Raw genomic sequence first — 144,179 nt, forward strand, 5'->3', positions numbered from 1 at the left:
GTTGGCTAGGAATCTTCTTCATGTAGGAGCTTTTGCATCCTTGGTTGATGCTTTTATGTCCTCTCGTTCGTTGAGGTTTCATGAGTCTTTGCAGCATGCTTCTACCCCACTGATGTACTTGCATATGATTGTCTTTATGAGTAGGTTTCCTTTGTTGGGATAGCCATCGACTCCTTGAGCTCCGTGGATGTTATGGATAGACCTATTCATGATGACTTAGATTTCTTGTCATCTTCTACAGGTTCTTCAGTTTACAGATGTTGTATGCTTCCATTGTGGAAAGCTTAGGCATGTTAAAAGAAAATGTTTTAGATGGATTATAGAGTAGTAGAGATAGAGACAGACTCGACATGAGCAGAGAGTCAGCGATGTAGTAAGTGTTACCACTCTTTCTAGTGGTGAGGTGCATGTGATTACCCATGATGATGCAGTAGAGAATGTACTCTTGTCATCTTATTTCCCTACAACTTACTTGCTCAATGATCAGGCCTATGCCTTTGATTGGATTTTGGATTTTATGGCATCTTGTCATGTTACCCCTCAAAGAGCATGGTTCTCTTCTTACAGGGAGGTTGACGAATGCATTGATTTGGGCATTGAGCAGACTTATGCTATTGTTGGTACAGGGGACATACACCTAGCTTTGCCTAATAGGACTTCTCTTATGCTTAGGGATATTCTACATGTTCCCATGCTCAGTAAGAGATTGATTTCTGTTTGCATGATGTAGGTTACTCTGTTTCTCTTTACGATGAGTCATGGAAGATGTGTCTTGTTTGCTTGGTTTTGGCTAGAGGTTCTAGAGTTGTTTCTCATTACCCAGTGCATGTCTCTCATGTGGGAGATTCTATGGTTGCAGTTATCCAGATACCACATGCATTGTTATGGCATTATCATCTAGGCCATATGGACCACAGAGAGATGGAGATCTTGTCTTGTTCAGATTCCATGCTACCTCCTTTGTCACATATAGATCTTAATGCTTTCCTTGATAGTACTTATGGTCCTTGCAGAGCCCCTTTGGCTCATGGCAATTGTGAGAGGCATGATCCTCTAGATATTGTCCATTGTGTAGTATATGATCCTATGCCTTCCTAGTCACTTGGTGGAGCATCGTACTTTATTACCTTCGCGGATCATGCTACCCACCATGTCTGGAATTTTTCCATAGTAAAGATTGAGGATGCTGTAGTTATGCTTGATAGATTTATGGATTCTGCTAGCTGCAGGCCTAGGTGCTTGCAGATGGATTATGAGAGTCATGGTATCTCTCCCAGATTTTAGTCCTATTGTCAATAGTCATGCATTGATTTTCTATGCCCACGGTATTATGGGATTGCTTATGGCATGTGCTTGACTCTACAAGCAAAGGTTGCTTCTATGCTTACCATATATGGGTTATCTTATGGCTTTTGGGCTGAGGCCCTTATGACGATAGTCTACATGCTTAATAGGACACCGTGTCTGACTTTGGATGGTATTACACCACATGAGGCATGGAGTGGCATGAGACCCTCCTATGTTTACTTGAGGATGTTTGGCTGCCAAGCATTTGTATGTATGCCAGATATGCCTATGTCACGCAGATGTATCCTCCTTGGTTATGGAGATGGTGACTTTCAGGCTCATAGGTTATGGGATTTGGATGCCCAGCAAGTTATACGCAGCTGTCATGCTATCTTTTATGAGATGCAGACATCTCTCAAGCCTCTTGATGTGCATTTAGTGCACTTCATGGTTGATGCTATAGTTGTATGTCGGTCTTCCACTTCACTAAGGCCACATACTATCTTGAGACCCCATCTGACATGTGTTCAAGAGGTTGGCCCTTCTTTTATGATTGACTTTGGAGAGTCTATGTGCTCTCATGCATTATAGCCTTGTACTCATGAGTAGTGCTTGCTTCATGAGAAGCATACTTGGATTGCTCCATTGTATGGAGTTGTGGGATTGCTTGTCTCTTGGATGTCATGGACGTGGGGATGCTTCACTCTTCTACAGAGGTTCTCGATGCTTATTGCATAGCTTGCTTTTCGATTGGGCCTTGGGTGAGATGTCACGATTCCTCACCTTGTCTCTTTTTATTTTTCTTTATTTTTTCACTCCCTGGTCCATTGGCCTTTTAGTGGGAGGTTATTGGGATAAAAGGCCACTAGGCCTACCCATATACATAGACCACCCATTGTTTATTCATATATAATATGAAAGTGCAATAAGGCTATCATATCATTCTTGACAGCACCTACATTGTGTGTGCTCTTCTCTCCCGCATCTTCCTCTTCTCCTTCTCCACTGCCATTGCATCCCCTTCAATGTATGTGGTGTGATAGCTTGCAACATGAAAGGAAGGATTGTGCTACTTATCAGGAGGCCTTGGCATGACAACTCATCTTTTGGAAAGATGGAAATATCCATGCAAAAGAAACAGGATTGCCTTTTGCTTTAAATTTTGGAAAGGGAGGTATGCAAAAGTAGTTGGAAGACTTAGCTATTCGAAATGCTTATGCAGCTATACCTGCTGCTACTTTTGGTCTGCAATAATTGGATAGAATGGCTAGCCAAGTGATGGTTGCTCCGAAGGTTGTAATATGGACACATGCTTTGCATGCAGTTAAAAAGAGGAAAGTTATTGATAGTGAAATGTCTCATGTAGGGCAAGACATGAGTGACATAATTGGTTGGGAATCACTGGTAGATACATATTTAGTGTATGCATATTTAACAAAGGTGCACAATAGAGATGTAGTTGTGGAAGAGAAATTAAAGAGAGATAAAGATAATAACACCATATTGGGAAATATGGGAATTTCCCATAAGTTTGGGACACATGGTCAAATCTTTGGATTTGTCACAACTTGAACACTATAACTCCAAATCGAGTGCTCTATAGTTCAATAGATTCCATTTTTCAAGCACTTTCCAATGATAGGTCACATCATATGATTTTGATAAACTTATGGGCATGATATCCGGGTGCCACCTTTTTAGTATTCAAAAAAGGGAAATTGGGAGATTCCCAAACTCACTAATATTGTGTTTAATGCAGGGACATCCAAGAGAGTGAAAAAAAGAAGTGTGGATTAGCCTAAAGCCACAAATCAGCCCCCTCCCAAGCATGTTATGGAAGAGGTTGATCAGGAGCAAAAACAGGATAGTAAACAAGAGGGAAAAAAGAAGGGCGAGTAGCCAAGATATAAGTTGCAGTCTGATATTGAGACAACTACAGATCTTAAATAGTTGAGTGGAATTCATCTTGGGAGAGGTACTTGGCATCACCAAGCGGGAATTGTTAACCCTAATACAAGACAGGAATAAGAAAATGCAAAAATAGGGAGTAATGCAAAAAAAGGTAGCCAGGCAAGGAATAAAAGAGTAAATGCCAAAAGCACAAGGGCAACTGCAAAAGTAAAGTTGAAGGCAAAGGCATATTTTAATGCAAAGGCACCACTAAAATTTTGTAAAAGTGTGTCAGGATCCCTCTTATGCAAATTGTAAAACATAGACGGGCATAGGTGAAGGGATAAGGTAACTAGAAGGGAATAGACAAAGAGGACCTTGGCAAGTTGCCCGATCATGTAAAAAGGAGATGGGCACCCAAGGGATTGAGGGCTTCTATGTAAACTCAAAAAGTGAATGAGAAGCTCATTCTTTGGTGTGTGGCTAAAGTGGTCTCTTCTTCTTCTTCTTCTCTTCTTCTCTCCTTCTTGCTTGCTTGTGTGTTCTTGAGAGAGGGAGTGTGAGTGTGTGAGGGTGAGGGACCATGATGGAGAAGCTCTCCACCATCTCCTCTCTTCCTATTCTCTTGCACGCGTCTATGGAGGATAGAGCTTGAAGGAGGAGGTGTGAGGTTGCTTAAGCTCGCATCTCGAATTGTAGAGCTACCAACTTGCTTGAGGAAGGAGGCTACTCATTCGGGCATCAAGATAAGCTTACTACACCCCCATAGGATCGAAGGCATGTTGGCTAGGTGAGAGATAGCCATTTGTGCTCGCTTGAAACACTTGAAGTAGCAAGAAATCCGTGGATCTTGACAAATAAAAGTGAGCTCCCACTTCATTTTGGTTCTATTTCTGGGACAACAGATTCAAGCTTGAGCACTTGCGTGCTTCAAATTGAGCATTGAAGTAAGGTTTCATCCTTGAACCAAGACTTGATATAGGTAGGAGAATTGGGGTTTTGATCTTCAAAACAAGTAATAACTTTGGGTTTTTGATGAGTAGACAAGTAGGATAAATCATTTTAGTATTTGGGTTTTGATTTTTGTTGCATCTAGAGTAGGATGGGATCGAGTAATCAAAGTTACTCGCTTTAGGGGTTGATACTATAAAATAGGCCCAAATAGGGCACAAACATGGAAAAAATGGGGAAAAAGAGTGCTTGAATGTGTTGATATCACAAGGTAAGAGATTATAGAGGTCAAGGCTGAGCGGGTAAAGGCTGAGCTCATTTTCACCTACAGTAGTAAGAGAGGGTGCTTGAGAGAGAGAGAGAGAGACCTAGAGTCCCAGTGGATCAATCATCTTCCACATGCATTTTTTGCACATATCAGGTATATACAAACCTTGCTCTTGATCTATACTTACATTCTAGAGATTCTTGTGGGCTTGCATATCATAAATCATTGCGTAGGATTGATTTGGTGCCATATCACTACTTTCGCACCATTGGAATTGGACACATGCAACATAGTTCAATTTTGGGAATTGGACCCTCGGACCTATTTAGCCTATTTGATTGGACACTACGATTCAATTCTAGAAATTCATATCAGCTCGATTTGGACACTCATACGCATCTTGCCTATTCAATTGAACACTCGATCTATATGATTCTAGAAATCAAACAGCCTATGATCGAACCAGTTCAATCAAACACAGAAATCAGACAATAGAATCGGATTCGGATGATCGGCCATTAGCCACTCTAACCATCTACAATTGGACGTGAAAATTGGATGAGGTAGAATCAGGATGATCCTCACTTGAATGTCAACTTTTGTGAGGATCAAACACTGTAGCGTCGGACCAAAAATCTAACAGTAAAAAAATTGACAAATCTAGCACATCTCGGGTGAAGCAAAATACCTCCCGCAACAAGGGAATCCTCTGAAAGCCTTATAGGTGGATTTGACCTTAGAAATCACAACTGGATGGCTAGTAACAACCACTGATAGTCACATTAGCTTTTAGCCCCTCTTAGAGCCACAAACTAACCTGTTGGTACCTTGATTGAGCTAAAAGACACATCATAGACCCTAGAGACTAGTGAGAGTGGCTAGCAATCAAGCCTAAATCTATATTCAACCAAGAACATAGACGGGCAAAAGCTGCATTTAGCATTGTGCATTGCACCCCATATTGTTTGACACTTAAAGTGCACTTAAAAAACTAAAAGCCTAATTTTTCACCGTGCACGGAAAGAGCACCACACACACACTGAGCAAACACAAATTGATGGCTATCTATAAATAATAAGGAACCTACTCAGACTTAATAAGTAGATGACCCTCAGACCTAGATGGGTGATCAAGAACCCCAATCTATAAGACTAGGAGAGAGACTCGACATGGAAACCATGATGCATAGAAGGATCGACACCATTGGAGGTGCAACATTGCTTGCCTTAATCAACTTCATCAATAACTTGGTGGATTAGGAGACCGTAGATATGGCAAAAACCAGTACGACCCACATAAATGAAGAGCTCAACTTGGGAGATTTTTGAGTCGAAATCAATAGATGGTGAATAAATACAATGATTACACACTAGGATAAACCACCACGATATGCCATTAGAGGACATCATAGCGGACCTCGAAGAGGAGAGGAAACTAGTGCAGAAAGCCTTGCAAAGCATAGTGGCATACAACCAAGAGCAACAAGCTAGGAAATTTTTCTAGGACATAGAGATGCAGGAAGTCCTAGCAAATAGGAACAGAATGCAGAGAAAGAGATCATGCTAGAGATAGACCTAACATTGAGCGAGCTTCTCATGAAGTGGTTCATAAACAATACATCAACATAACAAAGTGCAGTAGCACTAGTGACCTCATTGCTTGCAGAATTAGGAAACACCCAAGGATCCAAGAGCCAATAAAAAATCCTTGTAGTTGCAAAGCAGTTGGATAAATACCAATTGGGAAATGACAACCCTTATAGCTTCGTGGAGCAATTCAAGTAGGTATGTGAGGCCAATGGCCTCACTAATCTTGCTAGGTGCTCGCAAGCTTTTTGCCTATGCCTAGGCAATAAGGGTAGGATGTGGTATACAAGCCGAGATGCTATGGAGCACAAAAACTTCAACAACCTCAAGAGTCTCTTCATTAAGAGATTCTTTGAGGCTGGGTACTCCGATAATCTCATAGTGCAGCTGATGAATGTTAAGTAGAAGGACAAAGAAGACATCAAGGAATATGTTACCCACATGCGAAGTCTCTTTAAAAGAATCCTGACTAACGAATGACCCACTGAGAGAGCGGTATCCATAGTCTTCATTAATGGAATTTGTAGTGAGGAACTCTACAAGGCCTTGGTAGACAACTCTAGCCTATAGAGAGATGAGCTAATTAGGGTCTTTGAAGAGGCCATACGAGTGGACAACCAGCTTAAGGAGAGGAGCTCTAGGAGCTCAAATTGAGATGAGGTCAACTCTAGAACCTTATAAAGGGAAACTAGATCTAGCAAATGATCAGTTCCAAGAACTTAGGAGACAAGGGAAAAAGCATTGACCAAGGTCAAGAGCTAGCAAAGATGAAATTGGAGCTAGCCAGACTACAAGAGATGATGAGAAGACCTATGCGCCCACATGTCCAATGCATGTATTATGGCAGAAATCACCTTTCGACTGAGTGTTAGGACCCTAGGTCTCGACCTTGTGCCGATTGCGGTAGGTTTTTGGTCATGATGCCATGCATTGCAAGCTACCAAGGAGACTTCCATACTCGTAGCCTTATAACGAGCCATACCTAGGAAATAGGCCTCCAAATTTCTTGGGGAGAGGACGCTCTTCTAGCACCGAATGATGTGAAACTATCCATTCCTTGGATGGATATCAATCCCATAGGCATACCTAGGCAGCTTGGACCTTTTGTAACCCATCCACTGAGTGACGCTCCAGTCCACTACGTGGAGAAGTTGAATGATGAGGAGCCTTATGTGAACCCTTATGTCTCGTATGACAAAGAGGGCAATCCAATTCTCATGGACTATCGACTAATGCCAATGATTGCATTAGGAAGAGGAAGAGGCAGAGGCAGACCGAAGAGCCAATTTTGTGTTGGACTTGTAGTCACTTAGGACACATATCTTTGCATTGCCTCAAGAGGGAGCAAGACAACTGAGATAAGGCTAACATCAGATGTGCAGAGTATGGAATCACTAACCTCTTTGATGATTGCCATTGACGGACACCACCCTCTAGTTTGGCAATTGTACCTTCAGTACCATTGAGGCTGTTTGGATTCAAAACACTCGATGGAGAGGCCATGTCCATCCCGTTGCATGTTATGACCTGAGCACAAATGAAGCAAGCCGACATATCATTGCCAGGGCCCAATAACCTAGACATAGCCTTGATAGGGAAGAAGAGCCGTAGTAGGTGAAGGAATAAGAAAATTGTCATGAAGGTCACACTTAAAACCTAGAGCGCAATGACACTACCTGCTGGAAAGAAAGTCAAGGATGTAGAGTTAGAGACATCCGCTCCAAAGATTGCTAAGAAAGGGAGTGCTAAGGTAGGGGAGTACCCCAATGCGAGGTGCCAATTTGAAGCCATAGAAAAGTTCAAGGAGTGGATGAGAGAAGCCCAAGAACACCTAAAGGATGTTGAATCCATCTTGGAGGACAAGATCAATGACCTCTTCAACATAAGCATGCCAATTTCTCCCATCCAATCGAGAGACACATCTGTACCTCAAGTAGTGCCATCTAGAAAGAGCTTGAATGCCACATGCTAGCAAACTAGTCAAATTCATTGACCAAGGAGCGTAGAATTAAGAGAGAAGCAAGTAGCCAACAATCTTCATACAATGCTAGTGGCCACCCTTGTAACTCTGAGCTTAGGAGACCTGCTTAGGTAGCATTCGAAGCTATGGCAAGAGTTAAAGTAGTGGGTAGAAGGATCGCTAGAGCAAACAATAATTGACTTGCAAGACCATGACACAGTAACACAAATACCGAGCCTCTGACGCTGCACTTAGTGCCCAAGTCCTTACACGTTAATGCTTTCTAGGAAGGCATAGAGATGCACACAGTCTTCTTGGTCCTAGCTCCAAGTGATATCACGAGGAAAGGGATTGGAGACATAGGGGCAAGAGTCAGTGTTCTTATCCATGCAATGCTCCAGGCTTGGGGTAACCCACCTATCGAGAATGCTAGGTTAAATGTCACACTGGCTTACGAAACAAAAGTAAAGCCATTTAGAGTGCTAAAAATTTGGCCATTGAAGATTGTAGGAGTGCAGTTCTTTGTAGATTTCATAGTCATGAAAGGAGTGGACTGTGATATCATGTTAGGCTAACTTTGGATGTGCAATGCATGAGTCATAGAAGATTGGGGCAATGGTCTGATCTTCCTAGGCAATTGAACATAAGTGGTAAGAGTGGAGATGGACACATCAAAGATTACACCAATCAACCTAGACACAATCTTAGGCATCTTGAAGGGTGATGCTCATATTAGAAAATCTTATGGGTCACTAACAAAGTATATCCCTTGCCTCGAGGATGAACGAGATTGGATGCATGTGTTAGCCACAATCGATCTACCATTCTCGGACAATGAGGAGTATGAATAAGCTATCAAGGCAATTGGTGAGTCCAAGAACAAACCCTCAGTACCAATTTGTAAGATGGCTATCAAAGGAATATCTATCCTATTAGAACCAATATCTCTGATAAGACTCATTATACTCTATTTTTCTACTTGTGGAGAGTGTATTCTTGCAGTACCTACACTTACTAAATCAGCTGTAACTTTTGACTAAAAGCTCCAATTGATAAACTTCTTGATTCAAATTGAAGCTAAATCAGCCGTAACTTTTGACTAAAAGCTCCAATTGACAAACTTCTTGATTCAAATTGAAGCTAACACTTCCCTCTTCAAAGAAAGTACTTAATAGTAAATTTCAAATTAGGGAAGAAAATGATATGATAGCCCAAAATTGATTGACTAAAACTATTCAAAACTTGCCCTATTTGGATGAGCCTCTAAGAGGTCTATGTCCAACTTTGACCTTGTTAAGTCCTATAGACTCACTAAAAGAGGTGAGAGCACTCTGTAGGATACCAAGACACCAATTTATGATCTATGAAAAGCAATCAAAGTCCCATACCTTCCATTTTCATGATTGCAATGAAGGAGTAATGTCATGAAATCACTGTATGGATTGAATCACTCCCAAGATGAATCAACCATTGCCAACATGAATATTTGTGTTGCCTAATTTATCATTTTCATTCCAACATGAGCATCACCTTACCACCACTACTCATATAATTAACACATTACTATAGACATATCATCATAAGCATTTAAGTGTCGAACTGAAGGATCCCATGCTATCATAAGCATGCCATCAATATAACCAATATGTACCAAGAAATACTCTATTATCCAAGAGCTAAAAAAAGAATAACGGTTTGTAGCTTATTGCATCAAAAGCTTCAAAATGTTGCTTCTTAATTGAATCTCATAGCCCCATAATCTTCAAATCTTACTTCAAATCTTACTAAGGTTAAAGCGCCTTACTTAAGAAAGATGATGGAGTGGTTGAATTGATAGCTATGGTTGGAGCTTATCATTGAGCATTGATTGTTATAGAATACCATTTGTTACTACAATTGTTGAGGAAGTTGAAGAACAAAATATTGGATAATATGCTATTTAATGTAGCAAAAGAAGCTCTATATTGCTTCAATGGAACAAAACTAACCTTTAATCTTCAATGCATAAGCTTCAAAGTTGGGCATGAAGAAGCAAACCATATAAAATCCTTGTAATGGAAAGACTTTAGCTCTCTTTATGCTTTAGAAACAAAGAATATCAATCTAGAAGAAGAATCCCTAAATTTTTTCTCCATGAGAGCTTGAAGAGTTGAAGAGGGCTCAAACGCTCAAATGTTGATGAATCTTGAAGGATACTTGCTATAGATATGCTCTAGAGATGAAATGAAGCAAAAGCCCTTTAAGATTGAAATGCTTTGTTCAAGCTTTTATAATGGCTATCCATGGATTACATAGTAAGGGTTTCAAGAACAAGAAGATGAAGAATGGATTATAAATCTTAAAAATTTCCTAGAGCTTTTACTTGCTAATGATCAACTGAAGCACATGAAATGGAGGATGAACATTAGGGAGATGAAACATGCTAAAATGAGGCCAAAAAATGCACTGCATTTTTTAGGCCTATCTTGGACACCATGTTTGAGCTCCTTTGTGGCTTATGGGTAATCATTGTGAAGAAGATGAAGCAAGAAAACTATGCAATTGTTCAAGAACCAAAGGATAAACTATGCAATTCTATTTGTTTGATGTTATCAACCACCATTACTTATGTGCGATTACAATGTAAGTTCAATAGCATTATTTTACAAGTGAGAAGAAAAAGAAAACTTTCATTGTGGGACACGACTATGATAATATTATGGATTTTAAAAGGAAGTGCATGTTACCCTTCTTTCATGGAAGTGCGCCCAAATAAAGATTTTTTGTCTTTAAATTGTCCACCAAGGTTCTGTCATTGTGAAGGGAGGAATATTTGCAAAGCTTGGGTGCACTACAAGATGGGCCATAACATCATGCTCTATGTTTGAGCGTCGTGACCCAAGTTATTCCATTTTGGAGTTCATGAGTTATATTCCAATACCCTATTTTCTTATGATGATTTAGATTTTCATTTTAGCTTGAAGAGCCTAACGGTGATTGCCATTTGTGAGGTGTCCACTAGTCCCAATCCACGGCACACCTTTTAGTAGTCCATCACTAGGTTTTCCATAAATGATGCCGCCCGATGATCCCTTGGAACATCACGGGATTGTCACTTAGGCCCTACCGAGTCTACTTCGCAACGGGAGAGTTTTGGCCGAACCCACTAGGATCGACCTGAAGACTTGGGTTGCTAAAATTGGATGGGTCTCCTAGCAGCCAGCTAGCGTCAGTAATTTCGAGTTCCACTTTTTAGAGGATTACTCAATCTGAAGCAGACTTGCCATTGCACTTGGTTCAAAGAGAATGGGAGACGGAGGGGAGTGTGGTACGTCAACCCTCCTGCCCATAAGGCAAAATCTCATTCCGGTCCCCTAAAACAATGCAAGTCGGTTCTACCTAATGACTACTTGGTCAATTTATCGTCTTCCTATTTCTATATCCGATGTAGAAAAGCTCCCAGCTAACCGGGACTACCCTACCATTGGACGGAGCCGTCGAGGGTTATGCCCACCCGCTTTCCTCTGATGATGGGTCATCTTTAGTTTTTTAATTACCTACAACACATTTCTTGGAACATATACAACCATCTTCCTTAATTAGTCCGTTTAGTCACATGTTCCTTCACATAATTTATCTCACTAACACGCATACAATTCGAACAGTAAAGCAAACTTCTTTATTATATTGGAAGTCTTATTACAATTTCCATCATTCCGTCCAGCGGAAGATACACAAAATTCCATAAGGACATTCTGTCCACCAAGATTCCACCCTTATAACTAGTATTTAGGGTTCCAGGATCCCATCCTAGGTCACGAAGGGGCTCATCAGATTCTTGGAACAATGCAGGATTTACAGCCAGAGCCCCCTCTGGCACCTACAATTCCTACTGCCCGAGACTATCCCTACTGACAGACCTTTTGCCTACGGAGCCGGTCCAAGCCTCTCGTAGCGATAATCATGACCCCCTTGGAGTAGGGTCTCGCCGCTAGCTTGGGGGTAGCCTAGCGCGATCCTTTCTTTTATTCTGTTGGCAATAATTTCAATCAAAATCTAGATTCTAGCAAACACAAATAGTTCTTTCAAATATGTATCAAATAGTGCAATGACAATCATCCCAACATGTAAATCACAGTTTCATATAGCCAAGGTAGACCTTATCCTAAGGTAACCTTTCATTCTAATGAGGATTCTTCTCCCCATAAAGAAGTGTTGAGTACACCTCTTAAAACATGTTAAGCAGGGCATGAGTTTTCCATTTGGATTCACTTATCTAACATAAGCAAAATCCCTTAAGGAAATATATTGTGTCAATAAACTCAACGAGATGATCTTTAGGATTTCTAAATAGATAACCAGTTTCTATAACCTTCACTAATCAATTCTTAACCTTGTCGCATTTGATCATAACTATATTGAATGCGCATAAAGACATATGTACAATAACCTTTGGCGATCAATTCTATCATGATTCTATGCCTTAGTATCCCAACTATTCTAGCTACAAATCATAGTGATTAATCGTTTTATGCTTGAACTAATATGTCATTCTAAATGAGTTATTGGTTTAATGTGTAAGTGAAGAATATGAAAGCTAATATCCTATGTAATTGATCTTATATTGTAAAATTGATAATCTAGTAATGAATAACCTGGTTTGGCGGCATGACGACATTAGGAACTTCATCTTTACTCGCGCTCGCATTAGCCACACCCGACGTTCCAATTGTGGTGGCAATTCCGCAACCTCGGGCACTCCCGTATCATTGGCAATACCCGTTGCTTGACCGGTTGCGTTGATTTCCATGGTTTTTCCACTTCGTCGCTTTGGAGTCATCGTCCACGAGGAGTTTGAGAGATAGGGAAGGTGGGATAGATTTTAGATGAGAGAGGGTAGAGAATATGGCTTACTTAAAGATCGAGACAAGGGATTTGAGCTAACTCTCTTCCTCTCTCTCTCTCTCTCTCTCTCTCTCTCTCTCTCTCTCTCTCTCTAGCTTCTCGCAGCCTCTTGAAGGAGTATTTTTCATTCTCTCTTCTTCTCTCTCGTAGCCTCTCGGGGTCTCCTTATCTTCCTTATGCCTCTCTCATGCCTCATATTTATAGTGAATTGGAGAAGAGGGCTTGTGGTTGAGAAGTGGAGCTCTTTGTGGAGGGGGATCTTGGAAAGATCAGTGATCTGATGCTCAGATCATAAATCTGATGGTTCCATTGGCTCCGAAAGGGGGGTTAAAACCCCAAGACACTTGATTTGAAAGCTCTCAGTTCACTCCTTCTTCTTTTCTCTGTTCGAAGTGCTGTCTACTGCCTGTAAACTACGATCGCGGCGCGCGCGATTTCGCTAGTCACTTTTCTTTATTTTTCTTTTTATAAAATCTTCAAACTAACTAACACATCACTTGTTTTTTCTTTTAAATGACATCTAGTTCTAGAAATCTCCATATCTCTTTAAAAATAAAATAAAATAAAGATAATCTTTAAAATATCTAAAATATTCTAGTCTTGTCCAAAAGTCTAATATTTTTAGACCATCCAAACTATACACATTATCCTAGTGATTAATATAGCTCATAAGTTTCGTTCACGTTGTAATTTACGTGAAGGATGGCCACGGTCCTTGCCAATTCGAAAAAAATATCGAATTTACGACTCTTGATTTTTCTAAATAAAATATTTTAAATTAAATAAAAATGATTAATAATTAATGTTAGTTAGTTTTTACCTTAGTTAGTCTTTAGTTAGTAATCTTACTAACTTATTAATTAACTAACTAACTTTTGAACTAACCAACTAACTTTTATTGTGTGGAAATATTACATCCTTCTCCCCTTAGAGAAATCGAGATGTCCTCATCTCGAGAGAAACTGTGGGTATTGTTGATGAAGAGCATCCTCATCTATCCATGAAGCATCTTCTTCAGGGTAATCCTTCCATTGGACAAGGTATTCTCTAAGGGTTCTACTTCTCAATTTTCTCTCCCTTACATCAATTACTCTGTCAGGTTGTAGCTCAAGGACTCCTTGGCTAGGTATTACAACTTGTTCATCATCAAGGATATGGTTAGGGTTAGCTACGTATGCTTTCAATAAGCTAAAATGAAATACATTGTGGATTTTTATATTCTCAGGGAGTTGTATCTTGTAAGCGCTTGGTCCTAGGCACTTGAGAATCTTATAGGGTCCACAATATCTTGGACTTAGCTTCTTAAACTCACCTAAAGACAAAGAACTCTTCTTTGGATGGACACGGATGAAGACCATGTCTCCGTCTTTGAAGATCCGTTCTTGCCTTTTTAGATCAGCATACGCCTTTTGTCGATCCTTGGTAGCTTGAATATCCTGTCTGATAATCTTGATTTGATCATCCATTTCTTCTAACATTTTTTCTCGAGGCTTCTACCCTTAGAGTAGGATTGGAAAAATTAAGTGGCATACGACAATCTTGACCATATAGTGCCTGAAATGGAGTCATCTGAATACTTCGATGATAGGAGGCATTATAGGCAAATTCCACTAAGGATAGATACTGAATCCACCTTTTAGGTTCATTGCTGCAATATGCAAACAGAAAATCCTCAATTACTTGATTAACTCGTTCTGTCTGCCCATCAGTTTGTGGATGATAAGCAGTACTGAAACAAAGTTGGGTTCCAATGGCTTCAAATAAACTCTTCCAGAAGTGTGATGTGAAAAGAGAATCACGATCACTGATGATCCTTTTAGGTAACCCATGTAACCTAAAAATCTCTTTTACAAAAATTCTAGCAATATCTGAAGCCTTGTAATTGGTTTTTGTTGGGAGAATATGAGCGACCTTTGTTAGCATGTCTACTATTACCATTATTGAGTTATATCCTCCTTGTATAGAAGGTAACCCAACTACAAAGTCCATGCTAATAAATTCCCATTTCATCTAGGGAATGTCAAGTGGCTGGAGTTTTCCTGGTAACTTGACACATTCAGATTTTACCCTTTGGCAATTTAGACATTCAGTGACATACTTAAGTACATCACCCTTGAGTTTTTGCCAGTAATAACTTTTCCTGACATCATTAAGAGTTTTTGCATATCCTGGGTGTCCTGAAAAAGGAGAATCATGTGCTTCCCAAAATATCCTTTCCTTGAGAGTCTGACTTGAAGGAATGCATAGTCTCATTCTGAAATAAACAAGTCCTTCATCTTCATCTATAGAGAATTCCTGATACTTAGTCTTGAGTTTGGGATCTTGTTCCTTATTCTGAACTTCCCAAAACAATTGTTGATAGTCTGGGTCCTTATTTGCTTCATCCTTGGTCAACTCGATGATAGGATTAGTCTGCATTGATATCATTGTAGCTAGATTCTGACCTAGATGGCTCTTCAGTGATAAGAGCATTAAGGAAGGCTTTACAGCTAAGGGCATCTGCTACTACATTTTTTTTACCGGGTCTGAACTTAATTTCAAAGTCATATTCCTGTAGAACCTCGATCCAACATCGTTGCCTCATATTAAGATCAGGTTGAGTAAAAATCCACTTAAGACTTTTATGATCTGTGACTAAGGAAAACTTATTTCCAAGCAAGTAATGTCTCCATAATTTGAGAGCATGAATCACAACTAATAACTCCAGGTCATGAGTAGCATATTTCTGCTCATGGATTTTCAATTTTCTTGAAGAGTAAGCTATAGGATGTCCTTCCTGCATTAGTACACATCCCAATGCAAGAGAGCTGGCATCTGTGACAACTTCAAATTCCTTGCTTAAGTCAGGTAGCCTTAAGATAGGAGCAGTTACCAGACTATGCTTTAGTTGCTCAAAGCTAGATTGTTCGATTGGCGTCCAATTAATGGCAACTTGCTTCTTAAGTAAACTTGTAAGAGGTGCTGCAATTTGAGCATAGTTTCTGATGAATACCCTATACCATCCTGTTAGGCCAAGGAAACTTCTCACTTCCTTGATAGTGGTTGGGGGTGGCCAATCTTGAACATCCTTGACCTTGGCAGGATCTACTGATATACCCTCAATAGACACTATGAATCCCAAGTATTCAATCTTTCTTTTGAAGAATGCACACTTCTTCTTCTTGGCATACAACTTGTGTGTTCTCATTGTCTCTAGGACAATGCGAAGATGTGGTTCATGATCCTCTTCCTCCTTAGAATAAGTTAGGACGTCATCGAAGAATACAAGGACAAAGTCATCAAGGTGGGATCTAAAAATGTCATGCATTAACCTGTTGAAGGTAGCTGGAGCATTTGTCAATCCAAATGACATCACAATGAATTCGAAATGGCCATATCTTGTGTTGAAGGCGGTCTTTGGAATATCTTCATTCTTGACTCTAATCCGGTAATATCCTGACCAAAGATCAATCTTAGAAAAGATCTTTGCTCCTTGTAGACGATCAAGAAGCTCATCAATCCTTGGGATGGGGTACTTATTCTTTACTGTCACCTGGTTTAGCCCTCGGTAGTCGATACAAAGACGAAGAGTTCCATCTTTCTTCTTTTGGAATAATACTGGGGCTCCCCATGGTGAATTACTTGACCGGATATACCCTTGTTCTAGCAGTTGCTTGAGTTGCTCTTTTAGTTCGATGGCTTTAGGAATAGACATTTTGTAAGGTCTTTTTGCCACTGGAGCGGCTCCTGGAACAAGTTTGATCTCATGATCAACTTCTCTTTTCGGAGGTAACTCAGTTAGCTCTTCAGGAAATATGTCAGCATACTCTTTTAACCAGGATGGTTCTTCTTTTGCATGATCATCTTGATTTACCTTGTTAAGCTTGATCAAGTAAACATGTAATCCTTTCTTCAAGCCTTTCACAATTCGAGAAGCTTTTGCCAATTGAACTTTAGGTTTCCCTGTTTCACCTTGTGTAGTTGCTATTTCACCATTCAAATCCTAAAATGTGACTTGACCTTTTCCACAATGGATATGAGCATCATTGGGAATCAGCCAATCCATTCCTAGTAAACATTCATAGGCTCCTAGGTTCATTACCCTGAACCTCATACTTGAAAGGTTTTCCCCTAGGTTAAACTCTACCTTGGCAGTTTGCTATGTAGAAAGTGCTTCCGTTCCATTTGCTAATTCCAAAAGCAGCTTTGATGCATTTACAGTATCTATACCTATCTTCTTAGCACACTTGGGTGAAATAAATGAGTGTGTACTTCCACAGTCAATCAAAACTTTAAATGGTTTACCTTGGTGACTAGCCGGTGTCTGTATTACCGAATATTGACGATTTGGTCCTTTCCTATGGAATGCAGTATGAACAGTTTCTCTTTCAATATCTTCTTCCATAGTAGGGTCTTCCTCCTTATTAGTCTCTTTTAGGGTAATATTTGACGTTCTTCCTCTTGCCATAGCTACATGACCACGACCTTGGGCAGCTCTGCCTTGACCTCAAAATTGGCCTTGGTGATGGTTTCTACCAAGCTTTGGACAATCTCTCCTGAAATGTCTTGTCTCATTACAGTGGAAGCACCTAAGACCATCCCTGTTTCCTTGGGTAGGAATAAAATTTCCAACTGCATTGGATTTTGCCTTCTTCTTTTGTCCTTGGAAAAATTGTCCTTGGGTTCTTTTTGCTTGACCTTTGAATCCTCCTTTGTTCTGGTTATTGTAGCTCCAGAACTTATTGTTATTAGGCTTTGATTGTACTTCCCGCACAATAGGAGCAGCTTGAATCAAAGCATTGTGGAGGTCTATGGGACGCATTGATTCTAAATGAGTATTCAGAGGATAATTTAGCCCATTGCAAAACTTGGACACTTGTTGAACAGTATCCATGGGGGGTGCATATTTAAGAAGAGAAACAAACTTGGAGTAGTATGCTTCCAAGGTCAGTCCCATTTGCTTCAAATTCAAGAACTCGTTCATCTTTTGGGTGCGATAAGCTGGAGGTAAATACCTTCCTCTTACAGCTTCTTTCAGCAAGTCCCAAGTAATGGTATTTTTAGGGACACCTTGATCTCGGCACCACTGCTTCCACCAAAGTCGAGCTTTGCCAATTAATTTTAGCTTAGCTATCATGGCTTGGTTGGCTGGGATAGTTCCAGCAGCAATAAAATAATCTTCCATCGATTCGATCCAAATTTTTGCATCAGCTTCCACATTTTCGCCTTTCCCATTAAACTCTGGAGGTTTGACTTGCTTCAAAAGATTCCTTTTCTCTTGAGCTTCGTTGGGAATTGTTGTGGGTGCAAGATTCTGGGAAATTTTTAGCAATTCGTAAGTTAAATTTTACAACTCTATGTAGCGTCAATAATAGAGTTCAATATTCAAAATATCTCTCGCTTAGTTTACTGAAACAACTCTCAAATCAACTTTCTTCCCATAAAATTAAATTGCAATTTCAGAGGTTTCAAGACAAAAATAATAAAATAGGATTGCATTATTTCTTTGATTGATAAAGTATCAATCAATCTTTTATTACAATGGATGTACAAGGTAATCAGATGGAAGGAAATACATTATTCAGATGGCTCGCAGGCTCATCTTATTTTCTCTTAGGAAAGGATTCCCTACCACAATCTAAGTATGACACTCTGATACATCCTTTATGAAGTAACTTGGATTCGGAGAGTAAATATCTAGGAATCTATATTTTTGAGGGAGTTTAGGAAATCCGTCTTTTTTGTAGTTGCGGCGGCTAGAGCGACCTATGACTTTTATTCTGTCAGTCGGAAGGATCTTTGTAACTTCCCCATAGATATATTGGTTTAGTTTGATCTTCTTGCCTCTAGTATACAGGGTTGAGTTTACAGTGGCCTCATGAAATAGATAGATCTTAACAACTTTAAGATCTTCCATCCATTTTACCATTTTCAGATTATTTTGAAGATAAGCTAGACGGCTTGCATCAATATAGCAATACCCTCCACTAATCATCCACCGTCTTTAACGATATAGAGGCGACGGGTTGTACAACTGATCTAGTACTCGCATCATCTGAATTCTCTAGGAAAAACTGGATGAATGCATAGCTGACATAAACAATACTTGAAAGATCAAGAATCGCTTCCAAGATTCATTACTCTGGCATGATTCAAAAAACATACATTAATAAAGAGAAGAAAACATGTCCTAGGCTATGCTTAGAAAAAATAATATATTTCTTAAGCTTACGTCATAATCTATACTAACGTGCACTCTGATACCAACTGTGAGGTGTCCGCTAGTCCCAATCCACGACACACCTTTTAGTAGTCCATCAGTAGGTTTTCCATAAATGATGCCGCCCGATGCTCCCTTGGAACATCACCGGATTGTCACTTAGGCCCTACCGAGTCTACTTTGCAACGGGAGAGTTCTGGCTGAACCCACTAGGATCGACCTGAAGACTTGGGTTCCTAAAATCGGATGGGTCTCCTAGCAGCCAGCTAGCGTTAGTAATTTTGAGTTCCACTTTTTAGAGGATTACTCAATCTGAAGCGGACTTGCCATTGCACTTGGTTCAAAGAGAATGGGAGACAAAGCGGAGTGTGGTACGTCAACCCTCCTGCCCATAAGGCAAAATCCCATTCTGGTCCCCTAAAACAATGCAAGTCGGTTCTACCTAATGACTACTTGGTCAATTTATCGTCTTCCTATTTCTATATCCGATGTAGAAAAGCTCCCAGCTAATCGGGACCATCCTACCATTGGATGGACCCGTCAGGGGTTACGCCCACCCGCTTTCCTCTGATGATGGGTCATCTTTAGTTTTTTAATTACCTACAACACGTTTATTGGAACATATACAACCAGCTTCCTTAATTAGTCCGTTTAGTCACACGTTCCTTCACATAATTTATCTCACTAACACGCATACAATTTGAACAGTAAAGCAAACTTCTTTATTATATTGGAAGTCTTATTACAATTTCTATCATTCCGTCCCAGCGGAAGATACACAAAATTCCATAAGGACATTCTGTCCACCAAGATTCCACCCTTATAACTAGTATTTAGGGTTCCAGAATCCCATCCTGGGTCACGAAGGGGCTCGTCAGATTCTTGGAACAATGCAGGATTTACAGCCAGAGCCCCCTCTGGCACCTACAATTCCTACTGCCGGAGACTATCCCTACTGACAGACCTTTCGCCTACGGAGCCGGTCCAAGCCTCTCGTAGCGATAATCATGATCCCCTTGGAGTAGGGTCTCGCCGCTAGCTTGGGGGTAGCCTAGCGCGATCCTTCCTTTTATTCTGTTGGCAATAATTTCAATCAAAATCTAGATTCTAGCAAACACAAACAATTCTTTCAAATATGTATCAAATAGTGCAATGACAATCATCCCAACATGTAAATCACAGTTTCACATAGCCAAGGTAGACCTTATCCTAAGGTAACCTTTCATTCTAATGAGGATTCTTCTCCCCATAAAGAAGTGTTGAGTACACCTCTTAAAACATGTTAAGCAGGGCATGAGTTTTCCATTTGGATTCACTTATCTAACATAAGCAAAATCCCTTAAGGAAATATATTGTGTCAATAAACTCAACGAGATGATCTTTAGGATTCCTAAATAGATAACCAGTTTCTATAACCTTCACTAATCAATTCTTAACCTTGTCGCATTTGATCATAACTATATTGAATGCGCATAAAGACATATGTACAATAACCTTTGGCGATCAATTCTATCATGATTCTATGCCTTAGTATCCCAACTATTCTAGCTACAAATCATAGTGATTAATCGTTTTATGCTTGAACTAATATATCATTCTAAATGAGTTATCAATTTAATGTGTAAGTGAAGAATATGAAAGCTAATATCCTATGTAATTGATCTTATATTGTAAAATTGATAATCTAGTAATGAATAACCTGGTTTGGCGGCATGATAACATTAGAAACTTCATCTTTACTCGCGCTCGCATTAGCCACACCCGACGTTCCAATTGTGATGGCAATTCCCGCAACCTCGGGCACTCTCGTATCATTGGCAATACCCGTTGCTTGACCGGTTGCGTTGATTTCCATGGTTTTTCCACTTCGTCGCTTTGGAGCCATCGTCCACGAGGAGTTTGAGAGATAGGGAAGGTGGGATAGATTTTAGATGAGAGAGGGTAGAGAATATGGCTTAGTTAAAGATCGAGACAAGGGATTTGAGCTAACTCTCTTCCTCTTCCTCTTTCTCTCTCTCTCTCTCTCTCTCTCTCTCTCTCTCTCTCTCTCTAGCTTCTCGCAGCCTCTTGAAGGAGTATTTTTTCTTCTCTCTTCTTCTCTCTCGCAGCCTCTCGGGGTCTCCTTATCTTCCTTATGCCTCTCTCATGCCTCATATTTATAGTGAATTGGAGAAGAGGGCTTGTGGTTGAGAAGTGGAGCTCTTTGTGGAGGGGGATCTTGGAAAGATCAGTGATCTGATGCTCAGATCATAAATCTGATGGTTCCATTGGCTCTGAAAGGGGGGTAAAACCCAAAGACACTCCAAGACACTTGGTTAGAAAGCTCTCAGTTCACTCCTTCCTCTTTTCTCTGTTCGAAGTGCTGTCTACTGCCTGTAAACTGCGATCGCGGCGCACGCGATTTCGCCAGTCACTTTTCTTTATTTTTCTTTTTATAAAATCTTCAAACTACTTTTTCTTTTAAATGACATCTAGTTCTAGAAATCTCCATATCTTTTTTTAAAAAAAATTAAGATAATCTTTAAAATATCTAAAAGATTCTAGTCTTGTCCAAAAGTCTAATATTTTTAGACCATCCAAACTATACACATTATCCTAGTGATTAATATAACTCATAAGTTTCGTTCACGTTGTAATTTACGTAAAGGATGGCCACGATCCTTGCCAATTCGAAAAAAATATCAAATTTACGACTCTTAATTTTTCCAAATAAAATATTTTAAATTAAATAAAAATGATTAATAATTAATGTTAGTTAGTTTTTACCTTAGTTAGTCTTTAGTTAGTAATCTTACTAACTTATTAATTAACTAACTAACTTTTGAACTAACCAACTAACTTTTATTGTGTGGAAATATTACACCATTTGTGATACAAAGGAGGAAGGCATCAATACCCAAATTCTTTTTTGGGAGTGCTTGAATAATGTTATAAGAGAGAATAGTCACTCCTTGGTAGTCTTTGATAGCTTAATGGAAAATGAAGCAGGAGTCTATTGGATTGCAATTAGGACAATGTTTAACGATGGGCCTAATAATGTAATGGAGGAAAGAGAGTGATTGTGCTTGTTTTATTGGGAGCAAAGTTTGCTAAAGCATTCCAAGAAGCTAATTACCACCATCCTAAAAAATGAGCATATTAAATTATGAAAAAAAAAACAACTTTCACAAACATCTAAGAAAGCAAAGAACAATGCATTGCATATAAGGCAATGGTGGCAATCACATAAACTACTAATTGAGAACATCAAAGGTTTAAAGCAATGTTTGAAGTGGTGGAACTGTAGAGTTGATTGCTAGGCAAACACACTCACGTGTTCTTTTTTTTTTACTTTTTCAAAATCTATATAATTATTTTTTTCTTAGCTTCTAAAATTTCAATGGCAATTACATGCACATCTAACCCCTTGGAAGCATGCTCAAATCCCAAAAACTAATTTGTTCGAGAGTGTTCATGCAAATGAGCATGCAAGTTAGTTGATTGGGGAGGATGGAAAACAAAAAACATTCTATGATGCATACGTGACAGACCTAATCAACTCATACATTCAATGTTCTTGTCAATCGGCATTCATGGTGGGGAGGTACAATGGAATGGACTAGACATGGACATCCGATTGAACAAGGTGCTTTCTTGAAACATTCCATCCCTAGCCTGTGTTGCACAGATGGTCCAAAGTGCAGTTTTAGATAGTCCTTTTCATAGTGAGCTAGTTCTAAATAGAAACAAGGAAACAATGTGAAGGAAAAGAAAGAGCACAACTAGTTGCAACATCCATAAACTAGGATACATTATGGAGTCTTAAGGAGAGAATGTCTAAAGGTTGAGATTGTAGAATATCCTTCAAGTCCACTCCACATGAGAGTACAACCATTGACTTAGTGGAAGATGATTTGGATGGTAGGAGTGATAACAACCAACCTACACTAGTCCTTGAAGAAGATGTGCATGGACGCTTATGGGCTTTGCATTGTCAAAAGGAAGTGTGTGATGCTGGAAAGACATGGGGTCTCATGAAGAAGGTATGGCAAGGCAAGAGTTAGTACCTGTGTAATTCAAGAAGGAAAACTAGAGATCCATTGGATTCCAACTTCTATCAAAACTTGTGAACTATCAACTCAATAATCATATGAAATAGTCTAGGCAATTAGCCCTCAACTCAATTTCTATTCTCGCAACTAGACTCAAGGACATGTTACTCAAACTCTTAACAACTCAACATATATATGAACTAACATTGGAGATAACTTTGCTTAGCTACATAATTTCCTCCCCAAGCAACCTACAGGTGTTGGAAAGAGTTATTAAATATCAAACATCATACATATACCAATCTATAGGTTTTCTTGAGTCCTAAAGGTACCCCATAACCCTCTCCTAGTTGCTACAATGGTTTACAAAGGTTTCTTCTACCGAGGGTATTCATACAGGGTCAAACAGGGTACTTACAGGGTCAAACAGGGTATTCATACAGGGTCAAACAGGGTACTTACAGGGTATTCATACAGGGTCACATAGGGTACTTACAAGTGGTGGACAGGGTGCAAGAATTTCCTGTTCAGACCTGAAGATTCAATCACATTGAATTTTGTCCTGATCCAAATTAGGAACTTGATAGCTCCATTCAAAGAGGGGATCCAATCTCTAATTTGAATTAAAAAAATTGGTGATCCAACATTGGGAGCTCAATTTATTGCTCATTTTTTGACACTAGGTATGTTGAGACAACACCTAGATAGCATACATGGGACACTATTTGACATTGTTCCATCCAAAGTATCCAACCCGAGTCCATATATTTTGAAATATCTATAATCAATTGATAGAGTTGGATCTTCAAAATTAGTCTGTTTAACCTAGCTTTTTTTGTAGGTCATTCAACCAATCCACCCTCTAGGATGTGGACTCTAATATGACATGAGGTTTTCTCTAAACAAGTCTCATTTTCTTGACATTATAAAAACATGTGCATCTAGTAGGCCATCAATGATGCCCTATCCAACCACTTCACCTATATGGATATGTGGGACATATGCTCACTAAGTTGACACAACACTTTGGTCAGCGCAAATGGCATAACTATGCAGGCAAACACCTCCCATTCGATGGCGAATGCCATCTTGTGTTTGTCATTGAGATGGACTTGCAATTGGTTATAGCCTGAGAAGCCATCCACAAAATTGTAGGCTTCCTTTCCTACCACTCTCTCTAGCATGTGCTTAATGTATAATAATGGATAGTTGTCTCTCTTTGTAGCTACATTGTCATTTTTATAGTTTACCCATACTCAAATCTGTCCATTCTTTTTTATGACTATTACTATGGGTGATACCAAGTTCGTGTGCTCTACCTTGTGTATGAATCCTGAATTTAATAGCTTATCAATGTCTTCCTTCATCCCACTACATGTGTATGCTTATGATTCTTTGCATATGGTCATTGCTTAACTAGTACTACATCGGGGGTCATGGTAATATTATGAGCCATAATACTGAGATATATTCCCTTTATCTCATCTAAGGACTATGGAAACATGTTGGAGAATTCCCTTAAGAAATCTATGAGATTAGTCTCTTCCTTCTTAGTTAGGTCATCTGCTATGTACACGGGTCAAGGCTTGTCCTCTTCCCTTGCCAAGTTGACTTCCTTAACTTTAGCTAGTCATTCGATGGGTTCAGTTGCCTACTCTTTCCGTTTGGCTCCTACTAACACCATTATTTGATTATCCTTCTTAAACTTCGTGAAGTGCTTGGAAAAATCTTGGGGGTTTCTTATGTTGGTTAGCCTCTGAAGGCTTTGACTGATTCCCTCTATCTTCCTTTAGCCTCTTCCACCTTAGGTGGACTAGGAGGTCCCCCTTGGTGCGTTTGATCCTAGTGGTTGAGGCATTTTAGGGTTACTATCAGAGCTTACCTCTGCCTTAAAGTTGTACTCACAATCTTACCTCTGCCTCAAATTTGTACTCACAATCCTCAATGGAAGATGATGTCTCCCCATGTGGTCCTAGTTTTGAGGCTACCTCCACTCCAATAATGATGTGGTGTTGCGAGGTTGGACTAATCCAACTTTCTCATAATCTACTACCTCTAGATATTCTAGCCAAACTCACTTGCAATCTACTTTGGCAACTCCTCTGTTAACTCTTAAGGCATTGATCTCTTGAGGTTTAGAGTTTGATTTGGTTTACTCAATTACTCTCCCATCTGTGTCATGTTCTATGGTCTCCACTTCCTCTTCACTTTCCTCACTACTGAAACAATAGTCTCTGTACTCATCATCAAAATCGTCACACTCAAATTGTGCCTTGTTTTCATGGTTCCTGTCCTCAAGTATTTTCTCACTTGTAATGAGAGTCTAGTTATATAACACATTTAAGTCATGCACCTTAGTTGTCAAGAATTGCGTGGTGGGGAACTTTGCTTGAGCTGGTGCACCAAACACACACTATATACACAAGAGCAAGCTCACTCAAGAACACAAGAAGAGAGATGAGGCCAAAATGTTTTCTTGCTGATTTTTTCTTCTTCTTCCACACACTATACAATGTACACAAAGTATAGATAAGATACAACATAAACAAAAGTGGCCTTCTAAGTCAAACAGTGCATAACCAACTACACCAATCGATCATTGCTATATCTTTGCCATCTGTAGGTAGGGGTAACAAACTAAATATAATAAGTGATAAGTTAGTGGCCATGTGAGTATCATAATGACCACCAACATGCTAAGTGTAGACATGCCAACTCATCTAGCCAAGAGGTCCATCATCAATGTCTGCACGTGTTGAGCTTGCCATCTCAACACTCCCCCTTAAGCTCAACTCTATCTCTGCAACTCCAAGTAAGCTTTGGAACTTTTGAAGCTTCTCTACACCTAATGCCTTTGTGAAAATGTCAGCTATATGATCCTGTGTGCTGACATATACCAAGTCAATCTCTCCTGCAAGTACCTTCTCTCTCACAAAGTGGTAGTGCATCTTAATGTGTTTTGTCTTAGCATGAAACAATGGATTCCTAGCTAGCTATATGCTGCTCATTTTGTCACAATGAATGACAACTGGACCATCTCCTTGCACGTCTAAATCACCTAGCAACTTTTGCAGCCATACCACCTCACATGCTGCCATAGTAGCACCTCTATACTCAGCCTCTGTACTCAATAAAGCAATTGTAGGTTGCTTTTTGCTGCTCCATGTAAATGTTGCACTACCAAGGGAAAACATGAATCCACTAGTAGATATTCTGTTTGATATGCTACTAGCCCAATTTTCATCTGCGTATCCAAAGACCTGTATATCCTTACTTGCCTCATAAAAAAGTCCATAATGTAAAGTGGACTTCACATGTCTCAATATACGTCTAACTGCATCCAAATGAGGCTTTCTAGGCATCTCCATAAACTGACTGACAAGGCCAACAATATAGCTCAAGTCTGGCCTTGTGATAGTCATGTAAATCAAACTCCCAACTATCCTCTTGAACATAGTAGGGTCTTCTATCTCATCCCCAAAGTCGGCACTCAACTTCACATTTAGCTCCAATGGTATTGAAAGAGGCTTACATGCTGTCATACCATACTTGGATAACATATCCAAGCCATACTGCCTTTGGGATAGCCATATACCAGCATCACATCTAATCACCTCAATACCAGGAAAGTATCACATCTCACCCAAATCTTTCATCTCAAACTTCTTCTTCAAGAAGTCCTTAACTTCAACAATCCCATTGTCATTATCACCTATAATAATCAAGTCATCCACATAGATGACTATGATGACCAAACATCTATCTCCCTTTCTCACATAAAATGAGTGATTAGCATAAAAAATACAAAATCCAATAATGACAAGATACTCTCCAATGTTGACAGACCATGCTTTAGGTGCTTGCTTCAACCCATAGAGCACCTTCTTTAACCTGCATACATATGTAGGATGCTCTAAATCCTCATAACCTGCTAGTTGCTCCATATACACTTATTCTTGCAATTCACCATGCAAGAAAGCATTATTAACATCCATTTGCTACAAAATCCAACCTTTGGCTACTGCCAAGGCAATCACACACCTAACAGTTGCCATCCTAGCAATTGGATTGAATGTCTCTTCATAATCTATGCCATATGTTTGAGCATAGCCTTTTGCAACCAACTTAGCCTTATATGTGCTAATTGAACCATCTGCATTATACTTGACTTTGTAAACCCACTTACAGCTAATAGCTTTCTTACCCTTAAGTAAGAGTACCAAATCCCAAGTCTTATTGGCTTCTAATGCAGCCATCTCCTCATCCATTGCTGCATCCCAATGAGCATGATTAATAGCATCCTCAAAACAAGTGGGCTCAACATCCTCAACTAGTTTCACCATATAAGCATAATGGTGAGCTACATAACCTTTAAAGCCAAATCTTTTAATAGGGTATTTGACCCTACTAGATCTGCGTACCACCAGATCACTCAATGGAGCCTTTACATCACTATGAGCTCTCTGTACACCTAGTGTCCTGACTGAAGGAATACCAAGCTCATCATCCAAACTCTTTGAACCACTAGAATCTCCATCAAATCCCAAATGACTACTAGTAGATGCATCATTACCATCTAGCACTTTCTTCTTTTCTTTGTCCTTCCCCGCAACACTTATAAATCCACCTAAAGATGTGGGGCTACTCCTTAGTCTCCCAGACCAAGAGCTCACTGTAGATATAGTACTAGATGATGTTTTTGGTCCACTAAGTCTCCATGATTCTTGTTTTTCTTTCTACACATAGCTGTCCTGATCATTATCATCATCTAATACATCACCAGCAAATGCATACCAGATGCTCATCTCATCAAAGATAACATCCCTACTCACTCTGAACTCACCTATGACAGGGTTATAACAATGATACCCCTTCTTCTCTAAAGAGTATCCAATAAAAATACATTTTTCAGCCTTTGGATCAAGCATCTTCCATAGCTCATCTAGCACATAAACATATGCAACACATCCAAATATTTACCTTCAAGTGCGATGCATCGGGCTTCTTGCCAGTAAAACATTCTTTAGGAGTCATCCCATGAATTGTAGTTGTGGGGTTCTGTTCATAATTTAGACAATAGTATGGATAGCCTCAGACAAAAAATGTTTAGGTATATTGTTTTCAGCCATTAATGCCCTTGCAACTTCTGCAATATGCCTATTTTTTCTTTCTGCAACCCCATTTTGCTGTGGGGTATACCTGCAAGTAAATTACCTATTTATCCCATGGATCCTCAAGAAGCCACTAAACTCATTAGAGAGGTATTATCTATTTATCCCATGGGTCCTCAAAAAGCCACTAAACTCATTAGAGAGGTATTATCCCCCTCCATTTGATCTCAAGCACTTCACTTTTAAGCCTATTTCTATTTCAATAGTTGCCTTAAAAGATTTGAAGTGCTCAAACACATATTTTCATTCATGAAGTATACCCATAACTTCCTTGAACAATCATCAATAAATGTGACAAAGTATTTGTTGCCACCAAGAGATACATTCTTTGTAGGTCCCCCAAACATATGTATGTACTACATCAAGTATTTTTCTACTCACTTCTCTATCATGCGAGAAGGGTGTTCTTGCCTGCTTACCAAACTGACATGCTTCATAAACTTTATGCAATTCTGTAACTATAAATGAAGGCAACCCTGTAACCAATCCTCTGGGGATTGCATTAATTTCAGCCTTTGCACATTTGCATGTCCAATACGATTATGCCATATTTCAATATCTGTAACTAATCCTTTTCCTTTAGTATACATAGCAGTATCCATTGCAGGAATTCCAGCATCTAAAATGAACATGCGGACAACTCTACTTCCTTTTGTGACCAACTTGCACTTATCATTAAAGTCTTCTACAAAACAACCTTTTGCATTGAATCGAACCTGCAACCCCTGCTCTACTATTTGGCCAACAAACACTAGATTCTTTATGATTGATGGCACATGTAATACATCTATCAGACTCTTTGTTTGGCCATCATACAAGGACAAGGGAACCTTTGTAATGTGTGAAATTGGGTGGCATGAATTATCAACCATCTGCACATAACCTGGATTTTGTAAGTCCTGTATCTCTCCAAATCATTCAACATGACTGCTCATGTGATTAGATGCACATGAATCGATATACCATACATCATCATGTGTCCCCTTTCTTGTAACTGCATTCATCATATGTTGCATAACAAACAGATACTCATTTTTGTCTTCATTCTATCGTGAAGACGATGTATATTTTCCATGCTGCAATTTACCACTGCGAATATCATCCTTCGTAGTATAACAATTGGCTGTAGTATGATCTCTTTTGCCACAATAATAGCAAACAATAGCAAAATTTTCAAAACCTCTATTCTGCCATTCACCTCTTCCTCTAGAGCTCCCCCTGCCTTTAAAGTTTCCTCGGCCTCCTGAAACCTACATTTCACCAAATTGCTAATTGAACATGTTTTGATGGTTATCGCCAGCACATCCCATATCACGGCCTCTCAAAGAGGATCTACCACGTCCCCTTCCTGCACTTGAGTAAATTGCTTAAACCTGTTCACCATTTTTTTCAGATGAGTCACCTTGCATATTGATCTTTTTGGTAATCATGAGAGAGATCAACTCATCAAAATCTGGAAATGGCTTCTGAACATATACTGAAGTAACAAATGATTTCCATGCCTTCTCATTGTTACGGCCACTCCAAGTGGATGAAACGAAATCATCATCATCATGCATTGCATCAATCGCTCCTCACCTTCAACATGTACCCATTGACAGACATTTTTCCTTTCTTCAAGGCATTCAACTCTTGCTTGAGTTGAATCTTTCGTGCCTTTGTATTTACTGAAAATATGTTCTCAAAAATTTTTCAAGCTACATGTGAAGTTTATGCATTCTTGATATGTCCCAATATCGTATTATCAATGACTACAGATAACCAGTACATCACCTTTTTGTCTTTTGCATTTCATTCTTTCCATGCTTTTAATTCATCTACAGTCAGAGGGATACTCAGCTCTGGCTCCTTTTCTTCACTTGAAACAAACTCATAAAGGCCCTTTCCAATGAGGAAGTTCATCACACAGAACTTCCATGAAGGGTAGTTGTTCTTTTCAAGCTTCTCAAAATGGGATTTCCACTGGTCTCTGCCATTATCAAAAACAAGGATACAACATAGCAAGCTAGTCTTCTGTAATATTTCACAACACGTGCACAACACTCCACCAAGCAACCTTTTTCACTGTGACTGCTCAATAGTACATGTAATATGCAACTTGTCTGTAGATAAACCTTATGTCTACTTCCTGCAAACTCCTCAAAAATTACAGATTCACAATTTGTAACCTGTGCACCCACTTTCGGTCAATACAACAGAAATCACAGTGTACCCCCGAAACTGCTGTCCGCAACCTTGCGGCTCTAAAACGGGGCCTTAAAGGGCTTATCTATAGAATATGCAGTGCTTTGCTCACACATCAAATCTCATAGAAATCTAAGATTTTCGCTCTATCGTGCTTCCTGTGCCTCGACAAGCATTATCCAAGAGAGAGAGTGGAAGAGTAGGAAAGCTTCTTACCTGTTGCTTTCTTGCTCAAACCTTGCTTCTTCTCCTTCACTTCAGCCTTCAAAATCAGCCTCTCTCAATGGCACGGCTCTGATACCATGTCAAGAATCGCGTGGTGGGAGACTTTTCTTGAGCTAATGCGCCAAACACACACTGTATACACAAGAGGAAGCTCACTCAAGAACATAAGAAGAGAGACGGAGGCCAAAACGTTTTCTTGCTGATTTTTTCTTCTTCTTCCACACACTATACAATGTACACAAAGTATAGATAAGATACAACATAAAGGAAAGTGGCATTCTAAGTCAAACAATGCATAATTGACTACACTAATCGATTGGCGTTATATCTTTGCCAGTTGTAGGTAGGTGTAACTAACTAAATATAATAAGTGATAAATCAGTGGCCATGTGAGTGTCATAATGACCACCAATGTGCTAAGTGTAGACGTGCAGACTCATCTAGCCAGGCGGTCCATCATCAATGTCCTCATGTCCTCATTGATGATGGACCCATGTACCTTGCACGTCGGTGGTCATTATGACTCTCACATGGCCACTGACTCATTACTTATTATATTCAGGTTGTTACACCTATTTACAGCTGGCATAGTTATAGCGCCAGTCGACTAGTGTAGTTGGTTATGCATTGTTTGACTTAGTAGGCCACTTTCCTTTATGTTGTATCTTATCTATACTTTGTGTACATTGTAAAGTGTGTGGAAGAAGAAGAAGAAGAAGAAACCAGCAAGAAAACGTTTTGGCCTCCATCTCTCTTCTTGTCTCTTGAGTGAGCTTCTCCTTGTGCATTCTATGTGTGTTTGGCGCAGCATCTTGAGCAAGTCCCCCCACCACGTGATTCTTGACACCCCGAGCTTGTAGAATTGCATGGCTAAGTACACTAACTCCTACTCCTATGTCTACTATCCCCTTTCGTGTTGTATCTCCTAGGGTAATGATAGGTAAGACTGTGTGCATCTCAGTGCCTTCCCAAAAGGCATTCACTTGTGGAGACTTAGACATTGGATACATAGTTAGGCTTGGTATGTGAATCACAATGTCATGGTAGCATTGTAGTTCATATCTAACGGTTTGTTCTACCCATTGTTTCAACACTTGCCATAGTGTAGGGTTTTGCCTAAGCAATTCTCCCAATGGCAATGTCACAAAAGTTGATATACGTATGGTGAGAAAATTGGCAATCTTCTTTTCCTCCTCTGCTTCATAAACTTCTTGCTAATGCTCTTGGGTAGATCATCTATTCATGGCATCCATGTTTTGCTTATGTGGCTATGCATGTGGTGATGTTGCCTCTCCTGCTCTCAAGTACATGAGAGACATTGGTGGGCTCATGGTTGAGAGTTTGTTAATCTCTTCCTTAACTATAGGTTTAACATCTTGCAAGTGAGCTTGTACTTCTTTTATCCATTCTTTGACCTTATTCGTAGTCTTTAGTTGTTGGTTAGGGTTAGGGTACTCTCTAACATTAGCACTTCCCTTCTCCCTCATCTTAAGAGGTAGATGTTTCTACTTTAGTTGTTGGTTAGGGTTAGGGTACTCTCTAAGATTAGCACTTCCCTTCTCCCTCATCTTAAGAGGTAGATGTTTCTACTTTTGCATCAATAACCTACTTTCCCTTTGTTAAAGTGATTATGCTCTCTGTTTTGAGTGTTATTTTTGCATCAATTCTCTTTTACCTCCTTTGTCGGCTCTTCTTCCCTCTAGAGGCTACATCAAGGTTACTAGGTCTAGATAACAAAATACTAGCCTGCTTCGTTTGGGTTCGTGTCATGACATTTATGGGGATGGGTATGGCATTATTGTCCAGTGGCTTGACATAAAAGAGTCTGAGTGCCACAAATGGCACGATTGTCAAACTAGTGGGGTTTTCACCTAGGACAATCATGGAATAGGTGTGTGACTTTGCATTTGGGACATCTCAAGTCAGCCTTCTCTCTATTTGCTTGATCCTTTTCAGTGCAGCGGGATGAGACATGCTTTGGATAGCAATACATGTAGCATGCTATGGGCTCATGGTTCTGACCTCCCCATAGATAGCCCTAGTGCTTCTCTCTGAGCTAGTTATCCACTCAAATAGCCTCATCAAAGACTCTTGCTAGCTCATCCCTTTACGGGCTTAAGTTACTCGCTAAGGCCTTGTAGAGTTCTTCATTGTGGATCATGTTAATGAATACATTGGAGACCACTCTCTCATTGGGTCGCTCAGCTATAGGTATCCTCTTGTAGAGACTCCTTAAGAGTGATGTAGTCTCATATGTCCTCTTTATCTTTTTGATTGACGTTCATCAACTTAACAATGAGGTTGTTGGATTATCCTACCTTTGAGGATCTCTTGATGAAGAGATCCTTAATATCATTGAAATTATTACGTTCAACATTACCTAGACAAGTAAGCCAAGTTTGTCCCTTGTCTCCTAAGCAAAGACTGAATGCTTGAGCCAGATGAGCAAGGTCCATGAGGTTGTTAGCCTTGCGACACCTTCTCAGACCACTCAATGAAGCTATAGGGGTCATTGCTTGCTTGATATTTGTTGAGTTTCTTGGCAACTATGGGTTTCTTTGTTTGGCTCCTAACATTGATGTTTCTCAAGACAACCTAAAACAAGTACGACACTGGCTCCATGGTATTAGTCGAGCCTCTACTACATACCCAAAACCACCCCACATGGCCTCGCAGCTAGGAGAATCCTAAGGGGTATACTACCCTAACCTCTAATACAAAACTTAGCATTTGTATGGATTGTAATCCAACGGATAACCCTTTTCACACTCCTCAAAGGGATTTCCTACACATATTGGTGTAATACACCACACAAGCACAAACAAAGGGAGCATCCCTTGGCTGATTGCCATGGCCCCACTATGGCTCTCCTACACCTCATGGATTGGTCCCAAGATGTAGGGTGAACACATAAAGCACATACGTACATAGTCCTCTCTTTTAATCGATTGATCTAGGAGATAATAGATAGTCCTACTGAGAATACTCCCCAAAGTAAATGAACCACTAACCCTAAAGCTTAGGGTACCTCACTTCCTAAATGTAGGTCATTGTTCATGAAAACAATTGTTGTGCATCCAAGATGATATCATATGTTGCGTGCAATGCAATTGTGTATGATTTATAATGCTCAAACAAATTTCTTATTGGCAATAAACATTGTAAAGGTACAAAAACATGTCTTTTCATACCTTTACTCTAAACGAGATTGCTACGTTCCATAGGGCTAGCACCAAGCATGCTTGTGGCTACTTGATCCTCTTAATTTTCAAAACTTCATATCCTATGTGCATATTATCAGCCCTTAACACCCCATTCTCCCTGCTGCTTAAGATTGTGCATTCGGTGGTAGGCTTAGAGAGCATTTTTAAATGTATTTTTTCTTCATGAAAGCAATAAAAATCCACTTTAACATAGAGATAGGGCTGAACTGAAGCTAAACCTCATGCCTTAGCCTTACCATACATTCACAAACATAAATGTTATTTTTTCCTATTTTTGGATACAAAAAACCTGTTTTTTCTTTTTTCTTAATTTTTGCTATTTACTTATGGATAAGTAGAAATATTTTCCAATTTACTAATTTAGACTGATTGATCTTACTAAAAATTATTTTCCTATCATATTCCATCCCATATGAACACTATATGCACAACAAAATCCCAAAAACACATGATTTCTCTTAAAACCGCAATGTTACATGTTTGGTGTGTTTATAAAGAAATTAGTAAATGATTGATTTTTCTTGATTTCTTTAAGATTTCTAATCTTGCTGAGAATTGTAATGTTGGTCCAAATAACTATCCTCTAATATGTAGATTGAAGTCTTCTTGTGACAAGCTATCCTCTTATCCCTTCGGAGTTTGTTGCATGGATACTTGTAATGGGTTTCTCATTTCTTTGAGAAGGTTCTTCAACTCATGGCTACTATTAGGAATGCCTTTTCTTCAAATTATACCATGTTGTGAGCTCAAATGTAAAGGTCAAAATGATTGTCTAGCTTTAGACTTTCCATTCAAAGATGGTGTATTCTTCTATGTTCTTTGTTCTATTGAAGGATTCTATGAAGATATTAAAGATTATGGTTGATTCTATCAAATCTGTGGGAGATATCTACTATGATACTGCGTGAAGATTTGTTGTTTTCTTTGTTTTGGTAATCAAAATAATGAAATAAAAGTTTATTGATGCTACAAGATAGATTTTCTTGTAGTAGAATCCCCTTTTCCTTGGTGTTCCTCTTGGGGCTCCATGTTTTTGGTGCGCAGCTGGGGAAACTTGCCATCAACAAGCATCAGAAGAGGCTGAAAATGAAGGAAATGGCATTGCCAAGAAGAGGAGAATCCAATGGATGTTTGCAAAGTTCCTTCTTCCACTGAAGAGTTGGAGATTCTCATTATCAAAGCCACTTTCCACAAGAAGCTCATCCCACAATGGCGGAAACATATCACCATCATGATGCATGCTCTATGTGGTGGACTATTTCCTCTTCCTGTTGAAGCAATAGAAACTTACATCTTGGTGGCAAGCTGTTTGGTGGGAACAAACTGAAGAGCAGAAACAGAGAGATGAACATCCATGGAAGATTTGGCATTCATTGAGAAGTTTCCAGATATCATCAAGTGGGTGATCGTGAAGAAGCTTCAGGAGTCGTGATCTGTTGAGGTTCACGAAAAAAAGAAGAAAAAGAGTTGGAATTTGTTTGTGGATGCTCAACAACAAGATACGTGGAATACTTGGTGCACTGACAATCTTCTGTTTGTCCAAACAGCAACCCATTGGAAGTTGGTAGACAGAGTATTTTTCACAACATACACTGTTGAAACCCTCAAAAGCTGGCATTATTATAATGGCACAACAACGATCCTAAGAAGAATGAGTTTTGATACTTTCATAATGGAATATCTACCCCTTTGTAGTGGTTGAATTTAGAGATGTTGAAAAGAGGGAAGTAGAAGAGATGTTGGCCAGAGAATCCCCCAGAGACTGAAGCCCTCTCTGATACTATCCTGTTGAGAACAGACCAACTGGTTGGAGCCAACCCCCTGATGAATGACACAATCAAGAGGCAAGCATTAGAATGAGTCCAGAGGTACGTAAGAAGAGAGAAGGCAAAAATCAAAGGTGAGAACGAGCTCGTAGTAGAAGCCTCCTTTAACGCCCTAAAAGCACTTTTTATAGAAGTACCCATGGCAACTCAAGGTCCCCTTCCTAGTCAGATTCATCCTGGAAATATCGATGACAGGCCAGCAAATGTAGTCCCATTGCCAGTTTTTAAGGGAGAGTACAATGAAGACCTTGATCTTCATGTAGCAGAGTTCATGGTAGCATGTGTGGCTAACAATGCTAGAACCCCTGAGCATTGGCTAGCAATATTCCCCGCCACTTTCAAGGGCACGATGTTTCAATGGTATGAGAGACAAGCAGCAAGAACTTTTGGCACATGGGACGACCTGAAGTTGGCCTTCCTCACTAAATTCAAGCGTGAAGGTTTTGAAGAGCAGATGTGAGAGGAGTTCATGAATCTAAGTCAATCCTCTGGAGAAAGAGTAGAAGCTTATGTCTCACTAATGGAATCCATCTTGAAAAGATGGACTAACCATCATTTGGATGAAGGTATCCAGAAAGGAGTGTTTCTCAGAGGCCTACAACCAGAAGTTCACAAGTTCGTGGAATTGAGAAGACCAGTCAATCTGCAAGCTGCAGTGGAAGGTGCAAGATTGTATGATGAAGTTGAAGCAAGGCTATCAATGACTCCAGGAAGAGGAGTCTTACCTCCTCCCATGCCAGGAATGGTATACCCACCAAATGCAATCCCAGGGACAGTTCCCTACCCCTATCCCCAGATGCAAACAGTGCCCCAGTATAATGCACCTAATCCACTGTGGTCACCACAAATGATAGTGCCTCAAATGATGGTTCAGCCACAACAATAGTGGCCTCAAACAGTTCCTCCAATGGTGACTCAACAATAGCAGAATAATACCAATTGGAATCAACAACCCCAAGTCTTAGCACAAGCTCTGAATCAAAACCAAAACAGAGGACCCTCTGGATTGACCCAACCAATGTATGCAGTAATTACAGAAGCCTCACAAAACCCTACTACAAGTACTTCAGGAGGTGAAAATTTGAAGGACTAGTTATCCAACTCAGTTTCAAGTATCAAGAAAGAGCTTTTGGATGTGATTACAGATCAGCTATAGAAGCTGAAGGTGAATACTGCCAATATATCCACTCCTACAGGAGTTGGGAGAGATGTGATGTGCTCTAATACATGGTGTAAAAAGTGTCATCAAGTGGGACATTTAGGCACTGAATGTACCCAAAAATCAACCATTTCTAGAGCTTTTTGTTCCTACTGTTTGCAGAAGAATCATATAGAGGATATTTCTCTCTGAAAGAGATGCATGAACGAAGACAGAAGGATGAAAATGCAAGATTCAACTTGTTGAAATCCAAAATGACAACACAGGATATTGGGCCAAAGCTTAGGGAGTTTGGTCCTAATTTCAGGCCAAGGAGGTTTCCCTCTCAAAGTTACAGAGGCCGACAGTCTAGCAGTGGTCAAAGATTAGAAGTGTAATGTTATAAGTTTCCCTCTCAAAGTTACAAAGGCCGACAGTCTAGCGGTGGTTAGAGGTAAGAAGTGGAATGTTATAGGTGTGGAGAAAAGGGACATATCTCCCCGAATTGTCCAAACCCTAGATGATCTGTGGATTACAAGCCCTTATGCAGCCCATGCAAAGGTGAAGGCCACCCTAATCCAACCCCTGTAAAGGTCAATGGCACTGATAGCCAACAAAAGGCACAAGAACCTGCCTCCAATTTGGTAGAGTTGGAAGTTGTCGTTGTCACGCGCACCAAGAAGAAGGAACCTGTTGTTCAGAATGAAAATATCTCTCTGGGTAAGACTTTGAAGTTCAACCTATCAACAGAGGGACAGAGCAGTACAGGACAGAACAGTGCAGTACAAAGCACTGTAGTGCCACAGAGAGTCACAAAGACAGTCCCAGAGACAGGACCAAAGGCCCAGGAGATAGATGATACAGAAGCACCTCCAGAAACAGAGGAAGTGCCGATGCTGCAATTACTAGAAGAAAAAGGAAAGATGAAAATGGGTGTAGCCCCATTCCCCAGCTGGCTAGAGAAGCCTGTGGATCCTATCAAAGATTATGACTTGGTCAAAGACCTAGACACTTTTAAACCAAACCTAACATTCTGACAGCTACTAATGTTGTCTCCCAGCTACCGAAAGAAATTCAAAAGCGACTTGACAAGAAGACGTGGACTAAGGATCGCTCCTTCAACATCGACCAAGACCAATAAGGCCCCGGAGCCTGTCAAGGAAGTCGATGTGGCTAACGCCTTCCTAGATCCTGGAACCCCAGAGATTAGTGTATGGATTGAAGGATGCTTTATTTTAGATGCATTGATTGATGGAGGCTCATCAGTAAACATAATGACGGATGTGACAATGAAGGACTTAGGGTTGCAAGGAATTCAAGCTACACAGTGCCTTATTAGATTGGTAGACCAAAGCAGAATTAAACCGTTGGGCATCCTCCCATACATCAAAACAACCCTTGCAGGAAGAGACTATTGGCTGGCATACCTGGTGGTCAAACCAAATTCTTATGGGACCTCATACCCTCTGTTGTTGGGAAGACCTTGGCTTTTTGAAGCAAGAGCCAGGATGGACTGGTTCAAAGGAACCCTGACCCTAGGCAGAGGATCCAAAAAGTGGTGTTAAAGTTGTATGGATCGTAAAAAGGTAATGGATCCACATCCATCAAAGTCATAACTGACTTCTCCAATGAGGTAACACGTGGTACATCAGGAGATGAAGAGGCTGTTAAGCAGATCTTTCCTAAGAAAATAGAGGCACAGTCCCTAATAGTGGGCACTATAAGCCAACTACCAAGGGAAGCAAAGTCCTTGTCCATGGGAGAATACCACCTGCCTCAACTAGAATTAACTTCAGAAATCACCTTTGACAGTGAAATAGAAGCATGGATGTACTTTTCTCCCTGTTACATGACAGTCGCAGAGATAGAACAGAGACAGAATAGATACAAAGCAGTAATAGTCACAGAGACAGAACAGATATAGAGCAGTAACAGTTACAGAGACAGAGTAAATATAGAGGTAGTAACAGACACAGAGCCAGAGCTAGAGGTAGAGGCAGAGTCAGAGGCAGTGGATAGAAGTAGAGGTAGAAGATCTGTTCTTCTCCTACATAGCCTCTACAGAAGCAAAGACAAATCCTCTAGAGGAAGAGGATGATAATGATGAGGAAGAAAATGAAGCAGGCTATGAAAGTGCATATGAAGAATTTTCTCTGATAGTAGATGATCTTGTTGATGTCCGTACAGAGACCTCAGAGGCCAAAGATCTCCGGGTGCTGGATGGAATGACCATGGTTCCATTTGGATTGACCAATGGACCACAAAGTATGCAGAATCAGTATAAGCAATGGATTAAAGGCATAAAAATTAAGTTCACCACTGGCTCTTGTCGCCCTAACCATTCAGTCCAGAGAAAATATGATCTTGAAAGAGTCAGATCTCTATCCAGAAGCAATCCATGGGACATTTATCCGCGAAGTGGAAGGTGAAAGATAAGTAACATTCTTGGATACTGAGGTACTGAACATAACCTGAAAGTGGGATTCAATCTTCTAGAAGAAGAACTAGTGGTCTTGCGTGACTTATTAATGGAGAACTTAGACGTGTTTGCTTGGTCGTATAAAGATTTAAAGGGGATTGATCCCACAGTATGCCAGCATCACATTGACCTAGAGCCTGATGCTAAACCTGTAAGCCAAAGACAAAGGCGTATGAATCCTAATTATTCTACTCTGGTGAAGGTTGAATTATTGAAACTTCTTGAAGCTGAGTTCATTTATACCATGGCTAATAGTGAATGGGTTTCGCCCATTGTGGTAGTACCCACGAAGAATGGGAAACTCGAATATGTGTTGACTTTCGAAAGCTCAATTCGAAGATGAAGAAGGATCATTTCCCTATCCCTTTTATCGACCAACTATTGGACACAGTGGCAGGCCATGAGCTATATTCCCTCTTGGATGGATTCAGCGGATATAATCAAGTCCAAATTACAGAAGAGGACCAATCCAAAATATGCCTTAGTACAAATATGTGCAACATCTTTTCAATATTCGTCGGGTCTGTTGCAATCCCTTGTGCCGAGACAATATGGCCCAAAAGGACTCCTAATGAGACACCAAAGACACATTTGTCGAGGCTGAGAGAAATCCTATACTCTCGGCATTTGTCAAAACATTGCTCTAGGTGTCCCCAATGCTCACGGATTAAGCTATAGACACAAAAGTCATCAAGATACACCTCAATGAAATCATGCAAATGATTCTGGAAGGCAGCCATCATTACTCATTGGAAGGTGGCAGGAGCATTACAGAGCCCAAATGGCCGCCTTAACGGCACCAACAAACCTCAAGCAATTGAGAGGATTTCTTGGCCATGTGGGCTACTACAGAAGATTTATTGCACAATTTGCAACCAAGGCAGCCCCTCTGCACAAGCTCCTAAGGAAAGATGTGGATTTCCTTTGGACTAATGATTGTGAAGAAGCCTTTAAAGCCCTAAAACAATGCCTTATCCAAGCACCTATTTTACAACCTCTTGATTGGACGAAGGAGTTCCATGTGCACACAGATGCATCAATAGAAGGACTAGGTGCTATCCTATGTCAAAAGGGCCCCTCTAAATTAGATCAACCCATATATCATGCAAGCTGAAAGGTCACTGATAGGGAACAGAGCTACACACTGATAGAGCTTGAGTGCTTGGCAGTGGTGTTTACACTAGAGAAGTTTCAACACTATTTATTATCAACGCATTTCAAGTTCTATGTGGATCATGAAGCCCTGTCCTTCCTAATGAACAAAGCAGATGTTAAAGGACGATTGATGAGATGGTTGCTCCTATTCCAAGAGTTGGATTTTGAAGTGGTCACTAAGCCTGGCCGTTCCCATGTCCTAGTTGATCATCTATCACGGATCCCTCAAACAAAGGAAGAGGAACAGGATGATCAAGTCCTTCCTGATGCTTCTTTGTTTCTAGTCGAAACAATTACTCCCTGGTATGTAGACATAGCCAACCTCCTAGCAACTCAACAACATCCTCCTGGCATCTCAAGTCGTGAGAAGAAGCTTTTGTTAGAATGAGCCCCCTACACTTTGCTAGGCAGTGCACTGCACAAGAGAGGCAAAGATGAAGTATTGCAAAGATGTGTTGCAGGGGATGAAATCTGCATAGTATTGAAAGCATGCCATGATGAACCATGTGGTGGACACTTCGCAGGGGAAGCGACAGCCAGGAAGGCTCTGTTAGCAGGATACTGGTGGCTGACCCTCCACAAGGATGCATATGACTATTGTAAGAGATGTGATCCCTAAAGCCATTTGAGAAGTGGGGGATTGATTTTGTGGGTCCCATTGATCCACCTACTAGATGTAAGCAGAATAGATACATCCTAGTATGTACGGATTATGTCACAAAGTGGTGTAAAGCTAAAGCTCTCAAACAAGATGATGGTAACAGCATAGCCCTGTTCATGTATGAGAATATTATCATCCATTTTGGCAATCCCCTTGAGTTGGTAAGTGGTTGAGGTACTCATTTCCTTAACAAAATTATGGAGGAGCTGACGGAGCTATATAAGATCCGCCATCGTAAGTCCACTCCCTATTACCATAGAGCCAACGGCGCCAGGTTGAAGTCACCAATCACATCCTCTGATCAATTCTAACAAGAACGATTGCCGCACATCGTCGCGACTAGGACGATCGACTTACAAAAAGGCCCTCTGGGCATACAGAACCTCCCATAAGGCAGCTACAGGACAGACCCCTTTCCAGCTAGTGTATGGTACAGAAGCCGTCTTTCTTGTTGAATTGGAATTGCCCCCTTTGCGAGTGGCAGTTAAAGAGTGCTTGGGAGATTATGAGTCACTTCAATGCCACCTCCTACACTTGGAATGATTGGATTAGATACGGTGGATGGCCCTACAATGCATGGAAACCACTCAGGCGCGACGCAAGGCCTATCATGAGAGTTTCATCAAGCACAAGGAGTTCAAAGAAGGTGATCTTGTCCTAGCCTATGATTCGAGATTTGGCAAGATTCCTGGCAAGCTTCAACAACAGTGGATGGGCCCGTACAAGGTACTTGCTGCTAATCCTAACGGCTCTATTCAGGTGTAGACCGTTGATGCCTCTGATGATCCCTTCCTTATCAATGGCTATCGCTTGAAGATGTACTTCCCTCCCTGGGGATCTTGACAATCACAGTCGACCTACCCTTTCCCTTTTGGGCATCGCATTGTCCTTCTCATCATGTTTCTTAAAGCCCTTATGATTCTTCTCATGAGGCGGTCTCATTTTGCTAGCCCCTCACAGATACTTCTCAACCCGACCTTGCTCTCTTCTCGTCTGATCCAACAACGGTGGCGAGGTTGGTCTTGACACACGGTATTTCTACAATTTTCTTTCTTAAATGAAAAAAAAGGAAAATAGAAAAAAAAAAGAAAAAGAAAAGGAAAAGAAAAAAACAAAACAAAACAAAACAAACAAAATTATTATGGAAATTCCCTGTCATAACAAGCCTCGTTCCAAGAAAAGGTGGAAACATCCTTGGGCGAGAAGCTGATTGTGGAAAAGGTGGTAACACCCCGTAGTTCCGGATAGCTGTTTCATCATCAAAACCTTTCCAGCAAAGTAATCTGAAGCCACCTCCCTTGGTGCGATGTCTCTGCAATATCAGTCCGTTTGTCCTTCTAACAGATGAACTTTTTTACAAATCATTGAAGTACTAGACTTGTTGGCTGCCTCCCTGGGTACGCCTCGTCTTCAAGATCTTGATGACAACCACAGCAGACATGATCTTCATCACTAACCCCTTGAGTGATGTGAGCTTTCATCCTAACAGAATGGGGATGTGAGAATGGGCTGCCCTCTGTATCTATTAGTGAGTGAGATAGAGGGTGGGATGAGTGACCAGTTTTTCCCTTCAAATCAAATGAGAGGTGAGATGTGTGAACGGAGTGTTGCACGCACGAGATGGGCCTCTCAATGCACAATGCATGATCTGTTGCTATGCACTGCACCATAAGGCTCCCTGGCCTTCCTTCTTGTACTGTATGTTGGCACAGGGTGGAATGCACAGTTGCACCATCAAACACGCACAAGGCATACAACCTCTACACATGTGACGGTGAGGATTACATCAATGGGTCTCAGGAATGGGCTGCCCTTTGTATCTTTCAATAGAGCGTGAGACAGAGGGTGGGCTGACTGTGTCTGGTGTTTCTACAATCAATTATCGAGAGGTGAGGATTAAGGGATGTTACGACAATTGGAGTCAGGTACGTTTTTGTTTCCCTATGCACCCACGGGCTGGGTCTCTGCCATCAGCATAGGACACGTCATTCTGTTCTGTATACTACACTACAAGGCTCCCTAGCCTTTCTCCTTGCACTTATGCCAGACGGGGTTGGACGCATTGATGCACCATTAATTGTGCACCTTGGCATACTCTTTCTGTAACATTCCTTTGTCGATTCCTAAACCAGGTGTGAGCTATGGGTTTCATCATTATTTCCTCGAGTGCTATTAGTAATGGGGCGTGTGACTGCTCTTTGATTCCATTTGAGTGATCGTGAGTTGAGTGCAATATCCCTCGTCATCGACGACTTTCCTACGATTCCTTCAACCAGCTACCTCCCTGGGTGTTGCCGTGTAGTCCCTGCCATGAAGGATGAAGGAGTGAGCTATGAAGACATCTTGTTACTTCCTATAGTCGACAATGACACAAGACGCAACCTCGATAGTCAACATTCCTCCTCGGCAATATGGGCCAAGTTCTTCTAACCCTACACCTTCTGTTTCTCAACGATGGTCATGTCTTAAGTGTGGGGATGTTCATGGTGGGCCGGATGTGTTGTACTAGGTCCTTGATGTTCAGTTTACCCTTCCTGCTAAGGTTTTAAGTGTGGGGATGCATCCCTACGTGTCTATGATGCATACCCCCATGCATATATCCTGCTATGATCATGCATTTACGCCCTGACTTTATTTTACCATGATTGGGTCCCTTCCCCACTCCTCCGTTCTATTTCACCCTTTCCTCGGAGTTGTTCCTTGACTGTTTACCTTTATCCTTTGTTTTGTGATTTTTCCATGTGAACGCACCCTACATTCACTGAGAATCACATCCAACCTTAAAGCCTTGTTTTTTCCTTTGAACTGCCCATTTTTCCTTTTTACCAACCCCTGTTCCGCTAAACGGTTCTGCAGTTATTAATTTTTAAAGTAATTCCCGTAAATTGGATGATTTTCCATATGAATGCATATTTATTGCTTCAAAACCTTGATCTGATATGCCAACCCTATCCTATCCCTTCCCCCTGACATTTTTCCTTCTTACTTCGTGTCATTCCGATACACGGTTCATTTGTTATTAATTTTTGCAGGTTTTCGGGCCCTTTTCGTGCCTATTTTTCACATTTTTCCATGTGAACCTACCCTATTTGCACCAGAATTCCAGTTTAACTTGACAGCCATGTCCTTCCAACCTTTTTCCCACTTTTTCCTTTTTTCTGCTGGATTTTTAGTTATTAATTTCTCCAAGTGTTTTCGGGTGTATTTTTTGTGTTTTTCCCATGTGAACCCTTTTCAATTTCCCCCAAACTGAGTTTTGATGTGCCAGCACTGTGAATCCCTTTCCCTCAGACATTTTTCCTTTTTACTATCCTCTATTCCGGTGCACGGTTTTTCCTATATTAATTTACGAGTCCATTTTCAAGTTTGTTTTTGGGGTTTTTTCCATGTGAACGCATCCTATCTTGCTCGGAACCGTGTTTTTCCATGATAGGGTTGTTGGACACATTATTCTGCACATTTTCCCTTCTTTTTGCACTTCGTTCCGACGAGCGTATTTTTCGGTATTAATACATGTAAGTGTTTTCGGGTCTATTTCTTGCGTTTTTTCATGTGAACACCTTGATTTTGCCTCGGAACTAGTGTCACATGTTTCTATTATCTTCCCCTTGTCTTTCGGCACATTTTTCCTTTTACAAATTTTCGATCCTATGTGCGGTTTGAATTTTATTAATTTTTATTCATTTTTGCCGTGTGAGCGCATTTCACGTGTCGCGATTGAACGTGCCTGTTTCTGGTTTTATGCGCCTCGGGATGCCTCGTGGCGTTTGTGGCTCGTGTGTCATTGTCCCCGCCCTGTTTGATCCCGTCATTGCAAATTTAAAAAAAAAAACCCGTCACACCCATACCCAATTTATTTTTATTTTATTAAAAAAAACAAAACAAAAAGAACAAAACCAAACAACCCACATTAACTTTTATTTTAAAAAAACCAAAAAATAAATAATAATTAAAAAAACAACAAACACCAACAAAAACTAATTAAAATTCTCATACAATCAAGTTTTTTTAAAAATACAATTTTAAAAAATAAACAACAAAAAATTCATTATTTTTTAATTTAAAAAAAACCCCAAACACCCATCTCACACAACCCTACATTTTTAAAACAAAATAAACAAAAATAAAGAAAAGCGAAAAAAGAACAAGACAATGAAAAGAAAAGAAAAAAAAAGGAGGAACACAAAAAAATGAAAAAAAAGAGTAAAGAAAAAACAATATTGTTACCTTCTCCCGCCTGTCGCGCAACTTCTGCAGCCCCCGTCCATCGCGGCCACCGCTCCTCCTCTCCACCCTCTCCACCTCTCCAAAACCCCTCCCACCCACTTTGTGCCGGCAAAGCCGACACAAGTTCCTTTTTTAAGTGCTAAAGCGTTTTAGCCTTTTGAACCAAAGCCAATAGGATGTAAATCGATCGACCTTTAGGAGCCACCTCTACACCTTTTCTCTTTTTGTGTTCTTGTTTCGCTTTTTGCTTCATATCTCTACCATCTCGAACTGAGGTCAACATTCACCAATTTCTTGCCCTTGTTGCCAAGGTGGTGGATGAAGAGGTGGCAACAATGTTGCCCACCACTTTTCTATTGTGAGCTACAAATTGTTGTTAGGAAAATGAAGAGGGGCAATGCACTGGGACTGGACGATATACTTGTTGAGGTCTACCAAGCTTTGTGGCCTACATGTGGTCAAGACATTACCAACTTTTCTAATTCTCGTGTGAGGAGAGAAACAATCCCACTGGCAGTTAATCAAGGTAGAATCAAACTACTACCTAAAATAGTTGTGAGAATTAAGCCTTCTTAGTGGAGGCCTTTGACAAATTTGAATGAAACATATAAAATAATGGCTGAGGCTTTAGCTTTAAGGAGGGGAGAGGATTACACAAAGCCCAATATGGATTTGTGCATGGGTGCAAAATACAAGATGCCATTTTGAATTTGATGATTGCCATGGAGCATGCATGCTGTGGAGACTAGGGGAACTTTGTAGTAGTAACCATGGATCTAGACAAGGCCTATAATAGGCTTAGGTGGGATTTTTTGTTGGAAATAATTGGAAATGGCAGTTGCACTTTTTTCAAGTGCCTCTACTAGGGTGGGAGTTAATGGATTCATGTCACATCCATTGTAGTTACACAAGTGTTTGGCAAGGATGTCCATTGGCCCCACTACTATTCACTATAGACCAAACTCGCTTCCCGAAGCTCTTCTTCAACACATGGAGGAGTTTGGTACACTAAAGGCCCTATCACTCCTGGATGGATGGCAGATGTACATTTAGCTCTATTGATGATAGCTCAAACATGGCGGTGGTCGAGGAAGAAAATGTAAAAAGGCTTCTCCAAGTATACAAGGAATATCGCAAGGTCTCTAGGGATGTAATTAGTAAATGAAAATCAAGGTTGGTCTACCTGGGACTGGATGACTCCCTAAACTAGTTGCATAGGACGAAGATGAATATGGTTAAAGCTGGGGAGATACTTAGATATTTGGGGGTACCCATAGGACTTGCCACCACACGGGTGAAGAAAATAAGTCGGTTGGTGTCAAAGCTAGAACAAAAGGTGGCAATGTATATCAAGTTCCCACTTTCATTTATTGGAAAGATGGTAGTGGTAGACAAAATTTTGATAATAGTGGCCACATTTGTTGCTACAATCACCCCCTTTGGCAATAAACAATGTGGGAGGGTGGACAAACTAATGAGTTCATTTCTATGAAACTCCAGTATAGAGAAAAGGTGGCATTTAGTGGCTTGGAGTATTGTTACTAATGCTTGGTACAATGGAGGAATGGGACTCGGGAAGCTTTGTGACAAAGCGAGGAGATTCTCATTTAAACTAATATTGAGATATGAGGAGTAGGAGCCATGGATAATCATCACTAAGGTAGTGCTATGTGGATCAACTTTGGCTTGGGGGAAGTGGAAGATGCTAACTTGGGAGGACAAACTGCTAGCATTAAGCACCAAGGAGGCCTTTTAAGGGCTATGAAACCATTAAGATGGTAATCAAAGGATGGAAGGAGCCTCTTAGAGGCTTTGAGTGGAGAAAGGAGAATGTGAGAAAGGGGGATTTGGCACTTATGCAATGTATTTAGACTTTCCCACAAGCTTATAGTGACAAAGTTCCCCCGATTAAGAGAAACTATGGATTCTCTCTTAGAATGGCAAACAAGGGTATTGTGCACTTAATTGATGGTTTTAGTTTGAGGAGAAGGTTGAGCTGTATACAGCCCAAAAGATTACTAGTAGGTTCAATTTGGATAGTAAAGAGGGGTCATGGTTGGAGGAAAGTGCTTAGGTCAAAGCCCAAGAGTGGCCAACATGCACAAGGATTGGGCCTACAAAGGTGCGGTCCTCTTTAAGGAGTGGAGGGAAGTTCTTAGATCAAAGCCCAAGAGTGGCCACCATGCACAACGATTGGGCCTACAAAGGTGCAATCCTCTTTAAGGAGGATAAAGATCGAATGCCACTTTTGAAATTGTATATTGATTGCTTTTCTCAGTCACTTTTAGGGCAGCTACTGCTTGAAAGGCTTGAGGATCATGGCATAGACTTAATCCTGATAGTAGTCCTCTTAACAAGTCACCTTATAGAGTTAGTACAACCTAGCAAGAGGAGATTATGAGTTTGGTCAATGAGCTGTTAGAGAAAGGGCTTATTCAATCCAGCTCATCTCCATTTTGTTCATGAGTGCTTATAGTGCAAAAAAAGGATGGGTCATGGTGCATATGCATTGATTATTGTGCATTGAATAAAATCATGATAAAGAATAGATTTTTGATTCCTAGGATTGATGACATCCTGGATAGATTTTAGGGGGCAGCCATTTTTAGCCATATAGATTTGAAAAGTGGATACCATTAGATTCGAATTAGGCCTGAAGATGTATCTAAGCTAGCTTTCCGAACATCTTTTGATTTATATGAGTCTTCCCCTTCTTCCATCCCTCTCCGCCTTCTCCACCTACGATTCTCCATTAGCCACTCGCCTCCATCTCCTCCACCTCCTCTCCTCCTCTCTTCTCCACCGCCGCCTGCCCCCATCTCCTCCACCTCCTCTCTTCTCCACCGCCTCTCCTCCTCTCTTCTCCACCGCAGCCTGCCTCCATCTCCTCCACCTCCTCTCCTCCTCTCTTCTCCACCGCCGCCCGCCTCTGGTTAGTAACCGCTAACTCACTAACTTCCACCACTAACCTAATCACTCACTTAACACACTAACTTAACCTACTTGACTTAGGGCACTAACTTCACCGTTATTCCACTAACCTAATTACCTTAGGTTACTCCCCTAACCACATTACCCTTCTTCTAACCATCGTTTTCCCGTGTAGCCCCTATTTTTGCCCCTTTGCCCCTGTTCCTCCCTGGTTGCGCGCACACGTGATTGTGAGCTGCTAGCAGATGTTCACGCGCGAGGACACGCTTCCGATTCGTCTATGCGGTGGAGTGTTGCAGCCAGCCGTTCATATGCAGCCATCCTCTCTTGTTCACATGCAGCTCGGGTACCACCTTTTAATTTCCAAACTCGAAAAATACATGAAAACACATAAAAATAAACATAAAACACCTTAAAAACTTCAAAAATTCATTAAAATTCATTTAAATCCAAAAAAATTACAAAAAAAGTCCTAAAATTTTTCCAACATTGCTGAAATAATTTGGAATATATTTTTTAAAGTGGAAATTTAAGAAAGTGAATTGCAAAAATTCAAACCTTCAAAATTCTTTCAAAAATACATGTAAAATTAGTAAATTTTCAAAAATATTTCCAAAAAAATTCCATAAACCTCCTTGCCCCTTTTGTCAATCATTTCTCAATGGAAAATGCTTCCATAAATGGCCAAATTATTATTTGAAGCCAAAACCCTAAATTTAATACTTCACCTCATGAAAATTCATTTTAAATTCCAAAAATTAGCTGCAAAATCATGGATAAATTACAACACATTATTGACACTTGCTGGATTGTTGAAATTCCACCCTTACACTTCACAACATATTCATGTGCCCTATATCTCAGTTTAATTATTTAAAAAATAATTTAAAAAAAGAATAACAAAATAAACAAAACAAAACCAAAAAACACTAAGGTGCTTTCTTTTTTCTAGTCAGTGGTGTTTTTTTTAAAACTGGATTCCTTGCATTTGGGGACTACTCAGTGCGCCTTCAGTCTATTGCATACACACCCCTACCATGTATTTATTTTTTAGCTTTATTTATTTTTATCATCCCTTAACCACAATTAATTGCTAAAATGAATTATATTCACCCACTTTTTCACGCGCTCTCGTGCTAAACACATAAGTTTCTAATAATTTAAAATCAACCAGCCGTTCACTTTGCACGCGCTACGTGTGCTTCAGAGGCACCTTAATTTTTAATAAAAATGAAGCAGTCATCACAAAAAAGCACGCATTGGCAAAAAAAGTGCTCCACATCACCATTAATTTTTAATTAATAAATTTGCATTTAGAGACCCCAGTTTGGAAATCGTAGTCTGGGTTTCGTTAAAGTATCGCTTCACCCTAATAAATTGTAATTAAAATTTTAAGAAAGAACCGTCGTTTTCTTATTAAGGTTTATCACCTAATAAAATTTCACCCATTGTTAATAATTTCTTAAAATGAACCCTTCATTAAAACCATTTTTCCTCAGTGCACTTTTTCTCCCCTTTTTAATAAACACGCTTCGTGGGATGGGCACGTAAAGTCCTCTTAGCTGAAAATGTTGGTCAAAGTTATGGTCAGGTCTTGATTAGATTTTTATGGTATTATGGTTTGCTTATGTGAAATGATTACAGGTGCGGTTTGAAGTTTTTCTTTCTTTCTTGCCTGATACGGGGTTTTGGATGCTTGCTTGTTGCATCGCATGAAGTTTTCGGTCGCATATGTGGAGAGGTCATACCGAATTTTTTCTAGGATGTGGGTTGTTTTGTTGAGATGACAAGCTCAACACATGTGGACATTGATGATGGACCGCCAGGTTAGATGGGTCTAGCACATCGGTGGTCATTATGACTCTCACATGGCCACTCACTCATTACTTATTATATTCAGGTTGTTACACCTATTTACAGAGCTGGCATAGTTATAGCGCTAGTCGACTAGTGTAGTCAGTTATGCATTGTTTGACTTAGTAGGCCACTTTCCTTTATGTTGTATCTTATCTATACTTTGTATACATTGTAAAGAGAGTAAAAAAGAAGAAGAAGAAATCAGCAAGGAAATGTTTTGGCCTCCATCTCTCTTCTTGTCTCTTGAGTGAGCTTCTCCTTGTGCATTCTGTGTGTGTTCGGCGCAGCATCTTGAGCAAGTCCCCCCATCACGCGATTCTTGACATGGTATCAGAGCGGCACCACTGAGAGAGGCTGATTTTGAAGGTTGAAGTGAAGGAGAAGAAGCAAGGTTCGAGCAAGCAAGCCACGGGTAAGAAGCTCTCCCATCCTTCCACTCTTTCTCTTGGATAGTGCTTGTGGAGGCACCGGAAGCAGGGCAGAGCGAAAATCTCAGATTGCAGGGAGATTTGGTGTGCGCGAAGAGCGCTGTGTATTCTGCAGACCAGCCCTTTAGGACTAATTCGCAGTTATTTTGGGCAATCTGAGGCCGTTTCAGGCCCCGTTCTAGAGCCGCAAGGTTGCGGACAACAGTTTCAGGATACACTATGACTTCGGTTGTATTGACCGAAAGTGGGTGCGCATGTTACAGATTTCAGATCTGTAATTTCAAAGGTGTTTACCAGCGAGTAAACACAAGGTTTATCTACAAACTAGTTGCAGTTTGCATGTATTATTGAGCAGACTGTGAAAAAGGCTGTCTGGTGTATTGCTGTACACTATAGGTCGAGGGTTGCAGAAGATTTGCTTGCTGTTTGGTATTATTTTTGTGATAATGGCAGAGAATAGTGGAAGCCCCATCATTGAGAAGCTTGACAAGAACAACTACCCTTCATAGAAGTTCCGTGTCACAAACTTCCTTATTGGAAAAGGCCTCTATGAGTTTGTTTCAAGTGAGGAAAAGGAGCCGAAGGTGAGTGATCCTCCAACTGCAGAAGAGACAAAGACACGGAAGAAATGGAATGCAAAATATAAAAAGGTCATGTATTGATTGTCTACAGTAATCGACAATAATATGCTGGGACACATTAGAAATGCAAAGAATTCATATGCAGCTTGGACCATACTTGAAAGTATGTTTTCTGTAAATACAGAGGCACGAAAGATTCAACTCAAGCAAGAGTTGAATACATTGAAGAAAGGGAAGATATCTATCAATGAGTATGTACTGAATGTAAGGAGCATTGCAGATGCCTTGGCAGCAATTGATGCAATGCTCGATGATGATGATTTGGTATCGTCTACCTTGGGTGGACTTAACAATAAAAAGGCTTGGAAGTCTTTTGTAACTTTTGTATATGTCAGAAAGCCATTTCCAGATTTTGATGAGTTGGTCTCCCTTATGATCACTGAAGAGATCAACATGCAGAGTGAGACATCTGAAAGAAGTGGTGAACAGGTCTAGGCTTTCTATTCTAGTTCAAGAAGGGGATGTGGCAGGTTCTCCTCAAGAGGTGGTGGTACAGGATGTGGTAGTGACAACCAGCAAAACAGATTGAATCAGCAATTTGGTGATATGCAGGTGTCAGGAGGTCGTGGTAACTTTAGAGGCAGGGGGAGCTTTAGAGAAAGAGGTGGATGGCAGAACAGAGGTTCTAACAACTCTGGTATTGTGTGCCACTACTGTGGCAAAATAGGTCATATCGCAGCCTAATGTTTTGCTAATAAAGATGATATCCGCAGTGGTAAGTTGCAGCAAGGAAACTATGCATCCTCTTCACGTCAGAATGAGGACAAAAATGAACGTTTGTTTGTTATGCAGCATATGCTGAATGCTGTTATAGGAAAGGGAACACATGATGATGTTTGGTATGTTGATTCAGGTGCATCCAATCATATGACTAGCCATGCAGAATGGTTTGGAGAGATGCAGGATTTGCAAAATGCAGGTTATGTGCAGACGGGTGATGATTCATGCCACCCAATTTCATATGTTGGAAAAGTTCCCTTGTCCTTGCATGATGGTAAGACAAAGAGTCTTTCAAATGTATTACATGTGCCATCTATTACAAAGAACTTGGTGTCAATCGGTCAAATGGTAGAGCAAGGGCTGCAAGTCAGATTTAATGCAAAGGGTTGCTTTGTAGAAGACTTCAATGACAAGTGCAGGTTAGTTACAAAGGGAAGTAGAGTTGGATGTATGTTTACTCTGGATGTTGGAATTTCTACTATGAATGCTGCTATGTATGCTAAAGGAAAAGGTGTTGTTATAGACATTGAAATTTGGCACAAACGCATTGGACATGCAAATGTACAAAGGCTGAAATTAATGCAGTCCAAAGGGTTGGTTACAGATTTGCCTACATTTAGAGTTGCAGAATTTCATAAGGTATGCGAAGCATGTCAGTTTGGTAAGAAGGCAAGACAACCCTTTTCACATGACAGAGATGTAAGCAGAAATATCCTTGATGTTGTGCATACAGACATTTGGGGGCATACACAAAATGTATCTCTTGGAGGCAGTTCATACTTTGTCACATTCATTGATTATTGTTCTAGAAAGCTGTGGGTATATTTTATGAAGGAAAAGAGTGAAGCATTTGAGCACTTTAGAACTTTCAAGGCTGCAGTTGAAAGAGAAACAGGCTTGAAAGTAAAGTGCTTGAGGTCAAATGGAGGGGGAGAGTACCTCTCAAATGAGTTCAGTGATTTTCTGAGGTCTCATGGGATAAAGAGATAGTTCACATGCAGGTATACCCCACAACAAAATGGGGTTGCAGAAATGAAAAACAGGCATATTGCAGAAGCTGCACGTGCCTTGATGGTGGCTAAAAAGAATATGCCTAAGCATTTTTTGTCTGAGGCTGTTCATACTGCTGTTTATATTATGAACAGAACCCCCACAGCTGCAGTTCATGGTATGACTCTTGAAGAATGCTTTAGTGGCAAGAAGCCTGATGTATCACACTTGAAAGTGTTTGGCTGCATTGCGTATGTTCATGTGCCAGATGAGTTGCGGAAGAAACTCGATCCAAAGGCTGAAAAGTGTGTCTTTATTGGATACTCTTTAGAGCAGAAATGATATCGTTGTTATAACCTTGTCACATGTAAGTTCATAGTGAGCAGGGATGTCATCTTTGATGAAATGAGCAGTTGGTATGCATCTAGTGGTGATGCATTGGATGATGATGATGATCATGACACTCATGTGCAGGCTGAAAAGCAAGAATCACGGACTCGTAGTGGACCAGAGACATCATCTGGTAGTCCTTGGTCTGGGAGACTAAGGAGTACCTCTACATCTTTAGGTGCATCTAGTAGCACTACAGGTAAAGACAAAGGAAAGAATAAAGTGTCATAAGGCATTGATGCAATTCTTGATGGAGACTCCAGTGGCTCAGAGAGCTTGGATGATGAGCTTGGCATTCCTTTAGTGAGGACTCCAGGTGTGCAGAGAGCATGCGTTAATGCAAAGACTCCATTGAGTGATTCAGTGGTACGCAGGTCTAGCAGGGTGAGATACCCTGTTAAAAGATTTGGTTTTGAAGGTTATGCAACTCACCGTTATGCTTATATGGTGAAACTACTTGAGAATGTTGAGCCCACATGTTTCGAGGAGGTTGTTAGTCATGCTCATTGGGATGCAGCAATGGATGAGGAGATGGCTGCATTAGAGGCCAATAAGACTTGGGATCTAGTATCATTGCCAAAGGGCAAGAAAGCTATAGGATGTAAGTGGGTTTATAAGATTAAGCACAATGCAGATGGTTCTATTAGTAGGTACAAAGATAGGCTGGTTGCAAAAGGCTATGCCCAGACATATGGCATAGATTATGATGAAACCTTCAGCCCAGTTGCTAGGATGGCAACTGTCAGATGTGTGATTGCTTTGGCAGCAGCCAAAGGTTGGAGGTTGCAGTAAATGGATGTGAAGAATGCCTTCTTGCATGGTGATTTGCAAGAAGAAGTGTATATGGATCAGCCAGCAGGTTATGAAGATTTAGAGCATCCCACATATGTGTGCAGGTTGAAGAAGGTGCTCTATGGGCTCAAGCAAGCACCTAGAGCATGGTCTGACAATATCAAAGAGTATCTTGTCAATATTGGCTTTTATGTTTCTGATGTTGATCACTCACTTTATGTGAGAAAGGGAGATGTAGGTTTGGTCATCATAGTCATCTATGTGGATGACTTGATTATTACAGGTGATAGTGATAGTGGGATTGCTGAAGTCAAGGACTTTTTGAAGAAGAAGTTTGAGATGAAGGATTTAGGTGAGGTAAGATACTTCCTTGGCATTGAGGTGATCAGATGTGATGATGGTATATGGCTCTCCCAAAGACAGTATGGCTTAGATATATTGTCCAAGTATGGTATGAAAGCATGCACACCACTTTCAGTCCCGTTGGTGCAGAATGTAAAGTTGAGTGCTGATGTTGGGGATGAGATAAAAGACCCTACTATGTTTAGGAGGATAGTGGGAAGTTTGATCTACATGACCATTACAAGGCCAGACTTGAGCTATGTTGTTGGTCTTGTGAGTCAATTTATACAAGTACCTAGAAAGCCACATTTGGATGCAGTCAGATGCATATTGAGATATGTGAAGTCCACATTACATTATGGACTTGTCTATGAGGCAGGTACAGATGTACAGGTGTTTGGATACATAGATGCAGATTGGGCTGGTAGTATGTCTGATAGAAGATCTACCAGCGGATACATGTTCTCTCTTGGTAGTGTAGTAGTTGCTTGGAGCAGCAAAAAGCAATCTACAGTTGCTTTGTCCAGTATAGAGGCTGAGTATAGAGGTGCTGCTGTTGCAGCATGTGAGGTAGTATGGCTACAAAAGTTAATGGCTGATTTGGATACGCAGGTGGAAGGTCCAGTTGTCATTTATTGTGACAACATGAGCAGTATACAGTTGGCTAGGAACCCTGTGTTCCATGCTAAGACAAAACATATTGAGGTACACTACCACTTTGTGAGAGAGAAGGTACTAGCAGGTGAGATTGACTTGGTGTATGTCAGCACACAGGATCAGATAGCTGACATATTCACGAAGGCATTGGATACAGAGAAGCTTCAAAAGTTTCGAAGCTTACTTGGAGTTGCAGAGATGCAGTTGAGCTTGAGGGGGAGTGTTGAGATGACAAGCTCAACACATGTGGACATTGATGATGGACCGCCAGGTTAGATGGGTCCACACGTCTACACTTAGCATGTCGGTGGTCATTATGAATCTCACATAGGCACTCACTCATTACTTATTATATTCAGGTTGTTACACCTATTTACAGCTGGCATAGTTATAGCATTAGTCGACTAGTGTAGTCGGTTATGCATTGTTTGACTTAGTAGGCCACTTTTCTTTATGTTGTATCTTATCTATACTTTGTGTAAATTGTAAAGAGAGTAAAAAAGAAGAAGAAGAAATCAGCAAGAAAACGTTTTGGCATCCATCTCTCTTCTTGTCTCTTGAGTGAGCTTCTCCTTGTGCATTCTGTGTGTGTTCGACGCAGCATCTTGAGCAAGTCCCCCCACCATGCAATTCTTGACATGTTTGGGATGGTAAATTGGTTAGTTACGTATGTCTGTCTGTGTTCTTCTTTTGATCGACTTCTTTTTTATAGCTATTTTGGTTGTTTTGCAGGCATTCTTTGTGATTGTTTGTGTTTGTGGTGTGTGTGTTTTCCATGAGAATGGTGCCTCATGCTTCTCCTATCTAGTATGTCCCGTTGATCAATAGGGATTATTCTTCCCTACTGGCTTTTGAGCCCATAGTGAAAGCAGGACTTGCAACTTTCGTGGTTGCTTCATTCCCATTGATTCTAGATGATCCATCCATGTGTGATGAGTTTCTTACATCATACAGCAAGAAGTCAGGCCTAGTTTATGGTGCTTCCATGGTGTTGACACCTAGAGGGTTAGGGAAGGCTTTGTCTCTTCCCTACAAAGAAGAGCCCTTTGTTACAGCCAGACAATTATTCTCCAATGATGAGATTTTCAAGTTGTTGCAGAAGCAGACCAAAGAGATTATGGATGTCAAGAAAGTGATAAACACTTAAGGAGTATCTTTTTCCATGATCACTGATCCTCTTTGGAAGTTAGTCTGCCAATTCCTCCAAGATAGGTTTATGCCTGCTAAAACACCATCCCATTATTTGTCCAAAGAACTCTTCACAGCTTCCAGGATGGTGTTAAAAGGAGTGGCCATTGATTGGAGTACTTATGTGCTTACAAAGATGGACCAACATTTTGTCAAAGTAACCAGAGGAAATGTCACAAATGTCACTTATGGTTCCTACTTATATGCTTTCTTGACATACTCAGGCCTTAATAAGGGTCTGCTACCACCTCCTCCATCTGATCCAGTTCCTCCCTCACCACTTTCAGAAGAGTCAGAACCTATTGACATAGAGAATCTTGATTCCCCTCCTCCATTGGTCATTCAGCGGAAGCGATTGAAGCATGTGGCAGATAAAACTTCCTCAGTCATTCCTTTAGTCACAATTCTTGCTGCATCTGGCAGTGACCTCCATGCCTACCTCACATGTAACAATTTATTTAGGGCACATAGAGAGGGTTCTTTGGAAATATCAATCCCTTCACTAAATAGTTTAGTGTTAGGAGATGCTATTCCATTCCTTTGTAATGGCATCCAGAGTTCGATTGAACTTTTAGTGAACAGCCTGTGTCCAACAGCTATATGCTTCTTTCTATGAAGAACTGATGCAGTCCAAAGACCAGTTGCACAAGGCAACTACAGAGTTAGCCTCTGCTAAAGACACACTTGCAGATCAGTTTAAGCAGATGGAGCAGCAGACCCAAATGATTGAGACCTAGAGAGAAGAAATATCTTCTTTGAAGATTCAATTAGCAGAAGCTCAGTCAGAGGTCACTAGAGTCTCAGAGGAGAAAGAGAGGATGTCCAAAGAAGCTCAAGAGTTTCAGACTCTTTTAGATGCAAAACTATCAGCCTTACTGACTACTCATAATACAGTGGAAAGTATCCATTGTTCCAAGATAAAGTGGAAAGATCGCAGTCTAGGATGGATTTGTTATGGTCTACATTTGAGCACTTTTAGGAGTATGTTCCTTCGGACCATTCTTTCTTTGTCCACTATCAATTGCAGAAGTTGGCCTTCTATATGAAGCTTTCAACGATGGATCTTCCTCTTCCAGAGGATAGTTGGAGTGGGGCTTGGTCTTCTGATTTGCTGATAGAAGTGGTCCGTATGGTTTTTGAAGATTGTGTGATGACGGATGCCATGTTGCTGTCTTACATGTATCTACGAGGTGATCTGTTGATTTCAGATGAAGTAGATCTAGCCTGGTATGTGGGGGATGTGGTTTTGCAAGCTATTTTGTATGTCAACTATTTGGAGTTGCGGATAGATGACATGTTCCACTGTTATTCCTCAAAAGTGGCTACTTGCCCTGACAATTCATGGCACTCAATGATTGATTCTGTGGTCCTGAATCAATATCATAATAAAGCTTCTACTTATGTGCATAGCACTAACCAACTGAGGGTGGATCTCCTAACTTATCTTTCCAAAAACCATCCATTTGATTCATCCTTTTTTTATGCCTACTAGAGAATATCTGTCTTAGGTCCCTCTGTTCCTAACCTATTACACTATCAACAAATGGCTCATCACTATGATACTTATCTTTCCCTTTATCAATCCAAATCAGCAGCTATCTTACCTCTCCTTTTCCAACCTCAAGGTTTTCCTCAAATTCCTATATTTACCTATTGTTCTTTCATTGAAGATTGAGTCTTTTCCCCTTCTCCACCATGCCCTTCTCCATCTATCCATATACCTTCTACTTTTCCTGCTTATCAATTGACATCTTTCCTAACTGATTCACTTAAATTTTCAGTCACTCCTTCTTTAACTTATTCCTCCTTTTATGATTTTTCCTACCCATCTCTTCATCCTCTTTTACTTATCCCACTTCCAACTCTTGCCACTTCTATTTCTCAACCCCCTCAATTGGTTAGTGAGTATCTCTCTTTTTGGAGGTGTCATTCATATGATTGTGTTTATGTGTGTGTTGTAATAATCTTATGTGATGAGTTCGTGTTGGTTGAATAATTTGTTTGAGAGCTCTTTTCAAACTATTGATGGTGGATGGAAAGCCTATGGTGGAAAGCTGAAGAAAAACCTTTTATATCTTTTACAAATTTGTTATGACTTTTTAATTGATTATCAGATGAGTTAATAAATAACAAAGTTTTTCTTTAGTAGTTTTTTCTAGAAATACAGGTAATAAGTTGGGGTCGTGGTTTGGCGAGATTATTGAAGATACTGAAGAAGATAAAATTGAGCTCTTTAGTGAACTTATATTCTTCTTTTCCTTAGGTTGCGAGGATGCTTCCTTTCTAAGCATGGGGATATGTTGAGAGTGGAGAAAGACTGAAATTTTTATTGATTTTTGTTGTTTTTGAGGATTGAATGATTGATTTTTGATGGATTTAGAGTGATGCATGGTTGATAATGGAAGTGTTTGAGAGTGTTTTGGATGATATTGATTATGTTTTAGAAGTTCATGATGATTCTCAGTAGAAATATGAAGCTCTGTGATGTTCTGATTGGTTCTGTATACCTTCTATATAGCTTCTGTTTTGTTCTGATTTTCTTCTATATGAAGCATGGATTGATGATTGATGAAGATTGAGATCTTTTGTAAGTTTATTGAATAGTTTTTGATAGTTTGGAATGGTTTTATTATGAGTTATAAGGTTCTGAAGACCTTCTATAACCCTTTGTAAACCTTTTGTAGAGCCTCTGTCTCTACTTTGTAACTGTTCTGTATCTGCTTTGGTACTGTACTATACTGTTCTCTAGATCTTCTGTAAGTGTTCTGTAGAATGTATGTGTGACTTTGGGAAAGTTTTCTAACTTTTGGAAAGGATGAATCTAAGTTCAAAAGAGATAAAACAAATGGAAGAAGCAACTGCTGAAGACTGAAGAGAAGACTAGAGTGACAGTGACAATAGTGAGCTATGAAGAGACACTGATAGTGGCTCTGGTACCTCTTCACATTAGACATACCTCTTGGGAGGTGCATCCACAACCTAAGAAGGATTATTGAGAGTCATTATGAGAGTATTGTAGTGAGAAAATGATGTACTATTGAGAGATTAAGAGAGAGAGAGTCAGAGATAGCCAAATCTATCAAAACAGTGTAACTGTATATGAGAGATTGAGAGAGAAAACTATGAAGACATTGAAGATGAATATTATGTGATTAATTTCCATTCAAAGATTTGTGTTCTTTTATGTTCTTTGTTCTATTGAAGGATTCTATGAAGATATTGAAGATTATGGTTGATTCTATCAAATCTGTGGGAGATATCTACTATGATGCTGCGTGAAGATTTGTTGTTTTCTTTGTTTTGGTAATCAAAAGAATGAAATAAAAGTTTGTTGATGTTACAAGATAGATTTTCTTGTAGTAGAATCCCCTTTTCCTTGGTGTTCCTCTTGGGGCTCCACAGATAAATCTAAGCAATGCTGCCCAGCACTCCCATGGGATGTTATAGGGTTTATCACCTAGGGTTTCTCGAGTCTGCCTCACAATGGAACATTCGCGGACAAACCCACTGGGATTGACGTAAAATTTTGGGTCCCTAGTGGTCAAGGTCTCCTGACAACATTCTAGCATCAAGTCTTAGATGTCCTACTTCACGCAAAGATACCTAAGCCAAAGCAAATCCATACTACACTTGGTTCAAAGAGAATGGGAAACGAGAGGGATGCATCACTCAACCTCTCTACCTGTAGGGCATAATTCCATTTCGATCCCCTAAAACTGCATGAATCAAGGTTCTAATCTAACAATTTCTAAGGGTCAGACATTGGTAAAACCTTGTGAGAAGCCTCCTAGCTCTCTAGGACCACCCTGTCGTAAGGTAAACTCATCGGGGATTGCGCCCACTCACTTCCCTCAATAGGCATTATTTATTTATTTAATTAGGTTCTACCACAATTACGTGTGACATTTAAAGTCAGCTTCCTTAATTATGCCTTTTAGGGAACATGGTTCATTCGTGTAATTTATAGCATAGACACAAATATAGAGCAAGCAGTCCCTTTAATCTTTGTCTCCTGCCCATACAGGAGAAGTTATATATCCCTTCTACCCTATAGAAGTAACTAGTCCAAATCACATGGCACCATAATTTCCATCCTTTATCTAGAATAGGATCTTTCAATGCCACAGACGTTGGGGCTACAGAGGTCTTCAACTCCATTCTAGACTTGGCAAGGGGTGTCCAAAGCTTCCCTGACCCGCAAGCTATCTAGGAATGAAACATTATCCTCGTGGTTGGCTTTTTCACCACTCGACCTTCGGCTTGTGAATTGACCAGTGCCCTTTTCGGGTTGATCCACGATGCGATCATGGAGGTGATCCACCCATGCAAAATATCCTTCCTTAATTAATCCAGTTAAGAATCAAGCACAATCAAGGCATTCAACCCTAATATCATTTTTTCAGAAAAGGCATCCTTTTATCCCCATGGCAAATTTGTCATCACAGACCCCGCCACGAAATTATATACCTAGTCAAGCAATTGAATGATTGTCCAAAACCACAACCAATAATTAATTTGGAAGAACAACTAATATGGTAGATGTTTAATCAACCATCAAGACCATTATATTTCTTCAAAGGATAAGTACAATATCTCTTTTCCCTCATGTTCACTCTCCCCCTCCTTGGGATGTGAGATCAATACTTAACACTCCCTTCCTTTGGCTAAGGCGTATGTTAAGGTCTCATAAAACTATACAAGATGTAAGTTCTATTGATCACTTATATTGATCAACAACCCACACTCTTCCCAAACAAGTATAAAAGTATCGGTATTTCCTTTGACTTAGGGTTTCTTAATCCTCAAGGCCTCCACTTGCTGTTGAGGCTCGAAGTTGTTGTTTGTATCCAGCCTAACTCTGAATTGGATTGATGAAAATAGTAGTTATTAGACGGATCTCAAAGCATCTTAGTTTGAATCCTTATGATCATTGCTTGTACTAACTACGCACATCATCAAGATCCCAATCTATCAAACATGAGCTATATGTTCATGATATTAGCAAGAACTTGGGCAAGGATCTAGAGTTTCTAAAATGAATTTCTTTTAGATTAGGTTGCTTACCATGCAAGCTACAAGATATACCTTCAATGTGGTGAAAACATATCTACTATTTGCAAGAAAAGGGGAGTCAACAATACTTTGGAACCTTATATGCTATTTGTGCTATGTATGAATTTATCGCATAGCATCTAGATGCAATTAACTTCTCTTGATACATACATTTTGAAAACTCAGTCTTGCGAATATTTGAAAAATCAATCATGCAAATATTTGAGATGAAGGTTATCCCTTTCAATGATTTTATTTGGTACAAGGATTTGTGCGAATTTCAATGCATAAATCTATGCAAGGTCATTTATGATTATGGTGGACCTAAATGCAGAAAAAATTATCCTGTGATATCCTATGAGCTCATAAAGCATTGAAAATTAATTTCAAGCTACTCATTTAAATGAATTCATGTGGATGTGAAATCAATATAATCTATGACTCAATGAGTAGAGGAGGTGGCAATTAGTACATGGGTATTTGGAGACATTTTATCATACCCAATGTTGTATTTGTATTAACTGCAATGCCCTAACTAGTGGCTCTATTGTTGGATGTGGGATTACCATTGGTGCATGTCACTCTTCGTTTTGGAGACATATGTTTAGCTTAGGAATCTCTTGGCTAAAGATGAAGATTCTCCACTAAGGACTCAATCGATAAATCGAGGAGTCTTGAAAAACAGCCTAGTTGTGTGCATCCTTGGTAGAGGACCTTACTGGACTACCTATCCTTGTAGAGAAATTCCACGAAGTGGGAGATTGGATTCTGCAATTGAGGCCTTTCAAACAAGAGTAAGTGATGGAGGGTATGTGCAATATGCAATAACAGGCTTGTGCGTATGAACCCTCTTATGGGAGGGAGCTTCAAGAAACTTTTAGAATTCTCTCTCTCTCTCTCTCTCTCTCTCTCTCTCTCTCTCTCTCTCTCTCTCTCTCTCTCTCTCTCTCTCTGTGTGTGTGCAGCGTGCTGAGGCATCCTCCTCTGTTACACTGGGGGGAGGGAGGAGTTTTATAATGTGGGAGGTGGGGGAGATGGTATGGGGTGGTTTTGGTGGTGGTGTCTATCCCCACCCACCACCTGTCAGCATATGCATGGCGGTGAGGGTGTCCTCAAGCCCCCGAGGTGGCCTATGATCTAGACGAGATGGCCAGGGGATGGTAGGTCATGTGGCCTTCCCCCTCATTATCATCATCATCTTCATTATCTTCTCTTCTCCCTTCGGCATCGACAAAGGGGGAGGAGATTTTTTTTGTTGCATTCTTTTAAAAAAATTAAACTTATTAACATAAAAAAAATTATCCCCACCTTAATATAAAATGTTAAATGGTATATAGAGTGGCTTCATGCATAGGAAGAAAAAAGGGTACATTCCTCTTGATTTTGTGGTGTGTACGTGGGGGGGGGGGGGGGGAGATGAAGACACAATTGATCTTAAGTGTAGAGATAATATACCTTCATGTTTGTTTGAGTCCAATTGCAAACTAGTAAAGATGTGTGGAACCGTAGCGGGGGTGACAATTAATGCTTAATATCAAAGACATTACAACTGGGTTTGTTAAACTCAATCTTTAGCACATAACAAACAATTAGATTCAAATACTTTATTTCATAGTAATATCCAAAACCAATGGTAGAAAAGCTGTCTTTCCATAGAAAGACACTATCCAACCTAGGATACGACCTTCCAATCCCTCAAGATTGGGTTGTATGTGATCGCACTCTGTCTGTGGGTGGTCAATAGGGAATTTACCGGCTTAAAGCCCCTCTAAGCTTCCCTGAGCCTCAAGAGCCATCCTACATAATGTCAAGATTGTGGGAGAGAAGGAAGGAGTCTCACTTGTAGCTTTCTCACTTGCACAATGGGGGAATACACACACAGGTGGAGGCTGAAAACAGTTTTCCTCTTCTTAGTTGTGTAAGCCAAAAGAACTTTAGTACAAAGAAATAGAAGAACCCTATATATGGGTCTCAAACAAAACTCAACTAACTAAGGTGGCATACTAACTGAACCACGAACTAGAGTAGATAAGGACAGCTGTCATATAGCTATTATTCATGGGCGGTGTACCAACCGCGTCTGCAACTGACAAGTCGGTGAAATAAATACACAACGGTCACCCTGGCGTATCACGAGTGGAGCTCGATATCTCAACACTCCCCCTCGAGCTCAATCCCAATTCCTGCACACCAAGCAGGTCTCTGAACTTGCGCAGCTTCTCTGCACCCAATGCCTTCGTGAATATGTCAGCTACTTGATCCTCTGTGCTGACATAAACTAGATCAATAAGACCTAGTAAAACCCTCTCCCGCACATAGTGATAATGCACCTCAATGTGCTTTGTTCTAGCATGATAGACTGGGTTATTTGCCAAGTGTATACTACTCATGTTGTCACAATAAATGAAAACTGGCCCATCTGTAGGCTGATGCATATCATAAAGTAGCTTATGCAACCAAGCTACCTCACATGCAGCCATTGCTGCACCCCTGTACTCAGCCTTTGTGCTTGACAAAGCAACTGTAGGCTGTTTCTTGCTACTCCAAGTGATTGCAGCACTCCCAAAAGAGAACACATATCCATTAGTAGATCGTCTATTAGAAATACTACCAGCCCAATCAGCATCAGTGTATCCATGCAACTGTATCTGAACCCCAGTCTCATAAAATAGTCCATACTGCAATGTGGACTTTATATACCTGAGTATGCATCTAGCCGCATCCAAATGCGGTTTCCTTGGAGCCTGCATAAACTGACTTACCAATCCAACAGCATAGCTCAAATCTGGCCTGGTAATAGTCATATAAATCAAACTTCCTACTATGCATCTGTACATAGTAGGGTCTTCGAGAAGCTCACCTGCATCTGCACTCAGCTTCACATTTTGCTCCAAAGGAACTGAAATAGGCTTACAGCCTGTCATCCCATATTTGGACAGCATGTCCAATCCATACTGCCTCTGCAAGAGCCGTATCCCACTTGGTGATCTAATCACCTCAATGCCCAAGAAATAACGCAACTCTCCTAAATCCTTCATCTCAAACTTCTGCTTCAATAGCATCTTCACATGAAGGATATCTTCATCACTATCACCTGTGATAATCAAATCATCAACATAAATGACAAGCAGCATAATACCTTTCTCTTTTTTTCTCACATAAAGTGAGAAATCTGCCTTGGAAATTTGAAAGCCAATAGTGACAAGATACTGTCCTATCTTGTCAGACCATGCTCTAGGTGCTTGCTTCAAGCCATACAAGGCTTTCTTCAACCTGCAAACAAACTCAGGATGAATAGCATGCACATAACCTGGTGGCTGCTCCATATATACCTCTTCTTGCAAATCACCATGCAAGAAGGCATTCTTTACATCCATCTGATGTAAAGACCATTCCTTTGATGTAGCCATAGCAATGACTGCTCTTACGGTTGCCATCCTTGCAACCGGATTGAATGTTTCTTCATAATCAATGCCATATGTTTGTGCATACCCCTTGACTACTAATCTTGCCTTGTATTTGTTCATAGAACCATCTACATTGTGCTTCACCTTATAAACCCACTTACAACCAATTGCATTCTTATCTTTAGGCAAAGGTACCAATTCCCATGTAGCATTTGCTTCCAAGGCATCCATTTCTTCATCCATGGCTTTCTCCCATTTTTCTTTTCCCATGGCTTGCTCAAAAGAAGTGGGTTCCGGTTTCCGTATCACTTTGACCATATATGCATAGTGAATGGTTGTAAATCCATCATATTTCAGCCTATCCATAGGATACCTAGCTCTGGTAGACCTGCGCAAAGTAGGTTCATTCCCAGGTGCTCTCAAAACATCCCTGGTCTTCCTTACTCCAGGTGTAACAATAGAAAGAATACCCAACTCATCATCAATGCTCTGTTCTGAGCCACTGGATTCACCATCCACATAAGAGTGACCTGCATTCACATCAAACATGGGGGCTGATCTACCTTCTCTTTTCCTTTTCATGATACCTGCATACCACTATTTGCATTGCTTTGAGAAGATTCTCCTGATCTCAATCTTCCTGTCCATGGCGAAGAATGTGAACCACTGCTAGAGGACGCTCCTGGTCCACTAATATCTTGTGAGACTGCTGCTGTGAATTCTGTGCAGCATTATCATTTTGTGCATCTACATTATCAATCACATTTACTGGTTTATGCCAGCTACTCGTCTCATAAAAAACAACATCTCTGCTCACTGTAAACTTACGAGTAGAAGGGTTATAGCATCTATACCCTTTTTGCTGTAGAGAGTAACCAATAAAGATGCACTTCTCAGCTTTTGGATCCAACTTGGATCTCAACTCATCTGGCACATGAACATAGGCAATGCAACCAAAAATTTTCAAATGAGAAATATCTGGTTTCCTACCAGAATACCTCTCCTCTGGAGTCATCCTATGTATTGCTGCAGTGGGAGTCCTGTTCATTATGTAGACTACTGTAGCAACTACCTCAGCCCAGTAAAATTCTGGCAGGTCTTTTTCATTGGGCATGGCACGAGATACCTCTCCAATATGCATGTTTTTTCTTTCTGCAATTCCATTTTGCTGTGGGGTATGACTACATGAATATTGCTGCTTTATGCCATGCTCCTGGAAGAACCTTGCAAACTCATTTGAGAGATACTCTCCCCCTCCATCTGACCTTAGGCATTTTATTTGCAGGCCTGTTTCTTTTTCAATAATAGCTTTAAGAGTTTTGAAATGCCTAAAAACTTCACTTTTCTTTTTCATAAAATACACCCAAAATTTTCTGCTATAGTCATCAATAAAAGTGACAAAATAATGACAGCCTCCAATAGATGTAGCTTTAGTAGTCCACACATCAGAGTGGATTAATTCCAGTGGCTTCTTACTCTCTTGAACATGTCTAGGAAATGGTTTCCTTGCCTGTTTTCCAAAATGACTGGCTTCACATATCTTATGCATTTTTGCAACCTTGAATTTAGGCAATCCTGCAACAATATTTTGGGCTTGCATTGATTTAAGTCGTTGTATATTAACATGACCAATGTGTTTATGCCAGATATCAATATCTACAACTACACTGGTCCCATGTGCAAACGTTGCTGCACTCAATTCAGGCATGTCTTCTTCCAACATAAACATTCTGCCTTTCTTCTTTCCTTTTGCTATCAAGCGACCTTTATTTTTCATATCCTCAACAAAGCATCCATGAGAATTCAATCTAACCTGCAAGACCTGCTCAACCATTTGACCAATAGAAACCAAGTTCTTGGTGATATTTGGGACATGAAATACATCCGACAAGTATTTCTTTTTCCCATCCTGCATAGAAAAAGGAAATTTTCCAATATGCACAATAGGATGTGCAGTATCATCACCAGTCTCCACAAATCCTAGTTTTTCCATTTTCCTTGTATCCTGCATCCATTCTGCATGACCTGTCATGTGGTTTGATGCACCTGAGTCAACATACCACACATTGTTGCTTTCTTCTGCACTTGTCAAAGAATTGGTCATGTGCTGCACCATAAACAAATGCTCATTTCTGTCATCACCCTGTCTACTAGAAGATCCATAATTCCCTTGTTGCAATTTTCCATTCATGATGTCATTCTGCTTTTTATAGTAGTCTTTAGCCATATGACCCATTTTACCACAGTAGTAGCATTCAACATTGTTGTTTGCATTTTGGCCTCTTTGCCATCCACCACGACCTCTTTGGCTCCCCTTGCCTCTAGAGTTACCACGTCCTCCTCCATAGGACTGGTTTTCTTGAGTTTGCTACATATTCTGATTTCTACCACGTCCTCCAGATTAGCCTCATCTACCTCTGTCTCTACCTCTTCTAGCATTTGAGTAGAAGACAGTTTCTTTTGAAGTTCCTCCTGAAGAAGATGCACTACCATTTCTTTGCTCCTCAGAAATTAGAAGAGCAATCAACTCCTCAAAATCAGAAAATCTTTCACGGACGGAAATCGATGTTCGGAATTATGCATAATCCTTTCCTAGACCATTCAAGGTCATAGAAACTAAATCATCATCTTCCACTAGCGACCCAATGGAAGCAAGTGCATCTGCAATCTTCTTCACCTTCATGTGGTAGTCATTGATGCTCATACTTTCTCTTTGCACATTGTGCAACTCTTGCTTGAGCTACATTTTCCTAGCTTGCGTATTTGTGCTATTCATTTTTGACAAAATATCCCATGCCTCCTTTGGTGTACTTGCATCCTGAATATGTACAATCATAGAGTCTGAAATGCTGATAGACATCCAGTACATAACTTTCCTGGCTCTCTCATGCCATCCTTTCAATGCCTGCATTTGCTATTGATTGGGAACATCAGGAAGAACTGGTTCTTCTTCATTTCCTGCAACAAATTCCCAATATCCTTTTCCCATAAGGAAATTCGTCATTCTAAACTTCCATGCTTGGAAGTTGTTCTTGTCAAGCTTTTCAGTGACAATCTGTGAAAGAGAATCAGACACCATTATAGAACACTACAAAAAATTCTGTCACTGTAAAAAACACAACTTCAGTCTCACAAGGGCAAATCTGCAAAACTGACAAAAGTGGTATTTGACCACACAGTCACTTCCTAGTGACGATTTTGCATCAACAGGCAACAAGGATGATTCTGTAACTCCCAATGTCTCTGTGCACAGGCATACGATGCAATTTCTACGGTAACTTTTCACCGAACTCTAGAACAGTGGTCACACAGCATAAAACAGGGCCTTTTCTTGAGTGCGTGCAGAAAACTTCCGCCTCCAAAACAGGCCCCGAAATGGCCTCAAATAAAAAAACAGAGCAACCTAGGGCTAAAGGCCTTTCCCGCAACATGTACTGCCCTCTTGCTACACTGCAAAGGGCGTCTCAATCTGAGACAATGCACTCTTGCACTTTTTGGCTGTGCTACTTGTTGCAGAGACTTGCTCCCAAAACAGAAAAATGAAAGCAACACTGGTCCTCTTACCAGAACACCACGAACTTGCTTTGCTTTCTTGAGCTCCTTACCACGAACAAGGCTCTGATACCATGTCAAGATTGTGGGAGAGAAGGAAGGAGTCTCACTTGTAGCTTTCTCACTTGCACAATGGGGGAATACACACACAGGTGGAGGCTGAAAACAGTTTTCCTCTTCTTAGTTGTGTAAGCCAAAAGAACTCACATACAAAGAAATAGAAGGACCCTATATATGGGTCTCAAACAAAACTCAACTAACTAAGGTGGCATACTAACTGAACCACGAACTAGAGTAGATAAGGATAGCTATCATATAGCTATTATTCATGGGCGGTGTACTAACCGCATCTGCAACTAACAAGTCGGTAACATAAATACACAAAGGTCACCCTGGCATATCACGAGTGGAGCTCAATATCTCAGCACATAATAGGGGTACTTATCACTTGGCCCTTTGCCCTCTCCCTCAAGTGCTCAAGTGATCAAAAAACAAAAACACATACCTCCCTCGGGAGCATAGGGCCCCCACCTCGCAAGTGAGTTTTTCCACACTAAACACCTACCTCCCTCAGGAGCATAGGACCCCCACTCACATGTGAGTTTTTATACACTCCACAGAGTGTTTGGGAGCATTAGTTTGGGAGCCCCAACTTCCCAAACCACCACAATTCATAACTCCTTAGGCTAATACAAGCTCGGAATCATAAGAGATATAATTCATCATTCACAAATCCAAAAGCAGACATAACCATAAAATATTTTTAACACACTTGTCAATGTATGTGATGGATAGAATTTATCCCCCTTATCAATTCCCGTGTTCTTTCCTAAAAAGTAATTGATAATACTAACATGATTTTGCAAGTTCTAATTAATCATAATCCTTTTCTTATGGACTAACCTAATTATCTCCATTCACCATCCATCATGATTATGGGTTAGGACCACAACCTCGGTTTGTTGTGGAATAACCAGTCCTTCGGGTTGAATGGATTTGGGGGTAACTTCCGTTTGTGCTTCAGCAGTGTGTTGAGTTCCCTCAGTAGTGACTACTTCCTTGCCTTGGGGAGCTCTCTGAGCATGACCTCGCTCAACATCTCGACATCTCTTGGGAGCCATGGAAGAAGCTTGATGGATTTGAGCAGTGCTTCCACATAGGTGTGGAGAGTGAGAGAGAGAGAGAGAGAGGCTTGGCTGATTGCAGTAGAGCTTCATTGCATCAACAGTAGAGAGACTTTTGCATGAGTTGTTATTGCTCTTGACATGACACTCTATCCCCGTTTATATATAGTAATGGGGGGGTAACGAGAGGATGCTTGCTTTTTATCGTTTTCAATAATACCATCGATGATAAAGAGAGAACAATTTCTTTTAATGTCTTCGATGACATCATCGATGATGTCAGAGAGAGGGCTTAATTTTTGTAGCACGAAGATAAAAATTTATCATGACCAAGGCATAGACCTTGGCATCTTGGCCTTGGCATACTTGACAACAGGCTACAAAGGTTTCATTGGTGTTGTTGGCTGCATGTGAGAAGCTCCCACTAGTTGTAGGAAAAGCTTCCTGAGAGGTCACCCATCCTAGTAATGTTGTCACCCAAGTGCACTTAATTGCCAAGTGACTATCCACTAGGCTAGTTCTTTTTGTTGTTCTATACTACAAACATATTTTTAATAAGCTTATCTTGGGAGGGTTTCCCAAGCCTTCCTTCCATGAATTGGCATATAATACCTCATTCATAATAACAATTATCTTTATAGTTAGAGCTAGTTTTAAAAATGTACAATTTTATTTTCAACATAAATCAAAATTTTGGAATGTATACTACTTTGAATAAAGAAAATATATCTGTAAATGAGTATGTTTTGAAGGTAAGGAGCATTGTAGATGAAACATCCAAGAAAATAAATAATACATCAAAATTAGGATAGATCTCCAAATCTCTAATATAATGTTATCTACAACCACTTAGTAGCAAACAAACACCAATCACATAGTCTACCTCCAATTTCAATAAAACAATGCAGGCAGCACAAGACGTATGAAACATGAAGAGGCCTTTTGGACAAGAGAAACAAACACCCTCTTGCATTTCACACGTCACTTCTTTTTTGGATACATATTTCATCAAAGACAATTTTAATGTCATGAAGTTTTACAAGTCTCACAATAGAACATGGTCATTCTACAAATCTCACATCTTATTCTTAATGAGTTCAACCCTTGAAAGAAGATCTATCTAAATGTTCACATCAATAATATTTAAATCTTATCTACCTAATTATTTTATAAATATTAGTGAAAAAATAATTAGCCTTATATGTGATCAAGCTCTATTGATCCATGATTCCACTTGAAGAAACTTGCATTCCTCGCAACATATGAAACACAAAATAACTCTTCTCCATGGAAAGGGCCATGATTAATCATGTTTCATACGTCAGGCTTCTTTTGGGATTATTTGGAAAGATTTTTTCATGTGATTCAGAGCTAGCTCAGATTTGTTTAAAAACTTACATTTTCGAGGGCTCGGTACGTATGCTAGGCGATGAAACCTACTTTAGTCGCCTTGCACTACAGAATAATTTTGCATTGTGACCAAGTTAGCGTTATGTTAGTGATAGACTTACTGAATAGTAGTAGAAGCTTGATATTCTAACACTCCCCCTCAAGCTCAAACCATCTGATAAAATCCTAGTAGTTGTCTAAAGTATATGAACTTTTCTTTACTAAGAGACTTGGTAAATATATTTGCTACCTGGTCTTCAGTCTTCACATGAATTAAGTTAATTTGCCTTGTAAGAACCATTTTGTTGATGAAATGGTAGTGAACCTCAATATGTTTGGACTTAGCATGGTAGACATGATTGCTAGCCAACATAACACTACTGAGGTTATCACAATGCAATCTCACTTTGCTTTCTAGCTGTATTTGTCTTTCAGTAGTTTCATCAACCAAAATTTCTTTGCAAGCTAGTAAGGCAGCTCCTCTGTACTCAGCTTCTGTACTCGAAAATGCATTAATAGGCTGTTTCGTACTCTGCCAACAAATCATGCTACTGCCCAGTCCAAATGCATAACCACTAGTTGACCTCCTGTCATAGGCACAACCAGGCCAATCAGCATCAATAAACCCTATTAAGTCAAGGGATTCTCCATATGCATAAAATAGCCCATAATCTGTAGTACCCTTTACATATATCATGATCCTCTTGACTGCATCTAAATGTGGTTTGTGAGGCTTCTGATAAACTGACTAATCAACCCCACTCCATAACATAAGTCAGGATATAATAGTTAAGTATATCAAGCTACCCACCATCTGTTGATACATGGTCACATTCTCTATGTCATTCCCAACATCAATTTGCAGTTTGACATTTTGATCAAGAGGTGTTTCCATAGGCTTGCATTCAACCATACCATGCTTCTATAACATGTCATGAGCATACTACTTCTGTAGCACCCATATACCTTGAGACATAGAGACTACCTCAATCCCAAGAAATTACTTTAGTTCACTAAGGTCTTTGACTCTAAATTCAACCTGTAAATATGTTTTAATTTCAACAATGCCCTCTTCATCATCTCTAGTGATGATAAGATCATCTACATAAACCACTAGAAACACATATCCATGATCTATCTTCTTCGTGAATAGACTATGATCTGCATCACCCAATCTAAGTCCATGTTGCTGTAAATAACTACTAATCCAAGCATTCCATACTCTAGGTGCCTATTTTAGCCCATGTAAAGCCTTTTTCAGCTTACATACATGTGTAGGAAATTCCGGGTGAACATAGCCTTCAAGCTGCTCCATATATACTTCCTCAACCAAATCACCATTCAAGAAAGCATTCTTGACGTCCATTTGCCATAATTTCTGACCTTTGCATGCTGCCAAAGCAATGATAGTTTTGACTATTGCCATTTTAGCCACCGGATTGAAAGTCTCCTCATAGTCAAGGCCATACTGATGCGCATACCATTTTGCAACCAGCCTAGCCTTATAGCATTCTAACGAGTCATCTGACTTGCACTTAATCTTGTACACCCATTTGCAACCAATGGGGACTTTTCCTTCAGGCAACTCAACCAATTCCCATGTCTCATTTTCAACCAAGGCTGCATACTCCTCATCCATGGCAGCACATGAGTTATCATCTGTAACTACATCATCAAAATTTGTAGGTTCTTTGTAACATGTCACACTAGCTATATATGCATAATGGTGAGCTGAATAACTAGTGTATGTAAACCTGTCAAATGGTTTTCTGACTCTCTTAGATCTCTGTAACTGTAGCTCACTTTGAGCTTGCCTCTCTGAGGCCGTATATAACGACTCTGCCTTGCTCCAGCGTCATAAAGACGAAATGTCCAACTCACTATTCAAATTGTCACTATTGGATGACTCATAACCTGCTATAAGTGGACCTGTCACATCCTCAAGCATCTTTTCTTTTCCCTTATCCAACCTCCCCCTCACTGACATATTCGTGTCAATGAATGTAGAAGTATGACTTCCCAAGCTTCTTGACCAAGGACTTATTGTAGGTGATCCATCACCTGTAGGACAACTCATAGATGTACTCACTGTAGGTGTATTTTCAGCATTACTAGTGCTGGTTGATCCATCAATAACCATTGCAATTGGATTACCATACCACGATGCCACCTTATCAAAAACATCTCTACTAATCAATGTCTCATGTGTAGATGGTACATAACACTTGTAAGCTTTACGGTCTTGTGCATAACTAAGGAACACACTCTTGATAGCTTTAGGATCTAATTTCTTCCTCTTTTCATAAAAAACATGTACATATGCAATGCTTCCAAATACCTTCAAGTGTGAAATGTCAGGCTTATGACCATACAACCTCTCATATGGAGTTACATCATGAATCCCTACTGTAGGGGTTCTATTCAGCACATAGACAATAGTCACTATTGCTTCAGCCCAATAACCATTTGGAAAAATCTTCTCATTCAGCATAGCTCTCGCCAATTCCATCAGTATCCTATTCTTCCTTTCTCTGCTACACCATTTTGCTACAGTGTATAGCTGCAAGTTAACTGTCTTCTGATCCCATATTTAGCAAGGTACATGTCAAAGTAATTAGAGACATAGTCTCCACCTCCATCTGATTTGAGACATGAAATTTTACAGAGTTCAGCATGCTTCTTGAAGTCCTTGAATGCACCAAACACATCATCCTTATGTTTCAGTATGTAAAGCCAAGTGTACCTCTGCTAAAATCATCAATGAAGGATACATAGTAACGAGCACCACCAAATGAAGCATTATGAGACGGACCCCATACATCTAAATGTACCAGCTGCAAGGGTTGTGAGCTATTCCATACATGTCTCATAAATGGAAATCTTACCTACTTTCCAAACTAACATGCATCACATACATGTCCAAAGTCATGATACTTGAACTTAGGTAGTCCAAGCACAATCTCCTTCTGCTACATAGATTTCAGCTTTTGTACATTCACATGGCTAATCTGCTTATGCCATATCTCAACATCCCGTATAGCACCACCATCATGTGCAAACATGGCTGTTTTCAATTCTGGAATTGACACAAGAGTAAACATTCTACCATCTCTTCGGCCTCTCGCAATCAATTTGTAGCCATTACCATATTCTTCAACAAAGCATCCATATCTATTAAATCTCACTTGCAAATTATGTTCTGCCATCTGTCCAACTGAAAAAAGATTCTTGGTTATTGTAGGTACATGTAGTACATCATGCAAGCTCTTTTTCTTGCCATCAGGCATCAACAAAGGTACAACTCCTTTATGCTGAATAGTATGCTGGGTGTCATCCCTAGTAGAAATATGTCCATGCAAACCTGCAACCATCTCATCAAAACATTCTCCATGGGGTGTCATATGATTTGAAGCCCCTGAATCAATGTACCATCTCTCATCTCTGCTCTACCTAGATGCATTCTTAGACACATGTTACATGGCAAACAATCTATCAACCTGCTCATCATAAGCACTGCTAGAAGTTGCATAGTGCCCATACTACTTGCCCTTTGCCTTCATATCTCCCTACTTCTTGTAACAATCCTTTGCAATGTGTCTATATCTGCCATAGTATTGATAGTCCTTATCTCTGTTTGACTGATCATTTGACTGCCATGAACGAGATCCACCACCTCTACCACGTGATGATCTCCCCCTGCCTCTAAAGCCGCCAAATCCACAATGGCCCTATGTATTTGTGCCATGCTGATGCTATCCATAAGTATTTCGAGTGTCTTCTTGACCTCAAAAAGAGCCATGGCCTCTATCGCCTTTGCCACGCTAGCTAGAGTAAAGAATAGTGTCTCTGCTTTGAGACGTACTAGAACCTGTATTTAGCCCAAGCTTAACTTCCTCATGCAATAGCAAAGCAATCAGCTCATCCCAATCAGGGGATTCAACTCTCACAGAAATAGATGTATCAAATGCTTTATACTCTTTGCCAAGTCCATTCAATGTCACTGCAATCATTTCATCCTTAGACATTGAAGATTCAATGGTGGCAAGCTGATCTGCTATGTTCTTGATCTCTGTAGTGTAGGCCTAAATGCTTCTTCCATTCTTAGACATGTTATTGAAAAGTTGCTTCAGTTGAATCTTTCTTGCATGTGTTACATTTCCATAATTCTTCATGAGTATGTCCCATGCATCCTTTGGGGAACTGCATCTAGTAATTTATATAACCATAGCATCTGATATACATAAGGAAAACCAATGTAACACCTTACATGCTCTCTCAGTCCATAGCTTATGAGCCCTTTTCTGATAATTTGTCGGATTCCTTTCACACATTTCAGGTTCAGCCTCATCACCTGTACATAAGTCCCAATAACCTCTGCCAACCAAAAAAATCTTCATATAGAACTTCCATAATAAAGAAAAACTTTTGTTGTCTAGCTTTTCATCCAAAATTTGAGTGAGATTGTCAATGCCTTGAGCATTTTCCATAGTTGCAGCTTAGGTATTCAGTGATGTATACAATCTGTAAGTATCTGACTTCTTTTCCTACAGTTCAAGACCAGTTTCTTGCAATTTAGGATAGTTTCTTGTAGATCAGGATAGTTTCCTGCAATTCATGACAGTTTCCTCCAATAATTTTTTGCACCAAAGAAATAGGGTATTTCAGCCTTTTACAACCTTAGAAACATCCACAAGCATGCGGGATAACCCGTAGGTATTTTAGTCAATACATAGACTCTGCAAGTATTGTATCTCTGTCTCATGTATTCTTACTGCAATGAAGAGAATGTGCAGTCTAAAACCTTCAATCTAACATTCAAGTACCTTCTTGACATTCAAGAAATCAACTCCTTTGAGATCCTGAGTGATAAATGATGTTATTTTCTTCAGGAGTGTAGAGAGGTAGTGTCATACACTGCATTTACTGTAAATGACCAGCCAAGTGGATGTCAAGGCATTTGTTTCATTTCTAGATTTCAATCCTTAGTTGCATCCAATGCTCTCTTTAGTCTTCCAAGCATTAAACATACATATGTCAGGTCATATAAATGACAGGAGCTCAAAAATGACATGTAATGCTTTAGTAAGATACAATGCTTGTTGCCTACATTCAGTGACAATTTCCAGCCATTAAAAAATTCCAGATGTGAATATTTTTCAGCATAAATTTGTTGAGAATTAGCAATCACACTCACTCAAATAGCCTCTTTGTATGGAGCTTCAAGGTCAAGGATATGCAGGCTAACCTATCCCATATGCACAATGGTGCCTACTGCAGTTTCCTACTTTCCTATAAAGCATTGTACTTGCTTCCTTTTCTAAAAGCAATGATAGTACTCTTTTCTTTTCAATGAAGTGTCAATGTCATTGTCCACATACACAAGATTGTGTTTATGAGTCCAAGTATCAATCTTGGAACCTAATTCACTTGTGTAACAAACAGTGTCTTTTCCATCATGAGTCCACACTTCTCCTTCCATCCTCCACCTTCCATCCTCCATAGCTTCTGCCTTTGCCATGCTCTAGATCCCGCATTTCTCACATGGTATCAGAGCACATTTGGGTATGGCATTGCTTCTCCAGCCTCTCTTGATTCCTCTCAACCTCAATCTAGCTCAATGTCAACTCATGACTTCATATCCCAACTCTACTCCCACTGAAGCTTCCATGGCAACCATAGCCAACAGCACCCTATTAGATTGAGCTGCTTATATCTCACTCCACAAGTCAAATCTCTTGGAGCTTCCTTCTGGAAAAGTATTCCCCAACTCAGAAAGCTTCCTTATATCACATCAATCCAGGACAATTGACCATCTGAAGCTCAGCATTGTGAAAATTCTCAATCTCTTCTCTGTGTCTGCCATAGCCAGATAGGACCTACCTCACTTGGAGCTTCAATAACTTCTCAATCAGGCCACTTCAGCTCTTGATTTTCTTCTAGGGAGTTGTTCCTCTACTCAAGACGCTTCATCCTGGCATGAAAATTGATCACATTGCTGCGCCCTGACCCTGGCATTACAAAAATCGTGGAAACCTGTCCTGAACTACGCCGAATCTGTTGGAGCTGCCTGCGCGCGCCATACTGCCAGCGATCTTGACGATTATCATGGGGCTTTGATAGCCCATGAAGTCAGCTTCCTAGGCATGTAAAAATTTTTGAAAATGATCAAGTATAGCTCCTACAATGTTGAAAAAACCAGGCCCCTTTCTCAGAAACCCTAATTCCACCATAGCCAAAATTTCTCAAGCTTTTTTTCCTCAGTTTTTCTCTCTCCTGACACTCAACCCAAGCCTCTGTCACTCTAATCCATTGACCCAGCATCAAATCAAGGAGGGGAAGGACCTGAGAAGATTGAAGAACGACCGAATGATCCTGAACAAGAAGAATCAAGAATCAAGCTCAACATCAACACTGACATAGTGTGTTTTCACACTGTCACTAACTGTGTCTCTTGACACACTGCATTCTGCTCTTCTACTGATAAAATCTCAAAATTCTGGTATTGATTTGCTGCTGATCTTGCAACCTCAACATGGGAAAAGACTCTCCAAATGCTCGATTCAAAGGAGTCGGGTTTCACACCTGGCAAACCCGCATCAAGCTCATCTTGATGAAAAAGGGTCTCTGGGCCATCACAAATGGCAAAGAGAAGAAACCTCGGGACGCTGACCTTGCAACTACTTGGCAAAAGAATGATGACAGAGCCCAGGCCATTATCAAACTGGAGCTAGACCCCCACCATGTGGATAACTGTGAGACCTCACAGGATACATGGAGAAGACTTCACACCCTGTTTGGTGCACAATCTAAATCATCAAAGTATGGTCTCCTGATTGAGTTCTTCAGCCTTGAAATGAAGTCCAGCACATCACTTGCCACACATCTCAATTACATGGAAGGACTCCTAACCTAACTTGCAGGAATCAACATTAAAATGGATGAAGATGTTTGCATCGGTGTTCTACTTAAGAGTTTGCCTCCTGAATATAATAATGTATCAACAACTTTAATCAACATGCCAAATCCTGAACTTGTTGATATCCAGGCATCTCTGTTAGAAGAAGAAAAGAAACTTAAAAGCAAAGAAGAGCCCAGCACTTCAAAGGATGAACAAATGTTATATGTAAACAACAGATACAAAGGTAAAAAGGAACCGCTCTTCTGTGACTTCTGCAAAAGGACCGGACATACTAAAAAGTTATGTCATGCTAGGAAGAGGTCCCAAAAGGCCTATCTTGCAGCTGTAAAAGAAGAAGAAGACCATGGACCAAAAGATGAAGATGAAGATGAAGATGAAGACCACCAGGATCGGAAGGACAAGACTCATCAGTCTTTCTACTCTCATAACTCTAATAGACTGTTTTAAAAGCCTTGTACTTCCTTGCCCTAATGCTTCCTGCCATAAGCTTTGTAAACTCCTTATGTAACTTGGCATTACAGTCCCTATACACTTTGTGAGGCTCCTGTTACAGCCTCTGGATATCCACCATGTTTATGGTACCCACACTTAGCCTTTTCTGCGACAGCCTCTGGTGTTTTGCCATGTTTGTGGTATGCCCACACTTTGCAGGTGGTTCTCATTACAGCCTCTACACACTTTGTGCCTTTCTAGTTGTGATTGAGGAGGGGTGTTGAGAATCAGCAATCACACTCACTCAAACAGCCTCTTTGTATGGAGCTTCACGGTCAAGGATATGCAGGCTAACCTATCCCATATGCACAATGGTGCCTACTATAGTTTCCTACTTTCCTATAAAGCATTGTACTTGCTTCCTTTTCTAAAAGCAATGATAGTACTCTTTTCTTTTCAGTGAAGTGTCAATGTCATTGTCCACCATGGTTGAAAGTGAACATAAAAGGCTAACTTCTGTTGTTGATAATGAACAAAGAAAGAGTGGGAGGGAGGAACAAACTCCATAAACTACTCAAAAGTAGTCCATAAGATATCTATTCTAGACTACAATCTCTCAACCTTGGCCTGAAATAAAGGACATAACGTGGCATTCCATTGAAGAGCAGACAAGTCCTACTAAGACATAGAAGGAATCATGGGGACACTGGGACTTGGGGGAATGGATCATGGCTGTGCTAGTTGGTCCTTCAATTGTTTAATCTAGGAGGCTTGGGATTCCACTATATTGTGAGCAATTTGCAAATCTGACAGTTTTGTATCTAGAAGAGTCTTAAACTCTTGAGATTTGTTGGACATTTTATCTTTCTCTTCAGAAACCCTAGTGACCTCTGACTGAGCTTCTGCTAACTAATCTTTCAAAGAAGATATGTCTTCTCTTTGGGTCTCAATCATTTTGGCCTGCTACTCTATCTGCTTAAACAAATAAAAAAAAGTGTCTTTGGTAGAGGCTAGCTCTATGGTTGCCTCATTCATCTGGTCTTTGGATTACATCAATTCTTCATAAAAAGAAGAATATAATTGTTGAGCACAAGTTGTGTCACTGAGAGTTCAATAGAACTCTGGATGCCTTTGCAAAGGAAAGGAATGGCATCCCCTGTCACTAAGTGGTTCAATGAAGGAACTAATATATCCATGGAATCCTCTCGATTTGCCCTGAATAAATCGTTGCATGTGAGGTAAGCAGGGAGTTCACTTCCAGAGGTAGCAGGAACTAACATTGAAGGAATGACTGGTGGAATTGTATCTGCTACACGCTTCAAGTGCTTCTACTGAATGACCAGTGGAGGAGGGGAATCAATATGCTCTATGTCAATGGGTTCTAAATATTCTGAAGGTGGCATGGAAGGAACTGGATCAGATGGAGGAGGAGGTAAAACACCCTTTTGAAGGACTAAATATATAAGAAAAGCATGTAAATATGAACCAAAGGTCACATTGGTAACATTCCCTTTAGTCACCTTAACAAAATGCTGGTCCATCTTCGTAAGGAGGTAAGTGCTCTAGTCAATGGCAACCCCTTTTAAAACCATCCTGGAAGCTGTGAAGAGCTCCTTGGACAAGTAGTGAGATGGTGTCTTGGTAGGCATGAACCTGTCTTGAAGGAATTGACAGACTAACTTCCAGAAAGGATTAGTAATCATTGAAAAAGGCACTCCTAAAGTGTTAATCACCTTCTTGACATCGAGGACCTCTTTAGTCTACTTCTGTAAAACAGCTTGAGGATATCTTCATTGGAGAATAACTGCTTGGTTGTGACAAAGGGTTCCCCTTTGTAAGGAAGGGACAAAGCCTTCCCTAACCCTTTAGGTGTCAGGACCATGGAATGTTGAGATAATTGCAATCACACCTACTCTAGTCACTTTGTATAGGACAGCTAGGCTAGGAAGATGCAGTCCATTCTAGGAAGAGAGACAAAATCCCATATGCACAGTGGATATTAAGTACTACCAAAGAACTCTATATAATGATGTACTTGAACTATCACTTTCATATGATGATAATGCAATAGTACTTGTCTCTTATGTCAAGTGTTTGTGTCATTGTTGTCCATACACAAGATTGTGTTTACGAGTTCAAGTCTCAATCTTGAAACCTAATTCACTTGTGTAACAGTTGTCTACATTGTCATGTCAACATGAGTTGTGTCTTTATCTTCCATCCTCCATAGCTACCGCCTGTGTCATGCTCTAGATCTCGCATCTTTTACATGGTATCAGAGCTCAATTGAGCATGGCTTAGCTCTCCTCTACTCTCTCTCAGCTCATCTTAACCTCAGGTCAACTCAAGACCAGCTCATGGTTCCATTTCTCACCTTTATCTCTACTTGACCTTCCTTGGCAGCCATAGCAAGCCTGGACCCTGCCTGCTTCAAGGTCTTGGATCTCTCTCCACAAGTCATATCTCACTGCAATTCCTTCTGGGAAAATGTTTCTCTACTTCCAGAGCTCCTCCCTGGCATCTCACACCTAAGCATTGCACACCTTGGAGCTCAGCATTGTCAATATTCTCAACTTCTGCCTTGGGTGTCCTCCATAGCCAAAAGGACCCAGCTCACTTGGAGTCATTGGATCTCTCAATATAGAGCATATCAGCTGATGATTCCTTCTAAAGACCTCTTCCTCTGGTTAAGGCGCAGCAGCTCAACACCATAGCCACTGACATTAGCCGCCTCTGCCCCGAGCATTGTCAAAATCATCAAAATTTACCCGAATTGCGCATGTCTGCATTTCATTGTCCTGCATGACTGCTGCTCTCGACCTGATGCTGACGATGGTTATGGGGCAATGAAAGTCCATGAGATAAGCTTTCTTTCCATAAATTTTTTTTGAAAAATGATCAAGTATTCATCCCACCTAGAGCAAAAAACCAGGCCCCTGTTTGAAACCCTAAACTTTCAGCCATAGCCATTTTCATCAAAGCTAAAAAATCTCATCATTTTCTCTCTCCTGCCACCTGGAGCAACCCACTGCCACTCTGATCTACTGCCTCAACATCAAATCAAGGCTTGGAAGGACCTGGAAAGATCAACAAAGGATCGAAGACCCGAACAGAAAGATTTAAGCTCAACATCAAGTCAAACATAGTGTGTCTTTCACACTACCATTACTTGTGTCTATTGACACATTGTAATCTGCTCTTTCACTTGTATAATTTGAGAATCTTGGAACTGATTTGTTGCTGCTCTAGCTCTCCAGCATGGGAAAAGACTCACCGACAGCTCGGTTCAAGGGAGTTGGGTTTCACACCTGGCAAACCCGCATCAAGCTCATCTTGATGAAGAAGGGTCTATGGGCCATCACAAATGGCAAAGAGAAGAAACCTCGGGATGCGGACCTTGCAGCTACTTGGCAAAAGAATGATGATAAAGCCCATGCCATTATCAAACTGGAGCTAGACGATAGATATATCCACTATATGGATAACTGTGAGACCTCACAGGATACATGGAAGAGACTTGACACCTTGTTCAGTGCACAGTCTAAATCATCAAAGTATGGTCTCCTGATTGAGTTTTTCAGGCTTGAAATGAAGTCCAACACATCACTTGCCACACATCTAAATTACATGGAAGGACTTCTAACCCAACTTGCAAGAATCAACATTAAAATTGAAGAAGATGTTTGCACCGGTGTTCTACTTAAGAGTTTGCCTCTTGAATATAATAATGTATCAACAACTTTAATCAACATGCCAAATCTTGAACTTGTTGATATCCAAGTATCACTATTAGAAGAGGAAAAGAAGCTAAAAACTAACGAAGAACCAAGTACCTCAAGAGATGAGCATGCATTATATGTTGGCAACAGGTACAAAGGCAAGAAGGATCAGCTCTTCTATGACTTCTGCAAAAGAACCGGACACACCGAGAAGTTCTGCCACGCAAGAAAGAGGTCCCAAAAGGCATATCTAGTTGCAGTCCAAGAAGAAGAAGAAAATGGAGCAAAGGAAGAAGAAGATGAAGACCACTAGGAGAAGGACAAACCTCATCAGCCCTTCTATTCAGATAGACTTTTTTAGTTTTGTGTTTCCTAGTCCTAATGTCTCAAACATAAACTTGTAAAACTCCTCAGTTATCCTGGTACTATAGCCTCTGTACACTTTGTAAGGCCCTACTACAGCCTCTGGATGTCCATCCTGCTGTGCGACCACTGTTCTATAGGTCGGTGAAAAGTTACTGTAGAAATTGCATCGTATGCCTGTGCGTAGAGACATAGTGTTGAGTGTTGAAATGACTTGTTTTTTGGCTGATTTTTGTTGTTTTTGAGAGCTGAATGGTTGATTTTATGAGATGATTGATTGATTTGGAAGTGGTTTGAGAGTGTTTTGGATAATAATGATTGGGTTTTGGAAGTTCATGATGATTATTGGTGGTTCTGTGATGTTCTGATAGGTTCTGATAGGTTCTGTATACCTTTTGTTTTGTTCTGTTTTGCTCTGTTTTGGTCTGTTTTGTTCTGATTGTCTTCTGTAAGGAGGGATGGAGTATTGATTGATGAAGATTGAGATATTGTGGAATATTATTGAATGGTTTGTGAGAGTTTGGAATGGTTTGAACGTGAGTTATGTGGTTTTGATAACCTTCTGTAACCTTCTGTAGGTCTTCTGTAGAGCCTCTGTCTCTGTTCTGTTCTGTATGCTTCTATATGTGTTCTGATGGATGAGAGTGTAGCTTGGGAAAGTTTTCTAGCCTTAGAAGGAGGTGAATACAAGTGCAAAAGAGCTGAAAGAAGTGGAAGAAGTAGCTGTCAAAGACTCAAGTGAAGACTAGAGTGAAGTGACAGTAGTGAGCTATGAAAGGACACTGTAGTGGCTCTGGTGACTCTTCATATTAGACATACCTCTTGGGAGGGGTATCCACGACCTAAGAAGGATTATTGAGAGTGATTTTTGAGAGATTGTAGTGAGGATATGATGTATTATTGACAGAGAGAGAGAGAGAGGGTCAGAGATAGCCAATTCTACTCAAACAGAGTGATTGTATATGAGAGATTGAGAGAGAAGACTGTGAAGATATTGAAGATGAATACTATGTGATGTATTTCCATTCAAAGATGGTGTATTCCTTTGCTTTCTTTGTTCTATAGATGGATTTTGTGAAGATATTGAAGAATATGGTTGATTCTATTAAAAACCGTGGGAGATCTACATGATGCTGTATGAAGATTTGTTGTGCCTGGTGTTCTTTTCTTCATTGTGATAATATGAAACATGATAAACAAGCTTGTTGATGTTACAAGATAGATTTTCTTGCAAGAGAATTCCCTTTTCCTTGGTGTTTCTCTTGGGGCTCCATGTTTTTGGTGCGCAGCCGGGGAAACTTGCCATCAATAAGCACTAGAAGAGGCTGAAAATGAAGGAAATGGCATTGCCAAGAAGAGAAGAATTCAATGGATGTTTGTAAAGTTCCTTCTTCCATTGAAGAGTTGGAATTCCTCATAATCAAAGCCACTTTCCACAAGAAGTTCATTCCACAATGGCGGAAACACATCACCATCATGATGCATGCTCTATGTGGTGGACAGTTTCCTCTTCCTATTGAAGCAGCAGAAACTTGCATCTTGGTAGCAAACTGTTTGGGAACAAACTGAAGAGCAGAAACAGAGAGAATGACCATCCATGGAAGATTTGGCATTCATTGAAAAGTTTCCAGACAACATCACGTGGGAGATTGTGAAGAAGCTTCAGGAGTCTTGGTCTATAGAGGTTCACAAAGACAAGAAGGAAAAAAGTTGGAATTTGTTTGTGGACGCTCAACAGCAAGATACATGGGATGTTTGGTGTACTGATAATCTTCTGTTTGTTCAATTAGCAACCCACTGGAAGTTGGTAGACAGAGTGTTTTTCACAACATACACTATTGAGACCATCAGAAGCTGGCATTACTATGATGATGGCACTACCACAATGCTCAGACGTATGCATTTTGACACGTTCAGAACCGAATACCTACCCCTGTGTAGTGGCATGAAAGCAGAATTCAGGGATGTTGAAAAGAAAGAAGTAGAAGAATTGTTGGCAAGAGAGTTCTCCAGAGACTGAAGTCTTCTGTTAACCCTCTGTGGAGCACTAATAACCTAGTGGAGCCACACCCTTGATGAATGACGCAATAAAAAGGCAAGCGTTAGAACGAGTCCAGAGGTACGTGAGAAGAGAGAAAGCAAAAATCAGAACCGAGAGCGAGCTCGCAGTAGAAGCCGCCTTTGACGCCCTTGCGGAACTCTTTACAGAAGTCCCAATGGCACATCAAGCCCTTCCTCCTACTGGAGGTCCACTTCCAAGCCAGATCCGTCCTGAAAATATTGATGACAGGCCAGCGAATGTAGTCCCATTGCCAGTTTTTAAGGGAGAGTACAATGAAGACCCCGATCTTCATGTAGCAGAGTTTATGGTAGCATGTGTGGCTAACAATGCCAGAACCCCTGAGCATTGGTTAGCAATATTCCCCGCCACTTTCAAGGGCGCGGCGTTTCAGTGGTATGAGAGACAAGCAGCAGGAACTTTTGGCACATGGGACGTTCAGGAGTGAAGGTTTTGAAGAGCGGATGCGAGAGGAATTTATGAACCTAAGTCAATCCTCTGGAGAAAGAGTAGAAGCTTATGTCTCACGAATGGAATCCATCCTAAAGAGATGGACTAACCATAATCTAGATGATGGCATCCAGAAGGGGGTGTTTCTCAGAGGATTACAACCAAAAGTCCGTAAGTTTGTGGAGCTGCAAAGACCAGCCACACTGCAAGCTGCAACAGAAGGAGCAAGACTGTATGATGAAGTGGAAGCTCGATTAGCGATGAATACAGGAAGAGAAGTCCTACCTCCTCTGATGCCAGGAATGATGTATCCACCAAATGCAGTCCCAGGGACTGTTCCCTACCCCTACCAACAGATGTCCCCGGTATCATAGTACAGTGCAACAAATCCACAGTGGCCACAATCCATGCCTCAAATGGTGGTTCACCCACAACAACAATGGTCCCAACCAATTTCCTCACTACCAAATCAGCAGCAACAGTGGAATTCTACCAACTGGAGCCAACAGCCAACAGTTCAAACAGGAGCACTGAATCAGAACCAGAACAGAGACCCCTCTGTACCAGCCCAACCAGTTTATGTAGTGATTACAGAAACTCCTCAAAACCCTCCTGCCAGTACGTCAAGAGGAGAAAGCTTGAAGGATTATTTATCCAACTCAGTTGCAAACATCAAAAATAAGTTGATGGATGTGATTACAGAGCAGCTACAGACGTTGAAAGTGAATACCGCGAGCATATCCAATGTTGCAGGAGCAGGAAGAGATGTGATGCGATCAAATACTTGGTGTGGTAAGTGTCATCAAGCAAGCCATTTAGCCACCGAATGTACACGAAAACCAACTATTCCTGGGGCGTTCTGTTCCTACTGTTTGCGGAAGAACCATACAGAGGACATTTGCTCTCTGAAGGAGATGCATGATAGGAGAAGGAAGGAAGAAGACGCACGATTCAACTTGTTGGAATCCAAAATGACAACACAAGATATTGGACCCAAGCCTAGAGAGTTTGGTCCTAATTTCGGACCCAGAAGATTTCCCTCTCAAAGTTATAGAGGAAGACAGTCTGGCGGTGGTCAGAGATCAGAAGTGGAATGTTACAGATGCGAAGAAAAGGGACATATCTCACCAAATTGTCCAAATCCTCGAAGGTCAGTCGATTACAAGCCCTTATGCAGTCGATGCAAAGGAGAAGGCCACACTGCAAAAGATTGTCCAAGCCCAGCCCTAGTGAAAAACAGTGCTACTGATAGTCCGGGCAAGGCTCAAGAGCCTACCTCCAATTTAGTGGAATTGGAAGTTGCTGCCACATCACATGTGCAAAGCAGAAGGAACCACCTATCCAGAAAGAAAATAACCCTCCTGCCAGAACAGTGAAGTTCAATCTTCCACCAGAAGAACAAAACAGAACAGAGCCTAACAGTGCCGTACAGAGCACTACAGTGCCACAGAGAGTTACAGAGACAGGACCAGAGGTCTAGGAGACAGAAGAAGAGGAAGTGCCACAAGTGGCTGAAGAAGTTCCTGTAATTCCTCTATTGGAAGAAAGAGGGAAAATGAAAATGGGTGTTGCCCCATTCCCTAACCGGTTAGAGAAGCCAGTGGATCCTATTAAGGAATACGATCTAGTTAGAGATCTAGATAACTTTAGACCAAACCTCACATTCCGACAATTATTGATGTTGTCTCCCAGTTGCCGAAAAAGGTTCAAAAGTATATTGACAAGAAGACGTGGTTTAAGGATTGCTCCCTCAACAGTGACAAAGTCCAACAAGGCTCCAGATCCTGTAAAAGAAGTGGATGTGGCTAATGCTTTCCTAGATCCGGGTACTCTAGAGACTGGCATATGGATAGAAGGTTTCTTTATTTCAAATGCACTGATTGATGGAGATTCATCAGTGAACATTATGACAGATGTGACAATGAAGGATCTAGGCTTACAAGGTGTGCAACCAACCCAATGGCTCATCAGACTGGCGGATCAGAGTAGAATCAAGCCTTTGGGCATTCTTCCATATGTGAAGACTACAGTGGCTGGAAAAGATTATTGGCTGACCTATCTGGTGGTGAAGCCAAACTCTTATGGTACATCCTATCCTCTACTACTAGGCAGACCATGGCTTTTTGAAGCCCGAGCAAGGACGGATTGGTTCAAAGGAACCTTGACTTTGGGTAGAGGACCCAACAAAGTGGTGCTGAAACTGTATGGTTCTCAAAAAGGACATGGATCCACCTCCTTGGAATTATCTTCTGACTCCCCTAATGAGGGTACAGATGGAACATCAGCAGACAAAGATGCTGTCAAACAGATCCTTCCTAAGAAAATAGTGGCACATTCCTTAACAGTGGATACTGTAAGCCGACTTCCAAAAGATGCAACGCCATTATCAATGGGTGAATACTTCCTGCCTGAACCAGGAATGACTTCTGAAATCACTTCTGACAGTGAGATAGAAGCATGGATGTACTGCTCTCCCTGTTACATGGCCATAGCAGAGCCATAGACAGAGACAGGAGAGGAAACAGAGAATCTATTCTTCTGTTACAGAGCTCCTACAGAAGCAGAAGCAGAAGCAAAAGCAAAAGCAGAGACAGAGACAGAGACAGAAGAGGATGAATATGATATGGACGAAGAAGGTGATGAAAGTGAGCCAGAAGAATCTATCCCACCTGAAGAGGATACATTTGAGGAAGAAGTTTCAGAGGCATTAGAAGTAGACGAGCTCATGCTATGGGACAGAATGGTGATGGTACCATTTGGTCTGGTAAATGGATCTTTTCATATGCAAAATCTTTATAAGAAATGGATTAAGAAGAACAAGCCGTCTTTCAACAGTGGCTCCTGCCATCCTCACCCATCCTTGCCAAAGAAAGATGATGATGATGCACCGTGCCAATGAGCACCGGTCCCACAAACCCAACAGGCATCAGAGGGTCCCTGTTATGTGACGTTCCTGGATGTGTCATCTTCAGAAGAGGAGTCTTCAAGCCAAGAGGTAATTAATTTTGAAACCAAACCCGAAACAGCTCTAATCCCATTTCAACATCTCAAGGAGCAACCTAAGTCTCCACCAAAAGAAGAAGTTAGTTCTAGTGGGACATCAGAAGAGGATACCACTCCCTTGAAGGAGTCAGATCTGTATCCAGAAGCAGTCCGCGGGACCTTCATCCGTGAAGTAGAAGGTGAAAGGCAGTTAACCTTTGTAGATGCAGAAGGCACTGAACGCCACTTGAAGGTGGGTAGCAGCCTTCCAGAAGAGGAGTTTTCAACCTTGTATAACTTGTTGAAAGAAAATTTGGACGTGTTTGCGTGGTCCTACAAAGACCTAAAGGGGATTGATCCCACAATATGTCAACATCATATTGACTTGGAGCCTGATGCCAAGCCAGTACGGCAACGACAGAGGCGAATGAACCCGAATTATTCCACATTGGTGAAAGCGGAGCTGTTGAAGCTTCTGGAAGCCGAGTTCATCTATCCAGTGGCAAATAGTGAATGGGTTTCACCCATCGTGGTTGTACCCAAGAAGAATGGCAAATTGCGAATATGTGTGGATTTCCGAAAGCTTAATTCCAAGACGAAGAAGGATCACTTTCCTATCCCTTTCACAGACCAACTGTTGGACACAGTGGCAGGACATGAGCTTTATTCCCTTCTGGATGGATTCAGGGGATACAACCAAGTCCAAATCGCAGAAGAAGACCAATCCAAAACAACCTTCACCACAGAATGGGGGACCTACGCTTACCGAGTGATGCCGTTTGGACTCTGCAATGCCCCTGCTACTTTCCAACGAGTCATGATGGCTGCATTTCAAAATCATCTGCACGACTTTATTGAGGTATATTTGGATGACTTCTGTGTCTATAGTTTGATCCGTGAACACTGGGAACACCTGGAACAATGCTTTGACCGATGCTGGGAGTATGGGATTTCCCTCAACCCCGACAAATGCATCTTTGGGGTCTCTTCTGGAGTCCTGTTGGGCCACATTGTCTCTGCACAAGGGATATCAACAGACCCTGCAAAGATCGAAAAGATCGCAGCTCTGACAGCACCCACCAACCTCAAACAGTTGAGGGGATTCCTAGGCCATGTGGGTTACTACAGAAGGTTCATAGCCCATTTTGCAACAAAGGCAACCTCCTTGCACAAGCTTCTGAGGAAAGATGCAGAGTTTACTTGGGCGGAAGAATGTGACAAAGCCTTTCACACTTTGAAGCAGTGTCTGATAGAGGCACCCATTCTGCAACCTCCTGATTGGACGAAAGAGTTCCATGTACACACTGATGCATCAATTAAAGGTTTAGGTGCTGTCCTCTGCCAGAAGGGCTCCTCGAAGTTGGATCAACCGATCTATTACGCAAGCCGAAAAGTTACTGATAGGGAACGAAACTATACAGTGACAGAGCTGGAGTGCTTGGCAATGGTGTTTGCCCTAGAGAAGTTTCGCCATTACCTCCTATCTACCCACTTTAAATTTTATGTGGATCATGAGGCCCTGTCCTTCCTGATGAACAAAGTGGATGTGAAAGGACGAATGATGAGATGGCTCCTTTTATTCCAGGAGTTCGACTTTGAGGTGATTACTAAGCCCGGTCGTTCCCATGTTTTGGCTGATCATCTGTCGCGTATCCCACAAACTGCAGACGAGGAGCAGGATGATCCAGACCTCCCTGATGCTTCCCTATTCTTGGTAGAAACTGTAACTCCCTGGTATGCAGACATTGCCAATCTGCTAGCAACCCAACAGTACCCTCCTGGCATTTCTAGTCGGGAGAGGAAGAAGCTTATGCTAGAATCAGCCCCATACACCCTGCTAGGTGGTGCACTGTACAAGAAAGGCAAAGATGAAGTGCTCAGAAGATGTGTTGCAGGAAATGAGATTGGGATTGTTCTGAAGGCTTGCCATGACGAGCCATGCGGAGGTCACTTTGCAGGAGAAGCTACAGCCAGGAAGGCTCTGCTAGCAGGTTATTGGTGGCCTACCATTCATAAGGATGCCTATGATTACTGTAAAAGATGTGATGCTTGTTAAAGAATGGGGAAACCCACCAAGACAAGTGCCATGCCACTGCAACCTATCCTTCCGTTGAAGCCGTTTGAGAAGTGGGGCATCGACTTCGTAGGTCCGATCGATCCTCCTACCAGAAGGAAACAAAACCGATACATCCTCGTATGTACGGATTATGTTACAAAGTGGTGTGAAGCTAAAGCCCTAAAGCGGGACGATGGTAACAGCATGGCCCTGTTCATGTACGAGAATATCATCACCCATTTTGGCAGTCCCTTAGAGCTGGTAAGTGATAGAGGCACGCATTTTCTCAACAAAGTCATGGAAGAGTTGACAGAGTTGTATAAGATCCACCATCGCAAGTCCACTCCTTATTACCCCAGAGCCAACGGCCAAGTCGAAGTCACCAATTGCATCCTTTGCTCGATCCTGACAAGAACGATTGCCGCACATCGTCGTGATTGGGATGATCGACTTACAGAGGCCCTCTGGGCATACAGAACCTCCCATAAAGCCGCAACCGGACAAACACCCTTCCAGCTGCTGTATGGTACAGAATCTGTTTTCCCTGTTGAATTAGAATTACCCTCTTTGAGAGTGGTTATCAAAGAGCGTTTGGGGGACAATGATTCACTACAACGCCATCTCTTGCACCTGGAATGTTTGGACGAAATTCATAGGATGGCTCTACAATGCATGGAAGCCACGCAAGCTCGACGCAAGGCTTACCATGATAGCTTTATCAAGCATAAGGAGTTCAAAGAAGGTGATTTGGTCCTAGCCTATGATTCACGATTTGGCAAGTTTCCTGGCAAGCTCCAACAGCGGTGGATGGGCCCCTATAAGGTACTTGCAGTCAACCCTAATGGCTATGTCCAAGTGCAGACCGTTAATGCCTCTGATGATCCCTTTCTGATCAATGGATATCACCTGAAGAAGTACTTCCCTCCTTGGGGATCTTGACAATTACGGACACTTGATCCTTTCCCTCGTTGGTGCGGCACTGTACTTCTTATGATGCTACTTTTGATAGCCGTTCTTCAGTCAGTCCTGATGAAATGGACGCAACCCTTTGTCCCCTCAAACCCCCCTTCCAGCCTTGATCTCTTATCCTCTATTTTCAACCAGCGACAGTGGCGAGGTGGGTTCTGACAAATGATCTTTCTACTATTCCCTTGCTCAATTCGAAAAAAAAAAAACAAACAAACAAACAAACAAATATGTTATGAGAGAAGAGGAAGAAATTCCTTGTCATAGCAGGCCTCGTTCCAAGAAAAGGTGGTAAACACCCTTGGGCGGGAAGCTGGCTGTGGAAAAGGTGGTAACACCCAGCAGTCCAAAAAGTGGATTCATTAATTGATATTTCTAGGATCCAATTCCGAAGCTGCCTCCCTTGGTACGCTGTGTCCTGGGTCTCTCTACAAAGTGCCTAACTGTCCTCTAGCAGATGACATGTCCTATTCAAAACAACGTTTGATTTGATGGCTACCTCCCTGGGTACGCCTCTTCAACAACTGATGACGCGATCCTCATCGACAAACAATCGAGTGACGTGAGCTTTCATCCTAACCGGATGGGGAAGTGAGTATGGTTGCCCTCTATAATTATCGATAGAATGTGAGACAGAGGGTGGGGCGAGAGACCAGTCTTTTCTCTTCAAATCAAATGAGAGGTGAGAAGTGTGAATGAAGTGTAAATTGGGTAGAGGCACAAAAACAAAATCTTTCTTTATATACGAGAATACTCTATCTCATAACTAGGCTTACACCTATGAAACTGCGGAGAGTAAATCTAAGCCCGAGGGACCGTAGAATTTTGCGTTATAGATTTAACGTGCAAACTAAATGATTTCAATATTGCACTAATGGTTACACCAAATAACCAACTTAGTGAGAATGTACGTTATCATGCGCCGGGAAACCATTGAAGCCATAGATGGAATGGCCTACTGTTACCACAGTCCTTATTTGTAGCGATGCTATAGCTCAAGGGAGGACCCCTTCCCATTGCCAAGGAGATCCTTCCACCCACACCAATAGCTTAATAAGGAGAGCACCTGCTGATGGTTAAGAGTTCGAATCTCTTTTGGTGGGCAAAAACACGTAGCAACCGTGACAATCTGAAGCTGATGGCTAATTGCTATGAGAATTCAATTTATTTACATTGTGTAATATAAGACTAGTGGCATGGCATGCTTTATGACTGTCCATATGACTGTTTAAGCTTCTATTTCAATTTGCCATTGTCGTAGCTTATCTAATTCGTAGTTAATCAGGCCATATGATCCCTGCTCGCGGCATTCTTAATTATTCAGTTAGCATAGAAAAGAACTGCCATGAATGCTGCCTGCCAGTGTAAAGCACCAAGGAAAGGGATTCGACGGAAGAGAAAGGAAACGAGATTATTTAAAGCGTTCATTTTCTTATTTTTCTGACACTGAGAGACGAAAGCTAGGGGAGCGAATGGGATTAGATACCCCAGTAGTCCTAGCCGTAAACAATGGATACTAAGCGCTGCGCGTATCGACCCGTGCAGTGCTGTAGCGTTAGCGTTAAGTATCCGGGAGTACTTAAGTGGCTAGGGGTGAATCAGAAAGCTACGACTCTGTTCCTTTATTGAAGTCTGAAGGGCCATAAGAACCTACAGGCGGGAAAAGGAGTCCTCTTTCGCCCCACAAGCGTGCGACCATCGCGAAACAGATCCAGGTCCCAATACACCCAGTGCCAGATAACAGCAAGAAACAACAAGCCAGATAGTATGATAGCTACACCTCGTAACTCCAGATACCTGCATCAGTTACGGTATCTCCGGTAAAGCTTCAACCGCCCCATGACTTCGTTACTCCAATGCGAGTCATAAATGGAATAACAAACATGCCTTGCCGGGAGGAAAGCCCTGAATAGAGGCCTTTTATGATGAAATGTTCCGGCTACAAGTCAGTGGACATGCAGGAAGAATTGCTCAATATGCATTAGCTCTTGAACGTTTATGGCATTGAAGAAGAGAGAAACGCAAATCAAAGAAAAAATGAGATTGTTTAAAGCTAGAACAACAAAATAACCATCCTGGAAAGAAGAATTACCGACTATTATACTAAATTGTCAGTGGATGAGACCGGTTGAGTGATAACGGTCGGGGATGGAACTGCACGTGTTTATGGATTGAACAAAACTTAAGCAGTGGAAACGGTAGAATTTGCCAGTTTAAGGTGTCAAAGGAATGGCTTCGAACCGGGTTCAAATCCTATAAACGAATCATAGTTGTGCTTTGTTTGCTGTTTGGATTCGCCTTACCTGCTTATGCTTTTATAGCACAAGATTTTACCACCCACTTTATACCCATCACCAATATATTGCTGGGTTTATCATGGTAGGGGCCATATTCTTCATTAGGGATTATGATCCGGAACAAAACAAAGACAATGTATTGTCAAGAATGTTGGAGCATAAAGAAGCAATAATATCCCATTTAAGTTGGGCTAGCTTATTTCTAGGTTTCCACACTCTAGGTCTTTACGTACATAACGATGTCATGCTAGCCTTTGGAACTCCAGAAAAACAGATTCTTATTGAGCCCGTTTTTGCATTTGCATTATTGAAAAAGAAATATGGTTACGGATCTTTCTTAACTTTACAAAATACTTTAACCACCAAAGAATATTTGCTGAAAAAATAAAAGCTTTAGATAAAAGCCAATTTAAGCAACAAACTTGCAATTCACTCCAAGATACTAATTCAAATAATAGCTATAAGAAATGCAAACAAAAGAAACCGCATAATCCGGTTAATGATCATGATTGCAGGGACAAAGATAATGGTAAAAAAAAACAACCAGATTAATAAATATATATTATCATAGCACGCTAACTAAAAGGCATTAGCGCATTGATTATGGCTTTCAGCATCGAGGTGCTAAACCTTCCCTAAGATGTTTTGATCAGCTTGTTATCCCACAGAGTCACTCTTATCCTAAGAGTGACGGCTCTTCCACTTGGTTAGCACCGTTAAATCATAGCAGGCCAACTTTCTAACTATTTGACTGATAAGTATTGCAATCAATCTCCCGCACTCTTTGGCTGATTCCTGTCTCTGCATGTTTTCGTTACTTTCTATCTAAAAGGCCTACGCGCCAATCGCTTGCCATCGCTGCATATTGCTTTGCCAGGCCAGACAATGCAGCTGATCGCGAATATGGCTTATCGCATGCCATAGCAAAGACTGGCTATATCGCATTGATTATGTTTGTTTTCTGCGATCATAATATTTTTTATAGGTCTGGAGATCATAACATTTTTTATAGGTCTAGCAAGTGTCATAAAGCAGCAATCCGGCTAATTCATTTTATTTTGGGCAAGCGGGTGCCTTCGTGGTTAAGATTTTAGGGCGTCGAAACGGATTTTGGAACCTATTTACATTTTCTATGAAAGGAACGGTCAACGAGCCCGCCGGTACGGACGCCATTAAGAGGACCCCCAATAATTTATTGGGAACTGTACGAAGTATTTGAAAGACAGGGAAAAAGTACCATTCGGGTAATATTTCCAATGGAGTCGCAAAAGGATTTGCTGGTTCACCAATCATTGATGGTTCCGGAACCGCAAGACCCACAGTACATGCAAACGTCCCTAAAATGACTACTGGAAAAATATATAATGGGTCGAGTCCATTTATTAGCTTTTTCTAGTGCAGAAAACTTGTAATTCCTTACTATCTGGCATAATTGTCTTGTTTCATCCTGAATATGAAGTTAGTTGCAACAGGTTGCTGGAGGCAGCAAAAATAGTACAGGTTGCCGGATTGGTTCATTTTTTTTTTCAAGCCAATAAACTTATTTTTAGTGAAACTATTCATAATTCTGCGACTGGAGAGCAACCAACAAAGAAAGATGGAGATCCGGCATTATGGCGCGTGATCCTCCTAACCCTAGATAAAAGGTGGAAAGCGAGGATAAAGTGCTTTAGTTAAGTGTCATTGCTTATGACGTTATTGCTGTAGCCTCAAGGAGGTTTGGCCATTGCTTCAACCTTCCCGAATTCCTGCAGATTCGGGTCGTTTTCCGCCACCGGAACGTCTTGAAATAATTCCCATATGGTGCGGGAGACTCAATTGATCTAGACTCAGAAGCTGGGATTTGACCCTTTCCATCGATCGGTTGGGCCAAAGCATTTACTGGCTTAAAGGCCTAAGAAAGAATTACTAACTGGTATTTGCGCAATTTTTCCCGTTGCTTTTACGGAACCCCCTTCCTGTATGGTCGAACCATCGCCCATCAGTACTTAGCCAACATTATCAGATTCTAAATTCAAAGCGATGCCTACTGTACCATCTTCAGATTCTACCAATTCTCCAGCCATTACTTTGTTCGAACCATGAATGCGGGCTATTCCATCTCCCACTTAAGGTACAGTGCCAGTATTAACAATTTCCATTTCTGGGGATCGGATGGGTCAAAAACAGCTAATTCGTATAAAGCCATTGAACCCGCAATACTGGCCGGAAACGGCGAGCAGACAGTCTTTGATTCATAGCAGTGCAGCTCTTGACGTACGGGGCTTTCCCTTACTTTGTTTCCGGAGTACAGTAGCTAAAGAGTGCAGTATTTGACTATTTATTAGGCATTTCCTTCGACCGGAAAAGTGGCCATTGGTTCACGATACGAATACTGTTCTAGGGATGTCGCTAATAGTTTCTGCTAGACAGAAGTACTGTTTTGAACGGGCTGGCTCAGCAGCAACTCCTGGTACTGTAGCCGTGGGAACGACGGTTCGGTACTCGTTGCTGTGACTGAGCCTAGGGGTTGTCTTTCATAACAATAGCAAGTTCGTAACTGATAGGTGCAAATAGGGTTGTGTTTATACAAGTTCGACAAAAAAGGAAAAGCAATGAATCCTTTGGTTTCCGGTAGATGGAAGATCTGCATGAGTGATACAAGAATTCTTGTATAATAACAATCGATTAATAAGAACCTATTCGGCCAATCCAAACGGGTTGCGCCATAGCAATCTTTGTTGTAAAAAAAAAATTCGCTCTAAACCCATCTGGCCATATTTCTTTTTTTTAATAAAAAGGTCATTTGACATCAATTTTGTAAGATAAGGTGAATATTTTGGTCAAAACTGGCTTTGAATAAAGGTTACGAGAACTGGCTTTAAATAAGGATACAAGAACTGGCTTTGAATAAAGGTTACGAGAACTGGCTTTGAATAAGGATATATTCAATTAATATTATCTAATTGAATATTTTCAGTTTGAGTAGATACTGTATTTGTTTCTATAGACTCAAATAAAAATGGTCTTTCTTGATTACATTATTAACCATTTCTGGAACATCTATATTTTCAATAGATTTACCTCTTGATACACGATCAGATATCCTTAATAAATTTTAAGAAATTATTATCAATTCTTTCTTCTATTTGATATAAATTATTTGTTGTATTTCTTAAATTATTCAAAGAATATCCATAAACATCAGAAACAGACCGCAGAGCTTAAGTAAGTCTTTGCTATACCTAAGTATTTTAAAGAAAAATTGAAAATATGGATCCATTGCTTAGAAATTTGAGAGAATATCAGACATTGAAGAACTCTTTCGACGCTCATCTTAATCATATTATATACCTTACTGAAAACGATAACAGCACGGGAAGGGAAGCTTTGGCGAGACCCTTAAATGAATTACATCAGGTAATATTACCTAATCTAAGAGATTATTTATCCAAGGGTTCCCCTTATGGTGAACCTTTTACTGGATTTGTAAGGAAAGCCAATTTATGCATTCGTAAATACCATGAAATGGGGGATAATTATTATCCGCAGACAGTCAAACAGCTACTGCCTTTATTAAGAGATACCCAACAAACGTCTGATGCTTGCATACAGCAGCTAATCTATATATGGCCTAGCATTTGTAGTACGTTAGAGCCGTCTGTGGTGGATTTTTATCCTTTTCTGTTTAAGTATTTAACGATGGATGAGTTTGCACCTATTGCAATTTGTTTTATCTTCAGTTTGCTACTTTCTTTTATCCTAATCATGGTTTCTTTTACATTTACAGGTAAAAAAACGGCAGATCCAGAAAAATTGTCAGCTTACGAGCGTGGGTTCGATCTCTTTAGTGATGCTAGAAGTCGATTTGATATATGATTTTATTTGGTCCTTTTTCTATTTATTATTTTCGATTTAGAAGTAACTTTTTATTTCCTTGGGCAGTTTTTTTAGAAAAGATAGGTTAGTATGGATTTTGGTCTATGATGCTATTTGTTTGGATTTTGACTATTGGTTTTCTCATCGAATGGAGGAAAGGCGCCCTTGATTGGGAATAAATGGTTTGCGACGAACTCGCTTAAACTCCTTTCGAAAAATGCTATTTAAGCATTCAAATCTTATCTAGTGCTTGGGTCTGTCCCAACACCCATTAAATGCAAGAAAGCTATTTAAGAATAAAGAAAAGGTTCAAATACTTTATTAGGAGAGGCAGGATTTGAACCTGCGAAGAAGGGTTTCCAACAGATTTACAGTCTGTCGCTTTTAACCACTCAGCCACTCTCCCGGGTTGCTTGGATTTAGACCAAAGCACACTTCTCGCCGGCACTGCCCAGTCCAGGATTTCAAAAAACTTTACTGCCCTGACGCACTTGAACGGAATTGATTGATACGTTATGAATCTCTCTTATTACAATGTTACGTTTTATTGGGTTCATATTTAGAATTCTGAATGTTCTATTCCTGCGAAATGTGTCATTTTTTTTGTTTAATATTGCATTTCTGTTCCTATTCATATGGGATTTGACTTTTAGATTTCTAGGGAATCTTTTAGATTTCTAGATACAGCAAAGAAACGATGGAGGTTCATAGAGCGCCCTTGAACCATTGGCTTGTTGAGAAAGGCACTGCAGCTTGTCTAGCCCCATTTTTTATAGTAACCAATATTTCTAGTTTGATCTTATTTAATATTCTTTTATTCTGGCATATTCATATAGGGATGGAAGAGATTCTAGTAGATTATGTCCACCATGAAGTCACACGGCATTGGATGTTGATTTCTTTAAGAATCTTATTGTTACTCGTCGCAAAGGATTTTTGCCCGTATTTAGTTCTCTATCAATTGATCATACCAAAAAATAGCCCATAAGGGTCACCCCCTTTTTAATTAAGGAAACCCTTCCTTTTTGAGCAAATATTGTGATAGTTTGCCAAATTTGGAAAGCGAAGCGTTTCTATTTTGTTAAGCAGGTTTAGTGGCTATTTTTCTTTCGTTTAGAAGATGGCGAGGCCAGGCCCATGCCTTTTTAGAAACCTCCCCACCAATAAATAGAAACAAATAAAAATAACCAAACCACGTCCACGAAATGCCAATACCAAGCAGCTGCTTCAAAACCGAAGTGATGTGAGGGGCTAAAATAACCCATATATTGACGAATACTGCATATTATTAAAAAAATGGTCCCTATAATAACATAAAATCCATAAAACCCAGTAGCTAAAAAAAAAGTAAAACCATGGGGAAGGGATACTCTTGAGATAACATTAGGAGGAGATAGCAAAACGTTTGTATTGCCGGAACCTGGAAGAATCCAAATTAGGGGATTCAACTGTTTCATTTGTGAAAAATTGTTTGAGGAGCTCAAACAATTTTCCGAAAATCGAAGATGCAAATAAGGAAGTGAAATTTTGATTACTTACCGGGCAGTACCAGTGATCAAAACCTACAATTAAAGAAAGAGATGCTGTATATCAATGTATCACATATTTATCTGATCTATATGTACCGGCTCAATCGATCTGGAAGAGGAACAAATCAATACAGAAATAAATTGTATGTCTCGGATCCATTCCTTGGATGAATCCCGAAGGAACGTTTGTAATCAATGGAATCGCGAGGGTCCTTATCAACTAAGTACTAAGGAGTCCCGGTATCCATTATAACCGCGAATTAGACCATAAAGGAGTTTCCGCGTATACTAGCACTATAATTTCAGATGGGGGGGGGAAGATTCAAACTGGGGATAGACAAAAGGGATAGAACATGGGTTCGTATCAGTAGAAAACGAAAAGTGTCCATCTTGATTTTACCTTTAGCTATGGGATTAAACGAAGGAAGTATTTTACGAAATGCCTCAAGATTTTTATGAACCTCTTAGATAAACAGAAAGGAACCATCTAATCATCAGAAGACGCTTTAGTGGAGCTTTACAAGCATTTGTACCCTAATGCAGACGTCGATCTCGTCTTTTCAGAATCGATATTTAAGGAATTATGGAAAAAAAAATTTCAACAAAAGTGCAAATTGGGACAACTCGGTCGACGGAATCCAAACGTCAGACTTAATCTTGATGTACCCACGGGATGGGCCTCTCAATGCACGAAGCACAATTTGTTCTGTGCACTGCACTATAAGGCTCCCTGGCCTTCCTTCTCGCACCATATGCCGACATAGGGAGGGATGCACCGTTGCACCATCAAATGCGCACAAGGCATACAATCTTTGCACAAGTGACTGTGAGGATTATATCAATGGGTTTTAGGAACGGGCTGCCCTTCTGTATTTATCAACAGAGCGTGAGACAGAGGGTGGGTTGAGTGTGACTGGAGTTTCTTCAATCACTTACCGAGAGGTGAGATTGAGGGACATTACGACACTTGGAGTCAGGTATGTTCCACTTTCCATGTGCACCCACGGAATGGGTCTTTGCCGTCATCACAAGACACGCCACCCTGTTCTGTACACTGCACTGTAAGGCTCCCTTGCCTTCCTCCTTGCACCTATGCCAGACGGGTTGGACGCACTAATGCACCATCAATTGTGCACCCTGGCATACCCCTTCTGCACCATTCCCCCTTGACGATTCCTCAATCGGGTATGAGATATGGGTTTTAATCATTCTTTCTCGAGTGATATTAGTCATGGGGCGAGTGACTGTTCTTTCATTTCATTTGAGTGACTGCGAGTTGAGTGTAGTATCCCTCATCATCGACGGATTTCCTGCGATTCCTTCAACCAGCTATCTCCCTGGGTACTGCTGCGTGGTCCCTGCCATGAAGGACGTGCGCCGAGAAGATGCCTTGGTACCTCCAGCGCCGACAACAACACTGGACGTGCCATCGACACTCAACCTTGCTTCTTGACGAAATGGGCCAAGTTTTTCTAACCCTCCCACTTTGGTTTCTTCGTGACGGTCATGTTTTAAGTGTGGGGATGTTAGTGGATGGTCTGTGGCGTGGTCCTAGGTCCCTGTTGCTCGGTTAACCCTATCCGTTAAGGTCTTAAGTGTGGGGACGCGTCCCTGCGCGTCTACATTGCCTATCCCTCTGCATATGCCTTAACCTGCTCATGCATGTATGCCATGACTTGCTTTTACCCTGATGGGGTCCCTTCCCACCCACCCGGTTATGTTCCCCCCACCCTTGGGGCTGTTTCCTTACAGTTTTCCTTCATTCCCTGATTTTGCGGTCCTGTCCTGTGAATGTATCTTACGTTCACTGAAGTCCAAATCCACCCTTATAGCCCTGTTCCCTCCTTTGAATGACCATTTTTCCTTTTTACCTACCCCTGTTCCGGTGCACGGTTTTTACATTATTAATTTTTGACGCATTTTGCGCAAATTCGCTGGTTTTCCATGTGAACGTGTTTTTCTTGCTTCGGAACCATGCTCTGACATCATAGCCCTGCCACCCACTTTTCCCTTGACATTTTTTATTTTTACTCCGAGTCATTCCGATACACGGTTTGTCCATTATTAATTTTCCGGGTTTTTACGACTTTTTCGTGCGTATTTTTTGATATTTTTCCATGTGAACCTGCTCTGTTTGCATCGGAATTCCAATTTGATTTGACAATCGTGTCCCCTGTGCCTTCCCTCACCTTTTTCCTTTTTCCTCCATCCTCTTTTGACTTTCGAATTTTTATTTATTAATTTTTCAATGCGTTTTCCGGCGTATTTTTGGAGTTTTTTGCATGTGAACCCCTCTTTCTTCCACCAGCACTACGGTTTAATGTGATAACCCTATGCCACTCCTTCCTGCGGACATTTTTCCTTCTTACTACCTGACATTCCGGCGAAAGGTTCGTCCGATATTAATTTTCGATCCCATTTTCAGGTTTGTTTTTTGGGTTTTTCCCATGTGAACGCATCTTATCTCCGTTGTAATTATGTTTTGATGTGATAGAATTGTCGGGCACATCTTTCTGCACAGTTTTCCTTTTTTCTACACCTCATTCCGATGCACCGATTTTTCGATATTAATTTTTTATTGTGTTTTTGGTTCGTTTTTTGTGTTTTTTGCATGTGACCGCCCTTTACCCCTCCCGAAACCTCCGTCATATATTTTTCTTGTTTTCCCCCTGTCGTCTTGCCCACTTTTTATTTTTACGCTATTTCGTTTTGACGTACGGATTGGGAGTTATTAATATTTCTTTATTTTTACGTGTATTCGCGCGCCTGTTTTGCGCGTGAGCGCGCCCTTTTTCAATTTTACGCATCTCCACGTGCCCCGGTCATGTCCGCGTGCTCCGTCCCTGCATCCGGATGCCTTTTCACTCCCGGCCCCGCAAATTTTTTTACCCCCGCCCCGCGCATGCGCGCGGGACAGGGACGTCTCACCTTTCTTTTTTTAATTAATTAATTAATTAATTTCTTTATTTTTAATTTATTTTTTTTTTAAAAAAAAACACACCCCTCCCCCTAACGGACACCCTCTCCCCCCCCGATTCTCAACCACCTTCCCCCTCTCTCTCTCTCTCTCTCTTCTTCTTCCTCTCCCCTCTTTCTCTCTCCCCGATTCCACCCTCTCCTCCCACCCTCCCTTCTTCCTCCCCACCTGCTGCCTCCTCCCACCTTCCCTTCTTCCCTTCCCCTTCCCCTTCCTCCTCCCTCCTTCTCCTTCCTCCTCCCACCTTCCCCTTCCTCCTTCCTCCTCCCGCCCTCCCTTCTTCCCTCTCTCCTCCCCTCCTTCCTCCGCCTTCTCCCCTACACCCTCCGCCTTCTCCCCTACCCTGCACCTTCCACCTGCCGTCTACCCTCCCCCTCCTATCCCAGTCGTCGACGTTGTCGTCGGACGCCCGCGCCGTCGCCCTGCAGGTCCCGCCGTCGCCTTGTCTCCCGCCGTTGCCATAGTCGCCGAGCCGCCACCGACGTCGCCGCCCGTCGCTGTGGACGCCACCGCCGCCGGACGAAGTCGTCGTCGAATGGTCGCCTGCGTCAGCGCCTGCGTCGCCCGCCGCCGCCGCCGAGCGCCACCGCCTGGTCGCCTTGTGTCGCCGCCGACCTGCCCTCGCCCTCGCCGCCTCCTCCTCACCGGCGCCGCCCCCTTCTCCACTTCCTCCACCTTCACCTCCCCCACCACCTCCACCTTCTCCTCCTCTAACCACACCCAGGTTAGCCACTAACCTCGGTTAAACTCACACTAACCTAAGTTAAGTTAAAACTAACCTAGGTTAGGTTAACAACTAACTTAACTTCAGTTAACCTCTAACTTCACTCAAGTTAAAAACTAACCTAACTAAACCCCCTTTAGTTACCCTACCCCCATTAGAGTTAACTTAACCTAACTAGGGTTAGGATTCCTCCTAACCTAACTAGGGTTAGGATCCCACTAACCCTAACCCTAACTAGGACCACTAACCCTAACCCTAACCCTAACTAGGACCACTAACGCTAACCCTAACCCTAACTAGGACCACTAACCCTAACCCTAACCCTTACTAGGACCACTAACCCTAACCCTAACTCTAACTAGGATCCCACTAACCCTAACCCTAACCCTAACTAGGACCACTAACCCTAACCCTAACCCTAACTAGGACCACTAACCCTAACCCTAACTAGGACCACTAACCCTAACCCTAACCCTAACTAGGACCACTAACCCTAACCCTAACCCTAACTAGGACCACTAACCCTAACCCTAACTAGGACCACTAACCCTAACCCTAACCCTAACTAGGATCCCACTAACCCTAACCCTAACCCTAACTAGGACCACTAACCCTAACCCTAACTAGGACCACTAACCCTAACCCTAACCCTAACTAGGACCATTAACCCTAACCCTAACCCTAACCCACATTAGGTTTCCTAACCTCCTTTAGGTTAGTTTCTACTAACTGGACTTATCTGACTTATCCAACCTGACTCACCTCACTTGACTTGACTTGGGCAGACTACCATGACTTACCCAGACTAGCCAGACTTAACTGACTTACTTCTACCTGATTTATTTGATTAATATGATTTAATTAATTTCTAAATTAATTTTCCCATCAAAATAATTCAGAAAAAATTTTAAAATTTCATTTTTTTTGCCAATTTTTGGGAGTTTGTCCGCTGGAAATTACCCACCCTAAATTTTCTGAAAATTACACATTTCCTAATTTATCCCCCAAATTGCCAATAAATGTAGAAAATTCATTTAAAAATAGTAAAAAATTTCTTTAAAAATTCTTTAAAAAATTTCCCTCACCTCCCTTGACCATTTTTCATTTATTTTTCACTTTTAAAAATTATCATACATAGTACCCCTATTGTTTAAAAAAAAAACGAACAACACATTAACAACCCAACAAACGGGAATTTCCCTTCACACTCTCTATTTTATTTGCCTAGACCCCATTGTGGATATTTCCTCCATATTCCTGTGTTGTTTATATTAATTTTTCTTTTATTCTTTTTATTCTTATTTATAAAAAAAACAAACCAAAAACAACAACAAACAACCAAATAAAAACCAATAAAACACATCCACAACCCATAATAACCACCCAACCAAAATAACCAACCATAAATAATCACAACTTAAAACACTTAAAAAACCAACAAAAACCAAATCAACCCACCCGCTAAGGTGTTGTCTTTGTTGTTTCGTCAGTGATCTTTACTTTTCCTTTACTGGATTCACTTCTTTTGGGAGACTCTTCTGTGCGCATTTCTGCATTACATACACACCCCTTCCAGGTATTTATTTTATGTGTTTTATTTATTTTTATTTTCCCCTTAATCACAAATTAATTGTTAAAATGAACTCTTTATTCACCCACAGTTTCCACGCGCATTCGCGCTCAACACACACATACTTTTTAATTAAAATAAACCCGCCGTTCACTTAGCACACGCTACGTGCGCTACAGAGGCACTTTAACATTTTAATTAAAATGAACCAGCCGTCACATGAGCACGCGCTGGCAAAAAAGCACTCCACATCACCTAAATTTGTAATCAATGAACTTGAATTTAGAGACCCAGTCGGGTATCGAAGTCGGGATTCGAATAAAAGCACTGTTTTAACCTAATAATTGGTATTTTAATTTATAATAAGGCACCGCCATTTTCTTGCTAAGGTTTATCACCTAATAAAAATTCACCCATTCTTAATAATTTATTAAAATCAACCCTTCATTAAATTAATTCCCCCTCACTGCACTTAATTCCCCTTTTTAATGAACCGTTTCGTGGGATGGGTATGCGCAGTCATTAGAGTTATTTTTCTGGTCCAGTCCTGGTTTATTATCGATGTAGTATTGATATGTGTCAGATATGGTATTGTTTTGGTTTACTGTCTTTGCTACGGTTACGGGTACGGTATGCAGTTTTTTTCTTTTATTGCCTGATACGGGGTTCTGGGTGTTTGTCTAATGCATCGCATGAAGCTTTTGGTCGCATTTGTCTCAAGGTCATGTCAAATTTTTTCTAGGATGTGGTTTGCTTGGGGTTAGTTGATCGAGTCACGTTTTCTTGTTTGGTTATTCTCTTATCCTTGTTTTTTTTGTCTGTTGCTTTGCAGGCATTCTCCTTGATTGTCTGTGTTTGTGGTGTGTGTGTAACCATTTGAATGGCGCCTTCTCATGCTCCTCTCCCTATCTAGTACGTCCCACTAGTTAGTAGGGATTACTCTTCCCTACTTACTTTTGAGCCTCTCACGAAGGCGTGACTCGCTGCTTTTGTGGCTACTTATTTTCCATTGCTTCCAGAGGATCCGTCGTTATGTGATGAGTTTCTGGCCTCTTACAGCAAGAAGACAGGACTAGTCCAAGGAATTTCTATGACTTTGATACCTCGAGGCTTAGGGAAGGCTCTGTCTCTACCCTTCAAAGGTGAACCTTTTGTGACCACTCGTCAACTTTTCTCTAATGAAGAGATTCTGAAGCTGTTGCAAAAGCAGACAAGGGAAATGCTGGATGTTAAGAAGGTGATCAACTCTTCAGGAGTTTCCTTTTCTATGATCACTGATCCCGTATGGAAGACGATCTGTCAGTTTCTCCAGGACAGGTTTATGCTTGCCAAAACGCCATCCCAGTATTTGTCCAAAGAGCTTTTCATAGCTTCCAGGATGGTGTTGAAAGGAGTTGCTATTGATTGGAGCACTTACCTCCTCACTAAAATGGATCAGCATTTTGTTAAAGTCACCAGGGGTAATGTTACCAATGTCACATATGGATCATATTTGTCTGCCTTCTTGACCTATTCAGGTTTACAGAAGACTGTGCCTCCACCTCCTCCATCAGATCCCGTACCTCCTCCTCCATCTTCGGAAGAGTCAGAACCTATTGACATAGAGGATGATGATTCTCCGCCTCCCCTGGTCATACAGCGCAAACGCTTGAAGAGGGTAGCGGAAAAAGCTCCTTCCGTACTTCCTTCAGTCCCTATCCCTGCTACCTCTGGTAGTGAACTCCCTGGGTATCTCACTTGTACTAACCTGTTCAGAGCACATCGAGAAGGATCCTTGGACATATCAGTTCCCTCCCTAAACAGTCTCGTCTCAGGAGATGCGATTCCTTTCCTCTATAAAGATATTCAAAGTTCCATTGAATTGTCAGTGACAGCTTGTGTTCAACAGCTGTACGCGTCTTTTTATGAAGAGCTCATGCAGTCTAAGGACCAGTTGCATAAGGCAACATCTGAGTTAGCTTCTGTTAAGGATACCCTAGCACATTTATTTAAGCAAATGGAACAGCAAACCCAATTGGTTGCCACCCAAAGCGATGAGATTTCTTCTTTGAAGACCTAGTTACTAGAGGCTCAATCCCAGGTTACTAGCCTTTCAGAGGAGAAGGAGAAAATGTCCAGAGAAGCGAAGGAATTCCAAGCTATCTTAGATGACAAACTTTCAGCTTTATAGATTGCTACTGACACAGTGGCATCCCAAGCCTCTCAAATCAAGCAATTGCAAGATCAACTGGCAAAGTCCCGCTATGTTTCTCCAAGCCCTAATGTTCCATTGATTCCTTCTCTTTCACAGCAGGACTTGGCTGCTCTTCAGAGACAGGCTACTTTGTGTCCTCTATTCCAAGATAAAGTGGAAAGATTACAGTCCAGAATGGACTTGTTATGGTCTACCTTTGAGCAGTTTCAGGAATATGTCTCACCAGACCATTCTTTCTTTGTCCACTACCACTTACAGAAGTTGGTCTTCTACATGAAGCTTTCCACGATGGATTTACCTCTTCCAGAGGATGGCTGGAGTGGGGCTTGGTCTGCTGAGTTATTGACAGAGGTAGTTAGAATGGTGTTTGAAGATTTTGTCACACCAGATACCATGTTGATGTCGTACATGTATCTACGAGGAGACTTGTTAATTCCAGATGAGGTGGATATGGCATGGTATGTGGGGGATGTGGTCTTACAGGCTGTTTTGTATGTCAATAATTTGGAGTTGCGCATAGCTGATATGTTTCAAAGTTATTCCTCCAAAGTGGCTGATTGTCATGATAATTCGTGGCATCCCATGATTGATTCGGTGGTCCTCAATCAAAGACAAAACACAGCTCCTACCTTTGCCCAGAGTACTAATCAACTGAGGATGGATCTCTTAGCCTATCTTTCAAAGCATAATCCATTTGATGCTACCTTCTTTGATGCCTATCATAGACGATCTCTCTTAGGACCTTCTGTTCCTACCCTCCTCTATTACCAACAAATGGCTCACCGCTCTGCTATATATCTTTCCCTTTATCAATCTAATTCCACAACTATTTTACCCCTTCTTTTTCAACCTTCATCTTTCCCTCAAATTCCCATTTTTACATATTGTTCCTTTATTGAGGATAGGGTATTTTCCCCTTCTCCGCCCTATCCTTCTCCCTCCATTAATGTACCCTCTACATTTCCTATTTATCAGTTAACACCCTTCCTTAGTGATTCCCTCCAAATTTCTGCCACTCCTTCTTTAACCTTTTCTTCATTTTATGATTTTTCCTATCCCTCCCTTCATCCACTCTTCATTATTCCACTACCCTCTCCTAACACTTCTATATCTCAACCACCTCAGTTGGTTAGTGACTGTGACGGGTTTGATAATCAGATTTCCAGAAGAAGGGGATGGAGTTTGGATGATTGCCTTACAGGACCTCAGATCAATTGGCTAGTCATTCCAGGAAAATGGACAGCTTCCAGTCAAGCTTATCAGAACTATGTTCATTTTGCTCAGCACTATTCACAGTCTGCAGATCCCTCAGTGAGATTAACTGCTCACTTTGCTTGGTACCTGGCGTATATGCATAGGCACTCTCATAATGATTCCAAGCCTATTCCAAAGTTGTGCATGAATGTCAATGTAAGCATTGATTCCCAGCAGCTGGATATATTGTATTTTCATGCCCTCTGTTTGCCTAGCAGATACCTGGTCCTGTTGGAAAGGATGTGCTGTCTCCAATTTTTTCAAAATCCTCCCAAAAACTTTGTAGATGAATCCTTGTCTATGGATCGATTCCGACAACATCAATCTTTTAAGAGGGATCATCTTCATTGATACCTTTCCAATGTATCGTGGAAGCTTTTTAATGAAAATCTCTCTTTTTGAAGGAGTCATTCAGATGGTTGTGTTGTGTATTAGTGTTTGTGTTGTGAGTTCATTTATGTCAAACGAACGTGGTGGTTTCCTATTGGATTTCGTATACGAGCTACGTTTTGGAGAATTGTGGTGATAGGTTTGTGGATGTAGAATTGAAGCAGATGCAGATGAAGAAGAAGCAAACTTTTATATCCTTTACAAATTTGTTGTGATTTTTAGTTTACTAAGAGGTGTTAATGTATAAAGGGTTTTCCTTTCTTTGTATTTTTATATCATAAACAGGTTATAAGTTGGGGTCGTGGTGGATGGATTCTTTTTGAGGAGATATTGAAGATCAAAGTTGAGCTTTTCCCTGAACTTGTATTCCCTTTTTCCTGGGTCGCGAGGACGCTTCCTTATTAAGTGTGGGGATATGTTGAGTGTTGAAATGACTTGTTTTTTGGCTGATTTTTGTTGTTTTTGAGAGCTGAATGGTTGATTTTATGAGATTATTGATTGATTTGGAAGTGGTTTGAGAGCGTTTTGGATGATAATGATTGGGTTTTGGAAGTTCATGATGATTATTGGTGGTTCTGTGATGTTCTGATAGGTTCTGTATACCTTCTGTTTTGTTCTGTTTTGCTCTGTTTTGTTCTGATTGTCTTCTGTAAGGAGGGATAGAGTATTGATTGATGAAGATTGAGATCTTGTGGAAGATTATTGAATGGTTTGTGAGAGTTTGGAATGGTTTGAACGTGAGTTATGTGGTTTTGATAACCTTCTGTAGGTCTTCTGTAGAGCCTCTGTCTCTGTTCTGTTCTGTTCTGTCCTGTACTGTAGCTGTTCTGGTACTGTTTTGTAGACTGTTCTGTATGCTTCTATATGTGTTCTGATGGATGAGAGTGTAGCTTGGGAAAGTTTTCTAGCCTTGGAAGGAGGTGAATACAAGTGCAAAAAAGCTGAAAGAAGTGGAAGAAGTAGCTGTCAAAGACTCAAGTGAAGACTAGAGTGAAGTGACAATAGTGAGCTATGAAAGGACACTGTAGTGACTCTGGTGACTCTTCATATCAGACATACCTCTTGGGAGGAGTATCCACGACCTAAGAAGGATTATTGAGAGTGATTTTTGAGAGATTGTAGTAAGGATATGATGTATTATTGATAGAGAGAGAGAGAGAGAGGATCAGAGATAGCCAATTCTACTCAAACAGAGTGATTGTATATGAGAGATTGAGAGAGAAGACTGTGAAGATATTGAATATGAATACTATGTGATGTATTTCCATTCAAAGATGGTGTATTCCTTTGCTTTCTTTGTTCTATAGATGGATTTTGTGAAGATATTGAAGAATATGGTTGATTCTATTAAAAACCGTGGGAGATCTACGTGATGCTGTATGAAGATTTGTTGTGCCTGGTGTTCTTTTCTTCATTGTGATCATATGAAACATGATAAACAAGCTTGTTGATGTTACAAGATAGATTTTCTTGCAAGAGAATTCCCTTTTCCTTGTTGTTCCTCTTGGGGCTCCACATAGGGAGTTACAGAATCATCCTTGTTGCTTGTTGATGCAAAATTGTCACTAGGAAGTGACTGTGTGGTTAAATACCACTTTCGTCAGTTTTGCAGATTTGCCCTTGTGAGGCTAAAGCTGTGTTCTCTGCAGTGATAGAATTTTTTGCAGTATTCTGTAATGGTGTCTGATTCTCTTTCACAGATTGTAACTGAAAAGCTTGACAAGAACAAATTCCAAGCATGGATGTTTAGAATGACGAATTTCCTTATGGGAAAAGGATATTGGGAATTTGTTGCAAGAAATGAAGAAGAACCAGTTCTTCCTGATGTTTCCAATCAACATCAAATGTAGGCATTCAAAGCATGGCATGAGAGAGCCACGAAAGTTATGTACTGGCTGTCTATCAGTATTTCAGACTCTATGATTGTGCATATTCAGGATGCAAGTACGCCAAAGGAGGCATGGGATACTTTGTCAAAAATGTATAGCACAAATACGCAAGCCAGGAAAATGCAGCTCAAGCAAGAGTTGCATAATGTGCAAAGAGAAAATATGAGCATCAATGACTACCACATGAAGGTGAAGAAGATTGCACATGCACTTGCTTCCATTGGGTCGCCAGTGGAAGATGATGATTTAGTTTCTGTGACCTTGAATGGTCTAGGAAAGGATTATGCACAGTTCCGAACATCCATTTCCATCCGTAAAAGATTTCCTGATTTTGAGGAGTTGATTGCTCTTCTCATTTCTGAGGAGCAGAGAAATGGTGGTGCATCTTCTTCAGGAGGAACTTCAAAAGAAACTGTCTTCTACTCAAATGCTGGAAGAGGTAGAGACAGAGGTAGAGGAGGCCGATTTGGAGGCCATGGTAGAAATCAGAATATGCAGCAAACTCAAGAAAACCAGTCCTATGGAGGAGGACGTGGTAACTCTAGAGGCAGGGGGAGCCAAAGAGGTCGTGGTGGATGGCAAAGAGGCCAAAATGCAAACAACAATGTTGAATGCTACTACTGTGGTAAAATGGGTCATATGGCTAAAGACTGCTATAAAAAGCAGAATGACATCATGAATGGAAAATTGCAACAAGGGAATTATGCATCTTCTAGTAGACAGGGTGATGACAGAAATGAGGATTTGTTTATGGTGCAGCACATGAACAATTCTGTGACAAGTACAGAAGAAAGAAACGATGTGTGGTATGTTGACTCAGGTGCATCAAACCACATGACAGGTCATGCATAATGGATAGAGGATGCAAGGAAAATGGAAAAACTAGGATTTGTGGAGACTGGTGATGATACTGCACATCCTATTGTGCAGATTGGAAAAATTCCTTTGTCTATGCAGGATGGGAAAAAGAAATACCTATCCGATGTATTTCATGTCCCGAATATCACCAAGAATCTGGTTTCTGTTGGTCAAATGGTTGAGCAGGGCTTGCAGGTCATATTTAATCCTCATGGATGCTTTGTTGAGGATATGAAAAATAAAGGTTGCTTGATAGCAAAAGGAAAGAAGAAGGGCAGAATGTTTACATTGGATGCAGACATGCCTGAATTGAGTGCAGCAATGTTTGCACATGGGACCGATGTAGTTGCAGATATTGATATCTGGCATAAACGCATTGGTCATGTTAATGTACAGCGACTTAAATCAATGCAGGCCCAAAATATTGTTGCAGGATTGCCTAAATTCAAGGTTGCAGAAATGCATAAGGTATGTGAAGCCTGTCAGTTTGGAAAACAGGCAAGGAAACCATTTCCTAGACATGTTCAAGAGAGTAAGAAGCCATTGGAATTAATCCACTCTGATGTGTGGACTACTAAAGCTGTATCTCTTGGAGGCTGTCATTATTTTGTCACTTTTATTGATGACTATAGCAGAAAAGTTTGGGTGTATTTTATGAAAAAGAAAAGTGAAGTGTTTGGGCATTTCAAAACTCTTAAAGCTATGGTTGAAAAAGAAACAGGCCTGCAAATAAAATGCCTAAGGTTAGATGGAGGGGGAGAGTACCTCTCAAATGAGTTTGCAAGGTTCCTGCAGGAGCATGGCATAAAGCAACAATATTCATGCAGTCATACCCCACTACAAAATGGAATTGCAGAAAGGAAAAATAGACATATTGGAGAGGTATCTCGTGCCATGCTCAATGAAAAAGACTTGCCAGATTTTTACTGGGCTGAAGCAGTTGCTACAGCAGTCTACATAATGAACATGACTCCCACTGCAGCAATACATAGGATGACTCCAGAGGAGAGGTATACTGGTAGGAGACCAGATATTTCTCATTTGAAGATTTTTGGTTGCATTGCCTATGTTCATGTGCCAGATGAGTTGAGATCCAAGTTGGATCCAAAAGCTGAGAAGTGCATCTTTATTGGTTATTCTCTGCAGGCAAAAAGGATATAGATGCTATAACCCTTCTACTCATAAGTTTACAGTGAGAAGAGATGTTTTTGATGAGATGAGTAGCTGGTATAAACCAGTAAATATGATTGATAATGTAGATGCACAAAATGGTAATGCTGCACAGAATTCACAGCAGCAGTCACAAGATATTAGTGAACCTGGAGCGTCCTCTAGCAGTGGTTCACATTCTTTGCCATGGACAGGCAGATTGAGATCAGGAGAATCTTCTCAAAGCAATGCAGATAGTGGTATGCAAGTATCAGGAAAAGGAAAAGAGAAGGTAGATTAGCCCATGTTTGATGTGAATGCAGGTCACTCTTATGTGGATGGTGAATCCAGTGGCTCAGAACAGAGCATTGATGATGAGTTGGGTATTCCTTCTATTGTTACACCTGGAGTAAGGAAGACCAGGGATGTTTTGAGAGCACCTGGGAGTGAACCTATTTTGCGCAAGTCTACCAGAGCTAGGTATCCTGTGGATAGGCTGAAATATGATGGATTTACAGCCATTCACTATGCATATATGGTCAAAGTGATACAAGAACCAGAACCCACTTCTTTTGAGCAAGCCATGGGAAAAGAAAAATGGGAGAAAGCCATGGATGAAGAAATGGATGCCTTGGAAGCAAATGCTACATGGGAATTGGTACCTTTGCCTAAAGGTAAGAATGCAATTGGCTGTAAGTGGGTTTATAAGGTGAAGCACAATGTAGATGGTTCTGTGAACAGATACAAGGCAAGATTAGTAGTCAAGGGGTATGCACAAACATATGGCATTGATTATAAAGAAACATTCAGTCCGGTTGCAAGGATGGCAACCGTAAGAGCAGTCATTGCTATGGCTGCATCAAAGGAATGGTCTTTACATCATATGGATGTAAAGAATGCCTTCTTGCATGGTGATTTGCAAGAAGAGGTCTATATGGAGCAGCCACTAGGTTATGTGCATGTTGTTCATCCTGAGTTTGTTTGTAGGTTGAAGAAAGCATTGTATGGCTTGAAGCAAGCACCTAGAGCATGGTCTGACAAGATAGGACAATATCTTGTCACTATTGGCTTTCAGATTTCCAAGGCAGACTTCTCACTTTATGTGAGAAAAACAGAGAAATGTATTATGCTACTTGTTATTTATGTTGATGATTTGATTATGACAGGTGACAGTGATAGAGATATCCTTCATGTGAAAATGCTATTGAAGTAGAAGTTTGAGATGAAGGATTTGGGAGAGCTGCGTTATTTCTTGGGCATTGAGGTGATTAGATCACCAAGTGGGATACAGCTCTTGCAGAGGCAATATGGATTGGACATGCTGTCCAAATATGGGATGACAGGCTGTAAGCCTATTTCAGTTCCTTTGGAGCAGAATGTGAAGCTGAGCGCAGATGCAGGTGAGCTTCTGGAAGTCCCTACTATGTACAGACGCATAGTAGGAAGCTTGATTTATATAACTATTACCAGGCCAGATTTGAGCTATGCTGTTGGACTGGTAAGTTAGTTTATACAGACTCCAAGGAAACCGCATTTGGATGCGGCTAGATGCATACTCAGGTATGTGAAGTCCACATTGCAGTATGGACTACTTTATGAGACTGGAGTTCAGATACAGTTGCATGGATACACTGATGCTGATTGGGTTGGTAGTATTTTTGATAGACGATCTACCAGTGGATATGTGTTCTCTTTTGGGAGTGCTGCAGTCACTTGGAGCAGCAAGAAACAGCCTACAGTTGGCTTGTCGAGCACAGAGGCTGAGTACAGGGGCGTAGCAATGGTTGCATGTGAGGTAGCTTGGTTGCATAAGCTACTTTATGATATGCATCAGCCTACAGATGGGCCAGTTGTCATTTATTGTGACAACATGAGTAGTATACACTTGGCAAATAACCCAGTCTATCATGCTAGAACAAAGCACATTGAGGTGCATTATCACTATGTGCGGGAGAGGGTTTTACTAGGTCTTATTGATCTAGTTTATGTTAGCACAGAGGATCAAGTAGTTGACATATTCACGAAGGCATTGGGCGCAGAGAAGCTGCACAAGTTCAGAGACCTGCTTGGTGTGCAGGAATTGGGATTGAGCTCGAGGGGGAGTGTTGAGATATCGAGCTCCACTCGTGATATGCCAGGGTGACCGTTGTGCATTTATGTCACCGACGTGTCAGTTGCAGATGCGGTTGGTACACCACCCATGAATAATAGCTACATGACAGCTATCCTTATCTACTCTAGTTCATGGCTCAGTTAGTATGCCACCTTAGTTAGTTGAGTTTTGTTTGAGACCCATATATAGGGTTCTTCTATTTCTTTATATCAGAGTTCTTTTTGGCTTACACAACTAAGAGGAGGAAAATTGTTTTTAGCCTCCACCTTTGTGTGTATTCCCCCATTGTGCAAGCAAGAAAGCTACAAGTGAGACTCCTTCCTTCTCTCCCACAATCTTGACAAAGCCTCTACACACTTTGTATTTTTGGTTGTGATTGAGGAGGGGCGTTGAGATACTTGCAATCACACCTACTCTAGTCACTTTGTATAGGACAGCTAGGCTAGGAAGATGATGTCCATTCTAGGAAGAGAGACAAAATCCCATATGCACAGTGGATGTTAAGTGCTACCAAAGAACTCTATATAATGATGTACTTGAACTATCACTTTCATATGATGATAATGCAATAGTACTTGTCTCTTATGTCAAGTGTTTGTGTCATTGTTGTCCATACACAAGATTGTGTTTATGGGTTCAAAGCTCAATCTTGAAACCTAATTCACTTGTGTAACAGTTGTCTACATTGTCATGTCAACATGAGTTGTGTCTTTATCTTCCATCCTCCATAGCTACTGCCTGTGTCATGCTCTAGATCCCGCATCTTTTACATGGAAGTACCACGAACCAAACCCGATTTCTTACTGTATGACACGAGAAACTCATCACAAAGGGATGGATCATCTAGAATCGGAGGGAGTGGAGCAGGCACAAAAGATGGAAGGCCAGCTTTTGCCATAGGCTCAAAAGTTAGTAGGGAAGAATAATCCCTACTGATCAATGGGACGTACTGAATAGGAGGAGGCGTACAAGGTGCCATTCAGATATTGAACACACACAGCACTCACAAACAAAATAGATGCCTACAAAACTAGTAGAAAAGATCAAAGATAAAATATCAAACAAGGGTTTTGAAACGAGACTCGACCGACTATCCCCAAGCAAGGCACATCCTAGAAAAAAATTGACATAATCTCTAGACATATGCGACCCAAAGCTTCATGCTATGCAACAAACATGTACCCTCAATCCCCCGTATCAGGCAGATAAAATGGAAAATAAGTTCAAACTGTACCCTTAATCATCTAAATCAACCAAATCAAGAACCACACATGTCATAACTAGAACACCTTTGACCATTAGTTGACAAGAAAAAACATTTCTATAGTCTACATGTGCCCATCCCATGAAGCTTATTCATTTGAAAAGGGAAATAAGAAAGTGCAGTGAGGGGAATGATTTTAGTGAAGGGTTTGTTTTACTAAATTATTAAAAATGGGTGAAATTTTATTAGGTTGTAAACCTTAATAAGAAAACAACGGTTCATTTTTAAATTATTACTTACAATTTATTAACGTGGAACGGTGCTTTTAACGAATCTCGAACTTTGATACCCAGACTAGGTCTCTAAATGCAGATTCATTAATTAAAAGATTAAGTGCCATGGTGGTGATTAGGGTTCATTTTAGAAATTAATAAGTGAATTTTTAGGGTAGCGAAAAAAAAACGAGAAGGGGGAAAAGAATTACCTAAGAGTGTGTGTGTGTGTGTATGTGTGGATACTGAATGCGCACGTAGCAGTCCCACAATGCAAATGAATCTCAAAAGAGAAAAGCCAACAACTGAAAAAAAATTAAACATTGTAAGCTCCGAAAAAAAAAACCAATACCTCATTTAAATAATAATAATAATCATAAAAAAACATGTGGTGTTGGGTGAGATTTTTGCAAGACTAGATTTTTCCAACATTTTGCCATTTATGTTTAGCATTTAATAGGTGTTTGCAAGAATTTTACCCAAAAATAAAAATTGAGCATTTTGTAAAGCATGTTTAGCTTTTTTAAAAAGTTAGAATTAAAGAAAAAGGTAGATGGAATTTTCTTTAAAAAAATAAATTATATATATTTATTTATTTTTAAACAAATTTTGACCAATTTTTAATGGATTTTAAATGAATTTTGAAGTGTTTGAAATTTTTGTAATTAATTTGAGAAATTTTAGGTTTAAAAAATAATTCTAAAATTGTCTAGTTGATCAAAGGAAGTTTTAGTTATTTTTTTAAAATTTTTAGGAATTTGTATTTTTTTTAAATTTTAATGTGTTTATAAAGGGTTTTTTAATGAAAAATGGGTACCCAGCTGCATGTGAGCAGTAGCTTGCAAACAAATGGCACGAACCACCATACGGACAAGGCCACATGCACATCCTCACACATGAACACCCGCGTGAAAAACGGCACGGACATGAAGACCAAAACTACGCATGCGAACACAAGATGGAGTCCCGCACGATTGCATGCGAAGGCCCCCAAATAATCACACGAACATGTCGGGAGAGGGAAAGGGAAATGCAAGTAGAAGGGGCAAAAGAAAGGGGGAATGGGGGCCAAGGGATATTTTTTTATTATTTCTTTTCTTTTCTTTTTGTATTTTGGTGGTGGGTGGGTGGGTTTGGGGGGTTGGAAAAGGGGGGGGTAACAAAAATAGGGGTGGGGGCAAAAATGGCGCAAGGGGACAAATATGGGGCGGGGGGGCAAATATGGGGGGTGGGACCAAATATGGCGGGCGGGGATTAACAGGCAAGGAGGGAGGGCCTAAGGGCACGAACTGGCAGGGGGGAGGGGAGGTTTGGGGGGGAAAGGGAGGGAGAAGAAAGATGATTGTGGGGAGGGGGAGGGGGAGGGGGAGGGGGAGGGTATGGCAAGGAGAGAGAGAGAGAGAGAGAGAGAGAGGAGAGAAACCCTCGAGTGGGGGGTATTTTTAATTAATTTTTGTTTTTAAAATAAATAATAATAATAATAAATAAAGAGAAAAATAAAACCCCCCCTCGTCCTGCGCTTATACGTGGGGCGAGGTAAAAAAAATTGTAGTGGGGGGAAGCAACGGGGGTTGGGACGACAATAAGGAAGGCATGGACGACACGGGAGCGTGGTGAGGCGTGTAAAAGCAAAAACATGTGCGTTCACGCGCGAGGTGAGGTGCGCGGGGAACTTGACAAAACAAATAAAATTTAAAAACATGCAAACCGCGCATCGGAATGAAATTTTATAAAAAGGAAAAATAGCCCTAGCGACGAGGGAAAAATAGCAAAAAAGGGCAACGGGGTATTCGGGAACAATTCAGGGTGTTCACATGGGGAAAATACAGAAATTGAGCCCGAAAACGTATACGAAAATTAATACCAAAAAATTCCTTGGCCAAAATGAAGCACGGGAAAAAGAAAAAATGTGAAAGTCATGCCAGACAGGCCTATCATGTCAGAACACAAGTTTGACAGAGATAAGACATGTTCACATGGAAAAAACCAAAAATGACCCTTCAAACGGGGCACAAAAATTAATATAAAAAGATCCGAGCACTGGGACGAAGGGCAATAAAAAGGAAAAATGTCCAAGGGAAGGGGATTCACAAGGTGAGCACAATCAAATGCATATCCAAGGGAATAAGGAGGGGTTCGCATGCAAAAAAGGAAAAAATCAAACCTGAAAACGCATACGGGAATTAATATAGAAAAATACTTTAGCCAGAACGAAGTGAGGGAAGAAGGAAAAATGTGCATAAAAATGTTCCCAAAAATCCTATCACATCAGAACATAGTGTTGATTAAGAAAAACCCCGTTCACATGGAAAAAACCCAAAAAACGTATCCGAAACGGGTTTCAGAAATAAGATTGAATGATCCGATCCTTGGAATGGGGGGTAGTAAAAAGAAAAAATGTCAGGACACAAATGATCTTTAGGGCTACTACATCAAATCTCCTTTTAGATGGAGTTAGGAGGCATTCACATGGAAAAAATAAGAAAATGAAGCTCGAAAACACTAAGAAAAATTAATAACAAAAAATCCAAAGAGCGAAATGGGGTGGAGAAAAAAGGAGAAACGTGCAAGAAGGGTGGCCGAACAAGGCTATCTAGTCAAAATCAAATTTCGAAGAGAATATGGCAGGTTCACATGGAAAAAGGGCAAAAACCTACGTGAAAACGGCACAAAACCACGCAAAAATGAATAACAGACAAACCGTACATTGGAATGACAGGTGATTAAAAGAAAAAATATCCAAGGGAAGGCATAGGATAGGGTTGGTATGTTAGATCACTATTTTGAAGCGATAAGGGTGCGGTCACATGGAAATACATCTAATTGTGTGAGAAAAGCTTTAAAAATGAATAACTCAAAAACAAGAAGCTGGAATAGGGGGATGTAAAAAAAAAGTGTGTCATTCAAAGAGACGAACATGATTATAAGGTTGGATTGGGAGTTTGGTGAACGTAGGGTATGTTCACATAGAAAAGGGAAAAAATTCGCGCAATAAAAGAGACCACAAGGGAAACGGTCTCAACGATAGGGGATACGAGGATGGGTCGATGGGGAAGGGACCCCATCAGGGAAAGACTAGTACATGGTAGACATGTATGATTGGTTAATAACATATGTAAGGGGATATGCTCAACAGACGCACAGGGACACGTCCCCATACTTAGAACCTTACCGATTAGGGTAGATTGATCGACACGGCCTTGGACTTGGCAACCGAATGGACGCTGAAGTCCCCACACTTAAGGCATAAGAGACACTTGCAAAAACAAATGTAGGGTTAGGAACACTTGGCCCATTTCATAGATGGTTGAAGGGAACCACCGTTGTTGATGCAAGAAGATTGAAGCCGTCGTCGGGTGGCAGGAGGGACCAAGGCGCACCACAGAATACATCCAACATGGCAAGGACCATGCAATAGCACCCAGGGAGGTATCTTTGTCGATAAAATCAGTCAATTCAAGTATCAATGATGAAGAATAGAACTCTCAGCTCACGGGCACTCAAGAGGATGATAGAAAAGTTGCTTGCCCCATGATGCCCATCGCTCAATGAATAAGCAAGAAATCCCATAACTCACGGCCGGTGTAAAATTGAACAAGGGAAAAGTGATTGGGAGGGAGTATGCCAGTGTGCAAAATTGATGGTGCATTCATGTGTTCCACCCATCTAGCATAGGTACAAGGAGGAAGGCCAGGGAGCCTTGTAGTGTAGTGCACAGAACCGGGCGACATGTCCTATGATGATGGCAGAGACCCCTCCCATGTGTGCATAGGGAAATGAAAATGTACCTAACTCCAATTGTCGTAATGTCCCTCAATCTCACCTCTCGGAATTGATTGAGGAGAAACACCAGTCACACTCAGCCCACCCTCTGTCTCACGCTTTGTTGAAAGATATAGAGGGCAGCCCATTCCTAAAACCCATTGATGTAATATTCACATTCACTTGTGCAGAATTGTTGTATGCCTTGTGCACATTTGATGGTGCAACTGTGCATCCCACCCTGTGTCGGCATACGGTGCGAGAAGGAAGGCCAGGGAGCCTTATAGTGCAGTGCACAGGAATAAATCGTGCTTTGTGCATTGAGAGGCCCATCCCATGCATGCAACACTCCATTTACACATCGCACCTCTCAATTGAATTGAAGGGAAAGGATTGATCACTCACCCCACCCTGTGTCTCATGCTCACTAATAGATACAGAGGGCAGACCATACTCACATCCCCATCCAGTTAGGATGAAAACTCACATCACTTAGGGGGTTGTTGATGAAGATCGTTGCATCTGTTGATGAAGAGGCATACCCACGGAGGTAGCCAATAGATCAGAACTTGATTTTATCTGTAGAGCATGTCATCTTTGGAAAAGGTAGTTTGTTTTAGGGAATTAGTCCTTCAAATGAGACTGTTGATCTAGTGCACCGAGGGAGATGGCTCTGGAAAGTTGCATCTGAAAAGACTCAGCTAGTGATTTAACTGTTCTGAACTGCGAGGTGTTGCCACCTTTTCCACAGCGAGCTTCCCGTCCAAGGGTGTTTACCTCCTTGTCTTGGAACGAGGCCTGCTATGACAAGGAATTGCTTTCTTTTCTCCCATAGTAGTTTGTTTGTTTGTTTTTTCTTTTCTTTTCTTTTAATAAAGAGAATGGTAGAAATACCATGTAGTAGGACCATCCTCATCACCACTGCTTGATCAGACGAGAGGAGAACAGAGTAAGGATGGGAGGTGTCTGGGAGGGGCTAGCAGAATGATGCCGCCTCATGAGGAAGACCATAAGGGCTATCAGGAACACAAGGAGAAGGATAGTGCGACGCCCAAAAGGGAAAGGGTAGGTTGACTATGATTGTGAATATCCCCAGGGAGGGAAGTAGTGCTTCAGGCGATAGCCATTAATCAGAAAGGGATCCTTAGAAGCGTCGACGACTTGCACTTGGACAGAGAACCATTAGGATTGAGAGTAAGAACCTTATAGGACCCATCCAACATTGTTGTAGCTTGCCAGGAAACTTTTCAAATTGTGAATCATAGGCCAGGACAAGATCACCTTCTTGAAACTCCTTGTGCTTTATGAAACTGTCATCATAGGCCTTGCGTCGCGCTTGAGTGGTTTCCATGCATTGCAGGGCCATCCGCCGAATCTCATCCAGACATTCCAAATGCAACAAGCATGGTTGGAGAGACTCAAAATCTCCGAGGTGTTCTTTAACTGCCACTTACAAAGAGGGCAACTCCACCTCAACAGGGAAGACGACTTCTATGCCATACACCTACTGGAAAGGAGTTTGCCATGTAATTGCCTTATAAGAGGTTCTGTATGCCCAGAGGTCCTTTGTAAGTCGATCATCCCAATCGCGATGATGTGCAACAATCATCCTTGTTAGGATCAAGCAGAGGATGTGATTGGTGACTTCAACTTGGCCATTGGCTCTGGGGTAATAGGGGATGGACTTGTGATGCTGGATCTTATACAGTTCTGTCAACTCTTCCATGATCTTATTAAGGAAATGAGTACCTCAATCACTTACGAGATCTAGGGGAACACCAAAACGGGTGATGATGTTTTCATACATGAACAAGGCTATGCTGTTATCATCATCCTGCTTTAGAGATTTAGCTTCACACCACTTGGTGACATAATCATACATACTAGGATGTATCTGTTTTGCTTTCGTCTGGTGGGAAGATCATTGGGACCCACAAAATCAATCCCCCACTTCTCAAACGGTTTTAGGGGAAGGATAGGTTGCAGCGGTATGGCACTTGTTTTGATGGGTTTCCCCATTCACTGACAAGCATCGCATCTCTTGCAGTAGTCATATGCATCCTTGTGGAGGGTTGACCACCAGTATCCTACTAACAGAGCCTTCCTGGCTGTTGCTTCTCTTGCAAAGTGTCTACCACATAGCTCGTCATGACAAGACTTAAGAATAATCCCAATCTCATCTCCTACAACACATCTTCGCAACACTTCATCTTTGCCTTTCTTGTATAGTGCACCGCATAGCATGGTGTAGGGAGTTGATTCCAACAGAAGCTTCTTCTTCTCACGGCTCGAGATGCCAAGGGGATATTGTTGAGTTGCCAGGAGGTTGGCTATGTCTGTGTACCATCGAGTAGCTGTGTCGACTAGAAATATGGAAGCATCAGGAAGGTATGGATCATCCTGTTCCTCTTCTATAGTTTGAGGGATCCGTGATAGATGATTGACTATGATATGGGAATGGCCAGGATTAGTGACCACTTCAAAATCAAAATCCTAGAATAGGAGCAATCATCTCATTAGCGGCCCTTTGACATCTTCTTTGTTCTTCAGGAAGGATAGGGCTTCATGGTCCACATAGATCTTGAAATGCATCAATAGTAGATAGTGTCGAAACTTGTCCAATGAAAACACTATTGCCAAGCACTCAAGCTCTGTCTCACTGTGTAGTTCCGATCTCATAATTACTTTTTGACTTGCATAATAGATTGTTTGATCTAATTTAGATGGGTGCTTTTGACATAAAACAGCATCTAGCCCTTCAACTGATGGATACGTATGCATATGGAACTCCTTCGTCCAGTCTCAGGAGGCTGCAAGATAGCTACTTTGATGAGGCACTATTTCAAGGTATTGAAGGCTTCTTCACAATCATTAGTCCAAAGGAAATCTGCATCTTTCCTTAGGAGCTTGTGTAGAGGGGCTGCTTGGGTTGCAAAATGTGCAATAAATCTTTTGTAGTAGCCCACATGGCCAAGTAATCCTCTCAATTTCTTGAGGTTTGTTGGTGCTGTTAAGGCGAAAATCTTCTCAATCTTTGCTGGATTTGTTGCCATCCCTTGTACAGAGACAATATGGCCTAGAAAAACTCTTGATGAGACTCCAAATACACATTTTTTGGGGTTGAGAGAGATCCCATACTCTTAGCATCTGTCAAAACATTTCTCTAGGTGTCCCTAATGTTCACGGATTAGGCTATAGACATAGAAGTCATTGAGATACACCTCAATGAAACCATGTAGATGGTTCTAGAAGGTAGCCATCATTACTCATTGGAAGGTAGTAGGAGCATTACAGAGCCCAAATGGCATCAATCTGTAAGCATAGGTTCCCCATTCTATGGTGAAGGTTATTTTGGATTGGTCCTCTTCTCCGATTTGGACTTGGTTGTATCTGCTAAATCCATCCAAGAGGGAATAAAGATCATGGCCCACCACTGTGTCCAACAGTTGGTCTGTGAATGGGATAGGGAAATGTTCCTTCTTCGTCTTGGAGTTCAGCTTTCAAAAGTCCACACAGATGTGAAGCTTCCCATTCTTCTTGGGCACAACCACAATGGGTGAAATACATTAACTATTAGCCACGGGATAAATGAACTCTACTTCAAGAAGCTTCAATAATTCAGCCTTCACTAGAGCAGAATAATTAGGATTCATATGCATCTATCTTTGCCTCACAGGTTTGGCATCTGGTTTAAGGTCAATGTGATGTTGACAGAATGTAGGGTCAATCCCCTTTAGGTCTTTGTACGACCAAGCAAACACACCTAAGTTCTCCTTCAATAGGTCTTGCAGAACCACTAGTTCTTCTTCTGGAAGATTTAGACCCACTTTCAGGTGACGTTCAGTACCGTTAGCATCCAGGAATGTTAATTGCCTTTCACCTTCCACTTCACAGATAAATGTCCCATGAATTGCTTCTGGATAGAGGCTTGACACCTTCAAGGGAGTAGTGTAATCGTCTGATGTCATTATCTGATGTTCCACTAGAACCAATGTCCTCCTTTTGAACATATGACTCATTTTTCTGTTGGGATTGTTGGAAGGGTATCAAAGCTTTATTTTCTTCTGTGTGAGTGGTGATTTCTTTTGGACTTAGGGATTTATCTTCAGAGGATGTGTCCAAGAATGTCACATAGCACGGACCTTCTATAAGCCATGGCTCTGATGGCTCTAGCTTCTGTTGACAAGGGGCATCATCATCATCTTTTCTCCAGAATGAATGGTCAAGGCGACATGAGCCATTGGTGAACTTAATTTTTATACCTTTGATCCATTGCTTATGCTGATTCTGCATACTTTGTGGTCCATTAGTCAACCCAAATGGAATCATGGTCCTTCCATCTAACACTGTGAGATCCTCGGCCTCTGATGTCTTTGTAGGGACATCAACAAGATTGTCCACTATCAGAGGATCTTCTTCAACTGCACTTTCATAACCTACTTTTTTTTCTTCCTCATCATTTTCATCCTCTTCCTCTGGAGGCTCTATCGTTGTTTCTATAGAGGCTCTATAGGAGAAGAACAAGGCCTCCATCTCTATGTCTGCTTCTGCTTCTGCCTCTGTCTCTATATCTGTCTTTGCTTCCTTTGTCTGTGTCTGTCTCTGTCTCTAACTCTATGACTTCCATGTAACATGGAGAACACTACATCCATGCTTCTATTTTGCTGTCAGAGGTGATTTCAGAAGTCAATTCGAGTTGAGGCAGGAGGTATTCTCCCATGGACAAAGACTTTGCTTCTCTCGGTAGTTGGCTTATAGTGCCCATTGTTAGGGACTGTGCCTCTATTTTCTTGGAAATGATCTATTTAACAACCTCTTCATCTCATGATATACCATCTGGTACTTCACTAGAGGAGTTTGTTATGACTTTGATGGATGTGGATCTATTGCCTTTTTGCGCTCCATACAATTTCAACACCACTTTATTGGGTCATCTACCTAGGGTTAGGGTGCCTTTGAACCAATCTGTCCTAGCTCTTGCTTCAAAAAGCCAAGGTCTTTCCAATAGCAGAGAGTATGAAGTTCTGTAAGAATTTGGTTTGACCACCAAATATGTCAGCCAATAGTCTCTTCCTATAAGGGTTGTTTTACATATGGGAGAATGCCCAACGGTTTGATTATAATTTGGTTTGTGAATATTTTAAACCAATGTGTAGGTTGAATTCCTTGCAAACCTAGATCCTTCATTGCCACATCCATCATTATGTTTATTGATGAGCCTCAATCAATCAATGCATCTAAAATAAAGCATCCTTCTATCCATACACTAATCTTTGGGGTTCTAGGATCTAGGAAGGCATTAGCCACATCCACTTCCTTCACAGGTTTTGAGGCTATGTTGGACTTTGTTATTGTTGGGGGAGCAATCCTTAGGCCGCGTTTTCTTGTCAAAATGCTTTTGAATCTTTTTTGGCAAACAGCATCAACAACTGTCGGAAGGTTAGGTTTGGTTTAAAGGTGTCTAGATCTTTGACCAAATCATACTCTTTGATAGGATCCACAAGCTTTTCCAATCGACTGGGAAATGGAGCCACGTCTACTTTTATCTTCCCTTTTTCTTCTAGGAGTGGTGGCATATATGCTTCTTCTTCATGAGGAGGGACTTTCACATCCGCTATTTCTTAGACCTCTGGTCCTATCTTTGCTTCTATCTCTGTAGCTTTCTGTGGCTCTGTAGTGCTCTGTACTTCCTTACTCTGTATTGGATTGTTCTGCTTTTCCTGAGGGAGATTGAATTTCATAGTCTTGGAAAAAGGAGCATTCTCTTTTGGAACTATGGATTCTCATTATTTTGCATGCGTTATTGCGGTTGCTTCCAATTCCACCAAATTGGAACCAAGTTCTTGGGTCTTATGTTGGGTATCAGAAGTAGATTTCACTGGGGCTAGACTTGGATAAACTTTTGCAATGTGGCCTTCTCCTTTGCATCGATTGCATAAGGGCTTGTAATCCACAGGTCTTCTAGGATTTGGACCATTCAGTGAGATATGACCCTTTTCTCCACATCTGTAACATTCCACCTCTGATCTCTGACCACCGCCAATAGACTGTCGTTCTTTGTAACTTTGAGAGGGAAACCTCTTTGGACCAAAATTAGGACCAAACTCCCTAGGCTTTGGTCCAATGTCTTGTGTTGTCATTTTGGATTCTAGCAAGTTGAATCTTGTGTTTTCATCTTTCTGTCTTCATTCATGCATCTCTTTCAAAGAGCATATATCCTCTGTATGCTTCTTCCCCAAACAGTTTGAATAGAAGGCTCCAAGAATGGTTAGTTTTTGCATACATTTAGATGCTAAATGTCCCGCTTTGATGGCACTTTCTGCACCATGTATTTGAATGCATCACATCTCTCCCACCTCCCACAAGAGTGGATATATTGGTGGTATTCACTTTCAGCATCTATAGCTACTCTGTAATCACATCCATAAGCTCTTTCTTGATACTTGCCGCTGAATTGGAGAGGTATTCCTTTAGTTTTTCACATCTTGAAGTACTGGTAGTAGGATTTTGAGAAGCTTCTATAATTATTGCATACACGAGTTGGGTTGATCCAAGAGATCCTCTGTTCTGATTCTGATTCAAAGCTCCTGTTGATACTTGGGGTTGTTGATTCCAGTGGGTAGGATTCCACTGCTATCGAGTCACCATTGGAGGAACTGTTTGAGACCACCGCTGTTGTAGTTGAACCATCATTTGAGGCATTGTTGTCTATGGCCATTGTGGATTAGGTGCATTGTATTGTGGCACTGTTTGTATATGGGGATAGGGGTAGCGAGCTGTCCTTGGGACTGCATTTGGTGGGTATACCATTCCTGGCATGGGAGGAGGTAAGACTCCTCTTCTTGCGGTCATTGACAGCCTTGCTTCAACTTCGTCATACAGTCTTGCACCTTCCACTGCAGTCTATAAGGCATTGTATTTTGATCAACTAACCATATGTGAAATCTCAAGGATTTTGACATACAAGATTTGGCTTCTTCACAATCTCCCACTTGATGATGTCTGAAAACTTCTCAAATCTTCCATGGATGGTCATTCTCTCTGTTTCTGCTCTTCAGTTTGCTCCCAAACAATTTACCACCAAGATGCACGTCTTTGTTGCTTCAACAGGAAGAGAAAATAGTCCACCACATAAAGTCTTCATCATGATGGTAATATGTTTGTGCCATTGTGGGATGAACTTCTTGTGGAAAGTGGCTTTGGCAATAAGAATCTCCAACTCTTTCGTGGAAGAAGGAACTTTGCAAACATCCATTGAATTCTTCTCTTCTTGGCAATGCCATTTCCTTCATTTTTAGCCTATTCTGGTGCTTGTTGATGGCAAGTTTCCCCGGCTCTGCACCAAAAATCCCCAACCCCAAGAGGAAAACCAAGGAAAAGGGGTTTCTATTGCAAGAAAATCTATCTTGTAACATCTACAAGCTTTTGTTTCATTCTTTTGAGAACCATAACAAGGAAAAGAACAAATCTTCACGCAACATCATAGTAGATATCTCCCACGGATTTAATAGAATCAACCATAATCTTCAACATCTTTATAGAATCCATCAATAGAACAAGTAACATAAAAGAACACAACATTTTTGAATGGAAATAATCACATAGTATCCATCTTCATTGTTTTCATAGTTTTCTCTCTCAATCTCTCATAAAAGATACATTGTTTTGATAGAATTGGCTATCTCTGACTCTCTCTTTCTCTCTCAATCAATAGTACATCATCTTTCTCTCTCAATCAATAGTACATCATCTCCTTACTACAATACTCAATAATCTCTCAAAAGAAACTACTCAATAGAATAGAAACAAAGCAGAGATAGAGCAGAGACAGAGGCTCTATAGAAGGTTTACAGAGGGTCAACAGAAAACATCAGAACCTCATAACTCGTACTAAAACCATTCCAAACTATCAAAAACTACTCAATAAGATTTCAAAAGATCTCAACCTTCATCAATCACCAATCCATACTTCATACAGGAGAAAATCAAAACAAAACAGAAGCTAAACAGAAGGTATAAGAACCAATTAGAGCCTCAAGAGAACCTATTAGAACATCACAGAGCCTCATATTTCTATTGAAAATCATCGTGAGCTTCCAAAACATAATCAATATCATCTAAAAACACTTTCAAACACTTCTAAAACAACCAATCATCACTCAAAATCCATTAATAATTAACCATTCAGGCCTCAAAAACAACAAAAATCAACCTAAAAATCTAATCATTTCAGCATTCAAAAAATTTGAAAAAATTTTCTTCCTCAAAGTTATAGATCACATCAAAATGGTCAAGAATCATGTGCCGTTTCTCCAAAAACCATTTTTGTAGCAAGATATAGCTTTTGTAAAAAAAGGGCTAGAGGCACAATCTCCTTTGATGACATTCTCTTCAGTTCTAATGTCTTGATGTCAAATGGCCATTGCCAAGCCTCCAGGCTTCAGGCATTCAGGCTCTGATACCATGTTGGAAGAGAGGGAGAGAGACAGAGTGGAGCAAAAGATGAGCCTCAGCTCATTGTTGTTCTTCTTTCATTATTGTTCTTCTTCCATTATTCTTCCATCATACTCACTAAAAGAGACTTACACACATAAGTATGACTAACCAAGACTAACTCTAGTTAAGTCACTGACTACACCAACTTATTGAATGTCACACACATGTACAGCTGTACTAGCTAATGTTGGTCACACACATAAAGATAGACTGACTGAAGAGTAGATGGAGCTTGATATTCTAACATTTTTACACGTGTGGCTGTTGTAATATCTAGTTAATTTCACACATGTGACGTGCAGAAAATTTTTTCCTAGGAAGTTGTGCTGTATGTCACTTATATTTTTGGGCACAACTCCTTTGAATTAGTGCACTGTACTTCTTGATTAAACGTGCAGTGACCATTGGTATATATATATATATGACAACTCAAGGTCAGGTTTATGTTTTTTTTTTCTTTTATTTTGTCTTATCTTGGACAAGTTATTTATCTTGTAAGCATCGGAAGACAAACCATTCGTATTCTAATAAAAAACCATTTATTCTTAGCAGCAAGGACTGTAAATCTGAGGTATTAAACTTTTTCTTGTCATATTTTCCCTATAGTTCTAAATTTCGAGGCATTGAAGATTATCAAATTTGTAACCTTTCCTGCAAAATGATTCACTGACGTATGAAACGTGATTTTACCATTTGCAAAGGGTTTTGAAAGTTTGTTGTTCCATTTCATGAGTCTTCAATGTCAAATAAAAATTGATCAATGAAACACTAAATTGCATGTCTCCTCTGCTACTCAAGTAGTCAACTCGCTTTCTATAAGGCATTGTATTTTGATCAATTAACCATAAGTGATATCTGTAAGAAGCTAGGAATAAGGATTTAGTGTAAATAATATTGATATTATGCAATGTCACACTGACATTGGTATAAAAGGAGATGACATGTAATTTTTCATATCGTTTGACACATTAATACAATTACAGTCCTTCTCTCCCATCTTGCTCACAGCTTCTATGGCTTCTCTCTCTTTCCTGTATTTCTCTCTCCAAATCTAGTCTTTCTCTCTCCTCGTCACTCTTCTTCTCTCTCTTCTTGCAGTCTTCTCTCTCCTCTTTCTCTCTCCCTACTTCACTCTCTAACAAGTGGTATCAGAGCATTGGTCTTTGATCCATTCTTTTTTTTCTATTTTTAGTCCTATTTTCCTCTATCAAAATCAATTTCAGACAAAAATTGTACAAGATAGTGACTAGTGGAGTGCTGTAGATTATCTACAGTTAGTAAGAGACCACATCTGGAGATATCCAAGGTCAGATATAGCGGAGGACGGTTAAAGTGATAGGTCGTCATCAAAATTCATGCAAAATTGGAGGTAATTAGGGTTAAGGAAAGCTAATCGGGCTTAATTTGGGAACAAACTGTGGTTAATTTGAAAAGAGGGAGTTCTCTTTCCTCTTTCTTGGAGTTTCCTGCAGGTTTCATGGAAGTTCATCATCAAGATGTGCTCATATCTCTTAGACCTCTAATCTTCTTGGCCAAGAACCACTGGAATAGCTTTCTTACTTCAATACCTGCACTATGACTACTTACTTGCTTCAGATTGGCTCAGCAATGGAGCCAGGAACAGCCTCAAAAATTGCAGTGCAATTTTCAGGCTAATTCCAGCCTGTTTCTTGCATTTGATGCTTCATCTCTAGCCCTTGGCACTCTCCCTGATCTTTGGCAAGTGAAAATCATTAGTGAAATTGAAGGATTGAACTCTATTCAAGATTCTTCAGCCTCCTCTAAACCCTAGATGAAAGTCCATGGCAGCTATGAAAGCTTCAGCCCAAGCTCTCATTCTTCAACAATTTCTTGAAGATTCTTCATCTTTTCAGCCCGTGGCATCATTTCAGTAAGGATTCTTCAACAAATTGCAAAGATTAAGCACAAATGGTCAAAGATTGAAGCTCAAGAGCTTCCATGGAGCCAAAATTTGGGAAAAACGGGTTTATTGCTTTAATTTCAAGCATTTGAAGCTTCAAGATTAATCTTAAGCACTGAATACACAAGCCTTGGGGATTTTTTGGCAACATTGGACCATCGGAGGCTTTATCAAGCATATGAAGATTGATCAAGTCATCATCAACCATGTCAAAGGTACTTTTCTTCAATTCTTAATCTCTCTCATTAATCCATTTGCTGAGCTTAATCTATTTGATTGAGAGATTAAAGAATTGAATAATATCCATCAAATTTTAGCCAACCTTTGCTTGAATCAATCCATTCATGTAATGCAATGCTTGCTCTATGCATACTAGTTCTAAATAGTGATTTAGAGGCTTCAATCTAAAATTTCGAGCATAACACTTGAATCCAATTGATTGAATCTATTGATTGATGAATTTGTTCACTCTAATCCATTTATTGGCTGAATTCTTTTACCCAAGCTGAAATATTATAAAAGGGTAAGTACTAGCAGTGAGTCACTGAATTGCATTGGTAAGACCCTTCCTCTATCCAAACCTTCAAGATTCCATTCAATTGCATCTCATGAATGCCTGAATGAATATTTCAAAAATGCATCTCATATTGATTGATTAGATTAGCAAGCTACTGCCATGTTGATATACCCATCAAGGAAAAAAGTGGATGCCGAGGGAGATAGTGGGACAAAAGAGAGGTGACCCTCCCTCACTATCAAAGATCCCGAAGGGGTGCAACCCAACCAACCCGGGGGGAACTTTGCCCACCTCCCAGTGATTCGGAGCCTGTGTAGGGAGCTTGTCATGCCATTTTATCCCTCACACAGGTACAACGAGTGGAGAATTGAAGACTGAAAACTTTCCAAAGGCTCAAGTACCTACAGGTTCAAAACAAGGTAAAACAGGGAATTTACAGGGCACTACAGGGCATTTACAGGTGGTTACAGGTACACCCTTCATTACTGAAGTACATGTGTAGGTACTACAAAGTACCCACATGTCCTATCCAGCCTTCTACAGGGTTTGGTAACCATTTGGGGTTACTATCTTGCCTCATAGGGTCAAAACATGGCACTTACAGGCTTAGACAGGGTGTAGGCCTAAACAATTCAGACTCAAAAATTGAGCTACAAATTTTTTTTGTCCTAAATCTATTATAGTGTGTTATAGCTCATCTCAAAGAGGGCATTCTTCGCTTCAATTTGAACTAGAAAATTTTGAAATTGGAGTTTCCTAGCAAAAGTTATAGCCGTTTTTCTAACAAGGGGTACTACATGACTTCACTATTATGGCAGGACATAAGGGTAAAAATAAGGTCCATGAAGATTATGCTCAGCAAATCAGGGATTCCATGTTGGATAATACACCTCAAGAGAGCCCTGAAGATCCTCAACAATAAGGGGAAGTTAGTATACTCAATAATACCTTGTGCGTCCCCATGAACAGAGACATGGAACGACATGAGGCCATATTATCAAGAATGGAGCAAACGGTTTTGTCTACTGATCAAACGAAGTCTTCCATTGAGAATTTGGTGCATTCAATGACTCAAACAAAGGCTTCTATTGATAAGTTGGTGGAATCTAATGCTCAACTTATGGCATAATTCTCCCAATGGATGCAAATGCAAATGGGATCAAAAGAAGTTAAGGAGAAAGCTTATTCAAACAGTGAGCCTTCAGTCCCACTTTAGCCGTCTAACCAAAATGGTCATGGACATGGGATTATTGGAAGAAGATGCATCCCAAATAGCTAGTATGAAGTAGGAGAGGCTTCATAATGGTGTGATGACTATTTGGGCAGTTTGAATGGAGCTAATTCTCAAGCTTTTGGACTGAATACTCAAATTCCTAGGGGTTCTCTACCAACAGGAAGATTACATAGTGGTTCTCAGCCACCTATTGGGAGACTCCCATCTCAATTTGGGAGTTCCATACATGGTATTCATGATCAGCCTATTTTGGGATAGCAACCATTTCATGAAAGAGAGCTAAAGGACAAGATTGTTCTAGCCAAATTTAATGGCCAGTCATCTTTACCATCTGATTTAGAGGAGTGGACCTCTAAGATGGAATCCTACGTTGACATATTCTCCAAAACTGATGACATGAAGATTCATTTTGCTTCCTTGCATTTGGAGGGATTTGCCCATACTTGGTGGAGGTATATAAAAAAATAAAACATACTTGTAGAGAATTGGGAAGCTTTCAAGGCACTTATGGCTAAAGTATTTATCTCCCCTCTTGAAAAAGAGAAATTGGCACGGAGATGGTATGGTTTGAAACAAAGAGGCCTAAGTGTAAGAGAGTACACTAACCAATTCCTCAACCTAACCATGTATGTGGAAAGAATCAGTGATGAGGCTAAGCTCCACAAGTATATGTATGGTTTAGAGCCATCTTTATCTGATGTCATGGCACAAAATCCTACTTCCCTCTTTAAGGCTATTGAGCTTGCGGAGCTTTATGGAAGAAAGTATAGAAGAGAATCTTCATTTCAGCCTGGTTTTGGATAGCCAAGGACTGTTTTTATGCAGGGGCAAGTTGGTAACACTTATGGCAGCAATCATGTGCCAAATGGGAGCTTACAGGTACCAACTTATCCTCCATTCAATGCTTCTAGACCTCAAAGTAATTTCAAGACAGCAAATAGTCCAAGAGTTGACTTCAAACAAGGGAACATCAAGCCTAAATCCATTTCAGCAAACACAAATCCTAAATCTATTCCTATGGATCTTTATAAAGAAAGAAAGGAGAAAGGCTTATGTTTCAAGTGTAGGGAAAAGTATACACCTGATCATGCCTCAAAATGTGTATATAAAAATGTCAAACCCAAGCTTTAGAGTATGTTAGTTTTTGAGGATTTTGAAGATGACATGGATGAAGCTAATATAATTGCACTTAATGCTGAAAATGAAGATCTTGAGGAAGAAGTTGAGCAAGAGTATTTTTATGATCTAGCCGACTCTTTTCCTTTTGATCCAGGTGAAAGTGTTTCGTTTGATCCAGGTGGGACTTGTTATGAGCCGCTTGTTGCCACTAATTGTTCTATTTCTATGGATGCTTGGACAGGATCTAAGAGCCCTAATACACTCCGTATGAAGGGAAGCATATGCCGAAAGTTAGTGTTATTTCTGATAGACAGTGGCAGTACTCATAGTTTTGTGAATAAGTCCATCATGGACAAGCTGAATTGTATTCCCTTAGATTTACAGCAGCCCATTAGAGTTCAAGTGGCCTATGGTGAAGAGGAAATCAACACACAGATATGTCTAGAGGTTTCTTTACAGTTGGCTAAAAATTTTGAAGCAAAAGTAAACCTAATCACTTTGGAAATGGGGCCTATAGACATTGTACTCAGTTGTGATTGGTTGATGACATTAGGCAGGATCACTATGGATTTCTCACAGTTGTATATGGAGTTTATCTTCAATGGACAGCTTATCCATTTACAGGGAATTTCTAGTAGATCATATTTTCAGCTTATTACCATTCAACAACTCAAAAGGGAGTACAAGAGGCGCTAACAAATATTTGTTTTGCATTTGAATAAAGAAATGCAAGATCAGCCCAATAATTCAGCAAACTATCCAACCTTGATAGCTCTTCTTGAGGAGTATAGAGATTTATTTGAAGTACCTACTTCATTGCCTCCCAAGAGAGAAATAGATCACCCCATTGATTTGGAGCCCAACTCAAAGACAATCAATAAGCCACCTTACAGATTATCAAAGTGTGAACGAGAGGAAGTAGGTAAGAAAATAAAGGAACTTCTTGAGATGGGATTCATTGAACCAAGGTCTTCACCTTATGCATCTCCAGTCCTGTTAGTAAAAAAAAAAGATGGATCTTTCAGAATGTGCATTGACTACATGGATCTTAATAAGATCACAGTGAAGAACACATATCCGATACCCAGGATTGATGATTTTCTTGATGAGCTTAAGGAGGCTCGATTTTTTACGAAGATTGATTTGAGATTAGGGTATCATCAGATTCACATGCGAGAGAGTGATGAAGTCAAGACTGCTTTCAGGACTGATCATGGGCTCTATCATTTCTTAGTAATGCCATTTGGGCTTACAAATGCTCTAGCTACCTTCCAAAGCCTGATGAATAAGATTTTACAACATTTTCTCTTTCAGTTTGTCTTGGTGTTCTTTGATGACATTTTGATCTACAGCAAGACTTTATAGGATCACTTGGCACATATGAGGAGGGTTTTTGATGTATTGAGATATCACAGGCTTTTTGCTAAGGAGAAGAAGTGTTCTTTCATGCAGACTGAAGTGGAATACTTGGGACATATTGTCAGTGAAAAAGGAATATAAGCTGATCCCAAGAAGGTGCAATATATAAAAGATTGGCCAACACCTACTACTACTACCTCTCTTAGAGGATTTCTTGGTTTATCTTCATTCTATCATCGGTTCATGAAGCATTATGCAACCATTGCAGCTCCTTTGAGACTGATAGGTTGAAGAAGGAGTCTTTCTTTTGGGATGCTCTTGCAGATAGCAGCCTCAACCAGTTAAAGGAACTCCTTACCTCTGCTCCTATCTTAGTATGTCCGAACTTTCCAAAGAATTTACTATATAGTGTGATGCTAGTGGCCGTGGCATTGGGGCTGTTTTGCTACAGGAGCATAGAGTAATTGCCTTTGAGAGTCGTAAGCTGACAGATAAAGGAATGACCATGAATGCTTATGACCAGGAGATGTTGGCTATCTTGCATGTAATTAAGAAGTGGCACCATTACTTTTATGGCAGCCGATTCAGAGTACATAGTGATCACAGGGTACTTAAGTATTTCCTTACTCAGTCCAATCTTACTCCAAAGCAACGTCATTGGGTAGCTACATTACAGAATTATGATTTTGACATCACTCGTACAAGGGGAAAAGATAATATAGTGGCTAATTCTCTTTCTTGTATGTGGGCTTGCAAAGTTTCAGATATGATAGAATTGCATAATGATTGGATTGAAGAATTACAGGAGGCTTATCTTTTGGATGAAGAATTCAGCCATATTTTTCAAAAATTACAGCAAGGTTTTATGGAAGAAAACTCGCATTACCAGTTCAAAAATGGCCTTATTTGGTTGAAAGGCAAGATTGTTATTCCTTCTACCTCTTTTTTTACGCGAAAAATTATGGAGGAACTACATTCTTTGCCTCTAGCTGGACATTTAGGAGTTTTCAAGACCTATGACACTACAAGGAAACTAGGCCATAGCGACACCGATTAGCGATGATAAATAGTGGTGTCACTATTTGCGTCGCAAATGCGACGCTAATAGTGACGCAAATAACGACTCCCCACAGAGAAAAAAAAGCGGGCCAAAACTCGAGCGTATTTCATTTCGCACATTCCTGAAAGTTTTTGAGAGGGAGAGTGAGAGAGAGAGCGACTGTTTTGCATAGAGGGTGAGAGAGGGAGAGGAAGAAGGCTTCTCTGCCGCCGCCGCCGTCATTCGTGAAGAAGAGGAGGAGCCGTCGTCGTGAAGAGGAGCTACCAAACCCTCCTTCGAATCTTTATGGTGGGTCCATTCTCTCTCTCGTTTACTTGTTTAGGGTTTAATTTGTGTATATTGAGAGAGGGAGAGGAAATGAGAGAGAAAGAGAGGGAGAGGGAGAGGGAGGGGGAGAAAATGAGAGAGGGAGAGGGAGGGAGAGAAAGAGAAAGAGAAAGAGAGGGAGAGAGAGGAGATGGAAGAGGGAGAGGGAGGGAGAGTGCATTCTCTCTCTCTTTTACTCTTTTAAATATAATTTTTGTATATTGAGAGAGGGAGAGGAAATGAGAGAGAAAGAGAGGGAGAGGGAGGAAATGGGAGAGGAAGGGGGAGGAAATGAGAGAGGGAGAGGGAGGGAGAGAGAGAGAGAGAGAAAGAGAGGGAGAGGGAGAGGGAGGAAATGGAAGAGGGAGGGGGATGAAATGAGAGAACGAGAGGGAGGGAGAGTGCATTCTCTCTCTTTCTTACTTTTTTTGTATAATTTGTGTATATTGAGAGAGGGAGAGGGAGAGGGAGGAAATGGGAGAGGGAGGGGGAGGAAATGAGAGAGGGAGAGGGAGGGAGAGAGAGAGAAAGAGAGGGAGAGGGAGAGGGGGAGGAAATGGGAAAGGAAGAGGGAGGGAGAGAGAAAGAGAGGGGGAGGGAGAGGAAATGAAAGAGGGAGAGGGAGAAGGAGACATTAAACATAATAGGGAAATGAGAGCGGGAGAGGAAATGAGAGAGGGAGAGGGAGAGGAAATGGGAAAGGAAGAGGGAGGGAGAGGGAGAGGGAGGGATAGAGAAAGAGGGGGAGGGAGAGGGAGAGAGAGAGGGAGGGAGACATTAAACATAATAGGAAAATGAGAAAGGGAGAGGAAATGAGAGAGGGAGAGGGAGAGGGAGAGGGAGAGGGAGGGAGACATTAAACATAATATGGAAATGAGAGAGGGAGAGGGAGGGAGAAGAAATGAGAGAAGGAGAGGAAGAGAGCAAAAGGAAATGAGAGAGGGAGAGGAGAGAGAAAAAATGAGAGAATGAGAGGAGAGAGAAAAAGAGAGAAGATGTTAAACATAATAGGAAAAGAGAGAAAGAGAGGGTGTGGGTGAGGGTGAGGGTGAGGGAGGGAGAGGAAATGAGAGAGGGAGAGGAAGAGAGAAAAGGAAATGAGAGAGGGAGAGGAGAGAGAAAAAGAAATGAGAGAGAGAGGAGAGAGAAAAAGAGAGAAAAATCATTAAACCTAATAGGAAAAGAGAGAGAGGGTGAGGGTGAGGGAGGGAGAGGAAATGAGAGAGGAAGAGAAAGAGAGAAAAGGAAATGAGGGAGGGAGAGGAGAGAGAAAAAAATGAGAGGGAGAGGAGAGAGAAAAAGAGAAAAAAATCATTAAACCTAATAGAGAAAGAGAGAAAGAGAGGGTGAGGGTGAGAGAGGGAGAGGAAAGAGAGGGTGAGGGTGAGAGAGGGAGAGGAGAGAGAAAAAAATGAGAGACGAAGAGGAGAGAGAAAATGAGAGAAAAAGAGGGAGAGGAGAGAGAAAAAGAGAAAAGAATCATTAAACCTAATAGAGAAAGAGAGAAAGAGAGGGTGAGGGTGAGAGAGGGTGAGGAAATGAGAGAGGGAGAGAAAGAGAAAAAAGGAAATGAGAGAGGGAGAGGAGAGAGAAAAATCATTAAACCTAATAGGGAAAGAGAGAAAGAGAGGGTGAGGGTGAGGAAGGGAGAGAAAGAGAGAAAGTAAATAGGACCTTACAATAAGCTCATCCTAGGCTCATAGGGGCTAGGCTGATCCTCAACAAACCTAAGGGATATATGGCCAGAGAGCCCTGGCATACTTGTGCCTCTTAGCATAATGTTCTTCCTGCAAAGAGACCTCCATACATGGGGCTTGTCCACGCAAGTATACAATGAAGGCAATCAGGCTATCAATATGAAAAACATTCATTTTTCATAACATAAATCCAAAAATAACTTTGGATATTCTATAAAAATAAATCTCTTATTAAAAAGACAAATATAAAAAACTAAAATAACATCATTAAAATAAATATAATATAAAATCACTTGCAAGGAAGGACACTCTTTTATCATTAACCCTCTTTCTTCCTTAGAATAGTCTTAGGAACAAATTTTTGCTCTAACAAGCATATATTTGAGCATAATAACTATTTTAAGGTTTATTCCATGAGTAGTAGTAGTATATATGCAACCATCAAGCTAGAGATCATGCTTTGGTATCTGTGGAGATCCCAATCTCATGCCCTCATAGAGATTGTAGTGTGCAATAGTGTGGAGAGAAGGTGGGTGAGTTGTAAATGGTAAAGGAGAATTCTATTGATGATGGAGAGAAGATGAGGTGAATCGCCAATCCTATTCTTAGTGAGTGCAACCTACCCATAGTATGGCATCCATGACCAATTGAAATCAATAAGACTTTGAAATCCTACCTCGAGTATTATAACTATTGTTTTGTGGTGGATTTTCTTGCCATAATTCAATGTCAATTTGTGCTTGTGTTTTCCACAGTGTATTGACTAAGGGTGTCAAATGCTGTAGTCGGATCTCTCTCTCTTTCTCCTCTCTCTTCTCTCAACTCTTGTCTCTCTCGTCATCTTTATATAAGTAGTCGTAGTCATTGTCGTGATCGTGGGGTGGTCGTGGTCGTAGTCATAGTCATTTTTGTGGTCGTGGTCGTGGTCGTGGTCATGGTCATGGTTATAGTCGTGGTCATGGTCATCGTAGTCGTGGTCATGATCTTGGTCGTGGTCGTAGTCGTAGTCGTAGTTGTAGTCATGGTCGTGGTCGTGGTCATGGTCATGGTCATGGTCATGGTCGTGGTGGTGGTGGTGGTGCTGGTCATGGTCATGGTCATGGTCATGGTCATGGTCGTGGTCATGGTCGTGGTCATGGTCATGGTTGTAGTTGTAGTCATGGTCATCGTAGTCATGGTCGTGGTCGTGGGTTGTGGTCGTGATCATCGTAGTCATAGTCATGGTCGTGATCATAGCCATGGTCATAGTCATAGTCGTAGTTGTAGTCATGGTGGTCGTAGTCATGGTCATGGTCGTAGTAGTAGTTGTGGTCGTGGTCGTGGTCGTAGTCGTCGTGGTTGTGGTTGTAGTCGTCGTGGTCATGGTCGTAGTCGTGGTCGTGGTTGTGGTGGTCCTGTCGTGGTTGTGGTCATGGTCGTGGTCGTGGTCGTGGTCGTAGTCGTGGTCATGGTCATAGTCATAGTTGTGGTCGTGGTCATGGTCAAGCCGTAACGTAGAAAAAGAGAGAGAGATGGAAGGAGAGGATAACAATTTAAGAAAGAAAAAAAAAAGAGAGATGGAAGGAGATCATAACAATTTAAGAAAAAATAATGATAATAAAAACAAATTGTTTGTTGTAACGTAGACAAAATGGAAAACGATGAAGGTCTTGTTGTTCAAGATCGCGAGACTACAACATCCATGCATGTATCAACAATTGTATACTGTTTCGAGGAGAATACGAGACTATGGAGACATGTCCAAAGTGTGGTGCTCATAGGTATTGACAAGACTTGCAAGGGCAAACCATCCCTCAAAAAGTTCTCAGACACTTTTCGCTTATCCCCCGCATAAACCACATGTTTCGTATGTCCGGCATGGCGAGCTTGACAATGTGGCATGCGCAGAATAGGTCCACGGATGGAGTTCAACGAATATTAGCGGATTCACGCGCATGGAGCCACATTGACTCTACCTTCCCAGGCTTTGCCCCCGAGAGCCAAAGAATCTTCGGCTCGGTCTTGCAACGAATGGCGTGAACGCATTCGGTCTACGCTCAACTTCTTACAGTGTGTGGCCTATAATTCTTGTCAACTACACTATCCCTCCATGGCTTTAGATGAAGAAAGGGCATCTCATCCTTAGCTTACTCATCCCCAACCGCTACAAAGTCAAAAACATGGACGTGTATCTTCGTCCATTAGTTGATGAGCTTAAGATTTTGTGGGAGGAGGGGGTCACCATGCAAGATATGAGCAAGCAAGATGGTCAACGGTCTGCCAATATTTGAGCCATTCTCATGTGGATGATGCATGACTTTCCAGGATTCGGAGAGTGCTCAGGTGAATAGGCCTCCATTCTCGTTGGTAATATCTATATTTTATCTCGTTCAAGCTTGTATTCACTGGGTTGTGGTGTTGGAACAGGTCTAGTTACCTCAGGTTATCATGCATATCCATTGTGCGGGCCACAGTTAGACTCCCGAAGGTCACAAACCATGAAGAAGATGGTATATCAAGGACACACCGCTTTCTTGCCAGAGGATCATGAACTCAGGGAAGGTTTTCTTGGACGACCTCCAAAACGTATGAACGCCGCAAGCTGGTACGAGCTGAAAATGGTCCACGCGGAGTTACATCCAAACAGAATGCAACGGTTCTTAGTTTTCTACAAGTTGCCATATTGGACCCACTTACAGGTCAACCAAGATCCCATGCATATTTTCAAGAATGTGGGCAGCTTACTATGGGACCACATCACAGGAAAGAGAGACACTATAGGGGCATGAATGGATTTGAAGAAGGTAGGTAAGATGGAGATGCTTTGTCCACAACCAAGTGTTGATGGTCGCGTGCAGCTACCTCGCGCTCCTTGGGTTTTTTCCACTAAAGAAGAGCCCATTTTGAAGCAAGTAGTCAAGTCTATCCGCACTCCGATGGGTATGATGCGTTCTCTCAAGTCTGCATTTTCTAAAGACGACCAATTATCAGGGCTAAAATCCCATGACTGGCATAAGATATGTTAGGTTTGTACTACGAATGGATTATAATTGGCATGCACATTTTGCTATTTGGAGTGTAGCCATTATTCATAATGCTTTCTCATTTGTGACAGTTTGTACTACCGATCGTGATCGTAGGATGTCTTACTCCAGAAATAAGTGGGGCCATTTACAGGTTGTCAACTTTGGTGCAATGGATCTCACAGAAGGAGATCAAGACGTCCTCTATTGAATCCGCGATGCGAGGAGCAGTGGAGATGGTCTGTCTCTTTGAGAAATACCTGTCCATCAGCATGCTGATGATACAAATCCACCTTGTTGTGCATCTTATAGATGAAGTGGAGATTGTTGGACGTGTCCATACGCAATGGATGTTCTTCTTGGAGCGGTTCATGAAAACCTTTAAAGGCTTTGTGCAACAACGAGCTTGACCGGAAGGTAGCATGGCTGAAGGTGTTTGAGGCGCTAGTGCATATTTCACAATGGCTACCAACAGTGGATCCAGACAACAAAATGCTATGGTCGCTGAAGGACGATGATAGACTGACTAGAGATGTGGTGGTTGGAAATGGGGTAGAAAAAAGAATGGATGCTACAATGGAGGAGAAGGTGAATTGCTTTTTTATGTTGCACCATGCCTCTATCGAGACGTGGCTCGCCAAATACTAGATCGCTAGGCAAGATCGAGAGGAAGCGCGATCTGAATTCTGACGTAGTACGTATCATCGACCGGATATCCCGAGGGCATGGAGGAGATGCCGCAGTTCATGTCAACACGATGGTTGTATGGAGCTTTGACCACAACGTCTCGTGAACGGGCAGAGGTCTCAATGGAGGAGTGGAAATTCTCGAGGGAATGTAGTCCAAAGGTGATGAGGTATTTAGGATTTGTCATATCTATATTGTATATGCGACATCTAATTTGAGTGTTTCAATGTACAGTACAAAATATATAGTGTAGTGTGGTCACGCGGACGATATTTTTACATGGAGCCAAACATGGTTATAGATGAGATAGTTATAGACGAGCAACGGATCCAAACATGAGTCCACCACAAAAGGATGAGTCCAATGTATGCGGAGTTGTGTCAGGAGATTGACATGGGACCATAGGATACTTCATACTTGGAGCATCCACTTACTCAATTCTTTGACCAATCGCTTATAAGGGTACATAAGATATGCATTTTAAGTGAGATATTTTTTTTAGGATTTATATTACTGTGCTTTGTATGATTTAAATTGATTATTCTACCATCATTTTTTGTTTGTGCAAGTGACATTTTCAGGATGAGTCGAGGGATGAGCGATGAGGAGTTGCATGATATCTTCATGCACATGTCTTCAGACCAGATCGTGAGATTCAGAGACATGGCAGACCAGGAGCTATCTCGAACACCGTCAGGCCGCTCTGCTAGATCTACTTCAGCGCGATTGGATGCTTCAGCTTCGAGCAAACGAGGTCGATGCTCTAGACTTGGGCCAGAGGGAGGGAGTGCTTTAGGGTTAGGGTGATGTTGTAGAGATACGGAGGTAGTGATCCCGCGATCGGCACGGGAAACATGTGCGACTCCTTGCTCTCATGGCAGTTCTAGGGAGCGTGGCTCAGGCTCAGGTGGATGTTGTGGAGGCATGGACGCGGTGTCTCCGTCTCGTGGTTCAGCTGGAGTTGTGTCACCTCTAGGATTTGTCACACGTGTGGGGATGTCTACTCCAATTACTCTGGCTTTTGCTCAGCTGTCTGCAAGTGGCACCCCTATGGGTGCCACTCTGACAAATATTACCCCGATCGATACATCGGATGCACAAGGGTCTCCTGGATATGCCCAGGAGTTTGAACGTGGATGTTAGGTCAGGAGCTATCATCATGAATGATGAGGGAAGGAGGGTGATGGCTCTCATGAGAGAGTTTTGCCAACAAATTTTTTGGCACAACGTCTTAGATCATTGGAAGAACATACCAGAGGGGAGCAAGGAATACATAGTAGCATCCTTGCATGAAGAGTTTCCGGTTCCAGCCTTAGTAGATAGATTTTCTACGGGCTGGATGATGGATTGCTTGGGTGCATATATATCACACAGATGATCGGACGCACGCAAAACACTCAAGAGTGGGGCTGCAAAGCCCAAGTGGTTAGACACAGACAACTGGCGATGGTTGAGGGAGGAGGCTACAGATTCTCCTGGACGTTGGAGTCAGCAGTGCGAGGCGACGAGGGCACGGCTCGAGGCCGGAGTGGTCCATCATCTTGGGAGTGGCGGCCACAGGACATATTTGGAGGACTTTGTAAGTTTTTCTTTTGTTTTACTTGTTTATTTTTTTGCAATATCCTTTGTACTAACAATCATATTTCTAACAATTAGTATTTTCTTTTCTTTGCAGCACTCCATTACAAATCGCGATCCGACTGGCCTTGAGACGCGATATACAGAGAGGCACAGTCTCACCACATTGATCGACCAATTGTATAGACGCAGCGGCCCTGTAAGTCACTCATCTTTCTTGTCCATAGTTATCATGTTTAATTAGAATGCATTATTGTACGGACTGATGTGTTGTTGTTTCTTTTTTTGCAGAGTCTGTTTGATGCTCCTTTGTGATGGGATGAGCTTTCGGATGGCAAGGATATGTAGCTCACTCTTGGATCCCTGGAGCTCACACCCATTTCTTTTTTGGTTGCATGATTTGTATAGACATTTTCTATGTATTAGTGATATCTTGTCATAATTGTACCAATTGCTTTCATTATGCGATCGAGTATTTATTTCATGTATTAGTGTTATGATTTCAGTATACTTTGTTTTTGTTTGCACAAGCGTTGTACACAGTGCAGAAACTATTTTGTATGGCCCAAATAAAGCACACAGTGCTATATACAATTTTTTTTCCCTGTTACCATCGCTATTAGCATCGCAAATTTACTGCTCGCGTCGTTATTGGTGTCGTTATTATTGTCGCAGACCATCGATATCAGCGTCGTTATACTGACGCTGATACACTACAACAAAAATGCCTCATAGACGCACATTTAGACGCGATTTTTGAATATAGAGAAATTCTTACGGGTGCGTCTATCCACCCGTCTATTTGTGCATCTACCATTTTGCATCTATAATCGAATGTATCAACAAATTTACACGCACAAATAGACACGCAATAGACGCACATATAGACACGGTAGTAGACGCGCTTTTACAAGCACTGGTAGACGCGAACGGAAAACAAAAAATGTCATTTAAAAAAAGATATTTAATTTCTTTTTTAAATTTGAATTATGAAGCGCGTGTATAAGCACATGTAGTCTGCACTATAGACACACGTATAAACGCGAATTATCTGCAATTTAGACGTGCAGATAGACGCACAAAACAGAACTGGAAACCTCCCATACATCAGATTGTGCATTTGGGAAAAATACAATGTATCTTACGAGCACAAGAATTGAAAATAAAAGTCCATGTATTCATTATATATCAAAAGCATTTACAAGGGAAGTTTAAGTGCTTGCGACCTAAAGCGTGGCTACAAGTAGTAGGCTCAAAGAGATATCATACATATATAAGAAAAGAAGGCCTCATGAGGAGGTATGGTGCTCCTCTATGAATCTGAAGAGGAAACATCTTCGCTAGTACCACCATGGCTACTAGCATCGCTATCCCCCTCCTCGCTATGCTCCACATCCGGGTTCGCCTACACACACAAAAGATCAGGGTTGCTTACATAGACAAGGTGGAGAAAAAGTTATAATTAGCTATAATTTTAATAGGAAAGTAAGAAAAACATACCTCCTCTGGCTGTCGAATCCTCATGGCCCGGTTGTATTGGTATTTAGTGATGAGACCCTCCTCATAGAAGTGAAGCCATGTCGCTGCACGGTTATGGCCTCGATGGTAACCTACCTCTCTAGGAGTAGGTGTCCTACCAATGATGGTAGTCTGTAAAACATTTAGATATATACAAACAATTATGAGTCACAATATATTAGAATAAAATATATAAAGAATTGAAAGAAATATAAATTAAAAAAAACTAGAAATCAAAATATACTTACAAACTCTGCCTCCCACGACTCTCTGCCGCCCAATCCATAATGTGACGATCCCATTGTTTCCATTTGGATCCATCGCGCCTCTGCATGCTGGCGACTCTTCACTTTCTCTGCTGCTTTCTTCTTGGCTTTCTTCCACTCTATGCGGTAGCACATAGGTGGTTGGCTATAGGCTCCACGCCCCTCCTCTAGCCTCCATAGTGAGTCCCTGGCCTGTGTCATGAGGTGGGATCTTTTGTTGTGAAGCATATCCCTCACTTTTGTACATCCCCAATCATCCGAGAATCGCTGACCCTCAGGATTTGGATACCTCCTATGGACTGCCCTCAACACCTTCTGCCACAAGCCGCTTTTCTGATTTTTGAAGGCAATGAAACAATCTTTATACGTCGCATGCACGATGCTCCTAATGTACGCCATTACATCCCTTCCCTCATCATCATGAAAGATGCCACCAGCATCTGTAACTCTATAGTACTGGCGTACAACCTCCTCTACATGATCTACTGGTGAGGGTGATCACTCGCCACCTCCTAGGCAACCCCCACACAAGCCTTGTCCTCCCCCTCGATTCTCCCTCCTCCCTCTCTGTCGACTACCCTCTGCCTCGCTAGATGCACGAGCTTCTGCAGATGCACGTGCTTCTGC

This window comes from Lygodium microphyllum, chromosome 22 (assembly GCF_053477565.2).
Source record: "Lygodium microphyllum isolate KBCC chromosome 22, Lygodium_microphyllum_v1.1.10, whole genome shotgun sequence".
NCBI classification, from domain to species: domain Eukaryota; kingdom Viridiplantae; phylum Streptophyta; class Polypodiopsida; order Schizaeales; family Lygodiaceae; genus Lygodium; species Lygodium microphyllum.